Genomic DNA, 143,494 nt, shown 5'->3' with positions numbered 1-143,494 from the left:
GCCTCCCAGCATGGGATCCCAAGCAGGCACCCCACCCAGTTTCCTCTCTCTTCCCTTTCTTTTCTTTCTCTGTGTTTGTTTGTTTTGTTTCGAGACAGGGTCTCTCTGTGTAGTTCTGGCTATCCTGAAACTCGCTATGTAGACCAGGCTGGCCTCAAACTCACAGCATACTCCTGCCTCTGCCCCCCTAGTGCCGGGATTAAAGACACGCCCAGCCATGCCGGGTTTTTTTAGGTTGGTTCTGAGGTTCAGCAGGCCAGAGCACTGCAAACATGGCGCAGACAGGTTTTGCCTTTTACCTTTCTCCCCTTGCTAAAAACCGTTAGATTACATTCCTAAAACTAGTCCCCAGGGTCCATTCTTTTAATTTGGCCACTGACTCATTCCTGAGACAAAACACCAAGGTCCAACAATCAAAATTTACTATTTGGCTAACCTGTCCAATCAGGATTTACCAACCCACCCTAGCACAGACACCCTTTTCTTTTTAAAAACCCACTCCTGCAAAACAAACAAACAAACAAACAAACAAATAAATAAATAGAAACACCGGCTTGCTGCCTTTGCAGCTCCCCACCCCCACCCCCCGCTTACCCCTCTGGGGTAATAAATCTTCTTTGTGCTGAGAATTTGCTGTCTGGGTATGTGGGGTACTGATTCTGAGGGGGCTGCTCTCCCTTACAGATTCAAATTCAGATCCTCATGGAACCATCGCCATCATGACCCAGAGAACCTTTCCATTTTACCATGCTGAAACAGCAGCTCTCCAGCCCTGGTCACACCTGGTCACTCAACTCTCTCTTTCCATGATTTGGCTCCCTCTAGTAGTTCACATCAACAATGCTGTGTGGGAGTCCACAGAGTTTCCTAGGGAGAGCTGAGTTTGCTTTACCCAGCAGGTCTGCATAAAGAGGATGATTGGACCACAGGCCTGGGTACTAGGTGTTTGGAAGTGTCTACACTTGGCTGTATCTTTGCCTCGCCCCTTGGCTTATTATGAAAAGCCCTTTTGAATAAAGTTCTGGGCTGTTGGGTATTGACCCAGGCCCTCCCGAAGCTATCCTGTGTTTCTGTCTTTCCTCTAGTCAGCAAGGCCTATCATTCTACCTGATATTTCTTGTTCCTCTCTCCTCCTCATAGGAACCATTTAAAAGGTGGTTCCCACAATACTGGAGTTATAGACAGTTATGAACACCTTGTGCTGGGAATTGAACCTGGGTCCTCTGGAAGAGCAGCCACTGCTCTTAACCGCTGAGTCCATTTCTCCAACCCTGCATGTATTTTTGTGACTGGATTGTCTCACTCTGCATCTGTCCTCAAGGTCAGCTCGTCTCTGTCCCATTTTCCTTCTTTGCTAAAGTAAACAGAAACCCCTCACTTGTGAACTTGGTGGAAGATCCGATCCCAAGCTGCCAACAGCTTCCTACCAGCTTTGTTGGGAAGGTTTTCTCCATTCATCATTTTTCCAGATCCCCCACAAGGCCCAGAGACTTCACATCTTCCCTCCATGACCCCTGTCATGAGCACACCGTGTCACAGCAGTGTGTGCTGTGTCAGAATGTACTGAATAACAGTAAATCCCCAAGGTATGGTGGTCTCACTGGCAGCAATTTACCAGAATTCTGTGTGCCTTGATGGCCTTGCCTGAGGCAAACACAGATCCCTCCATTACAACCTTAATTACTAATATTAACTCTCAGATTGCACACACACATCTGGGTGTAAATATATTTCTAACTATACATATGTATGGGTTACAGAATAGCTGTAGAGAATTAAGTGGCCACAACAAAATTCAAGAGATTGCAGAGGCCTGAGAAGCAGGGAAATTCATAGATACAAATGGGGTCTCTGTGGAAAGCACAGTAAGCTAACTCACCAAGGGGGGCTGCTGAGGCTGTCAGCCATAGTCAGGTGAGGTGTGAGGTGAAGCGAAGGGGAACCAGATACAGTCAGACAGATGGATGGATGGGTGGATGGATGGATGGATGGATGGATGGACAGGCAGCAGTTGAATAGGCCACATCAAGACCAGGGATAGAGCTAAGCTGAAGCCCCGATACAATCAGGAGCTCTCTTGTCTATTGGTCCTTTAATATAAACACCAGGTGATGGCATGGGGGCCATTGTCATCACAGAATTGATTATCCTTTTCTTCAGGGGTACAGGAAATGGAGTTATATTCTTTCCCTGGTATGTTCAGTAAGTTCCTAGTTTCCCTGATATTATTTAAATATGAGCCCCTATGCTCCCAATTCACCTTGATAAATTTGTACAGTGGCTGTCTACTCCCAGGAGGAAGCCATGTATCACTCTGTGCCACATGGGTGGTTCTGGATAGATGGTGCCATTCATAGGTCCATCCAGATGCAGAGTCATCCTCCATCTTCAAAACAGAGTCAAAAGCTGCCTGTAAAGTGGAATCTGTCGGGACAAGTTGCAGTCTGAAAAAAATCACTGTTTTACACGGTGTGGAATATATTAGAGTACATCACAGCCTGATCTCAACAGCCACCAAGCCTCTGAGAAGCTTCCCCAGAGCCTACCCTGCCATGGCACCCTGGTGCCACCCATGACCTCCTTCCTGAGAGCAGAACTGGCTCCACCTTGGCCAGGGGTTGATTTCCCAGCCTGTACCTTTTCCAGAGGCTGCCCTGGAGGCCTGCTGAGCTCAGAACACTGTGCACCCTTTTATGAGCCTCTGGAAAAAAGCAAAAGAAAGCTCTACCCCCAGGAGCCCCAGTCACCTCCTTCCCCTCTTCCTTATAGCACAGAATAACCATCACAGGGACACGGCAGACAGAAGCCTTCAATTTACATTAAAGTCACTAGCAATGAACCTTGACACAGGCTGGACTGTCATCACCCCACTGAGGTCATGGGGGTGTAGTGGGGCACCTCCTGGGACCAGAGAGGGGTGCTTCCCTCCCTCTTAGATCTGAATGGTGTGTGGGAATCTGACTCTGAAGTTCACATTTTCTTTCACCTCCCAGGAGACAGGAGTGTGTGGGATGCAGAGACAGGTTGGAGGAAGACCAGAGAAAGGGAAGAAGCCCAGCTTCAGGGTAGAGGGTCCTGACAAGGTCCAAGCTTGGGGGTCTTTCTACTGCTCCTATCACAGAGTGCTGGGGGACCCCTCCTCAAAATCTGCACCCAGAATATTACCCTCCGTGCTCCATTCTGGACAGCTGTCAGGGAGGAAGCTGTGGCAGTCTCCACTGGAGCCCAGTGGCTACTAACGACACCAAGGGGAAGGAGACCTGATGGCAGATAAAGGCCCACCCTGTTGCCATACAGGTTGTTTCCAGTGCCCACGTATGCAAAGATGGGGGACATGTCTTCAAGCAGGAAGGCAGGAAGACACACCCAGCAGAGGGGACAGGTTGTGCATGGCCACACAGGATGCCCTCAGGGAAGGGCCAGCTGGTGTATAGCAGGAGATGTTCTAGAAAGCAGGCAGGTGCCACCATCTGCAAGACCCTGGAGGATAACACGTTCAGGAGTCTAAATTTGGACTTGCAAACAGCAATGGAAACTGAGAAACTCTGAGAAATGAGTCCAGGGTATCAACCCCTGCTGGGCGGCTGCAAGGGACACGAGAAGGTGAAGCCAGGAACAGCATCTGGAAACCACGGGAACACTAAACCTAATTGACTCGGGTAGAGAGGAAGATTGGCAGAAAGTGCTTTAGGGAACAGATGTGTCCCTAGCTCCGTAGGCCCTCAGAATAGTGGACTTGTTACCAGCCACCACATGCCTGGATGGAGGAGACATCATACACACCAACTGCTGGGGGCTGGCTTCTTGTCCCTATGTGGTGGGGACATGGAGTGGGTTGGGCTTTTTGAAGGAAGCTGAAATGCTTGGCTGGTTGGTCCAGTCCACTGAGCAAGCCCTGGGGAACTCTTTAAGGTACCTGGAGCCTTTCTCATTGTCTCCCTACCATCAATACAGGCTGGTACTAAACACATCCTTTCTTGTAGGGAACCATCCCTCACCCTCACATTTCCCCAGAGTACTCTTGAGTAGGAGCAGCAGGAAATATTAGTTAGAAGGATAGAGGGGAGAGAAACAGGTAGAAAATACAGGATAGCCTTGAGAGGACCTGGATCCTAATCCATCGCCCCCCCCCCCCCCCCCCCCCCCGCCCTGGACTGTATCTGCCCTAGGGTATATAAAAGAATGCCAAGGGGTGGAGCAAAAGACCTCCCTCCCCCCAGCGCAGCCAAGTGCAGACCATCTCAGACACCTGCACTCAGGCCCATGGTCCAGTCATCCTCTCTATGCAGGCCTGCAGGGTAAAGCCACTAGGAAACCTAAATGTGAGCTCCAACACTTTCTGAGTGTCATACTTTGAAGGGACAATCAAGCCTGCCTCCTCATGCAAGCTGTGTGATCTTAAGCGAGCCCTCGAGCCCTCTGAGCATTGATTTCCACAAGAAAGTTGCTTTCTTCAAAGACAGTAAGACCCACATCGTTCAAGGGAGGAAGGTGACGAGGAGGGTACCACACTCATCCTGGGGGGCAGCCATCATAGCTCACCTTGGGGATGGCCTGCTCAACTCCGCTGCCATGGCCACACTGCTCTGAGAAGCACATGTTCCCCTTTTAATGGTCTGGTAACAGCTGGGTAAATGCCAGTTATCCCAAAACCTGGGTTAAGTACCAAGAGGAAAGTATAGACATCAAGTATGATACGCACGACACCCCAGGGCATGCCATACAGTCTCTCTCTGCATCAAGAGACAATGTTCCAATTACACACATTTCAAAGAGAAAAGAGACCCAGTAGCATTCTTGAGCAAGTTCATATGGACTCCGGATCCTCATGGTGTGTGTGTGTGTGTGTGTGTGTGTGTGTGTGTGTGTGTGTGTGTGTATGTGTGTGTGTGTGTATGTGTGTGTGTATGTGTGTGTGTATGTGTGTGTGTGTGTGTGTGTATGTGTGTGTGTGTGTGTGTAGCCCCAATGCTGGGATAATGGACACCATGGTAACTAGCTAGCACCATAAATCAGGGCTGCTTTTTCTGCCCAGTAAGCTGGTGGTTAAACCAGTCATGCTGGTGATTTTTTTATTGACAACCTAGAGTGACCTGGGAAGAAGGGGTCTCAGTTGAAGGATTTGCTTTGATCAGACTGACCTGTGGCCGCGTCTGTGAGAGGTTGTCTTGACTGGTGATGGATGTGGGAGCGTCCTGTCCACTGTGGGCAGCACCACCCCTTAGGCAGGTGGGCTGTATAAGAAAGCTAGCTGATTCTATTGGTCATGACAAATTGAAATCAATAGTTATATACATTTCAATCTGGCCTTGAAAGCTATAAATTTACAAACTCAAGTGTTCCACTTGCTCTCAGGACACCATCTTACAAGGTCTCCAATTTGCAATAAAACTCGTTAAGAAAGGGAATGGCTCAGCTGCCTTTAACCTACTGGCTATGGGTGGGTTAAGACTTCAGTTGGTCTTTTCTGTGTCGAACACACAGATTGCAAGCCCAGAGCCACTTAGAGATCTTTGGCAACAGTCAACTCTGCAGCTCACACACAATTGAGCCTGTATGATAATGAGTATTCAGCAACGGGTAATGTCTGGGGGGTGCTCACCAACGTAAGACAGAGCGCCTGTGTGGCCTGGACAGGTGTCTCCATGACGGGTAAGGTGACCTACTAAGTCAGAAGCTCATTTTTTAGTAAAAGGGGGGGGGGGTCCTGTAGGTCCTTGGCCCCTGTTTTGTGTAACTGTTGCCTTGCTTGCTGACCTTGACCTTGATACCCTCCCTATGCTAATTCCCTGCTGGGTTCTACCCTCCTGAGTGCTTAAGGGAAGCTCCTCGTCTGTGAATCCAGCATATTGGGCATTAACTGCTTAGATGCAAGATTGTAAAACATCAGGAGCAGGGGTGTGGATTTAGCTCAATGGTAGAGTGCTTGCCTAGCAAGCGCAAGGCCCGGGGTTCGATCCTCAGCTCAAAAGAAAATCAGAAGCAAACTTCTGCCAACCGGGGTTCCCCCATCCCCCATTGTGCTGTAAGTCTGTATTTGAGACCTCCCCCCTCCTTCAATAAATGACATTTGACATTAAAAAAAAAAAAAAAAAAAGAAGAGGGGGTCAAGATCATGATGGGGAAACCCACAGAGACAGCTGACCAGTGCTAGTTGGAGCTCACTGACTCTAGACTGACAGCTTGGGAACCTACATGGGACCAAACTAGGCCCGCTGAATGTGGGTGACAGCTATGTGACTCGATTTGTTTGTGGGGTCCCTGGCAGCAGGACCAGGACTTATCCCAGATTCATAAACTGTCTTTTGGAGTCCATTCCCTGTGATGGGATACCTTGCTCAGCCTTGATACAATGGAGAGGGGCAAGGCTCTCCTTCAACTGGGTATGCCAGACTTTGTTGACTACCATGGGAGGCCTTACCCACTCTGAGGAGTGGATGGGGGCAGAGTGGGAGGGAGGTGAGGAGGCAGGAGAAGGGGAGGGAGGGGGAACTAGGGTTGGTATGTACATTGGAAAAAATTTTAATAAATAAACATATTTAATAATAATGAAAAAGAAAGCTAGCTGAGCATGAGCCAGGAAGCAGCCTTCCTCTGTGGTTTCTGCTTTAGTCCTTGCAAAGTCCCTGCCCTGACCTCCCTCTATGATATCCTGTGACCTAGAAACATACGTTCCCCTAAGTTGCTTTTGAGTAGAGTGTTTTATCACAGTGACAGGAAGCAAAGCAGAAAACCAGCATATACCTCTGCCTATCTACACAGCCCTGCAACATGGAGGACTCTTCCTCCAGGAAAAGAGAAACATGTTCAAGAAAAAACAATCCACAGATCTGTCCAAAGACAAGTTCAAAGCCGTTCCGAGTAGCTGAGCCCATCACAAGCCAAGTGCCCACTTATATTTTGAGCTACCAAGCAAGCCCGGGTCTTGGAGGATAGGAAGGTGCCAGGTCATTGAAGCAAGGTTGGCAGGGCACTGAGCAGGTGTGAGCCAAGTGCCTTCTGTGCCAATGGGACTCTTGGTTGTAAGTACAGAACCGACTTTGTGTAAGTCAGTGAGTGATATAGACTCAAGGAAGAGCACACACCAGAGCCTCCAGACACAGCCCTGTACCCCCGACACCAAGGAGCAGCGCTGCCCCATCCCCACCCTCTTGGACTTGCTGACCCTCCAGGGACATGCTTTCAATAGACCTTGGGGCCCAAAGTTCACACCACGGCACCTTCTACACCAGGATAGCTGACCTAGAAACCAACATGGCCACCATCGGATAAAAGAGCAAGACAAAGGCTAATTGCCCACAGTCTTGCTCCCAAGTCCAGGTCCTGGTGTGCTTTGTATCCAGCAGCAAGGACAACAGGAAACGCCTGTGGATACTCATGCAATCGTGGACTGTCTTCCCCAGCCACAGAAAGGGCTTTGGGTAACCTAACTGAGTAAGTGTCCACACATCCTGCTGCCAGTGCAGATTGCAGCTCTTGCTTTCCTCCTGATGGAAGCTTAGGTTGCCTCCATATGTCTGTATCTTTGTGTATTTGTTCAATAAATTCTTGGAAATGCAATTGCTAGGTCAAAAGTCATAGGGCTCCCTGGACACCACCTACTGGCTTAGCTCCTCAACCTGCTGAGTGTCCTGCCTGCCCCAACCACCTCCCCATTTCCCATAAACTTCAGGACAGGCCTCATAGCCAACCCCGCTCAGGCTTTGACAGCCATCCATCCATCCACCCATTCATTCATTCATTCAATCATTCATCCTTTCTTTCCTCTGGTCCAGATCCTGGGCTGAGTGCTGAATATTCACATAAGGCCTTTGGGGTAGATCTGAACCCTCTTCCTCCAGGAGATCTGCTGAGCTCCCTAGACAGGCCTCCAGTCTCCTCTCCAAGCCCCACAAAGCCATCTACAAATAACCCAGACATCTTCACTTGGGTAGTAGAGACACACAGAGGAGCCTTCCAAAGAGATCTCATCTACAAGCAGGGACACAGCACCTCCCTCCATTCCAAAGAACCCTCCCCTACACCCTCCCTACCCACCCCACCCCTCGTCCACCCCTGATGGAAGTAGAGCTATTCAGATTCCTGTCCCAGGCATTTGGAAGGACTGAGACATCAGGCAGAGGATGCTGGGCCTGGGGATGCAGAGATGAGAGTAAAGACAGCCTAGGCTCACACACCAGAAGAGGCCGTCTGGAACAGAAGCGACAACCATGGCAGGGTTGCTAGCCCGTGGCTTAGAGAATGAGACCACCACAGAAAAGGGTCCGTGCTAGAAACAAAAGCCCCAGAGAAAGGCCCATGAGCTGCCTTTCCCCACTGAGAGCCCCTGAACCCTCTCAACAAGCTGTCTTATGTATTCTCGCTCCTTCTTACCTCGCCCCAGCAAGGCCCTTCAACTCAGTTTAGAGCCCTCACTCCCCCGCTCCCACCCTGGTTGCTGGAGACCCTCGTCTGTGCCAAGCAGGAGCTGAGTATGTCATGTGGTCCTCGTGGGGGGGGGGGGGCTTGAGGAAGTGGCCCATCACACCCTCTTCACAAGAGAGCTGATTCCAACACTACTGGCTTGAATCCTAGATGGCCTTCATTTCTAGCAAGTTCTCAAAGCCCCAAATCCCTGAAGTGGCCTTTAATCCCGTGTCCTGGTGGCACGCGACCATAACCTCGGCAATGGAAGGCAGAGGGGAGGGGAGGGTGGGGGATGAATGAGGCCCGAGTTACAAAGTTTCAAAAACTCAGGGGAAAAAAAAGTCTCGAATCCCGGAGCTGAGAGGGTGGGTCCGCACAGGAATATTACTGAGAAGAGGAAGGTACCGGGAATCGGTGACTAGCCGCACCAGCGGGCTCTGAGCGAGCTGAGCCAGCAGTCCCAGATCTGAAGCCACCTGTCTATGGGCCCTTCACTGTCGCTTGAGCTTTCTACTGGGCTCTGGAGGCCATGGGTAATGAAGAGACGCCTCACTCTACTGTCCTTATGAGGCCCCTGCAGCAGGGGACAAGAACATTGTCTCACAGAACACACTGTGGCTGAGGCTTACGTAAGTTAGACACTGCACAGCCCGCTGGGCTCCCTGCTCCATCCTGTCATCAGAGAAGAGAAGCATTCAATGACCCGCATCCTCAAATTGACAGGGCCATCTGCATCCCTGTCATGTCTTCATGGACTCCCAGAATGTGGGGTTCACTTGAGAGCTTTCCAGTCGGATGCCACCCTGGAACCTTGAGGTCCTCCCCCAACCTTACTGCTGAGACAACAGGATGAAACCAAAATGATGTCATTCTCTTGGGAGGGAGTAGGGACTCTGAGTTGCATGGCCCTTCCACAGATAGGAGCTGCTGATGGTAACAGGACCCAGCAGGATGTGGGGTAGAGACCACTGGCTGGGCATCACTGCTCCCAGACCTTTTTGCCCCCTAGTAGAGAACTCATGGTGGAGAGGGGACCCCTCAGGGCAGGGTAACTGGTCTCCAAGAAGCAGGTCCCGAGAGCTGAGGAGTCCAGTGGCTGAGAAGCTCCCCAACACAGTTGGCAATCTTCTGGAGTGCCCAGGTACTAGCATGGCAGCCAGCTTATTTAGGGATTGTATCACTGTTTAGAGTCATCTAAGTAGAATCAGGTTATAGCCTGCAACCCGGGCCACAGGAGAGATAGCCAATGAAGCATATAGGCTGGCATTCGGAGGCGAGCTAGAATTCTGGGGAGACGGGCACAAGAGCCAGGTCCCAAACAGCCAAATAGGTGATGGCTTCATGTAGTGGGGGTGTGGGGGGAGTTTGTAGCTCAAGGAGGGCTTCCTGGATGAGGAAACACTGCGGATGCATCTTATAAAATCTAGTATCGGGGCTGGCAAGTGGCCAAGTTGGTAGAGTTCTTATCTGATGTACCATGAAGGTCTAGGACCCAACACTGGATAAACCAGGCACAGTGGTGCATGCCTGTATCCTAGCATTATGGATGTAGAGGCAGGAACATCAAAGGCTATAGGAAGAGGTCAAGGCCAGAATGGGTGACATGTAAGTAAGTAAGTAAGTAAATAAATAAAAATAAATAAAATAAAACTAGGTTTTTGGCAAAGCTCAAAGCACAGAGGAGTAGAGCATTGAGGGTCCTTGAGAGGAGGAGCAGGGGGTGAAGCCATGAAGTTCTCAGAGCATAACACCCAGATTCCTTTGGCTGGGGGCCTGAGCACAGACAGCAGCAAGCCAGGACCAACCTGGTCCCAAAGCCCAGGGAGACATCAGCCTGTTGGTGGCACTTGAGAGTCAATGCCAGTCAAGAGAAGAGGTCTGAGAAGGCAGCAGGCCAAAATCATTAAGCAGAGCCCAGGAGACGGAGAGGCCTCTCGGGGCTATTAAACCCAGTCATTAATTTAAGGAGTGGAACTTTCCCTAATGATAGCCATGGGCTGTCCCCAGAGGCTTCTGGGAGGCTGGGTGCTGCTTGTCAGCTTCAGGTAGCAGAAATGCCATTAGCATATTACAGCCTCAGCCCTGGGATTCTGCTTTTATGTTCTGAAGACAGAGGATAAATGGCCTTGATCACTTTTATGGTGCTAGTGTCTCTGTAGAAGCTTGTGGTGAAGGATATGAGTAGGGTTGTTTTTTTTCTGGGTTTTTTTTTTTTTTTTTTTGTGTGTGTGTGTGTGTGTGTGTATGTGTGTGTCTTGTTTATTAGATCCATCAAAATCATTCTCCAGCAAGTACATGCACCTGAGCTGAGAAATGCTCTGCCCACCTTGGAGCTGGGTTACTCACACACGGGTCTTGCTTAACCACGTCCATCTCTGTGGGACCCATGTGAAGACCTGGATATCCCAATTACAGATTCAGGGAAGAGGTGAGGAAATGGTTCAGTGGGTAGGGTGCTTGCTGTGAGAACATGAGGACCAGAGTTTCCATCCTCAGCACCTCCACAAAAGCCAGACATTGTAGCACACATCCGAACTCTGAGTGGGGAGCAGAGGGAGGAGGATCCTCAGGCCTCACTGGCTAGCCAGCCTAGCCAAAATGGTGAGCCCTGGGCTCAGCGAGAGATCCTGTCACAAAGAAGTTAGGTGGAGAGCGATAGAGAAAGATATTCAACATCCACCTCTGATTTCTATATATTCACACATGGGCATATTCATTCACACACACACACACACACACACACACACACACACACACACACACACACACACTTCAGGGGGCATGTGGGGAGAGTGCTTGAGCTGGGCTGCCCTTGGCTGCTGTCCCTGCTTCCACCCCATAGTGTCCCATAGGGAAGCAAGTGTCCTGGATCCATCAGCAGCTTGACTGGACACTGGTCATGAGGAAGTTGGCCTCTGTCACCCATTTCCCAGGTGGGACAGGATGCATTGGACTTCAGGAAGAGCCTGACCAGTTCATGCTGAGCATCTCTGGGACTGCTGTACAGGCTGGATGCTAATGGCCGCTCAGCAGTCAGGACACGGAGGTCCCCAAAGACAGTGCCACTGACCTGTCAAAGGGCTGCAGCCGCAAGAGCACACCTTCCCATGCCATCTGTGAGGCTGGAGGATCAAGTCATATGTTGGATCAGCCTACAAATCTTTGGTAGATAAGGCTGGTGGGGATTTCAAAGCCACCCACCCTGGGCAGAGCCTCTTTGAGTTGGAAGCTGGACGCACTTGGGGACCTCTGTGAAGGTCAGAGCTGGAACTGCAGCGTGGCATCAAGTCTCTAGACAACTTAATCAGGACTCAATCTCTTTTCTTCATTATGGGCTAGCCTCCTAGTTCATCTTTCAAACTAATGAGACATCTTGTTTGGGCATGTTGGGCGGCTTCTGCCTCCTCCTGGTGTTATTATTATTACAACATTCCCCCATGTGCCCAGCAGTCCTGCTGCTGAATGTTTTACCTTGGACCCATTCAGAGCTCTAGGGAGCCAGAAGGTCACCCTGAGAAGCAGGGCTAAGCCTCTTATGACGGGGCTTTGGGGGACTGGATCCCTGTGCTTCAGCTGTGAAGTTCCACCTTCCACAGGGAATCAAAAGCGTACAGATGAGTTGTTGGTGCTCCATCCAGAAAGCAGCCAAGTACAGAGTGAGGATGGGACACATGGGGCACCGAAGCATGGGAACAGGGCCTTCTAGACCTGCCCCAAGGATGTTGCCATTGTGCAGGGATACGGCTTTCCATGAGGGATACGGCATCCCTGGTTTACAGCACAGTGATCTCAGAAGGACTCGGGGAAACAATACCCATGCTGGTCGTCAGAAGGCAAGAGGCACATGTGACTATTACCTAAGGATATTCATTGGCTGTCTGGACCTCTATCCATGTAGGCAGAGATCCCTAGAAAGGGTCTTCCTCTCCCCTGACGAGGTTGGGAGCAGTGAAGCCATTCACGTAAGGTCTCATGATTCACCATGAGGCAAGTGATTAAGTCAAATCTGCCTCTCTCCTGGTGAGGTCTGCACCCCCAAGGGGAGCGGCAGAGGAGATGAATGAGAGAATGAGCCCTGGAGTTGGATCTGCCAGGGCTCAAGCCCACATAGCAGCCACATAGTTTGCCTTGGACAAGCCCCCCTTTCCCTGCTGTGAGGATTCACATCTGTGTTCCAAGGCATCCCACGCTGAAGCAAACACTCAGTCAACATGGGCTGCAGAGCTCGGCATGCGTGGTGGGGCCATACCCTTCAGCCCACACTTCCCAGGGTCCCAAATCTCCAGGGAAAGTACCTCAAGCAGCACAGCCCACGCCCACAGGCTGAGCGTTGAATCAGAACTGAGTCACAGTCATTTCCTCCAGGCGGGAACCAGCCTTGGCACACATGGCCCAATTACTCAGAGATGGATGGAGCCCTGTGGGGGTGAGGGTGGCATCTGAGCCCAAGGAAGGTGCAGGGGCTGTGCTGTCTGACTGTTAGTTTGAGAAGGTTCAACTCATTACCCATTCATGGTGGCTGCGACGGGTTCCAAGATGCACCCTACTCCTCCAACAATTATCCGGGTCCTGGGTCCCAGAATGCATCTCAGGCATTTCACAAAATACTTCCCATGAACACAGTAAAGTGGCCAGGGAAGCTCTCTTAGCCTCCTGGTACTTTTCTCTTTGGACATCCGCCAAATGGGAAGCAGGTCCCCTGTTGTAGTTTGTTTAGGGGTTCCTTGGAGGACTTCTAAGCAAATACTGAGCTCTGGGATAGGCCTTAATGGTGTCTTAACATTCACCCAGGTGCCCAGATTAAAGACAATCACCAAGGATAGCTGAGACTCATGTCACACTGGCAACTTTCCTCCTCCTATGACTGCCCCTCTTGGGCGCCATCACGGCCTCCTCTCACAGACAGCTGCAGGAGTTCCCATGTGATAGGGCTGCAGGCTGGGCCGGGCCATTTCAGGATTCAGAGAAGAGGATGAGTGTGGTAGCTCCAGGCGAGGCTGCAGATGATGCTGTCGGGAGAGTCCGATTCTGCCTCCTCCGTGGGCCATCACGCCTGATCCATCACATCCGCGATCCCAGAAGGCGGGCCCTGCTCCTGGTGCCGCCACCACCGATCCACTCAGGTTTCACGGCCAAGTTCTCTTCCCCGGTATTCAGCTCTGTTTCAAACCATTATTCCTCATGACTCTGCTGAGCACTCGCTCTTCAAGCATCTCCCTCTCCGCCTCCGTGCCCTTCAAAGGACTACAACAAGACTCATTTCTTGGCCAAGGGACAGGCCATCCGTCTTCTTAATCTGCTCTCATAAATCAACCACCTGAGCACCCCAGGCTGCCCACCTCTGCTGCCCCAGAGCTCTCCAATCCTCTGGATATCTCTCAGGGAAGCCCCCAGGTCCCAGTCCTTTGTGGGGGGGCAGTCACATTTCCAGGCAAGCCTCTCTAGCGGGGGCCTGCCTCACATGGTGGGGTGGGGGGCCTGGCAGATGCCTCTACAGGAGGCTTGCCAGCAGTCACAGCAGCTGCTTCTGCTGTCAGTGGGGCCTTCTCCTGGAACGGGATGTCTTAAGCTTGTTGGGATCAATTGCCCGTGGTGTTCTGATTAAGGCCCCTTCCAGGTGGCTGACAGCTTCCACAGAGAGGGGAAAGAAGGACTTTGTTGGGACCCTGAACAGGGATCCAAGGGGCATGGCTTTGGGGTGGAAAGTGGAGGAGGAAAAGATGGGGTCTGAAAGGCAGGGAGAAGCTCAAAGATGTTTCACTGGGCCCGTGACCTGGTCTTTAGAAAAAGCCCCAAACAAAGGACAGCAGGACCCTCCAGAGTCTGTGCCAGGGTTGGCATTCAGTGGGCATCAGGAAGCTACTAAAAGGCCACAGAAACTTGCAACTGAATAAGAGAGTGAGAGTAACTAGTAAAGAGGAAAGAGATATGTGTGTGTACAGTGTGTGAGTGTATGTGTGCATATGCATGCATATATGTGTTTCATGTGTGTAACTTCTTTGCAGATGGGGAGGCCCAGAGGTGTCTTAAACTTCCATCTCCAACCAAAGTTTCTTTAAGATTCACAAAACAAGAGCTGAGGAGATGACTCAGCCAGCCAAGTGTTTGCTGCAGAAGCAGGAGGACCTGACTTCAGCTCCCCAGCACCCCTGCAAACATCCAGGCCATGAGTGCCTATAACACCAACAACACTGGGACGTGATGACTGGAAGACCCTGGACTTGCAGGCCAGCTACTCTTGCCGTATTGATGGGCTCCAAGTTCACTGAGAGATTCTGTCTCAAAAAATAGGGTGGAAGGCTGGGTGCTGGAACACACACCTTTAAACCCACCATGTGGAGGCAGAGGCAGAGCAGTCTGAGTTCAAGGCCAGCTGGAGTTAGGTATTGAGATCCTGTCTCACAGAAAAAAAAAAAAGAAGAGGAGGAGGAAGAGGAAAGGTAGAGAGATTGAAGGATATACCAGAAGTCAACTTCTGGCCTCCATATATGCACATGCACACACAAACACGTGCACACAGAGAGAGAGACACACACAGACACACACACATGCATATTAATAATAAATACAATTTTTAAAAACAAAAACAAGGATGCTGCTCTCATCTGACGTCATGGGCATTGAGAGGTCAGATCTTGCTTCCTGCTCATTTCAGACTCTTAGAAATGCCCTTTACCTCCTTGCAAACTTATCCCTGCACCGAACAAAGAAATTTCTGGCACTTCACCTACTTCCCATATCTTTCTTTATTTGGGGCTCCCAACTGGACTGCACATTCCCAGCTTCCCTTGCAGCCAAGTATGACCACTATGGTACAAGTGATGGGCGCTATTTCCAGACTTGCCCTACAAATGCCTCCCACACAGAGTTTTACATACTGGAAACAAGTGCTCCCTTGATCCTGCTTAGAGGAGAGACATCCGCCATCCTGGACATCACTTGAGCAGGAATAACCACTAGTGGACCCGACCCAGCAGCTACCACACCTTAGCTAACATCAGTGCCAGAATTCACATACCCCACGCAGTGAGCCTGTGCATCAGTACTGTACTCAAGATCTTCACAAGGCTTAGAGATCCAGAGGCATGACCGGGTCACAGAGCCTGAAGGGCCCACCCCACTGCTGCTGCAACTGGGGAGATCCAGCTGAGAAAGGTTTCCATACCTCCCAGTGTCTTAGAGCCCTACCTTAAGCCTTATGTGGGCCCACAGGGTTTTCTACTTTCAACAAGTTCCTTGATAGTTCAGGACATGGGTGACCTGATATAAAGGGGTGACGGCCGCTATGGGTCTGAGGATGGAAGTTGTCCTCAAGGAGATGATGGCCCATTCAAGCTGAGGTCACAAGGCCTGGGTGGAACTGTGCCTGGCAGAAGATCCCTGTGGCAAGAGCATTGGGAATAGAAAACCAGGCAGGGCCCTGCCTAGACTGGAGCAGCTGGAACCCTTGAGAGTAGCCTGGCTACTTCCTGGGAAGGGTGTGGGCATGCTCTGGCTATAGGCTTAGGGCCTGAAGCCGGCAGGCCTGATCCATGCTAGAAAAACCTCAATCCAGAGTCTTTAGTGACAGGCTGCCTGGCAGTGGCCAGAGCCTTCGGTGCAAACATGTCAAGAGACCATCAATCCCTTGATCAGTGTGGAGGTTTGGACTGCCTTCCAGCTGCTGGTGACATTCCTGAACAGTGTCCGCGGTGACAGGCAAGCAGCGGGGAGATGCCGCTAGGACCTGACACTGACGCCCTCGCCCTCTGTTGCGCTTCTCAGCAGCCTCCTGGGAGTGATGAGATTCAAATATACTGAATGGGTTGCTGCTAGCAAGGCTGGAGTTGAAATCTGAGCCAAGCTGTGATGGTTGGTTCCAAGGCAGCATGAGTGGGTTACTGGGCGGAAGTGCTCACTCAAACAGGAACCTAGGTATTTCTACAACCCGTGTGGCCACTCAGAAAGAACACTGCCCCGAGTCGGCTGGGCAAGACTGGGCTCCTGACACTGCCTCTGGCCCGGCAGGCCCCGGATGGTTCATGTCTCTAAGTCTCCAATTCCCTTTGCCCAGCAATGGGAATGAGCACACTCATCATTCACAGGAGGACTGCTAAGCCCTAGCATACTGAAAATGGCCAAGGGACATTCATTCCCCCATGGTCAGCCTCTGCTGTCCCTCCATCTGACCCTGCCCGGTCCCTTCCACTTCCTTGCTGTGCTAGGCCCTGAGCCAGGAAGGGGTTTGAAGGCAGTTTGGCTCTGTCCTCCAGCTCAAAGGGATATGGGACATTCCAGAGTACAGAAAGACAAAGGGTCTGAGGAAAAGACTCCGGACTGAGGAAGGGGTTTCCGTCAGGGTACAGTGTGTGCGAAGGGACAGAGACAGGAGTCCAGTCTTTCCTTCCTTCCTCCCTAACTATTGGAATGGGATGTCAAAATTGAAATTCACAGTCATGAGAAAACGGATCCCTGTACCACTGAGGGAGCCACAGCCTTGGACTTTCCTTTCGGGACAGGCTGGGCTGGGGTCATTTGGATGGTCTCTAAGCTTGTGCATAGACATCCTGAAGATGAGGTGCTACAAGATAGTGTCATTTATGCACTAAGCTATTCCTGAGTGGGAGGGAGGACACCAGAGAAGCCAAGAAAGATATCCAAACCACAGATCCCTAAGGGGCCACCCTCAAAGAGAGCATGTGGCTACAGGGAACAGCATCCCCCTGCCCCTCATCCACAATTCATCAATAGCCCAGCTCAGAGTATGCACAGAGTCTCCTGAAGCAGGACACTGGTTGCTGACTTCACCCACACGTACCTTTTCTTCTTTGTTCTCAGCCACTGATGTGGCTGTGGGTGGCTGCTTGGTGGCCTCTGACTAAAGGCCTCAATCCTTCACTGAACGCTGGCTGGACCATTTGATTCCTTGTCCAAATGAAATTCTCAACAAGAGCTCAGAAATGACAGCTCATTTCCCCCAGAGCAGGTGTGAGCAAGAGGGCAGGCCAAGAAGGAAGTAGATTGAGCTGGGGATGTAGCTCATCTGGTAGAGTGCTTGCCTGGCATGCACAAAGCCGTGGGTTCAATCCCTAGCACTGCATAAAGCAGGTGTGATGGCACAGGTCTGTGATCCCAGCACTTGGGAGATGAAGGAGGAGCATCAGAAGTTCAAGGTCATATTCAGCTACATAATGAGTTTGGGGCCAGCCTGGGCTACATGTGACCGTGAAAAGGGGAGACAAGAAAGGGGGGCACAGAGCAGACTGAAGTGACACGCCATCACTCTCTACATTCCCAATTAAAAAGAGTCACTGGCTCCAATTCACCCACAGGGGAGGGAATTGAACAGCACCATGGGTTCCCAGAGGCGACATCTGTGGTGGCTAGTTTTATGTCAACTTCCCATAAGCTAGAGTTAGCTGAACAGAGGGAACCTCAGATGAAAAAAATGTCTCCATAAGATCTGGCTGTAGGGCATTTTTTTTTAATTAGTGATTGATGGAGGAGCGCCCAGCCTTTTGTGGGTGGTGCCATCCCTGGTCTCGTGGTCCTAGGTTCTGTAAGGAAGCAGGCTAAGCAAGCTATGAGGAACAAACCAGTAAGCAGCACTCCTCCATGGCCTCTGCATCAGCTTCTGCCTCCAGGTTCCTGCCCTGTTTGAGTTCCAGTCCCGAATTCCTTCAACAATGAAGAACAATATGGAAGAGCCGAATAAGCCCGTCCCTCCCCAGCTGGCTCTTGGTCATGGTGTTTCATCATAGCACTAAAAGCCATGTGAGCCATCTGAGTTTTTGCTTTGAACCCTTGCCTGAAAACTCTCTCACTCAGCATGGTTTTGAAATGTCTATGCCTGCCTATCACCAGCTAGCAGCAGAATCCCTAGTGACAGATCCAGGCCAGTGTCCCTCCGTGTGACATCTGGTGGGAAGATGCCCCATCCACAGGGTTAGAGAAGGCTGGACCCTGGCCCAAAGCTTACTGAGGCTTTGAGTGGCTGACCTTTCCCATCAGCCCAGTGAGTGTGCTCTACCAAGCAACATGTGGAATGAGGTGCCCGGGGAAGAGAGTGACTGAGGAGCCCACCCCACCCAGTGTGCCCGTGCCCTGTGCATGGGGAGAGCAACCCCTACTTGCAACATCACTCAGGACTGGCCCTTCTCCAGAGATGCTACAGACTAGAGTGTAGAAAGAAAGGAGCCTAGGAGGCTCCTGGGTGGAGCATGGCTGGAAACTGGGGGGGGGGGGGGGGCTGCCCTAAGCTGTTATGATAGCCAGGATGACACACTACAATCAGACGTAAGAGCGGGTCAGGAGTGGGCAGAGAGTCAGACAGAGGCCGTGGCTGGGTAGATTCTGCAATGTGACATGCTAAACACAGAAAGGTCAGGGGAGGCTGGCTGGCCACGGTGGAACAAATCAGAATGTCAGCCCCTGCAGGACTCCTCGATACTCCCTGCCCCCACAAGGAGGAGTACAAAAGCCTCATCCTCAGGTGCTCAAGCCTGGCCTTGAAGATAAGGAGGCTCTGCCAAGCAGGCAGGAACGTGTGACCCAGCCTGGCCCTGCTGCCCTGAGGAGACCAGACCCCACCCTGCTTGGAGAGCTGCGACCCACCTAAGGCTGTGTGCTGTGGAGGTACCTGAAGGGACCTTGAATTTTTTTCGAGGAGACTCAGAAAGGCGTGAACCCACTTCTCTGTTCCCCCAAGATAGATTAGCTGTCCCTTGAGAGTGTGTGCCTCGGAGACAGAGCCACTGACTCCCCAAGCCCTTCAGGCTCCAGGGCATGAGCCTGTGGGGACTCTGCTTCCAGATTCCTTTCAGGATAGACATGGCCCCAGAGACCTTTGCCAAGTAGATGTCCACTGTGTCCTTCCTCTCCTCCAGGGGTCAGCAGGCAGACTCTCTCCTCTGCACATTCATTCCAATGTTCCTTTTCAGTTTTGGGAAACAAAAGTCAGGAAGTCCTGACAAAGTCACTCACCTCCCTGAGACAAGCAGGCAGACACTGGCTAGGAAAGTGGAGGGAGAGAGGAGAAATACCCCCGCGACATATGACCCACTGAAGTGAGGAAAAGTAAGGCGCTGTGGTGAGCAGGGGGAGCCAGCACCATGGAACATGGCACAGCAGCCCTCACAAAAGGGGCAGCAGGGTTTTCCCATTGACCCCATGATCCCACTTGGGTGGTACACGTGGGAAAAGCGGAAGTAGGAACTGACCAGAGACATGTACAGTGTACATCTACATTTGCAGCAGCTTAGCGCACCACAGGCAAAAGGAGGCTGCAAAGTGGGTGCCTATCAACAGTGGGTAATTAGTGGATGCTCCTCTGCAGGGAAATGTTCCTCAGACTCTGTCAGTCTCAGGGTAGGATGCCAAAAGGGGACAAATACTGTGATTCCACCTGAAGTGGAAGTACGTAGAGGAGACACTTAGAAAAAGGAGAAGGGGGGGGGGAGTGGATGTGGAGCGGGGGAGGCAGGGGGTCCTCAGGGACTGGATGTTGTGTAGCTGTTTCTCCAGAATGGAAATTCTACCTGGAGGGAAGCCATGTAAGGCTCAGAAGTCAGTAACTTACAAGTTCCAGGAACTTACCAGATGCCTGGGGGGGCGGGGCGGCACAATATAAGCTTTAAGGACGGGGAGGGGAGGTTCTTGGACCTGTCATGTTGCTTGTAAGTCCTGCAGAGAGCTCTGGATTTCCAGCTGTGGTGAGCTGGTGGCTTTTGATGATGCAACTGCCTTTCAACTGTCTACACGTCTGTAAATAACCCCAAGGAACTGACTCACCAATTTGGACTTTGGACTGGCAGGGGGTTCCTTGTCTGGGGTAAGTAGATATTTGTTCTGGTCTCCCAGGAATAGTGTCACACAACACTGGGGGAGGAAATAGATAGCTAGTGTTTAAAGGGGTACAAGTCTCCATTGGGAAAAATTAAAGATTTTGTGTGGATGGTAGCAAAGGCTGCATAACACCATGGATATATTTAATGCAATGATTAAGATGATTAAAATGGCTAAGATGGTCCATCCTGTTGCGGTGAGTGTATCTTAATACAATAAAACTACATATGGTTAAATTGTTTTTATCATTTAAGGTGGGGTTTCATATATTCCCAGACTGGTCTCAAACTCATCATAAAGCTAAAGATGGTCTCGAACTCTTAATTCTCACATCAGCATCTCTCAGGTGCTAGAATTACAGATATATACCCCCACACCTGGTTTTTGTGGTGCTAAGATTGAAGATATGATTAAATTTTTGTAAAGCAAGGAGCTGAGGGGCAGCATGGCATGGGATTAAGCTGGAGCTGTGGGGCAGTTCCTAAAGACTGCAATGCCTGACTGGGTCTTAAAGGCTTGACAAGGGTGAGTCAGCTCGGGAGAGCCCAGCAGAGGTAGTGGGGTGGAGATCAGAGCGGGTCCAGGTGAAATTCCACTGGACTGTGGGTAAGGAACAGTGTCCCCAGGGCCTGGCAGGCATCATGCGGGTCCTGGGAGCCACCAGAGCCATGAACATACAACCAAGGAGTGACAAGAATTGTATCAGATGGCATGTCACCTAGATGTCATGCACCCCAGGCTAAGGCTGAGAAGGGCTTGTAAGGGACATAGGACAACAAGCAGCCTGCAGCAGGGCCTGGGCCACATGAACAGACATGGCCGCCTCTGCAGCTCAGTACCTGGGCAAGTCACTTCTGTTCTCTCAAGGCTGGCTGGATTTAGAAAAGAATACAGGATAGCCAGTTAAATCCAAATGTCAGGTGTGCAACAAATGGCTTTTCAGGGTGTGTCCCTGACTGTGTGAGACACACTTGCACTAAACAAATCTTTGTGGTTAATTGGAGTGTCGCTTGCTTTCTTTTCCAGTGCTGAAGTTGGAACCCAGGGCCCTGTGCATGCCAGGCAAGCACTGTATGGCTGAGCTCACCCTAGCTCCTAGTTGAAATCCATTTGAAATAGGGTGTCCTGGCTTTGTTCTCCTGGCCCTTATTTGGAAGGGGTAGCAGCTGCCTTCCAAGTCCTTCTCCAGCAGGTATCCCCAGACCATGCTGGCAGAAAGACTGACCAACCATCACTCCTCTGCCCTATCATCTAAGGTGACCTTGCTTCGGCTTCTGTCTACTATCTGACCCTTGCTCTGAGCGGCAGGCTGCATCTGTCCCTCCCTCTGACATGGCAGCTTCCACAAGCACGGGCACCTATTGGCATATCCTCAGAGCCTATCACAGGTCTGACGCATAGTAGGCACTCAGCTAGTATTACCTGAAAGATGCCGAGACTGCCTTATGAAAGAGCTGCCTAGTGCAGAAGGGAAGAGGGAGGTAAACATGAGGGGGTGTGCTTTACCCCTACTGCCTTACTGTCTGCCCCCAGCCTCTCACACTGGCCACTAGTCCCCTCTTTTTTGAAGTTCAGGGTTGACAAGGGGGGCTGGAATACAGGTCTGTCCTCACCCAACAAGCCCAGCCTCTGGTCCACACATTCCCATGGCAGCATGGTTACTGTGGCAACAGCATCCAGAGGTCACAGCGCTGTAAACCAGAGGATGTCTGCCCTCCTGGAACACCACCACGGAGGCAGAATCTAATTTTCATTACAGCCATAATACTGGTTTTGCATAATGGTACATATATTAATACCTAACACGCCTGTGTTTATTTGGTTAACATTCATGAATTCAGGTCTAAATAAAAAGTGCTGATGGCCGAAGTTTGTCACTCTCTTAAAACGTTCTTGGATTGTTGTTTTAAGCCAGTCCGTCCTTGGTAGCTGCTGGCTTCTAATCTCCTTGCTAATGGGTAGGAAAGGAAACAGAGTTAGGACAAGATGAGGCAGACACTCAGCCAGGCGCTAGGCCTGCCCAAGCTTCGGGTCTGCTCACCCCTGCCACAGTGGGTGGAGTCACACACCACTCACCTGTCAGTCAGTGTCCTTGCTGTGGTGGGTGGAGCTGAGGTAGGACCTACTAGATGTGTGCAACAGGAAGCCATCCAGCATGCTATTGCCCTGGCAGCTCAATGGGCTGGCCCTGCACTGGTAGATGTCTTTCTGCATCTACCACCTACAGAGTGAGGGAGCAGGCCGAGCTGGAGCTGCCAAAGCAAACCGTGGAGGCCCTGGAGATGCTATGGAGCCAAAAGGAGCATTTCGGGAAGAGAGAGAGTGTGGCCACTGGCACATAGTGATCCTCTGTCCCCAACACACTCAGGGACCTCAACAAAATGAGTCCTGGCAGGCTCTCCTACATGCCTACTGCCCACTCCACCCAGCCACTGGACTGCTCCAACTAGACAGTTCTCCAGTCTCCCTTCCATCCACACTGGCCTTGCTACCTGACGTGCTGGTCCTAAAGCTAGGCATGCTGCCGCCAACCCTCCCTAGCCAGGCAGCCACATACCCTTGTCCCTGTTTTTTCTTCCTCCCAACATCGCTCCGTCCATCCTTCCATCTACCCATACAAATGCCATCGACGACTCTCACCAGACCCAGCCCAGAGCCGCCCTCCAGGGCCAGGGAACAAACCCCTCCTGGAGCTCCCAGCTATGTAGAGGAAACCTTGGAAGTGAGTCCCCAGCACTTGAGATGCCATCAGAGCAAGTCAGATAGCAAAGACACAGAAAGCCCTGCATTCACCCTAAGAGGTCTCCTTGAAGTCTGGAACACGGAGCTCAGGGAGCAGAGAGAGGGCCGACAGGAGAGAGGAGCTGGGAGAGGGGCGGCAGGGGACAAGGACAGAAGGGGCCAGGGTGTTCTCTCAGGGCTGTGAGAGGCAAGGTAGTCAAGGGACCTGGTGGAGCAGAGCTGGGGAGTAGTGTGACAGCCCAAGGCCATCTGGGATATGGGGCCTGAGTGGGACAGTGATGGGGGGGGGGTCATCTATCAACAATGGCTTGGTTATGGGCTAATGTCCGAGGAGGTGGTGGAGGGAGGTGTTAAGGCCACACTCTGAGTTCCAGGAGCCTCACCAATGGGTGTGCTTTCTGAAGCCAAGGACCCAAGAGGGGCAGGAGTGTGATGGGAAAGCTGAAGCTGGTCAGAGGGCCCTGGAGAGCATCCAGAGGAGTCATCTGCAGGTCCGTGATTATGGGCTGAGAGAAGCAGTAGAGAAAGGTTTGCTGGGTACTTCTCCCAATCATGGTACCTCTTACAGGTATATCAGGTAGGTGCCCCAGGAACAAGGCTCAGCATGGAACTGGTCCTGAATCACACATCCCAAGAGCTAATACATGGACTCAAGGTTCAGCCTTCTCTGAAGAACACCTTGCTTTGTTCCATCTGTTAAGTGGGAATAAGGCTTCTTCTGGACCAAGCTAAAGCCGGGCCTGTTGACCTGAGGCATCGAAGCAGATGTTTGTGTCTACACACACATGCACAGGCCCACATATACACACACTGTCAGCTGCCACATATATACACAGATCCTCAAACGGGCACACACACATTGACCTACACATGTATCAACCCTGCCCCTGCACTGAAGCAGATGCCTGAAGTAAGGGAGGCCTCTAAAGGGGTTCCAATGTCCTCACAGGCTTGAGAGGAAGTCTGGTGGCCTGGGTGGCACTGCAGCTGCACACCTCAGCCTTTGCCTCCCCATCCTGCCACAATGCACTAATGTCTGTTGTCTCCAAAAGCTGTCTGAGTGGACAGATAGGGAACTCCAGAGATGCAGAGACAGACCAAGGATGCTAATAAAATAGGATGGGTCAGGATTCCTGGCCTAGATCACCCATATCTACAGAGTCCTCATGGGGCGTGTGTTTTGTAAGAGGCCATGCCTACCATCCTGGTGCCTCCTAAGCCTTGATCAACTCCTAGGGGAGGGGCATATGCTGAGGGATAGGGAATGCTCAAAAGAGACCAGTGTCTACCCATCCCGGTCCACTCCCTCCCACAGTTGTTTCTGTGTTCCCAGCTGGCAACATCTGACCAGTTCATCAGAGGGCCCCCTGGCCTCCTGTTGAAGGTAAAGATTAGAAGCCACTGTTCCCAGAAGCTCATCAGGAGGCCATGATGTAGATCTTACTTCACAGCTATGGTTCAGCAGCCACCTCTACCCTGAATCCCAGAGTGTATGGTCAGACCTAGCCAGTGCCAGCCAGCACAGCGTCTCTGTGGCATGGTGTGTTCCTTAGCCAACTCCAAGGAAGGTCAAATGAGGATCCTGTCCTAGTGTGTGGCTGGGCTTCCCAGAGAGAGTTCCCTAGAGGAATGGGGTAGCCCAAGCCTGGGACAGCTGATGGCCTCAGAGAGAAAGAAACAAACACAGAAACAACAAAGTCAGGAGGTAGAGAGACTGTGTCCTAGTGACTTGGCTGGAGCCTTTGATCTAGCGACATCTGAAGCCAACACTACATCTGGATTTCTAAAAGCTTGAACCACTAAATTATTTCCATCCATGTCCTGTTCCCTCTCACATATTTCTTCTCTTCTCTTGTGCTCTTTTTTAAGATTTTTTTATGTGTATATGTGTGTCTGAATGAGTTAATGGGCATCACAAGCATGCAGGAACCCACATAGGCCAGAAGAGGGTGTTGGAGGATCCCCTGGAATTGGAGTTATAGGCAGTTGTGAGCCACGTGACATGAGTGCTGGGAATGGAACCATGGGCTTCTACAAGAGCAGTGTAGTGGTTTGGCTGCCATAGACTCCTACATTCGAATGCTTGATCATCAGGGAGTGGCACTGGTTGAGAAGGATGAGGAGCTGTGGTCTTATTGGAGGATGTGTGTCACTGAGGTTTCAAAAGCCCAAACCAGGCCCAGGGTCTCTCTCTTCTTGTTGCCTGAATATCCAGATGTAGGACTCTCAGCTCCTTCTCCAGCACCATGTCTGCCTGCATGCTGCCCTGATAACAACAGACTAAACCTCTGAAACTGTAAGCAAGCCCCAATTAAACACTCTCTTTTGTAAGAGTTGCTGTGGTCGTGATGTCTCTTCATGGCAACAGAACAGTGACCAAGACCTCATCTGAGTGGTCCCTCCAGGCCCCATCTTTTGCTCTTAAGCCCATTTGAGTTGGGTTTTTGTGCTTTGCGGTCATGAGTCCTCATAATACCACTTCTAGGAATTCAGGGTCTGGTGTCAAGGAGAAGCAGCTTGACCTCTCCCTGCCTTATTCCCAGCCCTGAAGTCCTACCCAGACCCTGATTACAAGAGAATCCTACCACAGGGTCTCTGGGTCCCCCAAAACCCCAGACTCCAACACCTGCAGCATGAAGACATCATCATTCTTCCCTTGGAGTAGAAAGGGGGACCAGCATAACCCCAACCCTACAGGGAAGGAAGAACAGAGACATGGAGAAAGTCCTAAATTAAGTTTCTGGGGTTTTATTCAAAACAACGCTGGCTGGCGGTAGGGCTTGGTTTCTCTATTCCTGGGCCATCTGGGCCACCAGGGACCAGCGCCTTCAGCAACTAAGAGGGAAGTTCATTCACACTGTAGAAACTGTACAGTGACCAGAAGTTAGAGTCAAAGCAGCAGAGCTGGGCTGGGGGCTTTCTGGACAAGATGACCTCTGCCTCCTCCCAGGCTCCAGCTCTGCCAGGGACACTTATTATTGCACAATGACAAAAAGAAAAAGAAAAAGTGTGTGTGTGTGTGTGTGTGTGTGTGTGTGTGTGTGTGTGTGTGTGTGTGTCTGGGTTAAACAGCAGTTTCTAAGACCCCAAGCCCTTACACAGACTGGCCAAAGGGACTGGAGGTGAGCCAGGGAGCTCGAAACTCTAGGAGAAATATTGGGGACAAGCAGATGGGTGAGTTCTGCTCACAGTTCATCCTCCTCATAGGGACTACCTGGACCAGAGCAGGAGATAGCAAGAAGGCAGAGCCAGCTCTATCTGGCTTTACACCCTTCCCTACAGATGCTCTCATGCCCTCCAGGCTCCACACCATACCACCTGGTAAATTAACAGCTTTAGGGCATTGGTACCTGGGTTCCCATTCTCCTCACACCCAGGCCCATGTGGATTGGGGGAGTTTGTGCTTTGGTGATGGACAGGTTTGGCCTGAGGCCACAGCCCCAAGCCACAGTGTTGAAGAAGGGTTGCCCAAACCAATCCTTGCCCATCACAACTCATCTCACCAGCCAATCACAGCTTTCCTGGTCCCTAATTCCCCACTCACAGGCAAAAGACCAAATTGGTCCTAGGAACATCCACCCCAGGTAGTTTCTGTGCTTCTGGGATCAGCTAATCATTCTCTCTAGATGCCCCGTTGGACCCCAGCTACCACCCTTGCTTATTAAACCTTGCTCATTTCCCTAAAACCCCCTTCAACATATCTGCTTGCTCTGGGGTCACACAGCCCATTGTAAAGGCACAGGGGTCTGAACACCTCTGCCCAGCCTCAGAGTCATGACAGGGAGAAAGCTGATTGTGAAGAGCAGCATAAACACACACACACACACACACACACACACACACACACACACACACACACAGGGCACCCTGAAGATTTAGCTAGATGACTAACACAGAACCCAGAAAGCAGAGGGTACTAGATGCTATCAGATGCCACCACTGTAAAGCCTGAAGACCATAGGCCTAGGCCAACCCTCTCTACACAACAGCCAACTCTTTACTGGGCTCTTGGAGTCACCCTCCCTTCAACCATGATTGTGTGTGCACAGTCCAGATGTTCAGGCTAGTGCTCTTCACAGGTAACCCAGGCTCTTTGCTACCAGGGCTGCATGGCTGTTTCACTTACCCAGAGCCTCAGTTTTCCCATGTGTAAAGCGGGTTTAACAACCACTTTGCCACTCCTCACCTCTAAGAAGGGCTTTGCACCCCTCAACATTTCTTTCCTCCTCGCTCCCTCACAGTGCCCTGACCCCAGGGTCCCTATGCCAGATAGGAGTACCTCAGAGCCTACCAACACTAGCCTGGCTAGAAGCCCACTTCTGTGAAACCAGGATTTGGGAGCAGGGACAAGATACACACATGCTTTTTAGCAGGACCCAGGGCAACCCTTGGTGATCTGGGTGAGCATCCATATCACTACCCTTGTCAGTAGGCCACCAGCAGCAGCATGCCCCACTCTTCCTCAAGCTAATTTTAAACCCATTCACTTTAGAGCTGAGCCTGTGAAAGTCACAGGCTCGATGCAGTGTATTTTTTTTTTAAATAAATGGGTAATCATTCCAATAAAATAAAACACCCATCCTGAACTCATTGTGAGACCGGGAAGCACTATCATCGTGAGACCCGACCTGCAGCTTGAAACAGCAAGACATACTCAGGAGTAAGCAGGAATTGGAGGATGTGAATGTCCAGGTAACTGGCTGGGGGTCCTGGGTGGGGAAAGGCTGGAGTCAGGCTATAGGCAGGTGTGCAGAGCCCCCTTTAGATTTGCTGTTACCCCCAAATACCCCTGGGCAGGGGTAAGGTTGCTCAGGGTGGGTTGCATGAATTATTCCTGTTTGCTGCCTTCCTGGGGAGTTGAACTGTTCCCAAAGTGCTCACAGAAGTCAAAACTTGACCTGCACACTAAGCTCCCTGCCCTATCCCCCAACCCTGCTCTAAGAAATGACTAAACAACCCCCCCCCAGGTATTTCTAAAGAGAACATCTAGCTGGTTAACTAAGAAAGTCTGTGTCAGAGCGTCTACAAAAGACTTCACAACACGATAATCAGAGGGACTGACACCCCGACGTGTGGGTAGAGATTGGGGATCTTAGCAGCGTCTCTTCTTTAAAAGGGAAAAAAAGTGCACCCTGAATTGCTTCTCTTCTGTCTCCTGGGCCCTGAACATCCTCCCAAGCTGCTCTCAACTGTGGGAGATACCCGAAACTACAGGCACCGATGTCCCAGCGAGAGCATCTGCGCTGTGCAAGCCTGTGTCCTAACCAACAGACGAGACCCCTGTCTGGGCCCTGGCCTGTACCTTCAACTTTAGCACTTTCTGGAATTCATAAGCTCTCAGTAAAAAAAATAAATAAATATATGTCTGTCTCTCTCTATATATATATGTATATATCTGCATATGCACTGGAAGGGCCACGGATGGGGCCACATCTGAGCCTCAGCTCACCCAGACCCTCCTCAGTCATCTGCCCAGTGGCCTGGTGCTGGCTGGCCCCTATGCCACTCCCAGGTGTGGGCAAAGTATTGCTGTCTGCTCCCTGGCTCCTGAGGTAAAAGAAGGCAAGACGGGGCAGGCGGGCGGACAGCGGGTGGCAGGTCCCCCCGCAGCCCCTGTGGGCCCCTCATCTCTTCCTCTTGCTGGTAGCATCAGCTGACTCCAGCTCCCCAGGAGGCGGCTGCGGTTCAGGTGCTGAGGAGCCCAAGCCTGAGGCCTGCTGGGCCTGGCCTGGTGGGTCCTTGCTGCGGTCTGCAGCCCAGGAGGGGCTCCTGGCCAGGCCGCGGGCGGAGAAAGTGGTTCCAGGACGGCCAGGTCCCGATGCCAGGCTGCTGGTACTGCTGAACTTCCTGGAGGGGGTGAGGCCCGGGGGTGGCAGCGTGGGTGGTGGGCAGAAGAGAGACGTGAGCGACAAGCTGCTGAGGGTCTCGGAGTGCTCACTGCCTGCACCCCCACCACCTGCACCCCCGCGGCCCTCCTCATCAGAGGGGTCCATGGAGTCGTGGTGGGTGCAACCCGGGCTGGTGGAGCCGCCGCTGCTGTGGCTGCGCTGATGGGCCCGCAGCCCACGCAGACTAAACAGGCCACGGCCCCCCCTCAGGCTGAGGCGGCGCCGGGTGGCCGGTGACAGGCCAGCACGTGGCCCTGACACCTGGACCGGTGGTCCTAGGGCACGCCGGGGACTGTCGCTCAGTGTCAGACTGTCCTCCAATGTGGTCTGCAGGCTGCCCGCTGAGCTGCTAGGGCTGGCGTCCAGTGACGTATCACTCACAGTTGTCTGCAAGGTGGTAAGAAGGAATGAGGCTCCCTGTATCATCTCCTTTCCCTGGTCCTTCATGGACAGTCTGATGATGGGGCCCAGGTTGCTCCCTTCTCAACGTATCCAGGACCCCACAGCATCCCCTCTGCCACATGGGCAATCCCTGGCATCTCTCAGAGCAGCTTCTATAGATGCCTCACACAGGGTCCCTGTCCCCTCTGGACAGCCTGAGTCATCTTTCCTAGTCCCAATGACAATGTCAAGCCCTTCCCTAACATAGTTCCCAGCTGGCTCTCATCCACCCACATCTCCAGCCTGACTTCTCTACCAGCCTGTTCGCAAGCTCTTCTACCTGCTCCCCCATGGCCCTGCCGCATCCCAGCTGCTCCCATCCTCGCTTCTAGGTGAGCCTCCAGCCTTTCCTTGCTCTCCCAGCCATGCCTCACCTCCCCACAGAGTATACTCCCAGCATTCATTTGCTCTGCCATCTCTCCTTCTGCAATACACACACACACACACACACACACACACACACACACACACACACACACACACACTTTAAACCTGAACTGCCCTCCGTGGGAGACAAGGAGTTAGGGTCCACCGCCTGCTGCAGAGCACAGCCTGGAGAAACTGGAGATTAACCATGTCTGACTAAGTGATTCCTAGGAAGCCTCCACTGTCATATAGGATGACACATGCCCCGCCAAAGGTGCTGGCAGACTTTTGTTTCATGCTCCAGAGGCCCTCTGTGCCCAGCTGGCATGGGGGCTGTGGCTCTAGCCATCCTGATACTGGAGACCATACAGCCAAGACTTCCCATTTCCCAACCTGACCTTCTGCAACCAAGCAATCTATAGTCTACAAGCAGTCTAGCAATGACACCCCTATTACCCACCAAGAACACTCAAGATCCCTGACCCCAGCACTGTGTCACCCCACAAGGCCTCCCCAGTGCTACCCTCATCTCAAACCAGGGCCCCCGTGTCAGCTGTCTGACTACCTGGGTGCTCCACCTCTCAAGTCTGACTGTGTTCAGTGCCTTCCCTCCCCACCCGCCGCCACCCCGACTTGTCACCCATGGCTCCAGAACACTCTTCGGAGTCCTGGATGTGCCTGTACCTGACGCAAGAGGGTGCAGTTGACGCTTGGTGACCTCAGGGATGCCCAGGAACCCTGAAGGGCGATCTTGGGCAGGGTCCCTGCACTCATGCCAGGTTCCTGTCCCTTCTGGCTGGCAGACACGGCAGGGTGGAAGAACTCAGCAGGCATCTGTAGGAGAGGGCTGGAGGCATCTGGGGAGAAAGGGCTCGGCGGCGGTGCTGCAGGGGAGGAAGAGGAGGTGCTGGGAACAGCCCAGGAGGTAAGCACAGAGCAGCAGCCCTCACCTGGCTTACTTAACACTGGCTGCGAGACTCTGGGCGGGTCTCCAAACTTGGAGCCTCGGTTTCTTTGCTGTGAGAGCAAGAAATGCTTCCGGTGTGACTCCTGGAAGGACTGTCTCTGAGCAGAGAGCCGCTTCCAGAGCCCAGCGGACCAGACTCCAGGCCTGACTCCCGCACCTTGTTCCTCTGGAAGTGGGGATAGACACCCACTCAGGAGAGGCAGGATCGTTGACACTGTCAACTTGATAGGCTCTAGAGTTACCAATGAGAGGTACTCTGAGCATGTCTGTGAGGAAGTTTCTAGACTGGAGTGGGGTTAAGAAGACCCACCCTAACTGTGGGGCGGTACCATCCCACGGGCTGGGGTCCTGGACGAACACAAAGGAGAAAGTGAGCTGAGCACCAGCATGCATCTCTCTCTGCTTCCAGCTGTGGATGCCATGTGACCCGCTGCCTCAAGTTCCTACCGCCATGCCTTCCCCACCATGATGGACTATACCGTTGAACTATGGGCCGAAATAAACACTTCCTTAAGTTGCTTTCACCCAGGCTCTTGGTCACAGCAGTGAGGACAGTAACTTACACAAGAGGAGGGCTGTGGGATAACAGCAGGTATGGAGCACCTAACCCAGCACCGTGCACATAGTAGGTATTCAATCACTAAGACTTGTCATCCCTCAGGCCCTGACAACTCCACATGGCCTCACCAGGCTTGAGGGCCCCTCCTTGACAATGCAGGGTAGAGTTTCAGGTATCTGCCAGGCCCTGCACTGATGGTATAGAAACTGCTGTGGTCTGCCTATTGCAGATAGAAAAGGACAAGGCCAAGCTAGGGGAGCCTGAGGCAGGGCAGACTTTTGTATGCCAGGACCAGCAGCAGCTGCTCTGCCTGTGGCCCTCTCTGCATCTCATAGAATGAAGAAGGAATATGGGGTTCAGAATATGTGATCAGACACCAGGCGGCTGTGGAGGCTGCGTCCTGATAAACTGCTGAGTTACTGAAGGGATGTGCAAATTAAACGGTTAATTGAACACGTCATCAGAACACGCCTGGGGTCAGACCCTGGGCTCAGGTTTTGAGATCAGGAAATTCAGGGTCCTGGCACCCCAGCCATATGTCAGTCAGTAGAGGCCACTGGCTTTACAGAGGGTCCGTTGATATCATCCAGATATCCCGGGAGACATCTTGGGTTGAGTTTGTGGTCTTAGGGGTCACTCTTGTGTCAGACTGTCTTCCTTCCTTCCACCAGCCAGTGTTGACACCCAGGCTGTTGTCATCCCCCAAGAGGGAGACAGGCAAACCAGCTTAGTCCCTTGCCATATCCCCAAACACAAACTAGGTCTTCAAGGAGATTTGGGGTAGCGATCCTTTTATCAAAGGGCCATTGAAAACATCAGTCTTCCAGTGACCTTATGTGTATATCTGGGGGACAAACGCCTTTCAGATTATTGTCTACCCAAAGGCAGTCATCTGTAAGCCTTCCTTCTGATTGATAATAAGAGCTGTGTGCGGTAACCTAGTTCCCCTTTCATCAGAGAACACAGGAAGCTCAGTGTGACGTTTCCTTTAGCCCAGGCTTCAAGCTGTCCTTAGCTCCTTTTATCACTAGCGTATCAGGCCTCTCTAATTGTCAGAACCCCACTTGGTTCTTGAAGGGGAAAAACAAACAGATGCTTAGGACCAGGGTGCAGGGAGCTGGTAAGGCTGCTGCCCTCACCTTGGCTGCTCTCATGTTTGAGCCAGGACTGGACGGGATTGAACGGGATGGCCTCCATCTCACACAGCAGACTCTCTGGGCCTGCAGACACTGGCGCATTGGCAAAGGAGAAAAAGCATCCGTCCAGGTCTCCTGCCTGCAAGGGCTCTGGAGGCTCTAGCTCACTCTGCAGGCAAGGGAGTGAGATGGTCAGTAAGTGGGGGGATAGGCAGGGCCCCTGCATCGCTGTCCCCATCCCTAGGAAGCCCTTCCTCTCACCCACTCCTCCCGACCAGCAGTCACTGCTTTCCAGTCCTCAAGTGGAAGGTCCTGACCTCTAGGAAGCCCTCTTGGATGCCCCCAGGCAGCCATGGCTCCCCTGCCCCTTCCTACCTGACTCTAACTGCCTTGAGACAGCACCCGGTCTTCTTCACATCGATAATCAAACGCTAATTCAATGCAGCAGTCACTTGGGTGAAGGCATCAGAGCAGAACGGCCCCTCCCTTTGCCGGGACTCAGTTTCCCCATTCATACTTGAGGAGAGGAGTTCTTCCTCTCTGGCCATGGCCTGGGGTCTTGCACATGGAGCAGAGGGCTATGGCATCTCTTTCCAGACTTTCTCAGCTCTACAACTTCCTTGAGAGCTACCCGGTGTCCACTCTGAGGAGGATGGGCTCACACTACCCCAACCTGTGACTTGCTATCTGTGTCTGATACAAGATGTAGCCTCAGCTAACTACACTGTACCCTGCCTGAGCCCGACCTGGCCAGATAAATGTGTACCCTGGCATCACACATGGAGAGCAACGTAAGGAGACTCCTAGCCACTTACCTTGCTCTCCTTGGGGCCCTGTGGGCAGGCTGTGGGGTCCTCAAGACTCAGGTCATCCCCCAGCAGGATGGACGAGGACCTGTCTGAGTTCAGGGAGAAGGCCTCTGTCTCAGCCAGCTGCACCTGCAGGGGGAGGTGGTGGCCTCGGGTCACCCTGGGGCTGGGATGGGGCAGCCTGGGCCTGGAGCGCTGAGCAACAGGTCCCTGAAAGGACATGGGGCGTAGTCAGAGTGGTTCACAGGCCTGCTGGGCATGGGTGGTGGGCCCACTCTGTGTAGGATCCCAGCCTGGGTGACACATGATGGCACGGGGGCCACCCCCAATGAAAACCAGGTCTGAGTGGCCCGCCTTGGTATCTGAATAGACAAGTAGCCATGGTACAGTGAGTATGGAACCCTGTTGTCCACTTGCCCCAGACCAAGTTTTCATAGAGCATGGCTGGGTGTGGCTCCTCTGTGAAGGCTACTTGCATTGCAAGTCCATGTAAGACCTGCTATCCTGAGGCATCTGTCTCCGCCATGGGACAGGAGAGTTGGGCGACCCACATGTTCAGCCCCTGCCCAAGGCTCCTGGGAATAACCTCACAGCCACTGTTCCTAGAAGGCCATGGGCCGAGCCCAGGAGTGCACGTGCAGGGGCATAGGAGGAGAAGGGCTCTTGGAAACAGCCTGGGAGATGGCCCCTGAGCAGGGGAGGGCTGAGCTGCCTCTGAGAGGAAGCCAGAACAAGGCTCCCGAGAGGAGGTTTGAGACACTCAGGGAGGACCACAGCCACTGGCGAAGAACAGGCACCAGTGACCCCTTCTTGGTTCACAAAGTGCAAAATGCTCCGGAAGGGACTCGAGGCTCTTGGCTGCCCCGGAAGCACAGCAAGGAAGAACAGCTACTGCTTCTGTTCCCTTTTTACACCCAAGGTGCCGAGGATGCGGCTCTCTAGGCCTCACCACAGGGCTGCACTTTACAGATAAGCCACTATGACCATGGGATCGGTATACTCCCAGGGGCCTAGAGCCACGACTTCCCCCAACACTTCCCTCCCAGGTGACACCCAGGGAGCCAGCGCCTCTCAGAACGCCAGTACCTCTTGCTTGTCATGGTGACGTTTGTCACAGCCAGCAGGTGAAGAGTAGTGATGGAAGATGGAGCCGGACAGGTTGTCAATGATGGTCAGTTCCCCCTCCAAGGAATCCTTGATGATTAAAGAGACGCTGTCCAGCCACAGGGTCTCCTAGGCGGACGGGGCAGGGTGGGGACAGGCGGGATTATCGGCTGGGTCCCTGGACTTTGGGGTGGGTGGGGCAGAGCTGCCCTCCCATTCTCTGTGCCCACAGCCTGGGACTGAGCCTCTCTTCACAGGAGTGCCCTGTCTTAGAGCTGAACACGGAGGGACCCCAAAAGATAGGGCGCCTCCCAGCCCAGCTGTCCCCCCGCCCCCCGCCCCCGTGGCTCCTGCCCTTTGTGCCCCATCCACCTCCCAGTCCCTGCCCACCTGGGCTGGAGAGCAGCAGTGACGGCACAGGTGGGCATCGTTGTCACCCCCAGCCCCTGCCCCTCCTGATCCATGGCTGGGGGCTCCAGGTGAACTAGTGGACAGCCTCGGGCCCGGACAGGGGCAGGGGCCGGGGCCGGGGCCGGGACCCGGGGCCGGGCCGTGGGCCATCTCCAGCTCGATCTCGGCATCCATCTCCGCGTCCTCACGGGCCTCCTTGTTACTGTCATCCAGGTGTTTCATGAGCACAGCCACCACCACGTTGATGAGCACGAACTGAGCCGTGAGCACAAAGCTCACAAAGTACAGCGGAGACACGAACTGCAGGCTGCTCAGGCAGCTGCGCTCGTCGTGGGTGCAGTCACGCAGAGTGTCCTACCACAGGGACAGGCTGGTGGGGTCAGGGCCACCCGCCACCGCTGCCCAGCCACATACCTCACCTCCATAGCACAGAGGACCCACAAGGCTACCAGAGGTCAGGCGCGCACACACACACACACACACACACACACACACGCACACGCACACGCACACGCATGCACACACATGCACGCACGCACACGCATGCACCCACGTGCACATGCCCCGTAGCCTAGGTTCAGTGCCCCTCTAGAGTCCTAGCTGCCTTTATTGCCTTCATGCTCATCTAGCTTATGGCAGCCTGAGCTTGCCTCTGCTCCAGCCAAGTCCCTAGGGTCCTAATCTGGTGTGCTCTGGCCCTCTTCACTCCCCACTGTGGCTGAGCCCACCTCTCAGAGCCACAGGCAAATCTGAGACAATGCATGGGGTTCCCCGGGCACTCACTGCTGCCTTTCAGGCCAGTCCAAAAAGTTGGTCCTACCTGACCTGACCATAGTCCCATTTCACTGGAGCCAAGGAGGTCCCTGACTCTCCTCCTGTGTACAATGGGATACTGGGCATGCAAGAGGCCTGTATCTGGATCAGCAGTACCACCATGCACCCCAGACGTAAAACTGCCTGATTTCCCCTCAGCTGGCCCATGAATACCTTCATAATGCCATTCCAGTTATCGCCTGTGGAGACCTGGAAGAGCGTGAGGAAGGCCATGCCGAAGTTCTCGAAGGTAGCATGCCGGCTCATGCCCTCACACGGGTTCTCATCATTGCAGACTGAGAGAGGAGAGTTGGTCAGCCTGTTTGGCCAACAGCACCCCAACTGCCACCCCTCAGCATGCTCTCAGAATACCCCCTACAACCCTCATCAGTGCATGCAGTCCACAGGTGAGACAGCTGAGGCTTAAGGAAGTGATGCACTGTCTGGGGGCTCAGTCTTAGGAGCATCCGGCTTTTCTGTCCAATAATCAGCTCCTGAGAGAGGTGCTGGAGTGAAGGTCAGCTCCTCTGGGAGCCCCTGATTTCTGGAACTGACCTTATATGCGGGGCTGGGCTCTGTTATTGGGGTGGCCCTGGCTCGGGACAGGCATTGGCTGGAAGCAGAGGAAGGAGGCTCCCCCAGAAGACCAGACAGCTTGAGTCCAGGACTCCACCACACAGATCTGATGTACATTCATGAGCCGGGCCTCAGAAAATACCTCATGCTAAGATTGGGTTTGGGTAAGGAGTCTTGCTGCTGAGGCTTCTCCCCCTACAATGACCCTGGGTGGCAAGCTGAGGAGCCCAGCCTAGGCATTGCTCACCCAGCTTTCCAAAGAGCTCCACTCCCAGGGCAGCGTAGATAAAGAAGAGCAGCATGAAGAGAAGGCCCAGGTTGCCCACCTGTGGAGAGAGATGGGCAGGGCCAGAGGCCTATCGGTATTCGCCAGGAGAAGGGGGAGGCCTGGGGGAGGGGCAGAGTGGGGAGGAGGAGTCCCAGGCCTGGAGAGGGGCAGGGAAGCGGATTCCTAGAGCAGGAGGGTAGAGGTGAAGGACCTCAGGCCAGGGGGAAAGAAGCAGGGCCAGACTGAGGGCAACTATAGCGTTACACCAGGCTGAGCATCCAGACTGAGTATCCATGTCTGCTGCCCCACTTGTAACCTCCTGAAGAGCAAGACTAGTGAATCATGGATTACCGAATAAGAATCGAGTACTTGCCGGGCAGTGGTAGCGCACACCTTTAGTCCCAGCACTCGGGAGGCAGAGCCAGGCCAATCTCTGTGAGTTCCAGAAAAGTGCAAAGCTACACAGAGAAACCCTGTCTCGAAAAACCAAAAAAAAAAAAAAAAAAAGAACTGAATGCTTAAAGTCTATGCCATGAGCATATCACTTGTCCCTGTGAGCGGGGAGGGGAGATGTAAAGTGCCTGTTGCACAAGCGTGGGGACCTGGCTTCAGATCAGCAGCCATGGAAAAGCTGTACACAGTGCTATGCATCTGCCCTGCTGATGTGGACAGAGACGGACAGGTCTCTGGAGTTCATGAGCTCCGGGCTCAGGAAGATACCCTACCGAAAGAGAGAGAGAAGTGGGGGGGGGGGATAATAGAAGACACTAGATGCCACACCCTCACACACATGTATACACTCACACATCCACCAGCCACCCACCCTCAAATGAATCTACGTGCCATCTTTTGCCCCATTTCTCAGGCAAGAATGAGACAAACTGAGAACTGAAGTTCTTGTTTAATTACATGGATCGCTCATAGATTGCACATGATAGGTCAGAGATTCAAGCCCAGCAAACTGTCCTGGGTTGGCCTGGGACACAACTGGATAAAGTCAGCTTTGACCATCGCAAGGCTGGTCACAGAAAGGAATTAGTGGAGGAATCATCACACATGCCCATGGTCCCGGGGGCCTCCTGCAAATGCAGCCACACACCCCCACCCCCCCCCCCCCGTCCCATGGCTCCTACAGGACAGAATGCCCCAGATTCCGAGCCTGGTTCAAATCTAGGCGTCAGTGGGAGACTGCCTTTACCTCACGAGATGGATGAGGCTAGTAGGCGTTCCTGCCCTACAAAGAAAATCCCTCCTGACCCTTCAAAGGTTCCTGTGAATTGAGTCAGGAGGCGGTTGAGGTAATCACTATAAAGTAAATCCCCGGGGATCACAGACTGCTCTAGAGGAGGGCTTCCTTCCCAGCTGCTCCACATTGCAGTGCAGCCTAATTAATGACATCCTACTCATTAAGGACACAAGCACTTAGTGAACACTACAAGCCACAGTATGTGGCCCTGACAGCCGAGGAAGACCCAGCCTCACCACGGCCCACAGAGCTCAGCTTCCTGCCCTACTCAGACGGGAATGGTAGTGTCCCTAACCACGACCCAGTCTTTCCCATCAGTCTCTGACCTTCACCCTCAGCCCCGTGGGGCCTGAGAACCCCAGCAGCCTCCTCATCTGTCTCCTTCCTGGACAACTTCTTGGACAGTGGACTTGGGACAAGGTCCTATGACCTTCTTGGTCATGCCAGATTGCCCCATCCCCCTAACTGGGAGAGACTTATTACAAAAACTACAGGCCCCCACATCCTTTGGGGAGGCCACTACCCACCCTACTTGGAATCCTACTCATCCCCCAACCTGTATTCTTGTGACAAGCCTCCTGTCAGAGGAATACCTCCTCCAATCAAATCTGGTGCCGAAAAATGATGCTCAAACTTAGGGACACTTGCAGAATTTGCAACAGCAGTACCCCAGAGTATGCGCTGAGGATAACCCACCAGGACTGGCCATCCACTGGGCACCAACTGTCATCCAGCTACTAAGTACTGTACCCAGTATGGATCAAACAGTACCCTGTGAGCCAGGAAACCAAACAGGGGGTTGCTAAACCCAATAACAGTCTACAGAAGGCAGGGATCCTCATCCCCTGCCATTCCTCTTGGAACACTCCCTGCTCCTGATCCAAAACCAGGTGCTAAGGACTACAGAACAGTGAAGGATTCCAGAGATGATAACAAAAGTCTCCTGACCCCTACACCCTCCTGAGTCCCCGCCACCAGGAAAACCAGTCCATATAGCTCTGGACTTAAAGGATGCCTTCTTTGCCTCTTATTGGCACGTATAAGCAATGCCATTGCTGCCTCTGAACAGACAGGTCTTGAGAGGGGTTACAGGCCAGCTGACCTGGACTAGGTTGTCACAAGGGTTCAAAAGTCCCCCCTCCCCACTCTTCAATGAGGCCTTAAGTGAAGACCTGACTTTTTGGCAGAGGCATCCAAAGGGCACCCTGTTACAGTATGTAGATGACCTCCTTAGAGCCTCAGAAACAGAGGAGGAATGTAAGAAGGCCAGTCAGGGCCTGAGAGAGACAGTAAAGGGCCCAGGATACTGGGTCTCAGCCAAGAAGGCCCAACTGTGTGCACCCCATGTCACCTACCTGTGGTACAAGTTAGAAGGAGGCAAATGAACACTTCCCCAGAGCCAAATCTAGCCAATCCTATTGATCCCCACACCTCAAACAAAGAAACAAGTGCAGGAATTTCTGGGAAGGTCAGGTATTGCCGCTTGCGGATACCTGAGGTCATGAAGCTAACTAAGTCATTGTATGCTAGTACCACTGGGGTGGCACCAGGCACTGCAATGGACTGACTCTGAACAACGAGCTTCTGAGGCCTTGAAAAAGGCTCTCATTTCTGCACCAAGCCTAGCCCTCCTGGACATCTCTAAGTCCTTCTACTTACATGTGAGTGAGTCCCAGGTACTGGGTATTACCTAGGCACTGGGACCCTGAAAGAAGCCAGCAGGCCACCTATTATTTGTTGGCAATATTTGCCTGTTGGTCAGTTTGTGGGTAGTTGTCTCTATAGCCATGCTAGTGAAAAGCTGACAAGTTAAACTTGGGCCAGGAACTGTTCCTAACCACCCTGCACTCTGTAGAGGCCTTCCCAAAGGGGAACCCCAAAAAGGTGGATTCCAATGCCCCAATAATGCATTGCCAGGTAGTTCTGGACCAGCCCCATATCTGATTCTGTAAAACCTCAGCCATCAGCCCTGCCAGCCTGTTGCCAGATGATAACCCAACAGAGACCCTCCATGATTGCCTGAAAGTGACGGATGAGGTCCAATCTGTCATACCTGACCTAACAGATGTCCCACTGTGAGAAGCAGGAGAGGTAATATAAACTGATGGGAGCAGTCTTGTTCAAGACAGAACCAGGTATCCTGGGCTGCAGTTGTCAGCTTGGATGAGACAGTGTGGGACCAGTCCCGCAGTTGAGGGATCTCAGAACAAAAGCCCAGGCATTTTGCTGGGGGAAGGACAAAGCTATCATTTGCCACAGCCCATGTCCATGGGACCCTCTATCAAGAAAGGGGACTCTTCACCTTGGTGGGAAAGGAAATAAAAAACAAAAAATCTTGGCCCTACTAGAAGCCATATGTTTGCAAAAAAAAAAAAAAAAAAAAAAAAAAGCCATTGTCCACTGTGAAGGGCATCAAAAAGAGGATTCCCTAAAGGCCCAAGAGAGCAGGGCAGCAGACCTGGTCCATGGAAGGTGGCCTTAGAACCAGTGAGGCCTCTCGAGATCTTAGTTACCCTGACCTATCCCAAATTTCTTCAGTGTCCAAACTACACACAGGAAGAAACTAATTGGTCAAAGATGGAAAATGTCAAACAGGAAGTGAATTGATGATGGCTTTTGCCAGACAGGAGTCCTGTACTCCCTGCTGCTATCAGGAGACAAATGGTCACCAAACTCCACCAGGCCACCCACCTGGGGGCATCCAAAACTGCCGAGTTACTCAGACCCAGAGAGTACATCCTTCCATGAGACAAAGACACTGTGTCCAGAAGCGCTACTTATGCACAAGTGAATTCCAAAGGAGGAAGAAAAGCCCCAGGAGGAGTCCATGCCCGAGGAAACGGAGAACAATGGAAAGTGGATTTTATAAAACCCATAGTTCATTGGTATAAACATTTGTTAGTTTTCATAGACAGCTTCTCTAGATGAGTGGAAACCTATCCTACCTGAATGCAGACAGCCTCAGTATTCACCAAGAAACTCCTCCAAGAGTTGACTCCTAGGTTTGGATTGCCCCTCTCCCCGGGGTCTGACAACGGACCAGCCTTCACAGCCAAAGTTTCTAAAAATCTGGCAAAGTTCCTAAATGTTGACTGGAAACTACATTGTGCCTCTAAGCCACAAAACTCAGGTCAGATAGAAAGGATGAATAGGACCTTGAAGGAAACTTGAACTAGATATGTCCTTGAGACCAGCAAATAATGGGCCAACCTCCTATCACTTGCCCTTCTAAAGGCCAGGTGCACCCCATATTGAGACTATTTTACCCCATTTGAAATTATGTTTCAGAACCCTCCCTGTCTCCTCCCTAAGCTAAGAGATGTTCATCAGGAAGAAATTGCTCACCACTGCCTCCTCAAGTCCTTACAGACCCTGCAACAAGCCCAGAGGACTATTCATCTGACAGTTCAAGAGGCCATGGCCTTGTCCATATCTGAGTCTGCCCACAAGTTACAGCCTGTTGATCTCGTGTGGATAAAGAGGATCCTGACCCAGAGCCTGGAGCCAACATGGAAAGGCCCATACCCTGTGGTCCTCACCACCTCTACAGGAGTGAAGGTTGCCGGTGTCCTCCATGACTCCACCACACTCCCGGCTGACGAGGTTACAGAGGACAAAGACAGAGGGCTTGTCACCAGGTCCTCCAAACCCATCCAAGATAAGACTGACATGGGCCCTGTGACTGTGACTGTCATATTTTGTCCTCTTTGTCTCCCTGTGGGAAAAGCTCAAAATCACCATGAGCCAGCACCTTAGGTGTGGGGACTAAGAAAGAATGGAACTGGGGAGCTGATACTCGTTCAATATGACCACTGAGACTAACCCACCTTCCAGGTAGGTTTCTGTAAAATATGACATCCAGAGGCGACTGGGAGAAGAGACCACAAAGGAGGCCACAAAGGCTCCTGAGGATATAGGTCCATTTTTGAGGAGATGGGGCTCCAATCTGCCCAATACTAAGCCTGCACTACTGATGGTCCCCCAAACTGCCAAGAGCCAAGTAAACGCCATTGTGCTCAGTGGAGTTGTGAACACAAGTCTTCCTAAGGGCACACAGACACTTTTATAGTCCTAGAGAGAAAACCACCACAATCTGCCTGTAATTTCACTAGTCTTGGGCAATGCAATCCCATATCCAACCTATGCAATGCAAAGGTTAGGGCCTGGCAGGAAACTGAAGGTCATGGGATAGTATTGGTAGCCACCCCAGCCTTGGCCTGGAAGTTCCAACCCCCATTGAGGCTTCGGTAATGGTCACGCCCACAAAGCAGGGCTGAGGGAGGAAGCTGAAGACCTAGGATCGAGAGGAGAGGTCTCTCTTGGTTCTGGGACCCTGGACGCTGGAGGTAGACCAAGCAAAGTTCTCCAGAGAACACCGCCGGACTGCACCATACCTTTGCCAGACCCTACAACCTATCCCTTCATTTGTAAGTTACCCCACAAAATAAACCTCCCTTTTAACTATGTGGAGTGGCCTTAATAATTTCACCAATACATGGGAAACTGGCAGAACCCAGGGAGTCAGGTTGTATGTGAGTGGTCAAGACCCAGACTGCAAATTTACTATCCAAAGGAAACCTCCACCTAGGGTGCCTGGCCCATCTGCCCTAAACTGGCCCATCTTGATACCCCTGGAATACAAGCCCCCTAAAGTAGCAAGCCCCAAAACTCCAATATCCACAGGAATTCCTTTGGTAACCATGGAGGGTAAAGGTCTAAGAAGCAGCAGAAGCCAGCCCTTCAGTGTTTGGGATGCTAGAAAGAGTCTAAGTTCAGTTTCCTGAACCATTCTCAACCAGACAGGTAAAGCCTGCTGCTGATCCCTGGATCCCAAACCCCTGTATTATGTTGGGATAGGAACTATAAATGGGACCAACCTAAGTTCACCCTGGGAGACCTCCAAGAAAAGACTGCTTAATGGCACTAAGATACCCTCTAGAAAGTTCTCCTTGTGCAGATTCCTGTAGCCATGCATGGTAGTTTAACTCCAAGAAGAGCAGATCAGTGCATTTCCAGGCCCCAGCCGCTACTTGGCATGCTTACACTAACAGCTTCACCATCTGGGCATCTTTCAAATCTTCTGCACTGGAGGAGACCTTACTCCTTTGAGTCCTTATGGTTCCACAGGTACTCATCTGTAAGGAAGAACTGGGCAAGGCCAATCGAAATCTAGATAGTGGGTTGGCTGTGTGTGTCAAGCCATCCCATTTCCATCCCCCTATTGGTGGGGAAATGAAATCATAGGCTCACTAGACTTGGAACTTCAGCCCCAGTTGTGGGGGATAAAAATTTTAAGGAACTCAGTACTCAAGTAAACACAGACCTAGGCCATCTGGAAAATTCTATATCCCATCTGGAAACTCAGGTAGATTCCTTAGCAGAGGTTGTATTTCATGAAACAAGGAAGTCCCTGCTTGGCACTGGGAGAAACCTGTTGCTTCTACAACCAGTCATGATAATTAGAGAAAATTTAGCCATGGTCAGAAATAACGTTGAAGAAAGAGAAAAGAGGCATCAAGAATCTGATGACAGGTATCAACCTTGTTCTCCTGGTTCCCTGGTTAACTACTCCACTTACGGCCATTGCTGGGCCCGTGATCCTTTTGCTCTTAGCCCTCACTATAGGACCAACCCTGCTTGCTCAACTGCCTACTTAACTCTGTAAAGCAGAGAATAAATTCTGTTAAATTCTTAGTGCTGAGGGGACAGTGTAACTCCCTGCCCCAAGATGACGCCACAGTTTGACCCACGCCCATACAACCAGTAGGGAATGTAACAGGCCCCAGACCTTAGCATGCTGAGTCTATGTTAGAGGCGCCATTGTGACCTTAAAACTCAGCACATAGGCCCCAACACCTGCCAACCTGGGAACAAAGTTCTAATCCATCAAAGACCCAATCCATAGTTCCAGGGAAGTCCCTAAATATACAAATCTTGCCTCCTTTTTTTGTGGCTTTTGAGTTCCACTTCTAACTAAAGTGTGTCAACAAGAATGTGCTTTTTGTGCATAAAAATCTAAGAGCTGGCACACACTTTTAATCCCAGCACTTGGGAAGCAGAGGCAGGTAGATCTCTGTGAGTTCGAGGCCAGCCTGGTCTACAGAGTGAGTTCCAGGACAGCCAGGGCTACACAGAGAAACCCTGTCTCAAAAAAACAAAAACAAAAATCCAAAGCATGGCGAGTTCCCCATGCTTTAAGAGTGACTGTGTGGTAGTCTCTGGTGGGCTTACCTTACAACATTGGGAAGCTCGCACCAAACTCAAGAACTGGACCTCAGTGGAGGTCCCCAAGAGGATCTACTTTGCCTCCATTTTGTGTGTGATCTATCTATGCCTTTGACTTTTAGGAGACATAAAGTTTCCTACATGAATAATAAATAATAGGTGAGTGAATGTGTGCAAGGGTAAGCTCAGCACAGGCACTCAGACATGGCTGGGGCAGGGGAGGGGGCAGAGGGGAGGGGCTAACACTGCCCAAGTATCAGGAAGATGACAAGTGTCCCCTGGTGAGCCAGATCCCAGCTCACTTTCCTCTGACCAGGGCCATGGTCCTACCTAATTAGTGTCCCCTCACTCAGCCTGGGGCTTGTACTTCCCCTCCTGGAAGGCTGCATGGGGACCTCATCATCCATTACATGACATCTTCCCATAAAGCCACTCTTCAAGGTTCAGCTCAAGAGTCAGCTTCTCTGATTTCCTAGGGAGTGACTTGTGCCTCCCCACTTCTGGGGGCAGAACACAGGCTTCTTCCTATAGGACTCTGGGGTGTCTAGCTCCCCCACCAACCCAGGGGCTCCCAAAAGCACTGGATGGGTCCTCATAATCCCCATAGGGCTGGACATAGAGTGGATGCTGGTGACCATGTTGTGAGTTCCCAAAGAGAAGCAGGAGAAGCTCAAATAACTTCCCGGGGAGGGGACTCTGCCCTGGGTGTTGGCAGGCCTGGGGAGGAGGGAAATCAAAGCCTGCATCCCTCCAGGCCAGGCCCACACAATGAATCCAGATTTTAAGGCAGGGTTCCAGGAGGGTGTGGCTCTTACCTGGGGCAGAGCCTGCACCACTGTGTCCAGCAGGGCCCGCATTCCTGTGGCCATCTTCAACAGCTTCAACACTGTGGGTGACATTCAACCCTGACTGTCAGTTCGGGCTACAAGTGTGTACACCCGAGTGTGTACATGCAAGTGTGTGAACTCGGAGAAGAGAGGGGGACACAGAGCAGTATGTGATCAGAGTTCCCTCTTGGGCACCATGCAAGAATATGGCTGCAGGGTCTGGAAGGATGGCCCAGTAGTTAAGAGCACTGGCTGCTCTTCCAGAGGTCCTGAATTCAATTCCCAGCACCCACATGGTGGCTCACAACGGTCTATAATTGTAGTCCCATGGGATCCAATGCCCTTTTCTGGTGTGTACATGTACATGCAGACAAAATACCCATTTACACAAAGTGCACAGATAAATATTTGTAGAGTGAGGGGTATGTGAACAAAACAGAATACAAAATGGGTACAGAAAAGCCCAAGACCACAAAACACACACCATGGAGTGAGGGGAACACAGGTGCGTGGATGAATGAATCAGTAACTGCTGTATCAAAGCTGGCTAACACAAGGGACCATATCCCTTCCTGGCCCTTCAGGCTGAAAAGGACTCTGGTGTCACAGTTTCTGCACATCTCTCTCTCCTTAGAAATGAAGGCAATGGGCAGGAGGTGGGCAGAAGAGCAAGAAACACCCAGCCATCGATAGGCAATAAGATTTTGAAAAAGTAGGGACATCTTGGATGAGAGAAGGGCTTCTGGGGAGAAAAGGAAGATTCTAAGACATGCTGAGGGCTGTGTCCTGGCTACAGTGCTGGAGAGATGCCAGATATCACACAAACCTGGAACTGAGTCCCTGAGACTGGACCACACAGATGGTGTTGTCATGAGGAAGCAGAGGTGTACACAAGTATGGGGGTTGGCAGCTTGGTATGTGGGAGGCTGTGCACACATAGGGGTGATACATGGGCTTCTTTTGGATCCTGTTCTGCCCGACTCAGCAGAGAGCCCCTCCTGTTCATATGCTTTACCTCTTGCCCCACTCCTAAATGCTCTCCCATAGGCAATGGGGAGTCCCCTTCCTGCTCCTGCTTGTCTGTGTCCCGTCCTGTCTCCTACTTACCCCGGGCGATACGCAGAACACGCATGATACGGATGATGGTAGGGTTGATGGGCAGGGCTGCGTTGATCTCAATCTCCTCCAGTGTAATGCCCATGACAGACAGCAGCACAATGGCCAAGTCCAGCTGATTCCATCTGTATAGCAGGGCAGTTGAGGCAGGAGTGAGAATCAGGGAGGAAAGCCTAGTGGCTGACACACCTGAGTGGAGGGTCATCTCCCAGCACTTCACACCCCTCTGGGGCCCACTATAATGTATAAATACCCTTTCCTCTACCCATCCTCTATGATACCAATGAGTCTATCCCCCCTTTTTTCCTTCCTAAACATGGAGCTGCCCAAGCTGAAGAAACATATCTGGCCTCCTGTAGGGGAGGAGGCATGGACTCTGACTTCTAAGTCTAAGTCCTAGACTATCTAAATATTCTAAACTACCTTTGGGTAGCATTTGGCCAGTCTGTTGAGCATTCTGAACCTCAGCTGCTTCCTCTGAAAAGTTAGCATGGGGCAGACCATGTTCTGTCTTCAGGTTATAGAGGACCCACAGAAGTTGAGCTGAGATAGCCTGTATCTATCTAATGAGATTTAATGGCTTCCAGTCCAAGGGTCTAGTCAACAGCTAGGAGTCCGTGGCCATCAATAGCCAGAAAAGCTCCTTCAGGCTTTTCCAAAGATCAGGACTTCTTCCCAACCCTGTTCTGTCCTAGTATAGCTCAGCCACTCACCGGTCCTTGAAGAAACGCCTCAGGCCAAATGCCACCAGCTTCAGCACAGCCTCCAGCACAAAGACAGTGGTAAACATGTAGTTGCAGTACTTGAGGGCTGTCTCTAGGGACTGCAGTGGGGGAAGAGAAGCCTGGTCCAGGGCTATGATCTGCCCCAGAACTTTTCTACAACCAAAGAGTCTCTGCCTTTTAAGGGGAGCATTTAGTCCATTTACATTTAATATAATGCTTTGTTCCTTTTTATTTATTTATATTCCTTTTTATTCTTCATGTGTGGTAATCATTTCACATTGTTATTTCCTTATTTGTGTTGGCCCAGTCCAGTTGCTTCTCTTTGGAGACAATATGGTAAGGATTTCCCAACCTAGACTGCATAGATTTGAATACTGGCTTAACAATGGTTCCTTATTTAGTCTGTGATCTGGGATAGTGTTTGACCTCTCTCACACTTAGTTTCTTCAATCAAAATTTTTGGAAAATAACCCCAGCTGCCTATCAGAAAGCTGCTGGGATGATTAAACGAGCTAACAATTGAGTACTGGGCACAGGACAAACAATTGATCATTGCAAACTGTAATAATCCCTTTTCTCCACATCAATTTGGAAACTCTACAGTTACTGTTCACTCTGCCATGATTTCCTTCCTTTTCACTTCATAATAGTCTCCTCTGTCCACTGAAATAAGATGCTAATTCTTCACTCAGAGACTTGGCTCCACCTTTACTGCCAACTCTGCTGAGAGGAATCCTTTAGAAAGCACCTTCCCCTTACACTCTTCTCAGGCATGCTGTCTGACATCCATTCCAAGGATGCCTACCATGGGCCTATCCCCAGAAATTCATCTTCTAGACCCAGGATACTCAGTGGACAGTGGAGGTCCCAGTAGACTTTGAGCACAAATCTAAGTGCCAATTATGGCTCTGCTACCTACTCTCTGAGCCTCAACTTCTTCATCTGGAAACCCCAGGCAAAGGTTCTCCCAACATTGACATTACTCTGAGGATTAAAGCATGCACCATGCCTTGCAGAGTCCCTATTAACACACCATAACCACTTGTGCTGTAGGCTGCTCTTGAATCCCACCTTCCCCACACTCCTGGAAGGAGTGACCTTTTTCTTTCAAGCTTCTAATTCACCAAGAAAGACCTCCTCCCACCAAGTGCCTGGAATAAGCCCATCATGGAGGGACTTCATAGATGCTGCAGTTAGCTGGCCCTCTATCCAACCCTGTCCCTGAGGTGGGATCCTGCTAAGGCTGGTTCTCCCCACGTGACCTTAGACTAGAGGGTGACCTCAAGACTCACTGTAGGTTGGTTGTAGTGCTCCAGGGACATGGTGACCACGTTGAGGCAGATGATGAAGGTGATGAAGATGTCCAGGTAGTGACTGGTGCACATGGAGTGGATGAGCAGCCTTGTAGGACAGTAGGTGGCATAGTAGGGCAACCTCTGAGCCTCTGCAGGGAGCATGGGAGAGTGGCATAGACCACACAGGAATGGACCAAGAAGAGAGAGGAGCACAAAGGCAGGAGAGACCATGGGTAGGGAGAAAGTGAGAGAGAAGCATGCTGGCTCACACCAGGCCCTAGATGAGAGTTAGCACTCCTCTACCAGCGAGGGCACCGTGAGGGAAACCATGAGATATTGGGAGCAGGTAGCAGAGATGTTAGGGCACACATATTCCCAAATACCCCCACAAAAGGCCCATGATAAGGACTCTAGGTCTGATAGGTAGAGATAAGGGCCCTAAGGATGACTATCCAGGGGTGGATGACTGTCCCCAAAAGTATACACGACTTGCATGAGGAAGAACACAAGGGGAAGGTGTGTTCTGAAAGTTCCCACTCAGAAAGACTGCCTCTGTCTCTGCCTGCACTGGAGTACCCGGGGCTTCACTCAGGTGGGCAGTTTTGTCATTACTGAAGGTCTCAGGTCGCCTGGACAAGTAGATGCTGGGGAACGAGGCTGGGCCATGGACAGAGGATGGATTAAATCTTTTGTTCCCCTCCATTTCCAAAAGCCCAGCGGGCCTCAATCAGGCCCACCCTAGGGCATCACCCCAAGGCACAGCAGTGGGTAGAGAGACCCTGCCTATCCCAGCATCCACCATCACCCTAGGGCATCACCCTGTAGGCACAGCAGTGGGTAGAGAGACCCTGCCTATCCCAGCATCCACCATCACCCTAGGGCACCACCCAAGAGGCACAGCAGTGGGTAGAGAGACCCTGCCCATCCCAGCCTCCATCATCTGCTCACTACGGCGCTTCTTTTCCAGGCGCCGCAGCCGCTTCTCCTCGCGCCGCCGCGCCTCCTCAGCCTCCTGGTGCTGGCGGCACTTGTGGAAGTTCTCCACCACCACGCCCACGAACATGTTGAGCACGAAGAAGCTGACAATGAGCAGGAAGGAGATGAAGTACAGCAGCATCCAGGGGTTGTGGTTGGTCACAGGCTGCAGGAGAGGCAGAGCGGGGGCTCAGGAGGCTGGTCTGCACAGCAAGGCCAGAGACGCGCACTTGATTTCACCAAGCCTTTGGTGTAACAGGGGAGTTAGAACAGCTTGCCTCCAAAGTGTAAGGTGAAAACAACACAGCCAATGGGAAATGTCTAGCCTGGGCCTGACCTGAGTAAGGAGGTCAGCAAAAGGGCCCTCTCCTCCCCTGCTCCTGTGGTTGTCTTTACACACATTGGTCTGCTGTCTATTCATTGACCTACCACTTATTCTCCAAGGCAAACATTCATCTACCCACCTCTATCCAACTCCTCTGTCACCCACCCACCCATCCACCCACTCACCCACCCACCCATCTATCTCATCCACCCATCTACCCATCCATTCATCCACCATCTTTCCAATCCATCTAGCCATTATCCGCCCATCTACCCCCTCTCCCACCCACCCATCCACCCATCTACCCACTCACTCTCCCACCCATCCACTCATCTACCCATTCACTTATCCACCCATCCACCCATCCATTCATCCACCATCTTTCCAATCCATCTAGCCATTATCCACCCATCTACCCACTCACCCATTCATCCATCCATCCATCCACCATATATCCAATCCATAATTCCATTACTCACCCATTTACCCATTCATCCATCCATTCACCCACTCTCTATCCAACCTATTTATATCTCCCCATCATCCCACCTACTCATCCATCCATCTACCCACACATCTTTTCATCCATGAACCCAGTCATCTACCCATTCACCCACCCACTCATTCATCTATTTTAGTTTAGTTTAATTTTTGGTTTATTTAAGACTGGCTTTCTCCATGTGGCCCTGGCTGTCCTGAAATGCACTCTGTAGACCAGGCTTGCCTTGAACTCAGAGATCTGACTGCTTATGCCTCCTGTGTTGAGACTAAAGGCATGCATCACCACCACCTAGCTCCTCATTCATTTATTTATCTATTTGTCTGTCTATCTATCTATTTATCTATAGACCTATCTGTCTACCTGTCATCTGTCTATCCATCCATCCATATATCCCATTACCCACTCATGGACTCATCTATTCACCTGCCTATCCATCTATTCATCTACCTTCCCAACCCACACCATATCCATCTATCTACTCACCCATCCTCCCATCCACTCACCTGCCCACCCATTTATCCATCTATCTATCCATCTACCATCCATCCATCTACCCAGCTTTCCATCCACTCAACCTGCCACTCACCTGCCTACCCACCTACCCACCCACCCACCCACTTATTCATCCATCCATAAACAAAGCAGAAAACAAAGTGAGCAGGAGGCAGTCAAGCACAGAATAGCAGGTGGAATCCACTGCTAGGAAGAGGAGAGAGGCAGACAAGGAGTAGAGGAACACTCACAAGTGTACTCATCACCCCTGACCCTCCTCACCACCTCTAGCTCCAGAACTAACCTGGTGGGTCCTAGGAGACCAAGAGCCAGAGGTGACTTACAGTCCCTCCCCACCATCCTCAGCAGCTGTGACCCAAGCCATGCACACCTGCTGGTCCACAGCAACAGCATCCAATCCATTATACATGATGTTCACCCAGCCATCCTTGGAGGCCAAGACAAAGAGGGACATCAGAGCCTGGAAGACAAAGGAAGGGATGAGGGTAAGAGATGTGGGTGGGTACATCAGTCTTCCATTGTTCTGCCTTAGGAGACCAAAAGACAAAGAGGTCTTCCTGAGTAGTAGAGCTGTGCCCTCTGCCGATGGCCTCTCTGAACACCTACTGTGTGCCTGTTGACTGCCCTACAGCAGCTATTGTGGAGGTAGAAGGAAAACTGGAGCCAGAGTCCTGAGCTAGGATCTCAGTTCCAGCAGTAACTGTCTGTGAGATGTCCAGCAAGCAAGTCCATGAGCTCCCATGCTCTGACCCATGCATGGGATCCTGTGAGAGGGGCAGTGAGTCTTTAGATAAGAAGCTTCCTGACAAGGCTGAGGGCTGTACTATTGTCACCCCAGGAGTCCCCAGAACCTGGAATCAGAAGCTTAGGAGCCCTGGGTCTCAACCCAGCCTCCAGCATTAAGTCAAGTGTGAGAGTGTAGACCTGTGAGTGAGCATCCGGGAGTCTACCATAGGCCACCAGGGAGGGGACCACCAATGAGCAGTGGGGCAAAGAGAGGGGCCACCAGGGAGCAGGCAACAGTGAGGGACCACCAGTGGGGGGGTAGTAGTGAGGGACCACCAGTGAGGGGACAAAAGGGGGGCCACCAGTGAGGAGCCACCAGTAGGGGGGGCACCAGCCTGGACCCTGCTTCTTCTTGCACCCTGGGGAAAAAGACAGTCCAGAGAACACCGCCGGACTACCCTATACCTTTGCCAGACCCTGCAACCTACCCCTTCATTTGTAAGTTACCCCACAAAATAAACCTCCCTTTTAACTACGTGGAATGGCCTTAATAATTTCACCAATACCCTTCTCTGCAAACACCTAGCTGCCTGGAGGCCTTTGTGGGGCTAGGGAACAAAGGCCCTTTGGAGGCAGCTCTTACCTGGAACATTACCCAGATGCATCAGGCTCGCAGGAGAGGGTACCAAAGGCAACGTGGGACCCTGCATGCTGACTAAATTGTTAGGAAAGAGAAGCTACCAGGCCAGGGGGTCTAATGGACTACCTCTGAGCTCAGCTTGCCCACTGGGCTGTCATATTCCCATGTGACAGAGAAAGAAATTGAACCTCGAAAAGAACACCCCTACAAAAAAAGCTGGGGTGTATGCCCAAGTGAGTGGTGCTAAAACTCCCATTACTGTCCCTTGGCTGGGAAGTCAAGACCAGAACCAGTGTTCCTGAAGTACCTGCCAAGCTTCACATGCTGGCAGATTCTGCATGCAGGATATGTCAGCCTCACCGGTCCTGTGAGCAGAGCTCCACCCCTAACCCACTTTGCAGGATGGGAAACTACTGCTCAGAAGGGGTGGGGGATCACAGAGTCTGTCCCAACAGTGCAGGACTAGAGCTGGGCCTGGAACCCCTGAAGTGCTCACCTGGCCCAGGTTGTCAAAGTTGTATTTGTGATGGACCCAGCGATAGTTGGCGGCCACACAGTCAGATCTGTTGGTGATGTTTCGGGTGTCCACTCCCAGACAGTGATAGAACTTTCCCTTGAAGAGCTGTGTGAAAGGAGGGGAGAAGTGGGTACTCGGGGTGAGGGAGGCCCTATGAGAGGAGGAAAAGGTCCTCCAGGAATGGGCCCACACAACCTGCCCCTTGCTCAATCAACCCAGGTTGGGTCTGTCTCCTTCACTTGACTCCACCAAGACCACGGGAGTCCCCAAGTGAGTGAACACAGGTGTGGTGGGGTAGGCATGAATAGGCTGTGCTGGGCTTCTTGTCACCCCCACAAAGTGAGCACCCCTCTCACCTGCACCCCCAGGATACCGAAGATGATAAAGAAGGCACAGCAGATGAGCACGATGTTGCCGATGGGCTTAAGGGAGGAGATGAGTGTCTCTACCACCAGCTTCAAGCCAGGAGCCCGGCTAATGACCCTGCAGGCAGGCAAGGAAGGACAGGATACTGTGAGCCAACAGAGAGACATCCCCAGCTCAGCCCACAGTCACCCGGCCTCCTGAAAGGTGAGGTCCCAACAGGAAATGAAGAGACAGTAGCCAGGTTACCTAGAGCAGCAATCTCTACCTAGATCAATACACAGAAGGGCACTTGACCCCTCACCCAGTCCCCATAGGGTACATACCACCCCCAAGAAATAATACTGAGAGATGGCAGTGAGCTACCCAGGAACCCATATGGAAGCAAAGTGAGCCCTTGTCCTAGGCTCTTTGGCTCCTCCCCCAGCGATGGGATAATGCTTGACACAACGCTCTTGGGAGCCTGCATTGTCAGGCCAGAGTGACGATCCCTATACAGTATAGCAACACTTCTCCTCCACTCCACCCCCATACTTGTGGCAGGGTCCTTACCTCAAAGGGCGTAAGGTGCGTAGGAGCCGCAGGACCCGGAGGACCCCTAGAATCTTGGCCCCCCCTGCAGAGGCCACAGATACCACGATATCGATGATGGACACAAAGACTAGGAAGCCATCCAGTACGTTCCAGCTGCTGCGTAAGTATGCCTGCTCTCCGAAGTACAGGCCCAGGGAAACCACCTGGGGGCGGGCTTAGGGTCAAACCTTGGGAAGTGGATGGGTCCAGAAGACTCCCACCCAGGGACAGGACAAAGGGAGGTCAGGTCTGCCTCCTGTAAGGAGGTGATGGGTGGGATGTGGCTCATGATGGCTCTTCTGAGGGCTGGTGATAAGCAGGAAGGACCAGGGTCTGGGCCCAGGGAAGTCCCCAAGCTATGGCCTCAGCGCATGACTCAATCCAAAGCCACCCACCCTGGGAAGCATCCCAGAGTAATGCTTCTACCTACACGTGCCTTTCTAGCTGGGTTCGATTATTGGAGAAGAGGGAGACACTGATCCCCTCTCATCCCAGAAGCTCCACCCAGGGTCTAGAGCCCAACAGGAGTGGACCTCTGGGGTCTGTGAGATGTTGCTAAGGACCAGGCCAGCAGGAGAGGTGAGGCCTAGGCCAGGGGCTCCAGGTGGGGGTGGGAAGAATTGCTGGTGAAGCCCAGAACAACCTTCAGTGTCATCTCGCCCACAAAGATGGCTGTGAAGATGTAGTTCGACACCGTGAGGAAGATGCGCTCCTGAAAGAGGGGGAGGAGCCGTGAGTCCAAGTTTTCCACAACTGTCCGGGTGCCTAGTCAGCCTCTGCTCCTGCCAGGAGCAACCACTGTGGCTACCCCCTTCTAGATCTAGTGGCCTTCCACTCCCACAGGCAAGCTCCCTGTTCTCTCGCCCCCCCCCCACCCGCCCTGCTCTGCATGCTAAGTCTCTGGCTTAGCTGAGCTCTTCCTGACCCCCTCCCCCACCTTGGCCATCACCAATGTTGTGACCCTCTGCCCGGCCCCCAGACCTGCAACCACTCACAGTACTACCAGCTTCAATCTGGGGCCTCTCCAGAGCGATGGTGATACAGTTGAGGAAGATGAAGGCCAGGACCACATAGTCAAAGAGCTTATGAGCAATGATAGTCTGACACAAGATCCGGAACCTAAGTGGAAGTCAAGGCACCCCCCCCAAGAGGGTCAGTTTGCCTCCCACTCTGACCAGAAGGAAGACAGAGGACCAATACACACACTCAGGGACCAGACTGGGTGAGAGGAAGGGGTCCCCCTCCCTTCCCGTAGCCATTCAACAGGTGCCAACTTTTTATCTGCCTCCAACACCCAACACAAAGGCCCCTGATGGGAAGGGCTCCAACTGAGCTTTCAGGATGCTCATGGATCTGCCCAGGCTTGTGCCCAACACAAGGCTGGCTCAAAAACGAAAGAGATGCCCAGGAAAGCCAAGGAGGGACATCTGGACCCTCCCCTTCCCTTGAAGACCCTCCTCTCTCTGGCTTATGGAGGTTCCCTTGTCCAGCTTGGTAAAGAATTCTCGCTCCTAGACATATCACCCTCCTCTTCTGGCCCTCACTCCCGGCCAGGCACTACTTACTTGTTCTCAGGGGAGAAGAGGTAGACCGACCAGTCCTCACGGACCTCGCACCAGTCAGGCTTGTAGACGTCAATCATCTTGCGAACGCGGAAACACAGGGTCTGGAAAGGCAAGGAATCCCGTGCCGGGGTTGGTGCTGCACCGAGTGACCCCTCTCTTCCCACTCTGCCAGCCAACAAACTGGGGGGCATGGGATGAACTCTCAATTCTTCCTCCAGCCCCCAACCAAAGAAAGATTGGTGACAGGGTAGATCAAGTGTGGGCAGTTCTAGCCCCGCCCTCCAGCCCCACCCACCACTTCAGCACTCCCCCAAAGCCATGTCCCTTGCATCTGCCTCTTCCAGCCCTGCAGACTGCTCTCACAGTCCAGCTTCTCAGGGGTCCTGTCCAGTCCCTACTCACGTAGTCGATCTCCTCCTCATCCTCCCCATGGTCGCGGCGGTCATCCATCTTGGTGAAGACATCTTTGGCAATGTTGGGCATTCTACCATTACAATCCTCATGCCCGGGAGCCTGGCCTGCCCCCCTCCAAACAGTCCGCGAGTGGGCACCCACCACGGGCACTAGCTCTGCCAGGTCCACCGAGTCCTTGGTATCAAGGGACAGCGTCCGGCGGTGGTGGCGGTGACGGTGTGCAAGGTGGGGTCCATGGTGCACATGGTGGGCATGTGGGGCATGCAGGGTTGCCGGGCGGGGTGGCGCCTCTTCCAGGGCACCTTCACAGGCCCTGACGCAGCTGCCACCACGCTCCCCCGAGAGCAGGGACTCGTGCTCGGCTGAGGGTGGCTTGTGCTTCAGGCTGTTCCAGCTGGAGCGACGGCTGGCCCAGGTCCCGCTGCGGCCCCAGGGCCCATAGTAGGAGCTCCGGGAGCTGGACTGCGGAGAGGCCCCGGCTTGGATCAGCAGCCACCCACACCACAATCTAGCACCAAGGCCAGGACCTCCTGCGGACCTCCTGCCAGCTATGCTAAAGTGAGCCCACCCACTCCGATGTATGTATGACTCGGGTTAAACCCCCTCCTTTGTGGAAAGCATATAGTAAACAAGGGCCTGCTTTCCAGGTAAGGAAACTGAGGCTCAGGGAAAGGTGATAATTTGGTCACTTTTACACAACTCAGAGGCAGCAGAGGCCAGATTAAACTTCCAGTTGGCCTCACCACCTAAGTCCATACACTGCTACCAAGATGAAATCCTAGGTCTCTCCACCAGACCATTATCTTTTATTCCAGCTGCCAAGACCTGTTCTGGTGCACAGCACCCAGAATTGCCATAAACACAGACCCTGCCTGGTTTAGACTAGATAGCATGGTACCCTAGCCAGGGCACTTCATGCCACAGTCCCTTAGTGCCCTCCACCTCCAGCAGGAAGCATCCATCATAGCATCCACAGGACTCACCAAGGAACGTTGGTCATAGCTCATCCTGCCCAGTGACATGACGCTGCTTTTGCGGGAGTCTAGGGCCACCAGTACCGGGTCCGGCTGCAGTGAGAGGCGGGGGGCAGTGCCCATGGCACCAGCAGGACCCAGATGCCCACCCAGGGGGAGATTAGGGTCCAGGTGTCCATTGGGTGTCATGGGTATCGGACAGAGCTTGAGATCTGGAGGTGTGAGATGAAGACAGGAGACAGACAGACAGACAGGCAGAAAAGCGGAGGAATCCATGAGACGATCAGAAGTAGATGTTTGTAGATGGAGAGCCTTTCTGGGGAGATATCCTCTGCCAGGAAATCCCACCAGTTGCTACCTATTTTGCATGCCTTCCTCCCTCCTCCATATGAGGTTGCTTATTTACCTCTTCATGAACCCTTCCTTCTGTTCTGGGGCCAGCCTAGACCTCCACCCAGAAGGAGGACCTCACTCCCAGGCTCACAGGCAGAGACACTGGACTTGGTTGGAAAAGGCTACCTAGTGGTATCAGACATGACCAGAATTCGGGCATGTCCTAAGACACTTTAACTCAGGGCCCCATGGAGGAAGGGAAGCAGGTGGGTTTTCTAGAGGAACCCCGAATGTCCGGGAATGTCCATTTCTGAAACCAAGCATCTCTTTCAGGTACAGTCATAAAAAACCAGACAAGTAGCCCTGAGCCTAGGCTTCATGGGGAAGCCACTGTGCCCTGTGTCCACCTGGGAATCTACATAAGGCTCCCGCCCCTGAGTGGAAAGTGGATGTGAGCTTACCCCCGCTGTTGTCCAGGCCCTCTGGGAGCTTGTCAAACTCCTCCAGGTTGGATGAACTCTGGTCCTCATCAGAGTAGGAGCGATTAGCATCACCCTGGGAGATCAGCTCACATTGGAACAGGTCGGCTCAGCCTTTTCCCACCCCGCCCTTGGGATTTTCAGTGGCTGCTTCCACCCTCCTCGGATAGATGGGGAAACTGGTTCAGAACAGGGACCTGAGAGGTTAATGAGGAGTTTGGCCACAAAACCCAGTCTTCCTGACTTCCGGCACTCCCCGAAGCCTAACAGAATGGAAGAGGGCCAGATCTTGGAGGCTTGAGAAACTGAGGTAGAGAAGGCTCCTGGAGGAGAAGTGGGATCCTGCATGCAGTTCCCCTTTGCATCCACGATGGGGATGGGAAGCTGGCCGCCTCATTGGCAGCTCTGCTTTGGGAGGATGTTCTTTGCTAAAATTATGAGGTGGTACTTACCCACACACACACCAGGCTCCCCGTCCCCTGCCCAGTGACCTGCCCAGGGTTATAGTTACCTCAGCCTGGAAGCCCTCGACCAGGATGGCCACCAGGAGATTGAAGAGTACATAATTGCCAAAGGTCATGAGGGCGACGAAGTAGAGGGAGGCCCATGGAGTGGTGGAGGCCATGCCGTTGTAGAGGACAACGTTCCAGTCCTCCTGAGTGAGGATCTGTTGAGAAGGACACAGTTCAGCCCTGGGATCCTCCCAAGCCCAGCCTGTCAGCCCCTCCCAGACCTGCTCTCCAGATGTTCCCCCCACCCCCTGCCAACACACACACACACCCGAAATCCATGAACTTTCAGCTGTCACTCACCTGGAACACTGTGACAATGGCCCACAGTAAGGAGTCAAAGTTCTTCCTGTCGGGGACTGTATCTCCAGTGTCCGTGCGGAGGCTGAATTTGCAGCCGAAGATATGCATCCCAAGGATGCTGTGGAAGGGGAGGAAACGGCTCAGGAGACTTAGCACACTGAGCTCTCTGCAACTCCCAAGACCACCCAGAACCAAAACAGAGAGAGATCTCAAGTCCGTATTAATAGAAGGGAATGCTGGGGCTCAAAGGAAGGACCCGCCCAGAGTCATCAGGGTTGAGTGATGGTGCTGGGATTCACAGCCAGATCCTGGCAGCTTTGTCCGCCCCTAGGATCGTCCAACAGCCACCACATCCCAGGCTCACACCCTCAGCCCCCATCAGGCCCCCACTGTTGAGTCCTGGGTGGTCAGGGCTCACCTGAAGATGAAGATGAAGAGCATGAGCAGCATGCAGAAGGTGGCCACGTTGTCCATGGTCTTCATGAGCACCACGAGCTGGCGCCGCAGCGCCGGCATAAAGCGCACCAGCTTCAGCACCCGCAGCAGCCGGAAGGTGCGCAGCACCGACAGGCCTCCGTCCGCCTGCCCCACGATTTCCCAGATGCTGCAGCCAGTGTTGGGGAAGGCAGAAGGGGTTAGTGGGAGGCCAAGAGGACAGGAAGATGGAAGAGGCAGGCAGGGCAAGGAGAACAGGGCAACAGCTTACATCATCCATTCATCCATCCATCTAACAAATGGTGATGGGTACGACTCCACAGCACCCCTTAAATCAGGGTTTCCTAGCAAGGAGCTCACAGGTCCTGCATTAAGAACAAGCCTGTGGCTCTAGAGTTGATGAGATGGTCCAGCAGGACAAGAAGCTTGCATCTGAGCCTGAGGACCTGAGTTCAATCCTCAGTACCCACAGAGTAGGAGAGAAGTGATTCCTGCCAAGTTGTCCTCTGACCTACACACATGTGTGCATGCACACATGCCCATGCACACACGTAAAGAAAGACAGAGAGGAGGCAGCAGTCTTTGTCTGAAGCCTCACAAGTCTCTGAATGTCACTGTCTTGTCCTCTTTCTGAGGTTGCATGCTTCTTTTGATTATGAATGTAAACAACAAACCAGAGAATCAGCCATAGCCATGACTCCATGGACAATCAAAATAGCTGATATCTTCAGGTTGCACAATGATTGATGTAGCTGTTCCTGTGTGTTTCCAGCCCCTGTTTGGAACTCCGGTAGCCTCAGACTCACTGCTACCTCTACTGAGCACATTAATGCTGAAGCATGTATTACTAAATTACCCATTTGTTCAGTATTTGGATAACCGCCTGTCGGTAATGGTTTCCTTTATCATTCCGAGACTCCCTGTGCTGTTAGGGGTCGGGGCTCTCCCTCCTGCTCCTCAGCGGCGGGGTGGCGGGGTGCTTACCTGATAATGACAATGATGCTGTCAAAGATGTTGTAAGGGTTCCGCAGGTAGTCGAAGAGCCCGAAGGCAGCCAGCTTCAGGATCATCTCCAGGGCAAACATGCTGGTGAAGACAACATTACAGATCTCCAGAATGTTCGTCAGCTCCTCGGGCTGTGGGGGGTGGGGGTGGAGAATGTGTGACCCTGGTGGGTCCCTGTTGTTGTACCATAGTCTTTAGGGCTTCTTAGCTGTGCTCCCTTTGGATCCTGGGGGAGGGGCGGTATCTACTAAGAAGTGAGGCAGCCCACAAGTGGTGCTGGTACTGTGCCCTGGGAGGCATTACACTACCCATGTTACAGATGGGTCCGCCTCTCACACGCTGCCAGGAAGTGGAAGTCAAAGACAGGGCGCCTACCGCATGCCAGGCACAGCCCTAGGCACGGGACACCTCCACAGTGGCTCTCAGGGAACACCAAGAAGATCAAGGGGAGGGTCCAGAGTCACTGGACCCCCATTCTTCAGCCAAGGCCTCCCTCTACCCCTGGACTTGTTTCTCTCAGGGTTTTAAGAGGCAGGTGGCAGCTTGGAATGGAACCACTGAGGACCCTGCTTTCAAACAGACCGTGCCATGGGGATAAAGAAGATGGTTCCAGGCATGGACCCCTGCCTCTGAGCCTCCCTCCCCTTATCCATGAGCAAGGTACAGAGTACACAGCCTCATTTACTCCCAGCCTCTGGGTAAGGGCCAGGCAAGGAAGCTTTCCTCTCCACAGTGAAGCCTAACTTATGCTCAAGGGGACACCCCTGGCTCCTGCCTGAATCCTTGAAAAAGAATGGCCACTTATTCAGCCCTCATTGAACAGCAAAGCCTGATAGGCCACCACCGACTGTTCCATTTGATAACTAAGGAAACGGGCTGGGTGATGGGGACCGACTTGTACAGAACCACTCAGCAAGAATAGTAGATTCCACTGCAGCCCACAGTAACCCTGCCTGAACTAGACCATTCATTCATTCATTCATTCATTTGTTCACTCCTGGGTGTATCACATAGGTCTTCCAGGAGCTCGCACTGTGCTGGGCATATGTTCCTGCAGCGGGTAGGGGGATGCCCACTCTCTGTGACAGAGTCCCACAGATCACCCTAGAACAAAGCAAGCCCGTACTCATCAACACTGGCTAAGCTAAGTATGGCTTGGGGGACAGCGTTGGGGAGCCAGGCAGCCTCCTGCAGGAAGTAAAGGAAGAGAGCTGGGGACACAGGGGAGCAGGGCAAGGGCTGGGTGGCAGACAAGTGGCACCACAGCAAGCCATCCTCTGCCTGCCAGCACCCTGACTCCAAGCTCAGCCCTTCCACAGAGCAGCAGGGAACCCCAGAGGCCCAACTTTGAATCCATATGGCTTACAAGAAGAAAGAAAAAATTATGCAGCCACCAGCCTCCCATCTAGTGCCCAGGAAATCCAATAAAACCGCCTTATTCCTCTCAAGCCCAGATAAAAGAAGAGGGACCCATTTCCATCCGTAATTACATTTGACTCACAAAATGCAAGGGGAGAAGGACCCTGGGAAGGGTGTAGGTGGGAGGGATTCTGATGCTGCTCACCCAGCCCACCCAAGCCAAATCTTTGGAGATGAGAAGCGTGGCTGCTGACAGGTCCAGGATGGCCATCCGCTGGCTCTTAGCCGCATGCAATGTGTACACGCTCCCTCCAACCGTGCTGGAGCCTCAGCACTTCAGAAAGGTCACTAACTCGCCTCCCCCCTCCCCCACAACAGCTGTTTCTCCAGGCAGCGCACACCTGTTAATCTTTCTCTAATGGACCATCCATCTCTCCCAAGAGCATTTTTCTGGGAGAGAGGCAGGCTGGAGAGAGGCAGACAGATGAATATAGACACCACAAGTGGGAGGCCAAGTGGGGGATGGAAGGGACGGGGTAGAGATGCAGAGAGATGGAAGCCAGGCGGATGGACAGACAGATAGGGACATGGTGAGCAAAAGGCAGAGGCGAAAACCCTGACTGAGACATAAAGAAGAAGGTCTTGGGATGTGGCTCAGTCGGTGGAGTGCTTGTCTAACACACACGAGGTCCAAAGTGCAAGCACCACACCCATTAACTTGATACAGCAGCACACACCTGTAATCTTAGCACGCCAGAGGTTGGCGGCGGGAGGATCAGAATGTCAAGGTCACTGTTGACTATCTATTGAGTTCAAGGCCAGCCTAGGCTACAAGAGATCCTATTTTAGGAAGGAAAAAGGAAGGCAGATTGAAACACAGTGACATGGTGGAAGTCAGAGACATGCCAGGAGAGGAGAGATAACACAAACATCACAGACAGACAGACCAGCAGGCAGACAGACAGAATAACAGACCGTGAGAAGGCTAACAGGAATGCCTAACATGCACCCTGTGAAAGAGCAGGTGGTCCAGGTCAGAAAACACCGGCTTACATCTAGAAGGTACAGGGGGCTCATCCTGGCCCAATGCTGGGCGTAGTGGCCCCAGGCTGTCCAGTTTCTGGCCACCTATACAGGGGCAGATGAAAGAACACGCAAGGGTCTTTGAACCGGTCCAGGAACCCCTCAAGCCCAGCCCAGCACCATGGTGACAATGGCAGCATGTATCAGCTACGCTCCTCCCCCGGGTGGGTGTGCAAAGCACTTTTTATGCACTGATCATCTAAGCTTTAGTCATGCCTATGCTGTCCCCACTTAACAATTAGGACACATGGCTCAGACAGAAAGGGATGGTCAGGGTGAGAGTCGGGGTCACCGCCAGGAAGACGGAGTCTGCTCTGGAGTTGCATCTCCTCCCTCTGCCGTGAACCAGGTGCCACCACCTGGACACATTTTAGCAGTCTGTTCAGCAGACATTATTCCCCTGCTTAGAGCCCTCCCTGGATCCCCATTGCATTGAGGATAGAAGCATCCTGGAGGGCCCTGTTTGTCCATGGGCTGTCCACCACACCCTTGGCACACACCTTCTTAAAAGCTCTGGGTCCTGGCCCTCTGTACCTGTCTTTCTGACAAATGATTCATGGTCACCCTCCAAAATCCATCCTTAATGCCATCTCTTCCAGGAAGTCCTCCTTAGCTGTGACCCACGTTAGCGCCTCTTTCTCTCATGGGGCTCTCACAGAGTTAAAATGTCAGGCACTAAACCATCCCATAATCCTCTTCCCAGAGTCACCCTAAGCCTGGGTTACTTGACAGAAGGTACCCAATGAGCTCTGAGTCACCCACTACTGGGAAGGCCTGAACCAAAATGATCCTACATCCTAGATGGGGGGATGCCCTCATGGTGCCCATTCCACACAAGCCTCTAGTTTTTACTCTCCACCTTGACCAGCTTCACCGAGGCCAAGATGAGGCTTCAGAATGGCCCTGCCCAGCTTGAGAGGAGTCCCAGGTCTAGTCGGGGAGACCCTAAGACGGGGATGACTCCGAGTGTCTTCCTGGACTGTACCCCACCTCTGTTGTGATCATTCACAGATAATCTCTGCACTCTGCACCCCAGAGCCAGCCCTGCTAGCTGCTTGTCAGATCATCTGAGCAGCCTCTTCACCTTCCTCAGTTTCCCCATCTGCCTGCATCTTCCCAGTAGGGATGAGACACATACCCGCTTGCCCTCCAGGGCTTCTGTGAAGATGAAACCTGGGAGCCAAGTTGACCTGACTCTCCTTACAGTCCCACAACGCAACCAGAGACTACCCAAGGGGTGTAGGCTTCTCAAATCTCCCAGGATTCCTGGGGACTTCTTCTTGTGTGTGTGCTGGGAACTGAACCCAGGAAATGCTAGGCAAGTGCTCTTCCATCAAGACACACCCTGCCTTTGTGGGGCATTATCCCTCTCTTCATCAGACACATGCAAGTCCATGACTAGCTGACGTGCTTTTACCTGGGACTTCCTTCCAGGCCAAGCCCTACAAGGAATATTCACAGTCACATGAAGCCTGAACCAGCAAATTGTTCGTGGTGATGGCCCTCCATTATTTGAGCAGCAGCGGTCATGCTAAAGGCCATGAGCCTCTGTACTGAGCTCCCTATAATTAGGGAGGCAGGGGTGACAAGCCAGGACCTCACCACCCGTCCCCTTGCAAGTGGTACACAGAGTTCTCTGCAGGCCTGGGTGGGGTGCAGGGCCTAGTGGAGGCAGGGGGAAAGGGCCCGTGACACTCTCCCCTTTTTCCTTGCATGCCATCTGCATGCCTGGGCCACCTCTCACTGTGGGTGCCACCTCAGTGGGGGGGATGCTCAAAATAAACCTGGGGGCGGATCAGTTTCCCGCAGAGAGATGTCTGAGAGCCCAGGGCGAGGAACAAAAATACCGGCGGGTTCTGCACAGCTCTCAGCTGAACAATGGCTGCCACTTGGTAGTGCTTTAAAAAGAATGGTTTAAAAATGCTTCCTCCTCCTCGCTTCTTCTTTAATTAATTTTGGAGGCTCCAGACAGTGGATGGTAAACTCACCAGGCTGGTGGCAGAAGACTCAGACAAAAGACCTGCTAATAATGATGGAGTCATGAATGCCTACAAGACAACCAGAATCCACACATTTGCCCTTCCCGACCACCATGTGTGTGTGTGTGTGTGTGTGTGTGTGTGTGTGTGTGTGTGTGTGTGTGTGTTGGGGATGGGGTGAGGGGATGTCTGATAAGTAGGTAGAGACACTAGCTAGGTAAGCAGTTGACTTTCCCAGGGCCACCCTGTCTATCAGCAGAAGAACCAGGTTGGAATGCAGACCATGAATGAAGGCTATGGCCCCCAAGCAGTGGCCTTCCAAATGTGAAAACAGGAAGCTGTGACACCTGCTTGGAAAATATTGGTGAGGACTCAGGGACAACACCCTGCTCTTTCTAGGCCTGGAGCTTACTAAGTTTCCAGTATGATATGCCTCGGAGGGAGACATCTCTCAGTTGAGGTTGTAGATGGGGAGATCAGGGTAGACTCCACACTTGTCAGGTGGGGACTCCAGGTAGGAGGCAACTGCAGCGCCACCACGTGACTTCTGCTGTGCCGACGGAAGAAGCTTCAGCAGAGTTAGAAAGTTTGCTCAAGGGCCCCGGTGAGGTGGCAGCCCAATGGGTAAGATGTAATAAAAATGAACAGTTTTTGTTGTTGTGTTTTCGAGGCAGAGTTGCTGAGTATCCCTGGCTGTCCACGAGCAATCTCTTTATACCAAGATGGTCTCGAATTCAGTGATCCACTTGCCTCTGCCTCTCGAGTGCTGGGATTAAAGGCAAGCACCATTGTGCCCAGCTCAAAACAATATTTTAAAGAAAGGAAGCCTGATCAAGCAGGATACGACAGGGACAAGAGATGAGCCAGAAAAGACCCTGAGCAGACTCATACAGGGACCATGACTGGCCTGAGGTCAGGCTGGAAGTCAAAGAAAGAGCTTCCTTGGCTGTTGTCTTGGAGGCTTCAAGAAGGCAAAGACCAGTGGGGTCCAAACAGAACCACCACAGAAACATCCCTGGCTTGTAGCATCTGCCACTTTCCATGGTGTAAATTCTTTCTCCATAACCCATTTCAAACCAGCTATGATTTAACAACTGCTTGCTAAATTCCCAAGTGTGAGAAAATTGGCTCTCACCAACTGGTTCCAACAAGCCAGAGACAGCTCCGACTCTGGTATAGCAGGGTATAGACACCAGAGCCAGGCACCCAATAGCAGCTCTTCCCACAGCACCTTCCTCAAGGGTTTACCCAGACTGGGACCCTGAGGCAAAGTATAGTCCTCTCCTCTCACCAGCTTCCCCCTGCAGAGATCTCACCCCACAGCCCTCCCCAAAGATCTGTTTAATTAAGTCAGAATAGCTGGCAAACCGGCAGTACCAACAGAGTGTCGGCAGCAACCCCAGGGGCCACATTTAACTAAATTGAATGAAGCCTGTGCTTGGTGAGCTAATGAGCAGAGAAATGAAGAGAGTGACCCACTCTAGGCACAGAGAAGGGGTTTGCAGAATGATGGTGACACCATAGCCAAGGGGACTTGGAATCCAATTCCTGCTGGGGTGTCAATCTCACCACAGTAGGTGGGTTCAAGCCAGGTTGCTGGCTATCTGAGGGACCTCGAATCAGTGGGCCTGGCATAGCCATCTGGCAAGTGGGGGTGCCCTACCAGGCTGAGGAGCAGGCGAAGGAAGCCACACCCTCTAAAAAGGACTAGTGGACAGGAGCCAGGAAATAGGGTTACTCCAAATGGAGCCAGGATTAGACAGGCTGTTAGCCCAGGAGTGCCCTATGGAGTGCAGACTTCCGGGCAGCTTAGGAGGAACAGAAGCGGGCAGCCCCTGAGTTGAGTCCCAACCTCATGAAGTCCTGTCCTGAGCTGCACCCATCATCCATTCCTTCGGCAGATACCCAAGAGCATCTGCCCCCAAGTGTTACCTTGGGCAAGGCTTTGAAGCCATAGGGAAGGGTTAGACTACTCTAGCCAGGGTCAAGGAGATAGCTGTGGGGGTGGGCTCAGCCTGGACTGGATGTGCCCCCTCCACCCCTGCCCAACCTGAACCCAATGCTCCACACTGGCCTGCTTCTCCCACACCCCATACCCCCAGCCCAAACCCTGTGCCCTCGCTGGCCTGTTCATGGTGCTCGATGCCCATGCTGACAGTGTTGACCAGGATGGCCATCATGATGCCTCTGTTGAAGTACTTGCTGTCTACGATGCCTCTCAGCTTGGCTCGTGTCTCTCTCCACACGTCGCTACACAGTCGGGCTGCGCCATCCTCCTGTTCCTTCTCCTTCCCCAAGCCGGAGGAGGTCCCATCTTCACTGCTCTGGGGTCCGTCCCCATTGGCTTCAGCCTCTGCAGAGCCGCCGGGGCCAGAGCCTTCCTGGCCTGAGTCTGTGCTGCCCAGGCCTGAGGGCCGCCTGCCTGCCTCATGCTGGCAGCGTGGGCAGCTGCTGGGGTCAGAGGCCAGGATAGCAGAGATGGGCTGCACCAGAGTGTGGGGGGTGGGGTCCAGGGGACTGTGTCGCAGGCACAGCTCTGAAAGACAGAGGGCAGCATTAGTGTCCAAACCAGGTCCCCACCTCCCCCAAGGGACACTGCCTGAAACAAGCAGACCCCACCTGGTGGCCTGGTGCTTCTTGGAAAACCATGTGTCTCCACCACCCAGGCTTTGTCCCTGTACAGAAGCAGGGGTGGGAGGTACCCATATGACAAAGCTGTGGGATGATTGTCTTCATTAAACACGTGACAGGCTCATCACAGCACCTGGCACCTCAGTCCATGCTAACTCTTGGTCACCTTTGACCTTGACCTTGGGCCAGGCACTCAACAGACCTTCCCAGGCACAGTGATGGGGATCTGGAGCCTGCAGGTCTGAGTGGAGAGTGGACACCCCTCAGAGGAAGCTATGGTGGCTTTGGCATTCCCCAATTTGCCCAAGTGCGAAGCTCTCAGGGAGGTGGATAGCCCCAGACAGAGGCAGGCTCTTGCTCTGGGAGTTCCCAGGACTTTCCTCCATACAAGAGTCAGGCCAGATGGGTGCAGGGGCAGGAAAGATCACAGCAGATTCGGTCTGAGGCTTTCAACCCCTGGGCTGGCCTTGGATCCAGAAGCCAGCTCAAAGGGGTGTCAGGAGGTTTCCCTCTAGCTGGTTGCGTTTCTTCTTTTTATTTTTTTATTTTGTTTGTTTGTTTGTTTGTGCCGTGTAGCCCTGACTGTCCTGGAACTCACATGGACCAGGCTGGCCTCAAACTCAGAGATCCACCTGCCTCAGCCTCCCAAGTCCTGGGAGTAAAGGCGTGCACCACCACAGCTGGCTGGTTTCTTCTTTATGCTTTCCTATACTATAGTAACATAAACACATTTTGCTTGAATAAGATTATTTTTAAACGCTCTAAAGGATTTGGAGAAAAGCAGGAATTCCTGTGCTTCTCCACACCAGCCTCCAAACACTACAAAGCAACCAGATGCCTGAGCCATCCTACTCCAGCCTCGGGGCACCAAAGTTCCCCTCATCCACATCACCTCCAGACACAGGAAAAGAAGGAAAAAGGGAAGCCTGAGGAGTGAGGGGCACTGAAATGTGTAGACCTTCTCTCCACAGAGTTCCAGGGTAAAGGGGGTGGAAACAGCAAGAAGCCCTTTTTATCCTCACACCCCTAGATAGGTAAGAGCTAGCCTTGCCCAGACCCCAGCTCTCCTCTCCACTTGCTAGGCCAGCCCATGGGCCACCTAGAACCACATCTAGATGGCTCGTGTCTTAGGACAGTGGGCAACTGTCCAGCCTCTGCCGGTCTCTAACTGGCGGGGTAAGAGAGCTGGGAACATGGAGTTGGCCAGGCAGGGTCTCGGGCAGTAACTGTGGTCACCCACAGGCACAAACTAGTAGATCCCTTTGAGCCCTGCTCTGGAGAAGAGGTAGGTAGACTCGTGGCATTCAAGTTCATAAAGGGAACAGGACACGCCATGCTCCACAACTGCTCCAAGGAACAGGGCCCATCAACTTCTCAGCACCAACTGGGAGAGACTAGACCAAACCTGGAGTCCCCTGGTAACCTGGATAGCCTCCACTTAGGGTTGGGTGCATTCACAACTAAAGCTAGACACTCGGCAAGACCCAGCAACTCTGACACCCCATCTGACTGAGCCTTTCATTGACATACCAGGCCACTTAAGTGACTCACTCGTCTTCTTGGGCCTTGGTTTTCCCTTCTGAGAACTGGAGACACTGTTTTTAGTCTGTCCCCTTCTTCCTTAAAAGAAGCAGACTAAGGAATCAGTCTCCCCCCACCTCTCTCTTTCCGTCTCTCCCCTATCTGTCCTTGCAACAGGGTCTCCTGTGGCCCAACTTGATCTTGAACTCACTTAACTCACTAAGCTAAGGATGCCCTCGAACTTCTGAGCCTCCTGTTCTATGTCTAGAGCCACCAGGATTACCGCTATGCCGCGTGGGGCCTGAACCTAGAGTTTTCACACGTGCTCAGCAAGCACATTAGCAACTGCACTACATACCCAGAGAGTATCCTTTCTGAGCTAAACACCAAACTTACACAAACAGTCTGGTACCACTCAAGCACGAGGCAGGAGTGGGGTGTGGGCATGAGGGTCCCAATATACCATGACATGCACCGCCCATGTGCCAGGGGCCTGATGTCCTTACTCGGGTGTGCTGGTGAGCAGGGAACAGCCATGGGGGCCACAGTGGGAGATGGTGTGGGAGGTTACATAGAGGGAGCCTAGACTTTCAAGGCTGTGAACAATTCACTGTGTGCTTGACTTTCAAGTGTAGGTTCAAGGGAGTGGTACCCATGTTTGCCTACAGAACTTGGAAGGATTTCTCCAGGGAGAGGGCTAACCCACACAGGCTGGACAAGGAAGAGGGCAAGGAGAGAACTGAGCAGATGAGTCCTGGATAAGCCATAAGGGAAACACCAGAGCCTGGAATGAATCCCTGGGATCCCACATCTGATACCGACACCTCTTGTTCCAGCAGGCGTGACCCACTTGCAATATTGCCATTCTGAGACCCCAAGTAATGCCACGTGAGCTTCAGGGGCAAGGCCACTTACTGCAGTGGCTGGGCTCCTTGGCATGGGGCCCAGGCTTAGCAGGGGCCGGTGTCCCCGGGCCCGTGGCCTGGCGCCGGTTCTGCAGGGCCTGGTAGAGGCCCAAGGCACGGCGCTTGGCCTTGCGAAGGATGTGACAGACATATTGGAAGATCTCCTCATAGCAGTCGCCAGGCTCGGCGTAACTGGCCACCGTGCTGGAGGACAGGTAGCGCTGGCGCTGCTCCAGCATCAGCCGGTGCTCCCGCTGCTTGGTCTCTGAGAACTGGGTCGCTATGACAACGAGGCACAGGTTGATCATGAAGAAGGAGCCCACCTGTGACCAACAGGAGCAAAGGACAGGAGCAGGGACGGAGGGGACAGTGGGGCCAGGGAAGTAGAGAGAGAGAGGTAGAGCCAGCAGGAGGGCCCAGGAAAGGGAGGGGGCAGAGAGATGGAGAAAGAGTTAGCAAGAGCAGGGGACAGAGAGGAAGGCCAGAGAAATGGAAAAGAGGGAAGGGGACAGACCAGAGACACGGAAGAGAGGACAGAAGACAGAGCAGGGAGACAGCAAGGCAGGGACAGCCAGGGGACAGAGTCACAGACAGAAAGGGGGGAAGGAAGGAGAATGGGAGGGAGAGAAGAGAGAAGAGAAAGAAGAGGAGAAGGGAGGCGAGGTAGAGAAGACAGAGAGAGAGAGGGAAGAAGAGATAGAGAGAGCAGAATTGGGGACACGTGGGAAATGCAGAGTTGGGGGTGAAAATAGACAGACAGAGGTTCAGGGAAGGTGGAGGGGCCCAGAGAGACAGAAACACAGACACAGATGGGACAGGAAAAGATCACTGAGTCCTTGCAGGGGAAGGCACAGCCTAGGTGACTTCCCAGGTCAGACTAGGACTGAGCTCCATCAGGACCAAGGCCTGGCCTCACTACCCACCCATGTAGGACAGAGACGCTGAAGCCAAAAGGAAAGCCACACTCCTTCAAGTCAAAGGGTCCTGAGTCCTACTCACTGGCCTGGGCTTCTGCTGTGTGCTTGGAGGGGAAAATAAAGCTGGGTAGCCCCTCTATACGCCATCTAACTATTCCAATACCAGCCGTCTCCTCTGGTCCTCACTAACCCCGAATGAGCTCCTCTGGCCTGGCAGGAGAGAGGTGGCCTCCATCCTTCTGGGACAGCACCGACAGGTACCTGCAGATGGCTGCCCCAGTCACTACTTCATCCCGCTCTTCTCCCCCATCACATACAACTGAAGAGCTAAAGGCGTACAGGGCTTCCTGGCCCAGAGGACCCTGGAAAGCAGACTGGCTCTTAGACAAAAAGATGGCCAGCAGTCCTCTGCCTCCATTATCTTACCAGTAGCATTTCCCAAAGATCTACCCTGCCCCGGATTGGTTAGGGACACAGGAACCAGAGAGATTACACTCTGCCCTCTGTATGGTCACCCCTGGCAGGCTCCTACCTAGTCCTTGCTCAGCAGTGGTTGCCCTGGATGACCCAGGCAACCCTCATCCTCTCTGTTCCCCATATGTAAAGTCGGGGGACTAGAGCAAAATGGGTTCAGGACTTTCCTAACCAGAGGAGTACTGGGGGCTATCTGTGCAAACGAAGACTCCCACCAGCCTGCTGATGCCATCCTCTGTCCTGAGACAGGGGGACTTGGGATTCAAGTGACCCCAATAACACTAGGGCACATTTACTGACCACTCACTGGATACCAAGGGTATACAGGCTCCCGGTTGCATCCCCACTAACCCTCCCCATCACCTGGGAACTCAGTGTTATCACTGTCCCACCTCATGGAACCCGTAAAGAGCCTGCCTCGAGTCGCACTGTGAATAAATGGCTTCCTGTGGGAGAGGACAGAGCCTCCTGTCTTCCTCCAGGAAGTCACCCACATCCCTGTCCTCCTCCAAGTGACCTCTCCAGCCTCTCTGGGCTTCTTTCTGTCACGATACTTCTGGATGTCATTGTCACCTGTCAGCCCTTCTTTCCCAGACTGTGAGCTCCTTGGAGCTGGGCCTGGATCCCTGCTCTGTCCCCAGAACTCAGCTCATCTTCCTGGATGTTCTGTTGAAAGTAAGTTGATGAGTAGCCACTGATGCAGAATGAAATCTGGGCTCTTCTTTCTTCCCCCCAGGGTTTCTCCTGAATCCAAGGCCCCAGGCTCCCTGGGAAATCACTGAAGCTACATCACAGCAGGTGTGTCTCAGGCCAGCAGCCAGCCTGTCCCGACTCCTTGGTCAGGCTGTTACTCACGGGAGTCAAGCTTGCCTTCACTCAACACCAGGAAGCTAGAGAACCCAGCCTCCATGCTGGGGAGTGAACACAGCTCTCCCAGAGGCCTGACCTCCGTAGATTATGCTGAGGCAGAAGCCACAGGCAGCCAGGACAAAGTGGACACTGGAAAGTGGGAACAGGAAATACTGGCCTATAAGGGTGGATACCCCTGCCTCCATCACCTGACCACAGACAGAGCTGCAGAGAATCCAGAGTTCAAAGACTTTCCCAGAGCTCCACCAGGCCACCACCAAGGCCAATCTCCTAAACTATGTCTTGCCCAAGAACAAGCCCCATGCAGCCAGTCAAAGCATCTTGTCCCCACAGGAAAAATGGGGACCATATGGAACCCCTAGGAAGCTCCATTCTGGAACTCTACCCCCAGCTAAGGCCATGAAAGAATATATTCCTGGAGATTCGGGCGGAGATGAGAAGTGAAAGCAAGGGGCTGTGATGGATGCTACCAGCCACGGCCCTGATGAGCCCCTTCAATCACTGGCTGGTTGACTGCATTTAAAATATCCCTCCTTGGAGATGGATTGCCCACCCCTCTGGCTGCCTCCTATCTTGCCAGGCTCCTCTAAAGCAGGAGGATCCCTAGGGACTGCCCATCCTTCCCCTCCCTCCCCTTCCAGACTGAGTGCCCTGGTCCGTGATCCTGAACTTGCCCTGATACTTACTATGATGAGCAGGATGAAGTAGATGAAGTTGTAGAAAGAATGTGCATCCATCACGTAGTACATGATCTCCACCCAGCCTTCCAGAGTGATCACCTGCAGCAGGCATGAGGACAGGGCCGAGTCAAAGACACTGGGCCCTCCTGTGCACCAGGACTCAAGGCCCGAGTTCAGCTGCCCCCCAGCTCCGAATCTCTGATACGGCCCTTCCTGGGGTAGAGTGGGAGCTCCTTGCTCTCCTCTGCCCTTCCTTCCCTTCTTCCTTCTGAGGACACCAGAGTCTCACTGCACAGGGTCTGACTTCCCCGCTCACAGCCCTGGCTTATTGCCAGGCAACCAAGGAGTCTGCTAGTACAGTACCCCCAATATGAAGAGCATACTCAGTATGAAGAGAAAACTGAGGCACAGACAGGCCAAGCAAGACCCCCAGTGTCCTACAGATCCAGTTTCCGGAACGAACCCTGCCTAGTCTCCTCAAGGGTGTAGAGATGGAGTTGGTACAGGAGCCACAATGGTCTGCACAAAGTGGCATCATGGGCGCAATGGTCACAGGATGAAAGCATTTTCTACACAAGCCAGTCAGTCAGGCTCCACCCAGGACTGAGCCCCCAGCTGTCACTCCTCTAGGAATAACCTTCCTTACCACAGTGGGGCCTTGCTTCCAATAGAGCCATGCCCTGCCCCTGCCCTCTGTGAACAGAACTCCCTGCTCTGACTCAACCCACCTAAGCATCTGTAAGGAGCAAAGGCTTTGAGGGGAGCCCAAGCAGATTGAAATCTTGATGTGCTATTTAGTCCCCACAGACTCCTTGCCCAACAGGCATGTTTTTCTTCCTCCAAACCTTGGGTTTTCTATGTGCAAAGTAAGCAGGATGGAGCCTATACCAGCCAGCATGTGGAACAGACCTCAAGGAGTAGGTGACCAAGTCCAGCTCAAGACTTTACCTGCTGAGTGAGGTTGCCAGCCATCCCACCCACTGCTGGCTAACCAGTCATGTGCCTGCATGCTCTCACCTGGAAGATCACAATCCAAGCATAGCCGATGTTGTCAAAGTTGATGGCGCCCTTGTGAGGGTTGGCATTGCCCGTGCGGCAGACGTTGTAGTAACGGTTCCAGTTGACGCAGAGGCCACTGGCGTTGAGGTCTTGGCGCCCGGTCCCAAAGTCATACACATCATCTTTGGACAGGCAGCATTCTCGGCCCTGCTCCTTCAGCGGGGGGATCTCGTGGCAGCCCATGATGCCATTGTCACCCGACAGGGAGCAGATAAAGGGCATCTCGTCGTCCTCCTCTGGCTGGTAATAAGGGGGCAGGGCCACATCCCCTTGTCTGCCATAGAAACGAGCAGTCAAAGAATGGCAGGGGAGGGTCACCACCAGGTGTACCAGGCAAAGAAAGGCTGCAAAAGTCTCTACAGGTCTATTGCCATCCCTTTTCATGGTTCTCGCCTCTGAGGAACCTTTCCTGGAGGAGCCTTCCCTCTATAGAGCCAAGCCAGGATTCCCTGTGCTACACTGTGACCTAAGACAGACTCCACCCAGCTCCCTGGCTGGCCCAGGCCACACTGTCTGGACAGGTCAAAGCAAGTACTCAGTTAGCAGCTACTGGATTTTGCTGGGCAGCGGGTGAGGGAGTGTGCAGCCCTGGACCAGTCTCTTCTCTCCCTGGACATGGATTACCTCATCAGTGACACTTGATCATAAGCTCTGCCCACCACACAACCACAGATGAAATCCCATTGTGATCTATCTATGGCCCCCAGATAGACGGTTCAAGGGAAAATCATCCAAGCAGGGTTTTTTAAGTGACAATGTGCCCAGGCGTTGGTGGCACATGCCTTTAATCCCAGCACTTGGGAGGCAGAGGCAGGCAGATCTCTGTGAGTCCAAGGCCGGCCTGGGCTACCAAGTGAGTTCCAGGAAAGGCACAAAGCTACACAGAGAAACCCTGTCTTGAAAAAAAAACTGACAATGTGGGTGGGGAGTAGCCTTACAAGAGAGGATCCTGAGACTAGTGATGAGCCAGCGTGGCACTTTACAGAACAGGGGTTTTAATGGAGACCACAACACAGAGAGACAGACCCGTGTCTCAAGGCAAACAGAAGCCAGCACTCAGGAGACTGAGGCAGGAGAATTGTGAGTTTGGGGCTAGCCTAGGATAAGAACACTTGAGTTCATGGTCAGCCTGGACTGAATAACAATATGCTTTCCCTTCTTTATTTACTTGTTTGCTTGGTTGGCTGGTTGGTGTCCTTGAACTTGCTACATAGCTAGCAATGACCTTATACTCTAGATCCTATGACTTCTACCTCCTGAGTGCTGGGAACATGGGTGCACACCAGGACACCTGTCTGGAAATGCTATGTCAAAAAATATTCATTTAATTTAATTAAATACCCCCCAAAAAGAAAGAAAAATCAGGCAAGTTTAGGGTGGTGGTAGTGCATGTCTTTCATCTTGGTGCTCAAGATGCAGGGGCAGGAGGATATATGTAAGTTTAAGGCCAGGATGGTCAGTCTACATAGCAAGTTCCAGGACAGTCAAGGATACGCAGAGAGACCGTGTCTCATGAAACAAAAGCAAAAACCAACAAACAAAAAACAGCAAACAGAAATTGCCTCCTCTCATATGAATGGCCACATCAAGGTTTTATAATAAAGTGTGGGAAGCGTGTGTGCAAACAGGCACCCGCACTGTTGGTGGGAATGTCAACTGCACCACCCCTGTGGAAGACAATTCTAGAGCATTCTTTAACAACCAAAACATCACAACCAACCCCGCAAAGGCTCATGACCACCTGCTTCCTAAAGAGATCACTTCATCCCCTGCAGAAAGGCCGGACCGTACCACACATAATTCTGGCAAGACTGAATACACATTAAATAAATCAACCTGTCATCACTACGCCCATCACATACCACGTGCAAAATTCTTTGTGATCGAATAGGCCAGACTGAAAGATGAAGCCAGAAATCTTTTGAGAATGTTTTTTTGACCTCAGGCTCTGAGATGAGTTCAATATATTATAAAGCTGAATGAGATTGGAGGCCAAGTTTCTGCTGCTCAAAAACATCATTAGCAGAGTTAAACAGCTACTCCTTGGGACTCTTACCTATGAGTTCACTGTGTGAGCAAGCATACTGCTATTACTTATCCAACTGTCAATTTAGGTCATTTCTGGGTATGGGGCCCTTATGACTCAGAACTACTCTTGCAGACATGCTTGAGTGAGCATGAGCCAGAGCCACACTTCTTTTCTCGGGGTGTGTGTGTGTGTGTGTGTGTGTATGCAAGCAAGCATCTGAGGGGCGTTGAGGGGATGGTATTTGTGTTTTCTTTTTTCTTTTTTTTTTTTTTTTAACCAAGGCTGACTTCCTAAGGTCTTTCTGACAAAAGCATCCTGAACACAGGAATTGCATGTGAGCCACCACTGCCAGCTGAAACTCGACAGCTGTAATTGTCTTTTCTAACTTTACAGTGTTGAAGGCTGAACTTGGGAGCCCCATGCACGCTAAGAGAGTGCTCCGCCAATGGAACCATACCATTGGCCCTATCCAGCAAACCTTTCTTCTGAGCAAAGCCCCGGGGTACCACCTGGCAAGCTGAGGGTGTGTTTAGCATTGGGTCTGTCCAGCCTTGGACAATGGATCCTGAAACCACCCTGAAGATCCACTGAGACCCCTGAACACGACTGAACATTCATCGCTTGCTCTGTGTCTGTGGCAATAACGGTCCTCATTTAAACCATCCTGGTGGGGTGCCATGGTACCTCACTGCCATTTCAATTCCAGCTCTCTTAAGCCCTGCAAGGAGAAGGACCTCTTCAAATACTCACCCGCCACTCCTACAGCCCCTTGAGGGATCTCTGGTAAGGTCTTTTGGACCATTTTTAATTAGATCCTCTTTGGCTTTCTTATTGGTGTATGTTTATATGCTCTGGATTTGAGTTCTCTGGTGGATGAGTGTACTGCCGTTTCTGTTTCAATCTGTTCTTTTTTTGGATTTAATTACTGCTGCAAACCTACAGACATCTTAAACTCACAATTCTTAGAGGTTTCCAGTTCACTGTGGACATCAACCCAGATGGGAGGTGGTGTCTCTGGGTCCACAAGTGATGGATGGAGAGACTTGGGAGATCTGGGACTCGGGGGTCGGTGCATCTAGCATTGATGGGTGATGAGCTCACCCCTATCTGGTAATTGATGACCACTTGGCCTTACTGAAAACCCTCCTGCCAGCCCTACTCTGTGAACTCAGAAACCCCAGGGCAGCTGTTCTAGCGGCCAGCCTGTAGCCAAGCACTGGTTCAGATGACCAGCCCTGACATGACAGCCCAGCCCTGTTCCCACACTTGCTCACTCCCACCCTCCCTCCACTGCCGTGTGGCCGAGCCTCTCTCCCAGGGTTCTCGGGACACTGCTACCGCCAGCCTTAGTTAATCAAATGCTTGCCTTACCTAAGGACCTGAGTTCAGATCCCCAGCACCCACGTAAAAATTGGTCATGGTGATATGTGCCTATAACCCAGCGCTAGGGAGGCAAAGACATGGGGGGTGGCTCCTGGAGTCTGCTGGCCAGCCAGTCTGACCATACCAGTCAGTTCTAGTTTCAGTGAGAGACCCTGTGTCAAAAAATAAATAAAGTGGAGTACAATCAAGAAAGCCCCCCCCCCAAACATTGCCTCTGGACTCTACATACATGCACACATGTATCACTGGTACATATACACATTCAGACAAATCAACAAATAAGGATAATATGCTTCCCCCACAGGATGTTGGAAGGTAACTGAATTGGTCCTGCTGAACACAGTGTCCAGGGTGTACTAAGCACCCTACAAATATCAGCTATCTTTCTCCATGACCAGATTCAGGCCCATCCTGCCACTCAGGGCTAATTTATTAAGAGCTGCCATCCATCATCTGTGGCACCAGACTGAGGTGAACTCACACATACCTATGACTCCAGGTGCCATTCCAGTGCCTTCCCAATAAATGAACAATCACACACACACACACACACACACACACACACACACACACACACACACCAGGAACTTCCCAGGCTGCTGGAACATACATGGTGTCACACAATGGTTCACTCCTGCTCAGTGCTTTGTGGAGTCAGACACTGTCCTAACATTCCACATATTCTAATTTGGGTCATTCCCAAAACAACTCTGTGGTAGGGAAACTGAGGCAGGAAGTTGCTGAAGCCACATGACTAGCAGGTGGCAGAAGCCGAGTTTGACCCTGAAGTCCAGACTCCATTGCTGCGCTCCCCACCTGCATGGCAGTGGAGGGAGACTCTGTCATAAATTAACTCCTGCCTCGGCCTGTGATCCAGGAGGCATCCAGCAGTCTTGACATTTCAGGTCCAGGACAAAGTTGCATCCTTAGACATCCCACAAATCCTCTCTTCTCAGCCCAACATCGTAAGTCCCAGTACACATCTAATCCTCCTAGAGTCAAGACGAAGGAAAAGAGAAGGGCCTGACCCTAAAAGTGGCAGACAAATGTTTGTGATGATGCCCGTGCTCTGAGACCCCTACAGCCAGGAAGGAACATGGCTGTGTGACTCTGTCTTTCCCTTCTCTAGGCTTCAGGCCCTGTCTGCATAGTAACGGCTTGGACCGAGGTCCCCAGAGGGCGCAACGCCCACTTGTGTGTTCCATCTAGGAAGTGTCCTGCTCTGCCCAGCCTGCATGACTCATGAGCTTGTTCAGAGTGTCTGGCCAGGGGCTGAAGGTGTGATGTGAAGCCTCCAGACAACAAGCTGGTGGGAAAACAAGCCAAGAGGACATGGAGAATTCCCCATCGGGTACCTGTTGCTCTTGTCTATGGCCAGGCCTGGCTCACCAGATCGTGAACTGGGGTCTGGTCAGAGCCCATCTGTCTGAGGCCCAGGAAAGACCTACTTCTTTGCAAGCCCTCCTTACCCGCTACTCTGCAGCCTGCTCTGAGCCAGGTCTTTTGAGTTGAAGTCTGACCCTGACTCCCTCTATGGGGTCTGCAGACCTGGGATAACCTTGGCTGGGCTCTCTTTCCAAGCCTGGAATTTACCAGCCTGAAGTATGGTCATCCTCTCTCCAGTGAGGCCTGTAAGTCAAGGCCACCTGCCCTGAGAGCATGAGACTCGGTACTCAGGACAGTCACCCAGCCTTGCCAGGTAGGGCTTGTCCCTAAGGTTCTCTTGTTCCTCTCATATTTGGAAATCCTCTTCCATGGGGGCCAGCTACACACTGGCCCTCTTTAATGCTGAGGCCCAGGCATGTCCACAGCACTGTGCGCCCATCTCCCCTTACCACGGTCAAGGCTGGAGCCACCTCTCAGGGTCTGAACAGGACAAGGGAGCAGCCAGCCTCCAACCAGCACATAGACTCTCCTGCTGCAAAGCCAGGGAGAGCCAGTCTTCTTCCCAGCCTGCCTTTATGCAGTATCAGCATTCACTCATTCACTCTCATTCATTCATTCATGACCTCATTCATGCTATCATCTCAGTTAGTCCCTCATTCATTCGTTCTCTCATTCATTCATAGTGAACAAATTAGGGCCCTATTCCAGGTCCTGAGAAAACAGTGAGAACCAAATATTCCTGGTCTAGTGGAGAACTCACATCCTAGGAGCCCCCAAGACCAAGTATGCAACTGCTCCAGAGACCCCCAAATACTCAAGCTGACAAATGGGATCACTGCAGGAGAAGATCAGCCAACAAGGAAGTTTAGCAGATAGTACATCCACTGCTTGGGGAAGAGATAACGATTGTCCAGCAGAAGGTGATGTGAAGGCTGAGCCCAGGTAGTGAGACAGGACCAGTCACAGGATGCTATAAGAAAAATCCACATGGGACAGAGGGGGCGTGGATGTGCGGGGAGCACCCAGCACCAAGAGCTCACACACATGCTGCTCTCTGAAGGCCCTCCCCTCTTCCTGCCCTGACTACTGGCCTCTGCTGAGCACGCACATAAGTGTAAAAGCCCCTCTTTCACTATCTATGAGGCCCTCATCCAACAAAGTGCCCGTTCTCTGGCCTACCCAGGTACCCCACAACACAGCAATGGGGAGGTAGGCCAGTCCCTACCCAACTTTCTCCTCCTGTTACATCACATTGTACCTACATTCTAAACCCTGAAAAGGGAAACCGATCCCAACTCAGGCAGTGTCCCTACACCACCGCATCCAGAAGAGGCACTCAGCCTTGGCGACCAAACCCTGGTGCTCCCGCATGGGTGCCTTAGCTCAACAAAGGGCAGACCCTGCGTACATCTGCCAGGTTAAAACAGGCATGATCACTATTTCATTTCAGGCTCCCTGGATCCTGGCACACAGCAGCAGCCCAATAGCTTGTGGAAACTTGAAGCCGAAGCACCCTTTCTTCCAGTCACATAGTGTGTGCACATGCACTGGGTAGCCCTCACCACTTAGGAAGAAGGGATTCTGAAGACATCATTTTCAGAAATGAAACCCACCTTTTAAGCAGATCGTGACATTCTACCTTGAGGGGCACCTGGCTCCCACTTTAGACCCAGCAGCAGGATGTGAGTTGATCCTGTGATAACACACACACACACACACACACACACACACACACACACACCTCCCTGGATGATTCTGGAACTTTCTTTCCTTCCAATGTCCAGACCTCCCTCTCTTGCCCTATCCAGCCTTCCCAAATTGGCCACTCTTATTTTGCTGGCCTGATTCTCAGTTAGCAAATGAATTAGCAAGACGCAGGTCAGAGTGAGCAGGAACAGAGCAGGTTGGGGATAGGGGTAGGAGTGGGGTGTGCCAGCTAGTTTTTTATATCACATGACACAAGCTAGGGTCTTCTGAGAAAAGGGAATCTTCATGAGCAAATGCTTCCATTGGATTGGCCTGTCTGCAACTCTGTAGCGCATTTTCTAGTGATGATTGATGTGGGAGGACTCAGCTCACTGTGGATAGTACCACCCCTAGGCTGGAGGTCCTGAGTGCTATAAAAAAGCAGGCTGAGCAAGCCATGAGGAGCAAGCCAGTAAGAAGCACCCTTCCATGGCCTCTGCATCAGCTCCTGCCTGAGATCCCTGCCCTACTTGAGTTTCTGTCCTGTCTTCTCTGGATGATGAACTGCAAGCTGTAAGATGAGATAAACCCTTTCCTCCCCAAGATGCCTCTGGTGCCAATGTTTCATCAAAGCAATAGAAGGCCTAGTTAATAGGGGGTAGGGGACTTACATGGTGAAGTTCTCCTCCAGGAAGCAGCGGTTCCGCAGCAAGCCTGCCCAGAGCTGCACACCAATGATGCCAAAGATGAAGAAGACGAAGAAACAGAGCAGGAGCACATTTCCCAGCATAGGCAGTGTGTCGAGCAGTAGGTTCACCAGGATCCGCATGCCTGGAAGAAGAAGGGCAGAGAGGATAGCATCCGAGAAGTGAAAAGAACAGGTCCAAAGGCTGAGGGACGGCTGGAGGAGAGATGGGGTCTCCTGCCCCTGCTGGGGACTGCCAGAGGACCTCTCTCCTCCATGTCTGCCCCTGTACCCACAAAGCCAGGAAAATGGCTCTGGGCCCTGATGCACTTCCATAAGATCATGGGTGAAGGAGCAGACATGTATGGAGCCCTTTATTCGGTGATGAGTGCACAAATATGCTCTCCTCCAGCCTTCATAGGAACTACAAGGCTGGCAATATTAATATTATCTCCTCTTTATTCAGGAGGTTCTAAGAACCGACTGGAGCCCCACAGCTAAGAAGCAGGAGGATGTTAATTTAAACTGTTGCCTGACACTGAGTCCAACCCTCCTCATATGTCCAATCCTTTTACCTACTGCTTCTTGAAACACCGTATCAAACACCCATCCATCTGCCACAGTCAGCCCGTGACATCTCATTCTACTGAGCTGTCCAGACCTTTTCTCGCCCAACCTGTCACTCCCCCGCTCCAGGCAATCTCAACAGCTCCTAGCCTAGGCTGCCTTGTACAGTTGCATGTTATACAACCCTAATAGGTCTTACTTGCATCAACAGCTAACCCTAATATTTATCTGTTTACCTTCCTGTCCTGTCTACTGGGCTGTAAGTTCCTGGGGACAGGGTCTGTGTCTGAGCCACCTCAATATTCCCAGAATATTCTCAATAACCCAGAAGATAAGCTTCATCGATGTTTGCTCATGAACAAGACTGGAAAAGAGTGGAAGGTCGGAGAGGGGAGGAGTGAAGAAGGATGACAAGTAGGAGAGTTGTTCCTGTTGGATTTTGATTTATCCCAGTGTGATGCTGAGGTGGCTATAAATGAGGATAATTATCATGGATTTGCATCACGAACTCAGCGTGGAGTGATTTCCAATCAATAATTAATGCCCACCCCCATCTTCCCTCCCCACAAAACTAGGTCAGCGTCCACTCAGGAAAAGCAACGGGGCTCCCTGGCAGGCTGCGTCATCCAACTGAGAACAGCCGGGGCCAAGGCTCAGTCCCCCATTGCTTTACATCCACCCCCCAACATGGGAACAAGGGGTGTTCACTGGGGGAGACCGGGAAACAAAACAGATCCCCACATGATCCCCAAATGGACCAAAAGACTCACGTCAGCCAAGTGCAGACCTTTCTGGGACTGCAATCATTCATTCATGTATGCATGCATGCATTCATCAAACAGGAGATTGTCATCACTGAGAATTCTCCTCAGAGCTCACAGCCCAGCAGCAGGGGCCAGGGACAGTAGTGTTGAGCAAAAGGATTATTGCCAAGGACACATTTGTAGGGAGGCTGAGGTGGAACTGGGCCCTACAGGATGTGAAGAAGCCCCCAGAGGGGCTGAAGGAAGTCTAGCTGCCTGAAGACAGGCCTGGGGTTACTGGAGAGGGGTCAAAGAAGTCGCAGGAGGAGCTGTGTAGATGACTAATCAAAGGCCTGTATCACCGTCACCAGCAGATCCCTGAGCAGGCACAGCCCTTGAATGGCTCTGACTCTGCGAAGTGCAGTCTTAGAGTCCAGGCAGAGGCAGTGAGTGGATGGAGAGGCTGGACCAGAACTACCCTGAGGAGGCTACAGGCTCCTCTCACTCCACGTGCCCGAGACTCACTAACTAGCACAACGCCAGCCTGACTACTCCTGGCTGTTCCCAAGGGTGGCCTTTGTTGCTCAATTAATTACATCTCCCTTGTTCTCCAGGATATTGAAATTCTGAGCTGCCAGTTACTTTCCCTGAACAGCAGCCCTCTCCCTCCGTTTCCCTCTGCCCAGGGACCCAGATCCTCTCGCAGGGTTCCCTAGGGCCTGGGGAGTCCCGGGGCCACAGAGGCAAGGTGTAATTAGGTAATTAGGAATTTAGCACAAATTGAATTCATCCATGGCTGCCCAGGGAATTGGGACCACAAGATGAGGAGTCAGGAGAGGCTCTGAGGAGCCTGGCTAAGCCTTCTTTTACATACTTGGTATAGTGAGTAGCCAGGACCGGCAGGACACTGTTGATCTTCCTCCAGTGCCCTGGTGCCAGGCACATGAGAAAGGAAGAGGTGGGAAAAAGGTAAACAAACAAACAAAAAAAAAAAAAAAAACAGAGGCATGGACAGAGCAATGGAAAGAAATGGAGACAGAGAAGGGGGCATGGGTAAGACTTGGGAGAAGGGGACAGAGAGAAAGGTAGATGCATGGGAGAAAGAGCCATCTTCAGACTTCTCTCTCTGCAGGCTTTCTCCTCCTCCAAGCAGCCTTCGTGGGTTCTCACCATACCTGATCAAAAGTGCCCCTCCTAAAGCACTGCTGCCCCCATCACATTCTCCCTCTCTTAGGCTGGGCTTACTTAGGGCGTCATAAGCCTGGGTCAGGAGCCAGGTGGCCCTTCATAGAGATAGGCTGTCAGTGGCCCCAAGAGTGTAGCTAAGGACCTGTTCCACAGGCAATAAGAGACAGAGGACACAGGATATCTGATGTAGATCCAACCCGGGTGACACCCAGCATAGACCAGATAAAGAGGTTCTAGTCCCAGCTGGGTAGCAAATCATACCCCTCTGGAGCCACAATGGCCGTAGTAGCCTCATTTATAGGCAGGCAGTTTCCGTGTGTGCACATGTATTTGATTCAAGGGCATGCGCGCACTTCTTCTCCTTCTCCTCCTCCTCCTCCTCCTCCTCCTCCTTCTCCTCCTCCTCCTCCTCCTCCTTCTTCAACTCCTATCAGGGTGGCTCTATGTCGGAGGCAGGCCTGGCCCATGCCACTGTAGACCCCAGCTTCCTGCCTCCCTCCTGGCCAGCACATACTCAGAAGGGCATCTCACTCCTTTGGTTCTCTCTGTCCTGGGGTCTCCTCTTCTGGTCCCTGGGAATGGGCTGGTGCCTGACTTGAGCTCATTCTTCCTCAGTCACACCACTTACTACCCTGAGTGACTTCTGTAGGTTCAGGACTCCACTGACCCAGGCCAGTCGGCATGCAAAGCCCACGTTCCCCGGTCCTGCCTCGGTCCTGCCCAGAGCAACAGCCCCTCGGGAGACAATAGCTCAAAGAATGAAAGACTGATGATGTAGGCTGCAGAGATGACGCAGCGGTTGAGAACACCGAGGGGCTGCTTTTCCAGAAGACCCGGTTCGATTCCCAGAACCCACATAGCAGCTCCCAACCATCTGTAACTCCAGTCCCAGGACACACACAGTGCACAGACATACATGCAGGCAAACACCCATCCAGACAAGTGACAGATAAATAAATGTTCCCCCTCCACAGCTACAGAACAAGAAGTCTGCCACCACTGTACACTGCTCTGGGCCCCAGGGACTCATCGGCTTAAAAAATAAAATAAAATCAGATGAGGCCAGATTGGTGGATATTTGTAATTCCTCTGCTTAAGTCAGTTGAAGGGGAAGAATTGCCTCAAGTTTGGACCAGCCTAACTATAGAGGAAAACCCTGTCTCAAAAGTTAATTAACTGCCAGGCAGTGGTGGCACACCCCTTTAATCCCAGCACTCAGGAGGCAGAGCCAGGTAGATGTCTGTGAGTTCGAGGCCAGTCTGGTCTACAGAGTGAGATCCAGGACAGGCACCAAAACTACATGGAGAAACCCTGTCTCAGAAAAAAAAAAAAAAAAAGTTAATTAATGAATTGAAATAAAATAATAAAAATGAAATTAAAAAAAAAAAAAAACAGACAAAGCTCCTTGCCCCATCAAGCACACATGAGAACAGACAAGCCTGATGAGCATGTAAATCTGTCCATTTGTCCAGAGGCACCAACTGTGAAGATGGGTGAACCAGGAAAGGGGCGGGCTGCCAGTTAGGGTCAGGGTATGAAATAGGGACCAGAAAAGCAGATTACTCTGAGCAAAGAAGCAGAGGAAGTGAGGAGTCATGTCTGCAATGAGGAACTTCAGGCAGCAGGAGCAGACAAAGGTCTAGAGAACAGAGCAGGCCAGAGCAGAAGGGGCCGCCGGGAAACAGCTCACAGGATCCTGTGCAAACACCCAGTGAATGCCCCCATGGTATGAGCCCTTATCTTTATGGAGGACAGGCTCGTGGGCTCTGTGACCGGGAAAGCAATGGTGGCTGGGGTGGGACCCAAGAGGAATAGACTCCCCCTCCTCAGCCTCACAGTTGAGGTTACCCCAGCCACTCTAAGCCCCCTTCACGGCTCCTCTGTACTTTGCCACTGGGCATCTGATCCATCTGCCCCTGTGTGTCCTGCCTGTCCCCATCCGGCCATTGCCCACCATTGTGATAAGCTAAAGGACAATAGTGCCAGGTCCAGACGACATAGAGTGGTGTGGAGACACATGGAGGATCCTGGAGATACTGGAAAGGTGGGACCAAGCGGTGAGGCATCGGATGTGGGAGAGAGGAAAGAGTCGGGGAAAGCTTGAAGGTTTGGGGTCACAGAGCAGCTATCAGTGGAGACATGTGGAGTTTGGGGTGCCTCACTGTCCATCCTCATGGAGTTGCTTCATTGGGCTCACAGTGTAGGGTTCGGGAGAGAAGGGTCTGGTCTAGGAATGTGCCATGAGTAGCATCAGGGTAGATGGTCGAGCTGGCATCAAAACTGATACCATAGTGGCAAATTCCAGGCAGGGAAATGAATATAACTGCTCCACCCCAATGCTAAGAGATGGACCCAGAGCAGACCCTCCTCTGTAAGAGAATCTGGGGGGTCCCTTGGTGGCCACTGAGGAGATGGCAAGAGGGAGGTACACTTCCTAGCAGCCATCTCCTCTCCAGGACCAAGGTGCTCCACAGACAGGGGCTGTCAAGCCAGATTAGCTCGGCCACTCCGCCAGGCCAACTCAAGCAGAAATCACAGGACATGTGCCAGCCTCAGCCAGAGGCACAACCCATTGCCGGAGACAGAAACAGCAGAGAAAGAGGTGTGCCACGATGGTGGCCTGGCCCCCAAGGCTGCATACTTTCTGATCTAGCCAGGTTGGCGGAGGGCACTGAACAGCCAGGAGAGGAAAGTGCTGAGCACAAGGAGAAGCCGTCTGCTGCCCTGCCATTGCCAAGCCAACTAATCAGAGGCACGACAGGAGCTGGGGAGGCCGGGCCAGGCAGCAGACGGTCGGACTGCCAGGGTCACAATGGCTGGCACCAGCCCAGCCTGCAAGGGGCATGTAGGTTGAAGGCAGACACCAAGTCACAGAGAACCCTGTCTTCTTCATCCCACAGGCCTGGAGTCCCTCCCCCAGAGCAATGTGTGCCCACCCACAGTGTCCCAAGCAACCCCCATCCTTCCAAGATCCTGTCACCCTCCTCTGAGAAGTCTCCTCAAAGCATTTGCAATGCCTTAGCCCTGCCCCCTGGACCCTGTCCCAACACCTGGGGCTCAGGTGTCAGCCAGTGATGAGGGGCTACGGATAAATCTTCATGCATCAGTAAGGGGCTATGGGTGAATCTTTTCTTTGATCCTAGCTCTAGGCCTGGCATGGTGACCCCAAGCAACAGTACCTTAGATGAAGATCAACCAAGAGACATTGACATACTCCTCCCATCTGTGTCTTGACCAACATTCTTCCAGAGCTCTAGAACAAGACTCAGTACTTAACCCTGAACTGACTGCCCTGGCCCCACCCCCAACATAGACTACAATCCATTTGGGTTCCCACCAGACATCTGGCCAAAAATGTTCTCCGCCCTGCTCTTCAAAGAAGACAGGAGCTCTTGGCAGTAGGGCCCCTGCCTCCTCTCCCTCCCTCCCTCCCTCTCACTCCCTTCCCTCCCTCCCTTCTTCCCATCTACAGGCTGTAGATTTTTATACCCCGAGAGGAGAGATCCCATATAGACCAAGGACAGGAAGCCTTGGAACCCCGGATGTACCCAGGGAAGGGTCCATTCACAGCGTTCCTCCTCCTTCCCTCAAGCCCAAGGAACCACACACTCCAGGGAAAGAAACAAAATGTCCATGTCAGCTCTGACCCACGATTTTTCTTTCTCCCAGATCCTGTTCCAAATAAAACTCCCTAGGTCCTTCCAAGAAGGACCCCTGGGTCTTCCTGTCCCTTCTCAACACAACTGGCCTGACAGCAATCCACCTGGGACCCTATCTGGACAGGAAGGACCAAAGCAGAACTGGGTACCAGGGCAGGAATGTCCCCTGTGATTGCCGCTGCCTCGCCTCAGTCAACAGAAAGCTCAGCATCCCAAAAACTGAGTCTCCAATTCACCACCTGCAAAGTGGAGATCACACAACCCTAACACCCTATAATTTATTAGAAGATGGAGTAAGAGCACTGGGAGACTGAGGGCCTTAGCCCAAGGCTTGATGAACTCCAGCCATCTATCATTAAATTCCAGATGTAAGCCACCCCTTCTCGATATGTTCCTCTGTCTCTGAATCCTCCAACAAGGGAGTAGAGACAACGGCACTAATGTCCATCCTGTCGTGGCGTGGTGTGTGTGGAGAGCTGTCTGAGGAGGTGAGTGACGAGTAACAACACAAGTCGAGTATGGGGAATGGTAAGAGGTGAGCTCTCACCCGCTACCAACGTGCTGATCCAGAGCTGCCACAGCAGACCCAGGATGTCTCAGAATCATGCGCTGTCTGCAGGAATACCCACCCACACCGTGAGACCGCTGAGTCCTTGGTGGGCTCTTCTAAGACCAGCCTCTGCTAAGATGTCCCCCAGCCCTCCTGGGCCTGGTCGCAGAACCCGCCCATCACGTCTCACCCTTGACAGCCTGCGGGAAGTTCTTCAAGCACTCCATGCCATTTCAGCCACACAACAGGACAGAGGTTAGCTTGAGGATTCAAAGACAGTGGTGGGGGTGGGGGGTGCTGAATCAGAACGGGGGCTAACAGTGCCGTGGAGAGACCTGTAGCTGGGGGGGTCCCTGAAACAGTCAACATTGCTCCCAGCAGATCCATGGGTATCCTGAAGCACCTTCTCCATCCTGCTTAGACAGCCCAAGCCCTTATTGGGAAGGTAGGTTGTGACAGAGCCAGCAACAATAAGCCCAGGCCCCACTCAGGGCCCTGGAGGTTGCTCAGAGTCCCCCCAGCAGACACCTTTGGACAGCCTAGCTTAGAGGGCAACACCTAGCTGCAGCATGGACTGGCTCCATGTTCCGTGGTGACCGCCCAAGTTCCTACCTGGAGGTAAAAGCGATTTTTCTCTTTGAGAGGACTTAACCAATGGGGCTCGGGGAAACACTGTAGTTACTTAGGGGAGGTACAGAGGCAGGCCCGGAGGGGACTGGTGCCAGGATACAGGCTTGCAGATAATCCAGGCCCTTCATGCTAAGACCCAGAGAAGAGCAGTAACTAGTAAGAAGCAGAACGCGGTCTCCCGCCTCTCTCCTCCACCCTCTCCCATCCTCTGTCTCCTTTCCCGTATCCATCAAAGGCTGGAGCTGAGGACGAAGCTGCAGGGGTGCCCTGAAGGGACATATTCTGAAAAATTCTGTAACGAGGAGCCCTGACTTCTGGGTCCCTTACCCACTCTATACAAACCTGAGAACCATGCAACTAATTCAGCTCTTCTGCTCTGTGCCAGCAGGGAAACTGAGGCCCGCGTCACAGCAGAGTGGAGATCAGGACTTACACTCTCTGACCCCCAGTTGAGTCTTTCTGGGTGATCATGTTGGGGCTCTGTCCTCTACTACATTTCTTAAAGTTCTGGTAACAGCCTCCCCCTCCCTGATTTCCCAATTAATCACTGATCATTGATTGCCCAGAGCTGGCTCTCTAGCTTGCCATCTAGTGGTGAAAGAGAGAGCTGCAGGCTACGGCTGAACACATGTCAAGCCGGACACAGCTAAGGAGCCCAGGCCCCTCCCAGGTCGCTCATTACCTGGTGACTCCTAGGGGAAGACAGGACAACCAGGGACAAAGAAGGCTTTCCTGCAGAATGAGGGGCTGAGCTGTTGGACTTCAGGGATCTCCATATTCTAACCGCCATGCACTCGCACAGTTTATTTACTTAAGAAGGTGAGTTCAAGCCAGGCGTGGTGGTGCTGGTGATTCCAGCGCTCAGGAGGCAGAGGCAGGAGGATGTCTGTGAGTTCAAGGACAGCCTGGTCTACAAAGCTCCAGAATAGTCAGGACTATGTAGAGAGACCCTGCCTTAAAATAAAAACAAAAATTAGGAAGAGGAGGTGATGGAGGAAGAAGAGGAAGAGGAGAAAGAGAAGGAGGAGGAAGAGGAGGAGGAAGAGGAGGAAAGGGGAGGAGGAGAGAGAGGAGGAGAAGGAGAAAGAGGAGAGGGGAAGGGGAAAGAGGTGAAGGAGGAAGAGAAGTTGCTTATCCTAAGGTTCTTTTCCTCAGGACATAGCTGCTCACTCAATCTGGAGGTATTTTGGACCCTGGGGACTCATGCTCTCCACGATGCTGGACTCTGAGAGAGGTGAATGTCAACAGAGAAGGCATCTGAGGGTTCCCAGGGGGGCCATTAGCTGTTACAAGGTCCCGTGGAAAGATCTGGAGCCTCCCTTGGCTACCTGTGCACAGAGCCTCGATAATTGGAACTTCCGGGGAACACAGGGGTGCTGGGCTTAAGACTGGCCCCTGCCCGTCTCCAGAGAAAAGGCAAGCTGGTGCGTGGGACATGGAGTAACCACCTCAGTTCCAAGCCACTTAACAAGCTCTGTACACAGCCAGCCAGGGTGGCCCAGGTTCCATATATGATCCCATGAGGGACAGACACCATGACATGGCACATATATATGTTCTCACATGCACACCCATGTACATGTACTCATATATGTACACATGTGTTCTCCTGGGAATGCAAACAGATCTCCATATCCACACACAGATGTCCAGAGAACATCTAACAAGAGAAAGCCCTGTACCCTACATGCCTATCCCGTCCCTTTGGGGCTTCTCCTATTCACTAACATCCCTTTGCATGGCTGTCCCGTGCTTGTCAGGCCTGATGGAGAGCATGATGTGATATCCTGGACTAATGCCCTTGTGGATGATACCCTGCCATGTGCCCCTCGCCTCCAAAGTGACCAGGCCTGTAGGCTCCACGCCAGGAGCACAGTTGTAGATGAAGGCAGCTGCCATCCCCAGGACAAAAATAGAAGCATCACAGGTGAGGCCAGGAGAGAGGCCCCTGCTCTGTGCTCTCAGCAGAGTTCCTCCCTTAGTGGTTCAAGGCTGATGCTAATGACTCTCAGACCCCGACTGGGCTCAGGAGTGCCTCCTCCCTCCCTCTGCCCTGCCCAGGCCTTAGCCATTCCTCTCTGTCGCTGGAGAAGCTTCAGTGACCAGCTCACCCAACTCTCCTGCCAGGGCCACGTCTGAAACACTCTGCGGCTGACCTCTCCATCTCCTCCAGCCTCGGCCCCACTCCCTGATCTTTAGGTGGCCCCTGCAGCAGCCAGTCCCTGGGATCCCCAACAGTCAGAGGCTGGTGGCTTCTAGACTCCTGCCCCTTTGTCTCACCGGTCTTTCCCACTGCCGGCTGATCCCCAGGTTTCATGGGTCTCAGCTCAGATGCCCTTCCCCACCCTACATCCTGAGCTTGGCTGGGCCCGCGGCACCATTGCCTGTGCCTTAGCAGCACTGGAGAACGAATAGGTGTGTTTATTTTTTTTTTTTCCAGAGCTGAGGACCAAACCCAGGACCTCGTACTTGCTAGGCAAGCACTCTACCACTGAGCTAAATCCCCAACCCAGGTGTGTTTATTGAGCATGTGCATCCCACACGTGTTTGAGGGGTTCCTTCCATGGTTCTAGGCACTGAAAAGCTGAAATCCACCATGTGGCTGAGGAGAAAGCTCAGTGGGTAAAGTGCCTGCCTCATGAACGTGAGGACCAGAGTTCCAGTGCCCAGAATCCATGTAAAGGTCAAGCTATCCCAGCAGCCTGCCTGTAATTCTAGCCCTGGGACCTGCCTGTAATTCTAGCCCTGGGAAGGCGGAAACAGAGCAAACTGGCTAGCCACTGTGGCTGCATCACTGAGCTCTGGGTTCAGTTAAGAAACTGTGCCTCAAAGAACAAGGTAGAAAGTGATCAAGGAAGATTCTTTGACATCAACCTCAGGCCTCCATACTACAGACATGTACACACAAACACACACACACACACACACACACACACACACACACACACACACACACATGCACATACACACATGTACACTAAGCATACATATGTGAGAGAAAGAAAAGAAAGAACAGTTCCTGGCCTTCCCAAACAGATCTGAAAGTCCCAAGCCTGTGTCCTCCTCCTTCCCTTCCCTACCTCTTCCCACTCCTAACATAGGGCAGTGGAGGAGGCATCCTACATCTGCTACTTGCTGGCAGTGCATCCTTGAGGAGGGAACCATGTCTTCAAGGCTGTTTCTTCATCCCCCAAATAAGAATAGCCAAGACCCCTCCCTGGGTGACTGTAAGGCTCAAAACATCAAGGGAATACAGAGTGGGCAATGCAGAGCAGACCCTAGGCAACCTCTCAGAGTAAACTGGGTATGGAATGGATGGAAAGGTATATGGGTGAGTAGGCGGACAGATGGATGATGGATAGATGGATGAATAACTAGGTGGAAAATGGGGTAAATGGGTAGAGGTGTGTGGGTGAGCTGATAGATAGATGATAGATGGAGGGATGGTTGGATGGATGGATGGATGGATGGATGGATGGATGGATGGATGGATAGATAGATAGATAGATAGATAGATAGATAGATAGATAAGTGTGTAAATGTATGAGTGGATGGGTAGTAGATAGATACAGATGAGTGGTTAGCTGAGTGGATAGATGGATGGATGGATGGATGGATGGATGGATGGATGGATGGATGATGGATGATGGATAGGTGGGTAGATGGTTGGGTGGATAGATAGAAGTATGCATGTATAGACAGATGAGTGAATGAGTCGTAATTGGATAGATAGGTGAGTGGGTAGATGTGTGCAGGTGGGCAGATGGATACATACATGAACAGGTGAGTAGAAGGTGAGTGGGTGGGATGGATGGATGGATGGATGGATGGATGGATGGATGGATGGATAGATGGACAAATGGGTGGATGAATGGGAAGGTGGGTGGGCAAATGAGTAGATAGTCCCATGGGTAAAAGTAGGTGACAGATTCAAGTTCTAAGTCTGCCAGGACAGGCTGCCCAGTGAAGCACCATACTCATTCTCCCTCAGGCTAATCACTTCCTTTTCTTAGGCAAGCCCCTTTTGACAGCCTGTATGGACCATCCCCAAGTAACCTTTTATCCCAGAACAGTCAGACTTCCCAAGTACTAAAATCCAAGTTATCTAAGGACTCAGAGGCATCAAGATCCCCTCTCCAGCACTTCTGGGTACCACATGCTGGCCCATGAGTTCAATGGGAGCAAAGTGACATTTGTCCAGCACCATGAGCATAGATCTGGCCCAGGAAGGAACCAATCTGTCTTCTCTGAGTAAATAATAAGTGGGGCAAGCTGGGCAGGCGGTGACGGGTGGGCAGGAAGGTCCAACTCACTGGGTACACGGTTGATGGCTTTGAGGGGCCTCAGGACACGCACAGTGCGGATGGCTGACAGGTTGATGTTCTGAAGGTCCAGAGAATATTCGACCATCCTATGAAGAAAGGAGAGAATGAGGGACAGTATAGAAAATACTCGGGACCAGGTCCCAGACTGGGGCCACCCAGCCACCCACACTCCCTAGAAGAGTGAGGAAAGGGACCAAGGTCCAGCTGTGATGGACCCCAGTCTCCTCTGTAAGCAAGGTTAGCAACAGCAGTACTCTGCCTGTCACTGGGACTGCAGGTACAGTCAGGAGTGGGAGTGGAAGGAACAGAGACCAGTCCCACTATAGAGCTAGCACCATGCCAGGTGGCTCCCGCTCTCTGGACCCTATCCGTCTGACCTATGACCTACGTCAGTCCTGCTTCTAGGTCTTCTCTTCCAGTGAGAATGTCTGGCCATCAGATTAAACCTAGAGAGCTGAGGGACCTCATACTGGTACCACATGGAAACCGGGTGTCATTGATACATCAATAGTAGCTTTACAAAGCCTTAGACCACAGATAAGGGTCTAAGAGGGGCCCACCAAGCCAGGGACCAAAGCCCCAGTAAGAAAGCATGAGGGTAGGAGAGATGATGTTAAGGGTTTGGGTTACCTTCAATGAGGCTAGTGCCAAGCACCCCATGGGGCCAGCCTCCTCTCTGCCCCACATCATCTTGTGCCACATCTCCAAGACATGGCAGACATGCTGTATTCTTAGGGATCTAAGGAGCCCTGGGCAGCTCAACTACACTTGAGGCTCACAAACACTCCCCAGCCAGCCAAGACCTTTACTCAGGTGTCCCTTCTGCCTGGAGGAACCATCCCCATGTCTGTGGTGAAATCACAGTGCTCCTGCACACAGCCCTGGAGCCCTAGAAGCTTTTCCACAGAGTCCAGAATGCACCACAGCAATGTCAGTACTATAGACCCAAAATGTCTCAAGCCCAGCCCTGTTGAGCAGGGTGACTCAACTAAAAGACAACCTTGGAGCCTTACACGTGTCTGGTCCCTTCTTCAGCATCACCCCCACACCTTACTCCTCATCGCCCTGCAGGGCTTTGCTGGCAGTTGCCTCTTCCAAGGAGCCTTCCTGGATTTCATACAGAGTAGATCTTGAAGCCCCACAGAGTGGTCAGTCCTCTCCCTCTCTGAAAGATCCCCTCAACACCTGACCTCAGGTGTCACTCAGTAGACCTTCCCCACCCCACCCTGGCTCCCAGCGTGGCTGCCAGCTCCACATGTCACCAGTGTGGGCGGCAAATGAAGGCTTTCCTACACACCCAATAAACCTGTCCAACTGTTGTGAGCCACCGCCCCCTCCTGTCGCTTGAGGAGTAATTGAGCGAAAGCTGCCTCACCTGAGATGCCCCGGTCCAGTCCCCCACCCTCGTCCATACCTAGCTCTCTGGCAAGTTCTGCTCTGTATGCACAACCCCCACGAGTGCACACCTGAGCTCCCTCATCCATTCACACACTCACTTGTGGACACCCTCAGACACACACACTCCTACTTTAGCCTAAATTCAGATGGGGTGACCTTTAAAACAAGTGACAGGGGGTTGGGCATTTAGCTCAGTGGTAGAGTGCTTCCCTAGCAAGCACAAGGCCCTGGGTTCGGTCCTCAGCTCCGGCAAAAAAAAAAAAAAGACAGAAGCCGGGTTACGGCAGCTGTGGCGGCGGCGGCGGCGGTGCACGCCTGTAATCCCAGCACTCAGGAGGCCGAGGCAGGCGGATCTCTGTGAGTTCAAGGCCAGCCTGGTCTACAGAGTGAGTTCCAAGACAGCCTCCAAAGCTACAGAGAAACCCTGTCTCGAAAAACAAACAAACAAACAAAAAAAGTGACAGGGATTAGAATCAGAGACCATGAGGAGAGGAAGGAAGAAGGGAGGAGAGAGAAAGGTGCAGGGCAGCAGTCAGCAGAGAGGATGAGACAGGCCTGGCCATGGAGGAGGACAAGAGGGGCCCTGAGCAGGCAGCAGGGAGCAGGCCGCATGAGGATTCCATGCGTGGGTGAGCCAAACCGTCATTTTTATATTGTGTAGAAAGAGCTCTCCCAGCAGCTGGGGGATGCGTGTGACGAAGGCACTGTGGGGGCGGCACATGCTGGCACACACACACACACACACATACACACACACACACACTTCGGTGTTCACCCTGGCATGTTTTTGCTCTGGCATGCACACACACACACACACACACACACACACACACACACACACACACACACACACACACACACACACACACACACTTCGGTGTTCACCCTGGCATGTTTTTGCTCTGGCATGCACACACACACACACACACACACACACACACTCACACATACACACACACACACACACACACACACACACACACACACACACACACAGCATTCACCAGCTCCATAGACCCTCTTCCTGTCTACCCGGGTTCTCTGGATCTGGCCATGAGGAAGGTGCAATGTAAATTCTGCTTGGGGGTGTGGGAGAGGGGGTTCCCATGAAGTGTGCCCAAAACCCTAGGTGGCACACCTGCCTAGCTCAGGACAGAGCGAGGGAACATGGAACCTTCTTACTCACTGTGAAACATAAATTTTTTTCTTAATTTTATTATTGCAGGCTTGAGAGGTGGAGGTAGACAAAAGATGGGGGGCTGTTTGAGGGTATGTCTGGGCCCTATCTTGCTGATTCCTTGTGTTCATCTGTCTGAGCCCCACCCCCATATTTAAGTGCAGCCACTATTCTGAACCTGCCTCTGTCAACCCTGGAGAGAGGGAGAGACCCCTGCTCTAGAGCAGCCTCAGCAAGGGAACCCTCAGGACACCTCCAGCCTGTCCCCAGCTCCAGGCCCCAGATGGCCACATGCTCCACTATCCCCGCTCCAGAGCCCCCAGGTCCACAGCCTGGACATTCAGCACTGAGCAAAGGGCCTGGGATAAGGCCGCCCTGGGAGGTTCAGCATCTTTTTTTTCTTTTTTCTTTTTCTTTTCGAGACAGGGTTTCTCTGTGTAGCTTTGCGCCTGTCCTGGAACTCGCTCTGTAGCCCAGGCTGGCCTCAAACTCACAGAGATCCACCTGGCTCTGCCTCCCAAGTGCTGGGATTAAAGGCGTGTGCCCCCACCGCCCAGCTGAGGTTCAGCATCTTGGCGAGAAACTGCTCTCTTACATTTGTTTTCCACAACTAGGGAGAAGAGACAGGCCCCCTGGATGCTGGACGACATGTGGGCTGCAGCTGGGTATCACCAAGGCCCACGATTGCCTGGTTAGTAGACAACAGCAGCTGAACACCTCCTCACAGTGGGAAGTTGATCAGACTCACAGGCTTGGCCTCAGACTCAGCAACCCCTACACTCTGGCTGCCTAGAAGAGCCAGAGCCATGGCAGCCCAGAAGTACATTAGAACCCTCTTAGATAGAACAGACTTAGATGCACAGTGCACACTAGCCACGCCCCTTCCCTCCACCCTGGGCCTGACCCTCCAGGTCTTCAGGCAGGAACACACCCTCTACAGTGAGCTGCAGAATTTCCTGAGACCCTATCAGTGCATCCTTCCACCCCCACACCTCATGAAACTTCTGGTAGAATATAATATTGAAATCTGGATTCCAAGATTCCTGGCAGCCCGTGGAAAAGGGAAAATGTGATATTACCAAGTTCTTAGCAACATAAACAGACTGGACCGTGGGGCTTTGCACAGTTTCCCCTAAGCCTTCTTCTGTGTCCCATGACCCTCCTGGGACATTCTGCTATGGCTGTGTTTCCTGTCTCAGGGAGGAGTACAGTCTGATTTATTTGGTGGATAAGAAGCACACAGTAGGTGCACAAGAAGCACACAGCAGGTGCATAGTGGAGAACCCAGAGGCTTTCATTCTTCCCAGAGGGGAAGAGGACAGAGGGATGCGGGGGAGGACAGGGAAGAACGCTTGACTGGGAGGCAGGAACTGAGTGTTTCAGCCTCTGCCCTGGGACCCTCACCATCCTGACAGAGACTCGTGCACCAGCAAGTCCAACCTGGGACAGCTACTGACATTTCTGCCATCCCTGCTGAGACTGCGTCACTGTCCCTGTCTCCTGACAGCTGCGACAGCCTCCCTCCTGTTCTCCTGTCTCCCGCTTTCCCCTCCCCCTAGCCTAACCACATCACAAACCTAAACCTCCAGTGAAGCTGTGCTTCCTTAAAACCTCCCACGGCCCCCACTGCTCTCAGAAAAAGGTCCAGGCCCATGACCACAGCCTTCAAGGCCAGTGACCCCAGGTGCCAAGCCGGGCTCACAGGGCACCTTAGGCAAACACCCCACTCTGTGACACCGAGCCCTTCCCTCATTTCTACCTTCTTCCGTGAAGGCTCTTCTCAATCCTCACCTAGTACAAAATTCACCATCACCCTCAAGCACACACCCCACCCTGTTCTGACTCCTCAGAGTCCACACTTCCCGGATTCCCCTCTTCTGAGCCAAGGACTCAGACAGCTCGTTTGCTCAAGAACCCATCCAGGAAACGTGGAAAGGGAGGAAAAGAGAATAGCGAGGATGGTCTGTTCAGGGCAGTCCAGGTATGACCCCCTCCGGGAGCCCCAAGAGAACATAGAGATATCTGGAAAATGGAGCGGCAAGGCCAGGCTCTGCACCGGGAAAGAGAGCTTGCCTACCATGTGTGAAGCCCTGGGTTCTATCCCCTGCATGGGGTGTAGGGAGGTGTGGCAAGAGCAACATCACCTGCAGTCACACACACACACACACACACACACACACACACACACACACACACACACACACATACACACACACACACACACACACACATAACACACACACACACACACACACACACACACACACACACACACACACCCCATGGCACTAGGCGTGCCCGTCTCCCTGCCTCTGACCTCAGGCCCAGCTTCACCTGCTGCCCACACCCTGGAGACACTCAGGAAACCAAGCTATGGTGAATAACACCACCCACTCTGTGCCCAAGGCCACCTGCAGAGACAAAAGCCATCCCCTCCTGTCACTGTGAAAGTGGTCCCTGGGCCCCCGTCCTAGCACCTCACAAACTGAAAGAGAAGCTGCTGAGTGGGTGAATAACCACAGGGCTGACTCCCCTCAGGCCCCAAGTAAGACATCCCTTTCAAGGGTGAGAAATTAATTCCTAATTACACAGTTACTTTATCACACAGTTTCGGTGCTAAAAGTCTTTAAGAGAAAAAAAAAAAAAAAAAGTCAACAACTCCCCGCCCCCTCCTGCCAGCTCCCAAGCCCCTAATTGGGCAAAGCAATTTTGCTCTAAAGCACTTGCACCCTGAAATGGCTCTGAGAGAAGAGGGGCTGTCTTCCCTGAGGGTCTGGGCTCAGACAGGGCCGGGTAAGAAGAAAGCAGACAGGGTGAGAAGGACTTTTCAGGGCATCTTCTACTGCTCCTGACAAAGAGCCTCTTCCTGTAACTCCTGGCTCCAGAGAGGCCCAGGACTGCTCAGATGGAGACATGTGCCCCTGGTCACTGTCACGGGGTCAGAATGGGCATGCGGCCTCAGGCTGTCCTGAGGGTAAAGCCAGTCCTTGAGCTGGACCAGGTGAGAGGAGACGTCCCTCCCTAAATATACGGCCTGGAAACTGGAGGTGCTGAGGTCCACTTTGCCTCAGTGTGGCCTGAGGATGACACCAACACAGAAGCCTGGGAAAGAGCTGCAGGGACAGAGTCCTACGCTCGATCAGCTCTGCCCTCCATTCTGTCCAGTCTCCTCCCTTGAGGCTTGGGGCATAGGGAGCCGAGATGCCTTGGGTTTCTGCCACCTGCCACTCAGTCCTGGCAGGCTGGGAAGGGCTTCCTGAGCATTCAGTAGTCACCAAGTAGACACGCACATCCCCAGGTAAACTCTCCAACGGTCTGATTACTGTGCCTGTCATCTACAAAAGAGGACGTTGAGGCCCAGAGAACACCCAGGGGACACAGCCAGGTATGGAAGAACCTAGCCCCATCTCATCACAGCTCACGGGCTCCCCCTCAACTGGCCCAGTGACCACCACACACAATAGCAAGTGAGATAGATGGCCAGCATCCTTGGAGGCAGTGTGGCCCAATGGTTCCTGGGTTCCTGGGTTCCAGTCCCAGCTCACTCTCAATACACCTACTAACCTTGAGTGAGACATTCAATGGAACCAGATGCTAACACAGACTCAGGGGCCTGGCAAGAGGCAGAGACAGTCAGGATGAGCCTTTCTGAGTTTCCTTAGCTTCTTCAGCTCACCCTCGTCCACGAGTCACATGTACCCTGAAGGAAGAAGTCATATATGCCCAGGCAGGAAGATCCAGGAAGGCCCAAGCCATAACTCTGGAAGCCCTTTGGCCTCATCCCCAGCACTGCCCACTGTACGCCAATGTCTGGCAACAACCTCAACTCTCAGAGTGTCCCAGGCCCCTTCAGTCCAATCTTTATCTAAAGAGCCCTTTCTGGCTTTCCCAGGCTCACCCCCAAGCTGAGCTGAGCTCTTCTTGCCTTGTGTCCCACTGTTGCTTCCTCTGCATGTCTCAGGTCCTCAGAGATGCCTCAGGGTCCCAGCCAGGTCCCCAGCACTGAGCCCAGGCAGGGTTCCTGTGAGAGCTTGTCAAATAAACAGCTTGAAGGACAAGATTTAAAAAGGAAATTGTGGAGCTACTGAGAAGCAACATGGAGTACCTGGGGTGTACCTTTCCAGGGAACACCCCACCCAGGGCTGGTGCCTATGTTTGCTTCCTCAGTCTCTGGGAGGGGCCTGTGGGGGCTTTCCTAAAGTGTCGTAGAAGTTGGGGTTCGTGGCAGGGAAGGTGCGACCCTGGAAATGACTGTCAGGAGGCAGCTGGAGATGACTCAGCCTGTGTCACTCGAGAACTAGACCATCAGCCTGGGACACTGGGCCTGACACCCAGCACACAGTAGGGGTTTTGGTGGAGCGTGTGCAGGGCAAGGGAGAAGTGACGGGTGGAGACACCACGAGAATAACATGGTGGCTCCTAACGCAGAGCAGTTCCTCAATAGAGATGGTGATTTCACCCTTTATTGTGGTCGGTTTATATCCCTTCCAAAGTCAGACGTTAAAATTCTAGTGCCCAAAAGCACAGAATGAAGACGTGGGGTTCTTGGGGTACATCAGGGTGAAATCAGTACCCTTACAGACCAAACCAAAGAGAACTATTCACCCCTCATCGGTTAGGATGCTCTAAGGAAACACATCCGTGAGGTAGTGGACCCTCACCAGGCTCCAAACCCTCCTGCAGCCTGACCTTGGAGTCGCAGCCTGCAGATCCTGGAATACATGTCTGTTGTTTATAACAATAGCTCCCGGCACCCAGGCAGCCTGTGGTGTTTCCTTAAAGCATGTCGGCACTAAGATACCCATAGTTCCTCACACCAAGTCTCCAAGTCCAGGCCGCTGGAGGTGTGGTTAAGCCTGCCTGACTACTGAGGGAAGTGAATGTAACTGAGCGAACCTTGGTGCATAGTTCAGGGGGATTTCTGCAGGAGCAAAGACACCTACAAAGTGGGTTACAAAGACAGATCCCAGGAGGGTGGGAACCTGGTTGCTTTGGGAACTCAGTGATCAAGGGACTCAAGACCCTCCCTCTGCTGGCCTGCACTCAGCGTTCTGCCACAAGACCTCGTCTTTGCTAGGGTCGGGAGGTAAATGCATGGTGCTCAGGTAAAGTATGCATGCTGTTTGGTCTGGTTTATAGACAGAGTCTTCCTTTGTGGCTCAGACTCTCGGCAATCTTTCTGCCTCGGCCTCATGAGTGCTAGGTTTCTAGACATGAGCTGAGCCCCACGCCCCACTCAGTAATGCCGGGTTGTTCTGTTTTGCCTGTGTCCTTGTACAGTGTGTATTTGTGTTCCCATGTGTGAGGATGCATGTGTGCCTGAGAAAGCCTGAGTCTGATGTTGGACGTCTTCCTTGATGCTCTCCACCCTTATTTGTTGAGGCACATTCTTTTAATTGAACCCAAAGCTTACCAATACAGAGTCTAGCCAGGGATTCCCTGTCTTGGCCTTCAGCGCTTTGGAATTACAGGTGAGCTGCTATGCCCTCCTGGCTTTTAAGAGAGTAAGAGTTCCAAGTTCTAACCACGCTTGTGGGTGAGCACATTATGCACTGAGCTACCCTCAATACGTGCTTTTTTTTGTTTTGTTTTGTTTTTGTTTTTTTTGAGACAGGGTTTCTCTGTGTAGCTTTGTACCTTTCCTGGAACTCACTTGGTAACCCAGGCTGGCCTCGAACTCACAGAGATCCATCTGCCTCTGCCTCCCGAGTGCTGGGATTACAGGCGTGTGCCACCACCGCCTGGTGCATGTTGTTTTTTTTTTTTAATGTGTAATGGTCCATCCCTCCCTTGCCCCCCCCCCACCCCTGCCTTTTGCAATGTCTGCCTCCCTTGAGTGAGCTCAGGCTAGTCGTGGTCCCACCGGAGTGGGCTATGCTGCTGGGCAGTGGGGAAAAGACACAATACCTCGGCCACAGACAGTAAGAAGCAAACACCCTCGCAGCTTCCTGAGGATCAGTGAGACTTCCCAAGTCCTTGGGACGGGCCAATGGGACTATTTTGACTTCTGAAAAGGTGACACTCCCTCATACCTGGAGTGAGCATGGGCTCCAGGGCAGCCATATCTGAGAAATCCCAGATCCCCCTGTAAGGGTGGTGACCTGGAGCGGGCCACCAACTTCTATGAGCCTCCATTTCCTCATCTTCAAAGCAGCTTTAACAACCTGAACCCCTCGGGATCCTGAGGCTGAGGACATGATGGGAGATGTCAAAGATCCCAGCCCATCAGCAAGCTGCACATGAGCCAGCTGCTACTGCCCTAGCTTCTGGCTGCACTTCAAGGAACCCAGGACCAGGGATCCTCCCCCCACAAACATCCTCCTGGGATATCCTCCTTGTTCTCAAGCCATGAGGCATGGGTAGAGCTCAAGGATGAACACAGAGCCCACTCCAGCCAATTGGAGCCAAGAAGGCTCAATTCCGGGCCTCAGTGGCTGAGCAGAAAAGGAAATATGAGTAACCGTGGGGAGCTGCTGCTGCCATCTCACATAGATCAGCAAACTCCAGTGAGGAGCACTAGCCCCAGAGAAACAGCAGAGCTAAGAGATGGCTGCAACAGATTCCGGAGCCAGCCATGATGGAAGGTCAAGGCTCTTCAGCAAAGGAGCTGGGAGAATCCCCGCACCATATGACTTTGAGGATCCTGCCTGACTCACACCTGACCAGTATGACTCATCAGGCAGGTCTGAGGATCTCTGGCAACTCACCCATCCCCCACGGTGGCTACCATCTTGTTTCTATGGAAACAGGCCCACACAGTGACCATCACCTATTCCAACCAGCCCTGTATGCAAAGGAAACCCACATGTACACTCAGATTCTGATTGGAACCTTCCCAGGTCCACACCCACCCAATCACAGATCTTCACCCAACAGACGGGAAAACAATGCAGTTTGCGAACTCAGGAGCCATGTCCTGGACCCAAGGCCAGGCTCTGGGGACCTGCCATCAGAGATTAGACCTATAAAGTCTCAAAGTAGAGTGTTCAGTGACAGGTCAGCACACAGGGCCTCTTGAGACTCTCAGCAACTACAGGGCTTCCCTGATCCACATGGGATGAAGGCTCCTCCAGCAGCTTCTGTGAGCAGCCCCAGTAATGACCCTTTGCCCACTGACCGCAGCTGGTCCATCGGCAGGCACTGGCCTGTGTGGCACTTGTACGGTCAGTACCAACCTTAGATTCCTCAGCAGAGCACAGGCCCTGCCCAGGCAGCCTGGACAGAGCTACGGAAGTGGCAACCAAGGGCCATGGCTTCAATGAGGACACTGCCAACCTGACAGAAATCCTCTTCTCCAATCTGACTCGACCCCACAGAGTAGCTCTTGGTCGACTGAGCCAAGTTCAAAGATCTCTCTGCTTTCCTTGCCTCCCTGTAGCCAAGAGTAGCCATGAGATTTAGCTCCAGCCAAAAGCACCAGGAAAGGAAGGGATTTGGTAAAGAAAACATTGTTTTCCGGCCTCGGTAGACAGGCATGGCTGGCATGGCCATCTCTCTACCGCATGGCCTTCAATTCAAATACCCATAGCTCCTGCCACTTCCTTGTGAGCATGAAAGAAAGGACCCAGAAAGTCACAAGGACGTTATCTCCTGCATGGCAACGCTTCCACCAGAAACTAGAACTGGAAGTCATGATCTCCACCCCTCAGAGCTTCCTGTGGAGGTCACAAGAGCCAGCTTCTCTGACAGCAACCACAGACCACCACAGCAGGAGCCCTAGGTCCTGTCATGCCCACATCCCTGGAGTGGGCCCAAGAGGCTGCCCCCATGACTCTGCTGACTCCCTGAAACATGGAGAGAGGTGAAAGGTTGTGTTTGAAGGTTGAGGCGATCACCCATCCCAACTTGCACATGGCTGTGTGGACTATCCTCCTTCCTCAACAGGCTGCCCCAGAAAGCCTTTACCCAGCAGGAATGTGGGCCTCTCCATAGCCTGGAGTTGCATTCAGAGAAGTAGAAAGCAGCTGGATACTCGGGTGAGGGTCTTATGACCCTCCACGAGGGAGGGTAAACAGTCAACAAGCTCAGCTGGGATTATCCTCAGTTTTTCATTGGGACCTTGGGAAGAGTAGACATTGCTTGCCTCTCCTCTGGGAAGGAATTTTAGCCAGCAGCTCTTTTCTGCATGGAGGTCCTCCCTTGTGATGTCGCTGCCCTTAGTTTTCAAAGGGCTTTCGGATCCAAAGGGCTGACACTTGCTCCCTATATTCATCCACCAAAGGGCTCACAGCCCCACCCAGGCCTCTGTCCTCCCAAGGACCAGCTTCAAAATTCCTGTGGAAGCTTTTAACTTTTCACACAGGTGTCTCATCCCCCACCCCCCTGCCCCCATCGCCATCGCTGCTGGCAGTGGTCACTTCACAAAGGCCTGAGCACGGAGAGGAGATGGAATTCAGCATGACGTAAGCAGGAACGTATGCAGGCAAAGAATATCTCAAGTTCTAGACGGCAGTTGAATATTGCATGACCTCCTAATGGACAAGGCAGGAGAGGGGTTTAAATGAAAGGCGGTAGGATGGGCCGGCCACCTCCAGAGAGCAACAGTGACTGCCTGCTCTGTCACAGGGTAGAAAATAAGAATGGAGGGCCTCTCCGTCCAGGTTGAGCAAGAACAGGAAGTGAGACAGAGAATAACCAGCTGGATCCCTCCTCCAGAAGCCCCTCTGAGATGAAGGTACCAGCTATGGGGCAAAGTTTGGGTTTAAAAAGTCATCTGCTATTATACGTCCCAAAGTCACCCGTTATTTGGGTTTAAAAGTCACCCGCTATTAATCCCAAGGTGAAGGAGACCCGGCTTGGAGGGCAAGCGCGACCATGAGACACTTTACAGGGATGGTGCAGCCTCTCCATCTGCCCCAAAGCCATTGCCGTTGGAGGCTATGATCCTATCCTCCAGGAAAGACTGTAATGATAGAGACAGCAGGATGCAAGCCCCACGAGTGGAGCATCTTTGAACACTTCCTCAGACAAGCAGTGGGAGGGTCTGGGGCGGTTCATCCTGAAGGGAAAAAACAAAGCCACCTCTAGACTTCTACAGGGCTGCGGAGAGGCTGAACACAAAGCCCTCCCTGTGGCCTCAGTGTCCCCATGTGAGAGGCCTCAGACCTGTCTCCTAGCCTCATCTCTCAGCTCCACACATCCCAGAACCTTCCGCCTAAGATTCCATTGGCTTCTCTCTGCCGGACAGTTCCCAAGCCCAGCTCTGTGTCTTGAGGACCTTCCAGCCCCTGGTGGTTACTGGACCCATGTCCTTATGTCACTCTGGTCCTTCTGGGCAGGATTTGTCTGTCATGGGTGTTCTGCATCTATTTCCTACACTCCGCGCCCCACGCCATCAGGAAGAGCATTTGTCTTCCTTACCTTGTGTGCCCACCTCCCGGGACAAAGCCTGGACTGTAAGAGCACCTCACCAAATGCTGACTCGGGGACACATGGCACTAACAGGTAGGCACCACAGAAAGGCAAACTCTAGCTCAGTGAGTGAACTTTATAGCACTTTTTTTATGTTCCAATTTGAGACGGGCTGCCTTGCATGATAGTGAGTTCCCTGCAGGGGCAGCATACAAATGGGGCCTCTGATCTCAATTCAGCTCCACTGAGCTGGAGATGAACGGCTGTGACCTCTAAGGAACCTTGCAACTCAGAGGTTCTGTGTCACCCTCTGTGTCTCGGAAGAAGCAGCCAGTAATTTGGGGAAGGGGTGGGGCGGGAAGGGAGAAAATATCCTTGGGATGTCAGGCCTGTTACTCTGGAAACAGAACGTTTATAGTACTGAGGGGACTTTTGGGGGCGCGGCTCTGGGGGTGGTAAGAACTAGGTGGGGGTGGGAAGGGTGAAACTGAGTTCTGGAGTACCATCTATAACCATCACCCTGCCCTTCCATCCACACCATTCTTAGGATAGTGAAGACCCTGGAGACAAGGGTTGGTCTGGTTCCGCATCTAGTACAGGAGTAGGCCTGTTGGTGTTCATGACTGTGGAAGAAAGTCCCCCATGAAGCTGATGGACAAGTTGCATCACCAGTGGGCCACAATGAGGTGACAGTGCAGGGCTCCACCCACCCACCCAGTTCATACGGTAATACTATGAAAATGTGCTTTACACAACAGCCCATGCCAGACTTTCCTGTTGCTACCCTCCAACTTGTCCTGAACCAGGAAGATATCAACCAGAGACTCTCACAGGATACTGGATGCTGAGGTTGATCCAGATCCTCTCCCTGATCAGCTTGAAGATCCCGGTGTGACACACAGGAGCAGAACAAGAAACAGAGCTGAGCTTGAATCTAACCAATTGGGGGGGGGGGGGGGGCTTCGATGGGAAGGGCAGACCCAGCCAAATAAATGACATTCCCGAGACAAGAGTTAGGAAAAGCTGCCCGATGTGCCACGCACCTTCAATCTCAGCACTGGGAAGTTGGAAGCAGACAATCTCTGTGAATCCAAAGGCAGCCTAGTCTACATAGTGAGGTCCAGGGCATCCAGAGTTATGTAGTGAGGCCCTGTTAGCATGAGCTAGCAGATGTTCCTGCTGATTTTTCAGTATCTAGGGGACAATGCCTTTGTTTGATTTATTCTTTCCTGTTAATTAAAAGGTGTAGACACTGGGGAATTGCAAGCTGATTTATAGATTTTTACCAGGCAAAAACGGATGCAATTTCTGCCCAATAGGAAAGGCTTCTGCCCATCACCAGCCTATGCTGTCTTCATGGGAGGTCATCACCATGTTGTCACTCAGATCCCATGGTTCCCTGGTCTTCTACACCTGCTCACCATATCACCTCTCCCCCATTTCGCAGAATAACCAGTGGTACACAGGCACTGTCAGATTTGTACAAGGGTCACTTTTCTTCATATTTATTTTTTTTAACTTTTGGAAATGGCATTCTGACCTAAGTTCCAGAAGCAGGGGACTTTAGAGAGGCACCATCAGTACTCCCAAGGAGATGTGGGAATAGCACATCCATAAAACAAAACCAGGTACAAACTGTCCTGAAACCTAGAAAACAGGACAGCGAGAAGACATGCAGGGGACGAGAATGACAGAGAAGGGGACAATTCTAGGAGAAGCAGAGACAGAAAGGACCCTGCTGAGAGAGAGCCCAGGGGTGACTCACAAAGCCGAGTCCGGAACTCCCTCCCATTCCAGGTGAACACAGGACAGATGCAGGGACAAGAGAGAGGAGAGATGGCCCAGCTATTGGGAATTTGAGAAGGACGGAGTAGGAGAACGAGTTAGAGAACCAAAGAAGAGCCAGGGCACATGCTCTGAGCCAATGGAGCACTTGAAGCTGGAACCACAAGTTCCAAACACCCCAGAGAAAGTCTGAATTCTGAAGACAAGGAGCAAAATAACCAGCCTCTTGGCTGAACAAAGCTGTTCTCTTCCAACAAAGGAGAGCAAAGTGGTACTGGGCTCCGAGCAGCCCCATCTTATCAATTCACATGGCACAGTGTCACCGTTCTAAGGGAGTAAAATCGCAATGGTATGAAAGAGCAGACACACTCCGTCCTTCCTGTTCCAAGATCAAAGGGATGACTTTGCACAGCCAATATGAAAAAATGATACCATCCCAAACCTTTTCTTTGAAATTCTACTTAGGAGCATTCTCCAGCCAGCCCAAAATGAAAACACACCTCACAAAGGTGATGACCTGGTACCCAAGAAACCATCTGAAGTCGACTTGCCTTCAGGCAGGGTCCAAATCCCTAGGGGACAAGGGGGCTGGGAGTCTGAAGAGCACCATCAGGAAGGGATGCTTGGAAACAGAGCAGTGACACAAACTGTCACACTTCAGGACAGAGCCCAAGAACTCAGCACATTCCTGGGCCTGTCCATCTCCAGTGCTCCCTCTCAGCCATTTACAGGTGACTCTGCTGCCCTTATGGACGGCAAAACACTCACGCACAAATGCATACATATGCTTACACACACACACACTAACAGGCACACCTGCATTCACGGTCACCAGCCTTCTTCTCTCCTAATTCCTGCCCTATGGAGCCATGGCCAAGCATGGTTAGTGCCTGTTTGCCTTTTACCCTCCATGTGTTACCTCCTCAGAACAGAACTTAAGTCCCCATATCCCCAGCCTGGTTCCATCTGACTCCTGGGTTAAATGATCTCAGCAGAACACAGCACCTTGCTCAGAGCCCCAGTCCAAGTGTGGGCAGACCCCACCACAGCCAAGCTGCCAGACACTGTCCTGGAGTGAGCCTAACAGGACTGAGCTGCAGATGGCCTTCTCTTCCCCTCACCGGGTCTCCAAGGCAGCACCCACACTCAACAGAGCCCTCTGCATCCCTGGCTGCTGAACAGTCTCCAAGAAAGTAGGAAGGAAGGAAGCTTGAACTGATACTCCAAATGGGTAAAATGGAACCTAGTTTCTCCTGGCTTCTCTGACTGTAGCATGTGGCTTTTTTCTTTTTGCATCAAGTCTCATTCTATGACCCAGGTCTTAAATTCCTTGAGTTAAGTGACATTCGTGCTTCATTAGAAGTGACCAGAAATGAGATCGGATGATGCCTAAGTCTGTCCTCTGCTTCTGACCTGCTGAGTGACCATAATAATGACAATAGTGATGCTGACGGTGATGATAATAGTGATGAAGATGATGATGATGATGATGATGATGATGGTGATGATGATGTAGTGCTGTTAGAGGTGACAGTAATGATGATGTGGTGATGACGATGATGGTGATGATAACTGTGGAGATGATGGTGGTAACGGTTATGTTGGTGATGGTGATGATGATGGTGATGATGATGATGGTGGTTATGATGATGATGGTGGTGATGATGATGATGGTGATGATGATGATGATGGTGATGATGATGGTGATGATGATGATGATGGTGATGATGATGGTGATGATGATGGTGGTGGTTATGATGGTGATGATGATGATGGTGGTGAAAATATGATGTGATGATGGAGATGACTATAATGGTGATGGTGGTGATGATCATGATAGTGAGTGATCTTAGTGATGATGATGACGATGATGATGATGGTGATGATGACCATGATAACAGTAATGGTTATGGTGGTGGTGGTGATGATGAAGGATAATAGTAATATGGTGGTAGTGGTGGTGATGGCAATGACAAGGACAATAATGACAATCATGGTGATGGTTATGATGGTGATGGTGATGGTGATGCTGCTGCTGCTGCGGGCATCTGACACTTCTTGGTGTTCATTTTGACCGAGTGGATATCTTTACTCCTTTATACAGATGGGGAAATGGAGGCTTTGCGAGGCTAAGTGACTTTCTCTTTCAATTAATCAACATAAAACAGTCTTCGCTGCCCAACTAGAAGAGCAGATGCTTACAGTGGCCGAAGGACCAGACAGTTGTCTGTCCAGGCCTGTCCACAGAGAGCATCATTTCTCCTCTCCTCTGGACCAGAGGCACTGCATTCTTACACGGCATCACCATCATCCCCCAGAAGCCCCTAGGTTAGCTACACGGCAGCTGGCATGCATCAAAAACAGGTCATTACCTACCCTGCCATGACAATGAAGAAATCCAGGCGGTTCCATGTGTCCCCGAGGTAGCACTTCTTGCCAAAAATGCCCAGGGCCACCATCTTAAGCACCATCTCCATGGCGAAGAAGATGAAAATGAAGTCATCAAAGACCTGTGGGGGAGGAGGAAGACAGCACAGGGCAGAGTGAGATCTCGGGGAGGCAGTAGAAGTCAGAGGCACTATGAGGTCAAAGGTGGGGCAGGGAGCGAACCTCAGAGGCCCTGGTCCACTCAACCACTTCACAGAGAGGAGTCCAGGGCACAGAGAAGGGACGAAGTTGCCCAAGGTTGCATGGCCCATTCTCTTCATTGCTTTAGCCCAGACAATGACAAGGACCCAGGGGCTGAGCACCAGGATCGCCCTCGTTATCTCTACTAATTGCCAAGCACTAGGACAGCCAGGACTACACCCGCACCCCTAATTCTCGAAATGGCACACATGGGGCAGCCCACTTTACAGTTAATGAAACAAGACTCAGAGAAGCCAAGCAACTTGCCCCGGGTTACACAGCAACTATATGCCATGATTAAAATGAAAGTCAGGTCTGGATCCCAGGGATGAGCCTCAAACAGTCTACTTCTGTAAAATGAGTACAGCCTCAGGGCCCTGTTCTATGGTTCCTCAGACCCTGCACAAACCCATGCAGGTGCCATGTCAGGGCCTCCCCGCCCCCAGGACCTGAGAAGTAAGAACAGGAGAAATGCAAGAGGACATTCCTAAAAGACGGGAAGGGCCGGTACTAGGGAGCCAAGGCAGGCTCTAGGCAGAGAAGTGTCAGGCACTGCACCTCACTGGTGTGAATGGGATGGGGTGAGGAGCCTCAGCTGGGAAATAAAAGGAGGCTGGAGGGGCAATTAGGTAGGAGAGGTAGGGAGCCGCACCAGAGTAGAGCCCTGAGGTTGGGAGAGGACACCCCCGATGGGAGGGAGGAAGGGGAGAACTCGGAGGCTCACCTGCAGGATCTTGCAACGGTCTGTCAGGCACTCCATGTCGTCACATGGCTGGTACATGCCCAGGGTCACACAGTTCAGCAGGATGACCAGCATGCTCACACACTCGAACCACGTACACAGAGTCAAGGACGAACTGGTGGCAGCGTGGCTTAAGGCGCTACGCTCCTGAATGTGGCATCCCGGGAAGAGACACACAGGTCATTTCTGCCCTCCCTCCCACCCGTGTGGACCCCTCAGTGGCCCAGGTCCAAGTCTTCAAAGACTGTGCAGCTGGCCCTGCCAAAGTCACACCCTGAAAGGAACCAAACCAAACCACTGAAGCTCCCCCTGGAGGATGCTCCTGGTCTCCCCCTCCCCCCCCACCCCACCCCCCGGAAGGAGCGGCTCCCAGGAAGGCCCCCAGCCCCAACAGCTCCCATGCCTAAGCCCTTCTCAGACCACCTTCTCCCATCACCCACCCCTCCCCCTGCAGAGGCCTCAGGCTTCCGGTTCACGGGTCTACTGCCTTTCTGAGATCTCCTGGACACGTTCTCCTAACCTGCCCATCTCCGTGATTGAAGGTCACAGTCACCCTCTGGCTGCTGCTCCTATAGCAGCCCCACCCAGGGAGTCTGCCTCCCCAGGTTCTGCCCCAGCTTGGAGCCAGACTACGATCAGTTCTTCACTCAGCCACAAGCCACCGGCAGGACAAGGCATCCCACTGCCCCGACAGAAGAGAACTTCCCAAGTGCCCCTTCTCCCGCTAACACCCCCTCTTAGGCCACACCTGACTCCACCCACATTTGCCTATCTCAATCTACCTAACCAGGGAGCTCAAAACTCAGAGACCTGGGGGCTGTGTCACTCACAGGCCCCCAATTGTCATGAATAGCAGAGAGAGTTAGAATCTGCTCCTATCTCCCAAAATGGCCTCTCCTCTCTTGCCCAAGCCCTGGGGCCTGAGGAGATCTGTACCCAAGAAAGTTCATCATGGTAAAATGAAGTTAAGCCATGCACAGCATAAATGACTGAAGTTAGACTAGGGGGTGAACCTCCAGACTGAGGAGTCTGACTTCCGTGAAGGTGATGGCTGACCCGGAAGTGTTTCTCATCCTGTTTATTCTGTCTGATCTGAGGAACCTGACAGCCCCTGCCACCAGATGTCTGTAGACTCCTATCCCTGACTCCATCACTTAGCACCAGGGCCTGCATGTGACTCCAGTACCAGCATAGCGTGGCTCTGGGGTCTCAAGCAAGCCCCTTCCCACATCTAAGCTCCCAGAGGCTCCTTACTGGAGTCTAGGGGAACCTCTATAGAGGCTGTCCCGGCCCTCCTCTTTAATGGCATCCATGAGACATTAAAAACATCAGGGAGACCAGTGCATACTTTTAATCCCAATACTCGGGAGGCAGAGGCAGGTGGATCTCTGAGTTTGACTTCAGCCTGGTCTACAGAGTGAGTTCCAGGATGGCTAGGGCTGCACAGAGAAACCCTGTCTCAACAAGCAAATAAATGAACAAAAAATCAGGGAGGTGTTTCCTCCTCTGCTCAGAGTTCTGCTATGGCTCTCAGTTTCTCCTGGCAAAAGTTCAGAAGCCCTTCCCAAAGCTAGCCAGCAAGACCCCACCTTCCTCTGCTTCCCTTGACTGCCTCCCTCCAGCCTGTGGCCTCCTGCTTATTCAGTCTGGTCTCAGGCACATGTCACCTCAGGACCTTTGCAAGAACTGACCCTTCCACTGGAAGACACTTCCCAAGACTCTCCAGGGCTATATAAGGGGCACTCCCTACAAGGAGTTCCACCCACCTCTTCAACCCCAGAAGCCCCTGCCCAACAACCCTCCAGGTTGACATCTCTCTCAAGCATTTCTAGACCACAGAGACAGTGTTTATTGTCTCTGCCCACTTCCAGGGCAGAGTTTGGGTCGCTGGGATTCACACTCTCAGTTCAAACCATAACAGCCTACAGATGCTCAACCAAGGTCTGCAGAGTGAATAAATGAGCTTCTCTGAGGGCCCTGGCCACACTAGCTCAACCCCAGCTCATAGCATCATGAAACCACACCAGCCCACCACAGCCAGATAGCAACCACAGTGGACTGGGCCCCTCCTGCCTGCTAAGAGAGCTGACCTAGTTTCCACAACAACGGCCCCCTCTTCTCCCCAGACCCTGCTCACCTTGAAAGCTGCTTTCCATGGCCTCCATCCCTGCCCTGCTCCTTCCTGTCCCTGGCCTGGCTGCCACTCTCCCGCCATAGCCTGTAATTAATTTCAGTCGCTGCCAGGCCCCCTTTGAGCCCAAGCATCGCTCCGGCAGCAGCTTCATCATTAATTAACTTTTTTGAAGTTCAAACGTTCTAATTACCGCCAAGCATCCCCATTCCCCCTTAATCCCCTCCGCCCCACCTCCCTCTCACATCCCAGTTTCTCCTGCCTCTGCCCTTTCTGAAGACCCAAGTCCAAGTGCACCTGGCAAGCCCATTTACAGATGGGGAAACTCAAGGCCTCTCCTGGGTCACATGGCTGGGCCCTGTCGACAGCAGGCCTGCTGGGCTCCTTGGCCAACGTCCCCTCCCAGCCATGCGTCCTATTTGTTCAATGCTGTCCCTGCCTTCCCAGAGCCCACGGCACATCCCTGACCCAGTACCAGCCTCTCCTGGGGGATGCAGCTCTGATCCCTGCCTCTCCAGTGGGCCCCACGTGATGCCAAGCGCTGACTCCTTGATAAGCCCACATAGAAGAGAAGAAATGAAGTGAGAGATGAAGGGGAACTGATTTAACCAGTGGTACACATCTGTAATGCCGGCAGCACTAGGGAGGCTGAAGCAGGAGGTTCAAGGCCAGCTAGAGCTACCCAGCTTGTCTACGCAACTCAAACCAAAGCAAGCAAAAGGAGGGTAGAGCTGGAGATGCCGCTCAGTTGGTAGTGTTTCACTAGTGCACACATAGGCCTGGGGTCCATCCCAAGAACCACATAAAGCCAAGCATGGTAGCATGGTGGCCAATTCCAGTAGTCTCAGCAGTCCTCAGGAGGCAGAGGCAGGAGGATCAAGAGTGGAAGGTCATCCTCAGCTACATTTTGAGCCTGAAGCCAGTTTAGCCTCCACGAGGTCCTGTCTTGGTGGGGGGTAGGGAGAGCAGATTTACTTCAAGTAGCCAGCTGCAGAGACAGCACTACATGTACTCCGCCTGTCCGTTCTTGCTCCCAAACCAGTTTGTCCCCTCTGGTTAATCCATGCATGCCTGTCTCTCTCTTGCTCTAAAGCTTTCTGTGGCTCCCCATAAGCCCCCTAGCCCAACAGCGAAGGCCTCCTGGATTCTGATCTCAAGAGTTCAATGGCTGAGTCCCGCTGGCCCCGGGGCACACTAACCTTCTTGCTACCTGCAAGCATCCCTACTGCATGGCTTTACCTTCCCTCTAAGGCAAACCCCTGCCCACCCTTCACAACCTCACTCATCCGCCACCCATTCCAAAAGCACCTTTCACCCTCCCCAGCTGGTGCCCAGCCTCCCACGCACCTGGTCTAGCACACACCACAGTGATGAACTTGGCCGTCACTATGACTGCTTCATGCCAGGCACCCTAGAGACATGGCCTTCACTGTCCCTTACAGGAGAGACTAGGGAGTAGATCTGGAGGGCCGATGTGACTTCCTCAAAGTCACGCTGCAGCTCAGGCTGAGAGCCATTCCAAGGGCCAACTGCTTCCTTTTGTCGCTCGGCTACCCTGAGCATGGCACAGAGGCCCCCTGGTCCCCTCAGCTCCTGCTGGCCGCAGGCACAAGGGGAAATCCCAGATGGCAGGGCTTGGGACTCAGCCAAGAGCGCCAAGGCTCAGAAGTCAGGACAGTGCGGCACTGCAGCCCGCGGCTCCCGACACACTCCCGCTGGCTCAGGGATGCAAGGCCCCAAGCCCATTGGAAGATGAACCAGGCCGTGCATGCAGCCAGGGTAGGAGCGCTGTCAGAGGAGACAAAGCCTCCAGGCTGGACATCTTGGTAGCCTGGTCCAATACCTACTTTCCCACGGTTAGTCATAAGCACTTAGAGCTCAAGCAAGCCAGCCTGAGTTCTGGGAAAATGGAAGAAAAGATAGAGACCCCAAGAGGGGTCTGTTACCCAATTCTGAGTAACAGAGCAGGTGGGGTTTGAATGCTGTCTCCACAAGAGAATGAAGTAATCACTAGCTCCCATTGCTCCCCACATTCAGGAACAAAGCCCTGGACTGGCATCTAAGGGTGTGCAATGGGGACCCAACCACCCTATCTTCTTTGTCTGGGGATTCTCAGTCCTGTAGGGGTGACAGCAGAGCTGTCCACTTCAACCCTGAGACAGCATGGGATCCAAGGCCTCAGTGTATGAAGAGGTAATGGAAAGAGAGATCTAGCCGAGCACAGGGAGAGCCAGAACAGAAACAATACCCCCAGCACCTGGACCCCTGGGGATCCCTGAGTCACATCAGTCATACAAACACACCAGCCCTGAGCTTCCCACACCTGTCATCCTAAACAGCCCCAGAGCGGGTGTCCACCCCTAAGGAGCCTGCAGAACAAATTGATGTCCGTCAGATCAATGCAGTTTCCTTGGTGGCAAAGCTGCCTTTTCAGCGGGCACAAGAGACGACACCCAAACACCCTTGTCGGTGGCAGGGACCTTCCGACACCTCAGCCCCACCACCAGCCAGACTTAAGAGAACCCTACAGAAGCCTGGACCCTTACCAGCCCTCCCCACTCTTACTGCTTCCCAAAGTCCTCAAGGCCTGAGAATTAATGAGAACATATGGAGCGCCTGCTGTATACCAGGTGCCTAGTGAACACCTGCTGATTACAAACACCTCCCGGGTGACTGAGAGTATTTGCTAATGAGTTTTCTAGCCAAACCTCAAGCCAGGAGTGCAGGCATAGGCCAGTGAACCTGCATTGGGGAGATAGAGGCAGGATGTGTGAGTTTGAGGCCAGCCTGGGCTACACAGATCCTATCTTAAACAGACCTGGGATGTCAGCATGTGCAGCCAGGAGCCAGGAGGTCCCTCCCAGTGTGCAGAGCCAGCACAGCAGGGTCAGTAGGAGGGGCCTCTCTGACAACAGAGCCAGGGCTCTCCTGGGTGTCGGAAGGAACAGCGATCCCACCTGGACATTCTCTGCTCATTGATCACTATGGCCTTTCGCGGAAGCTGAAGGTGTCTTTACAAGCACTTAGAGTGACAGCTGCCTCACAGCTTACAGAGGGGATCACTAGAGGACACCCTGCATGATAGTGACCCTGTCTCAAAAACAACAGTTAAAGAACTGGGCAACCCACAGAAGCCCAAGCTTGAGACACAGTATCTGGTCCCTCACCTGGCACACACTACTGCTGCTGCCAATTGACAGATAAGGAAACTGAGGCAGCCAGCATTATGGCATGTGGCATGGTAGAATCGGTACTGTTTCTTGCTGGCTCCGGGTCCTATGTCCTCAGTCACTCCCTGGTCTCAGCACCTTAGACCTGGATTTCCCTGATGGGGAGTGCTCAGGGGACCCTGCTTTGTTCTTCGTGACTGGCAGCTTCAGGAGAGAAAGCCAAGACTGTGTTTGCCACACCAGCTTTAAAAGACCAAGCTGAGCCAGGCGGTGGTGGCACACGCCTGTAATCCCAGCACTTGGGAGGCAGAGGCAGGTGGATCTCTGTGAGTTCGAAGCCAGCCTGGTCTACAGAGCTAGTCCAGGACAGACTCCAAAGCTACAGAGAAACCCTGTCTCAAAAAAAAAAAAAAAAAAAAAAACAAAAAAAAGGGAGGAGGAGGAGGAGAAGGAGGAGGAGAAGGAGAAGAAGAAGGAGAAGAAGAAGAAGAAGAAGAAGAAGAAGAAGAAGAAGAAGAAGAAGAAGAAGAAGAAGAAGAAGAAGAAGGAGACCAAGCTGAGTCAATATGGAACTCCACAGCCCAGCACTGAGTCCTGACAAGACCAGAATGTTGTACAGGGTGGGTGGGCTCAGGCACCATGGACTTCACCACATAAGGACCTCATACACACACACACACACACACACACACACACACACACACACACACACACACACACATGCCTGCCAGGCCCAGGCAGAGGAGTGACCAGGTAGATGGACAGTGCCACTCTCCCAAGCAGGCCCTCCAGGGCAGCCTTCTCTCAGAGAGCAGCCGGAGGCCTGCTGTTACCATAACGACCACCCTCCTTCCTGCATTGCTGATGAGAGCCTTCTGTACTTGGGGGTGGGGGCACTGGAGAAGGGTTCTGAGCTAGGTGGCGGGGGTAGGAGGGGTTGACCGAGTTTGTTTTTATTTTTGTCAAATCAAAATCTGATCTGTTTCCCAGAGTTCTACTCTTCAGTTGTCTAAATACGTCAAGTGGAAGAAGTGGGCTGAGGCCATGCCCTCCATGACAGGGAGCAGGCATGACAGGAAGTCTCCCTGCCAAGCCCCCTCAGTCTATCTCCAGGATAGTGGAGAGTTCAGGCTGGGGGACCTCAGAGGCCTGGTCTACACAGCCCAGGTCTTGAACCAGTTCTGTTTCCCTGAGGCCAGGTCCCGGAGCATCTATGGAGTGCCTGCTGTATCCCTGATATCCGTGTACTGAGGTAAAGAAAGTTCAGCTCATTCCCTGGAGGTCCCCAGAGTGTGGCCCTGTTGCCAAAACGTTCCTGATATGTGGCCATATTGTGTTTGCCACAAGGACAGTGGCTGCCATGTTTGAATGCCTGGGGATTAAAGCTATCCTATCACTCACTTATTCATTTCTTCATCTACTCGACTCATCTTTATGGACAGCAGTCATTCCGGAGAGTTGTTTCACAGTGCCTACTAAAGTTGAACACAGACTCAGACTGAGGTGCTGACAACAGGTAGGTAGCGGCCAGGGATATTGCCAAACACCGACATTGCCCAGGACAGTCCCTGTCACAAAGAATCAGTTGACCCAAATTGTCAACGATGTCAAGACTGGGAAACTTGGTTGGATATTTCTATGGCGGTATACTACACAACCAGGAAAAAAGACTGAGCAATCAACACACAAACAGGATAGAGGAGCCTCTGTTGGATGAAGAAGACAAAAACACAGAGGTCATCTGAGTCCAGGTCTAGGAAGTCTAAAATCAGGCCAACGCACTCAGAATAGCAGCGGGGTGGTGGAGACGGCCTCACACTGAGTGGTGGTCACAGAGGACAATTTATAGGAAACTGTGTGCACCCTATGATGTGTGAACCCACCTGCCTGCGGGTTTTACATCACTGAAGAGTAAAGCAGAAGCTGGGAGAGGGTGGCACACACCTGACATCCCAGCACTCAGGAAGCTAAGGCAGGAGGATTTCAAGTTTGAGATTGTGTCTCAAAATAAAAAGAAAGGAAGGAAGGAAGCAAAAAGGGAGAGAGGGAGGGAAGAGGGGAGGGAAGGAAGAAGGAAGGAAGAGAGAGAGGACAGAACAGCTTCTCTGAGGAAAAATAAAAATGTAACAATTAAAATGCAAGCTTGAGAGGTAAGTCAGCGGTCAAGAGCAATGGCTGCTCTTCCAGAGGACCTGGGTTCTGTTCCCAGATCCCACACAGAAGTTCATCGTCATCTGTAACTCCACTCCCAGGGGATCCAATGTCCTCTTCTGGCCTGTGTGGGCACCAATCATGCATGTGGTACACAGACATACAGGCAGACAAACACTCATGTACACATGATAAAAATCAATAAATCTTTTTTAAAAATCTGGGGGTGGGGGTCAGGTGTGTGTGGTTCATTCGGTAGAGTGATCGGTTAGCATACACAAAGCCCTGGATCCAATCCCCAACATATATTCCTGTAATCCTAACAGGGCAAAGACTAGAAGGAAGCTCATCCTTGTCTACATAGTGAGTTTGAGGCCAGACAGGGCTATATAAAACCTGATTCAAAAATAAAGAAATAAAACACACAGGCAACATGCTGGGGCACCCACTGGCTCCGGCCTCCAATGAGATTTTCCCAGCAGCCCTTGCACGCTTGCTCAGTGACTTACCTGCACTTACAGCTAAGGAAAGCCCTAGCTAGGATGAGGCCCCACTAATCCCTCTTCTCACAAGTGGCTGTATGTCTTCTCTGGCTCACCTTTCCCACCACGGTCCAGGGAGACAGACGCCACAGATTCTACCACACTCCTTTCCAGTCACAGAAAAGAAGGTCTAGAGACCATACAGCTGGCCCCCAATGGCACAGCAGTTGAGCTGGGGCAAAGAGCTGCTCCAGGAAGTGAACTGGCATCCCGGCTACAGACTGCACTCAGCTTGCATGGTCCCTAATGGCAGGAAAGTGTCCTGAAGGACAGACAGCCAAGCCTTGTTGGCTCTGCTTAGAAGCCCTGAAGTCCCTTAAGCTCAAGGCAAGGGCAAATCCACCCTCTTCTCTCCCTCTTTGCCTCTCTGCCCTCCTGTCCCCAGCCCCCTCTCAGAGTCCCCACCATGTGAGAATTCAGTGGGTTTGTCCAGTCTCTGATTCCCATATGCCCAGCAAGCTACGATGCCTGGCACAGAGAGCCAGCGTGGGAGAGGCAACAGCGAGCAGATAAGGATGCCAGCCTGGAAGAGAACCTAGGGTGGGTGGCCCACAGGAAAGAGATCTAGCCAAGAAGACTTGCCAGACATACCCCTTGACCACTAGGGAAGAGGGGGCGGGGCAGACACCAGGGCCCCAGCTGTCCAGGGGCAGACATGGCCTCAGGAGCCCATCTCAAAGAAACTGCACCCACAGAGCTTGCCATGACCTTCAGCAGAAAAATGTGAATGCATCTGCTAAGACAACCCACGAGCACTACTGACCAGACTTGGGCACCTCACCCCAGCCACCCTGTGCTCCTCAAACCATCCCGCAAATTTGAGTCTTCCCTAGGACAGTCCCACAGGATGTCTGCATCTTTGAGGAGGTAAGACTCCCATTGCTTGGAGGCACTGTGGAGGCTGGGGAGGGGGCTGCGGCTCAGCTTCCCATCCTGAATGTCCTCTCCCTCTCCTTTTTTCACATCTGCTACTCCTTATTCAACAGCCTTTGCTCATTATTCGTGCAACCCTCCTCCACTGAGGCCTCCCTCTGTGCCTGGTGCTTAGAAACCAGGATGAAGGACACTTGGTCCCTGATGCCAGAGACCCAGTAGAGACAGGGGGCGACGTCACTGCTTCTCCTCCAGTAACATATCTTTTACCACATCTGCCCCAGAGCACACATCTGTTTATGTTCACCTGTGTGTTCCCACAGAAACACACAACATGCACACGTGCATGCACACACGTGTGCGCGTGTACACACACACACACACACACACACACACACACACACACACTATGCTCACAACCACCTCTGCCTCACTCCCAGCCATCAACACTGGGCCTGGCCAACCCCTCTTCTTTGAAAACACAGGTTCTTCATCTCTTCTGTCTTAAACACAGAAATAATGGATTTTTTTCTTTTATTTATTTATTCGTATGTGTGTGGCATGGTATATGTATGGAGGTCAGGGGACAACCTATGGGAATCCATTCTGTCCTTCTCCCAGTGTGGGTTCTAAGAACTGAACTCAGGTTGCCAGGTTTGGCAGCAAGTAACTTCACAGGTTAAACCATCTCACCAGCCTGGGACAATTTTTAGTGTAAATTTTCTAAAAACTTAGGAATAGAAAGGGAACCTGTGATACTAAAATAGTTTTCAAAAATATTTTTTTAAATGTGTGACAGGGTCTTACTCATTAGGCCAGGCTAGCCTCAGACTTTTAAGGGTTTTCATTTTGTTTTGTTGTCTATTTTTGTTTCTGGGACAGAATCTCTCTCTGCAGCCCTGGCTGTCCTAGAACTCACTACATAGACCTGGCTGGCTTTGAGCCTATAGAGATCCATCTGCCTCTGTCGCCCCAGTGCTGGGATTAAATGTGCCCAGACTCAGGCCTCAAACTTGAAATCCTCCTGCCTCAGCCTCCCAAGAACTAGGATTGCAGGCATGAGCCACCACACCAAGAAAAAGATGTTTGTTTGATAAGTGCACATGTTTTATTATCAACACAATAAGCAGCAAGGCCCAGACAGGGGTCTGAGGTTATATGACAACTGGTCACCATGAAGGCTGTGCCTGCTAATCCAGGAGCCCCGCAGTGACCCTGGTGTGACAGGAAACACTCGTGACTCTTCCCTCAAGTGGCAGGAACTACTACTGTGATGTGTGGGTTTATTTTTACCTTTACTGTTGTTTTTTTTTTAATGCTAAATTTGAGTCACGGGTCCATAAAATTCAACTTGTCCCCACAAGATTTCATGAGCCCCATTGTAAGACATCTGTCCAAGGAACTCCACAGGCTGATAGAGTCACCCCAAGTCCCAGTCTGGTCCTCACACTTCCGGGACTCTGTCTTCCAATCCTGGGTCTCACTCAGGTGCCAGCCCTGAGGTTCTGCCTCTCCTCTCTCTGACCCCACTGCTGACAGCCTTCCATGGGATAATCAGAGTCCAAGGTTGTCCCAAGACTGGAGTCACTCATAGCCAAGTAAGCCCCCACCCCCAGGTTCCGCACCAAAGATCTCCCAAATCCATCATACTCGGAACGTGTCACACTCTCCTCAGTCCACAACACATTCCTGTACCTTTCCACCTTGCCACCAGCCTTGGAAGTGGCTGGAGCCTTCTACCCTAGCAACCTGTCCACAGCCCTCCAGACCCTATGTCCACCCTAGTGGCCTGTCCATTTCACCATCTCCTCACCACCCACTCCTCTGCACCCCACAACTACCTTGGAGATATGTCCATTTCACCACCACAAACTGGCCTCACCACCTACTCCTCACATCCCACATCCCTAAGAAGGCAGCTGAGGAGTCTCTGCAGTCAGTCCCCTCCTTCAGCCTTGCCTTCTAGGATGCATCCTCCGAGTATAGCCCAGCAGCTCTTCCAAAACCAAAAGTGTGAACGCCCCACCCCACACCACCCTCAGCCTCTGCTTCTCAGCCCTGAACAGTTGCTTGGCATTCAAGGCCATTTGTCTTCACCACCAGTCAGCCTCGTCACTGTCCACACAACCTCTACACTTCACCTCTGCCTGCTAAGAAGCACTCCATCCAAAGCCTTGCCACATGTCTGTTCTGTACAGGGATGTGGGTCAAGGCCTGGAGAAGACGTATGCATCCATGGAATATGGAGCTTGAGTGCAAGAAGTTCTCTAATTCGCAGAAGGGGAATATACATTGTATGTCAAAGCCCCTGAAAAGGCTTCACGGGAAGAACAACAGTGCCCAACACAGGCTCATCTTGGCACTGAGCAGATGACAGGAGGCATTAAAAACAGGGTTGGGGTGGCCAACTAGCATTTGCCAAACATGAACCAACAGATGAGTCGGGGGGCTGATGCTTGTGTGGGCAGGAGGCAGGGAGAGGCCTCCTCATGGAGGACAGGTGAGAGATGGTTAGAAGGCAGACAGATGCTGCACCAGTGTGAGGGTCTGTGAGTGGATATGGGGAAGCAAATGAGTGAATGGAGAGATGGAAGACAGGTAAGTGGATGGATGGATGGATGGATGGATGGATGGATGGATGGATGATGGATGGATGATGGATGGATAAGTGAATGGATGAGTGGGTGGATGGATGGATGGATGGATGGATGGACCTGTGATTGGATGAGTAGGTGAATGGATGGAAGATGGGTGGGTGAATGGAAGAATGCATAGGTGGGTGGGTGAGTGAATGGGTGGGTAAATTATTATATAGGGATCAGTGGGTGGATAGGAAGATAAGTGGGTGGGCAAATGAGTAGGTAGGAGAGTGGGTATATGAATCATGATAAATGGGTAAGTAGGTGGTTGATAGATGGGTGGGTGAGTGGATGGATGGATGAGTAGGTGGGTAAGTGGTTAACTGGACAGATGGTGAATTAATGAGTAGATGTATGGACAGAGGACAGATGGACAAATGGGTTCCTGGAAGGTGCTGAAGGCAATGGCAGTCCCAGCAGTGAAAGAGACCTGGGTGGTATAGGAAACCCTTTGCTCAGGACTCAGCTTCATCCCCCACCTGCATGAGACCCACTCTCAGGCTCTCCCAGATCCAGCTCACACTGGTCCTGTCCTTCCCCCAGACCTGGGGCTCCTCCCCTCAGCCCCAGTGACTTTGGGACAGGCAGTTCTCTGAATGGGCTGTCCTAGTCATGGGAGGTGTTTGCCTGTAGACATTGTCAAATGTCCCCTGGGAACAAAATCAGCCTGACAGCAACCTCCAGCTCTCAACTGTATGGATCAGAAGACTGACACCCAGGAAAAGGGTGACTCAGCCCCAGGGTCACCGCGATTGTACCATGCAGAGAACAGACCTGACTCAGGCCCCATCACCACCAGCAGCTGGCAGTGATCAGACTATGTCTAGGCACCCACTGCAGCCTCATCCCCAGAGGGACTTCTGCCCCAGACGGACACGGAGCCCAGAGAGGTCCAGGTGTCTGCCTCGTACCACACAGCTCCACCTGGCAGGTCACAATGCCACAGCAGCTTGCAGGGATATTAGCAGAAAGACATTCTGGCTGATTAGAAAGACTATTGATTCCTCTCCAAGGGAAGCAAACAGGGCCATTTGTCTCCCAACAGGATCCTGACAGTCTGAGGAAGATGGTAGGTCAAAGTCAGCTTAGAGGCCCCAGGCAGAATATAAGAGCAAACTAGAATTCAATCACCTTTAAGTCCCCAGCCAGTCCATGTCATGTTCATGGGTGTTTCCCTTGTCACCTCTGTCACCCTCACCTCTGGGCTGGGTGGCCCCCCACAGCATCTTCACGCCAGGCCTCTTTCTTTTCCACGTAGTGAGGCTCTGGTGGGCTCCCACGTTGGGACAAGCTGACCTCATTATTTTGTCACTGTGGACCCAGACTTCCTCTTCCTAGCTCTTCCAGCCCCCTGCTGCAGAAGGGTTGAGACATGGAAGCTTCTTACATTTGACCAGAGACTCTGTAGACACCTTGAGTGCCTGGACTTGCTTGGTGGCCATCGGGTATGACAGGACCCTGGGGCACTTCTCCATTCAGAGCCAGCAAGCTCCAACTCTCATTGGGTGAACAACAGACGCTACCAAACAGTGTCGCTACAGGAACCTCTTGGCCGGTCACACACAGGCTCTCTCTCTCCCTCAGAAGCCCTCCACACACATGCCATGGTACATGTACACACACACACACACACACACACACACACACACACACGTATATAATAAATTAATACTTAAAAGAAAGAAGAAGAAAAGGGAGGAAGACAGTGAGTGTGTCCATGGCCCATCCCTGCTGGTCACCTGCCCGGGCCCCACCACACACACACACACCCCAGTGTTGCACAGACAGGCCTTTGCCTGGCCACACCCTGCTCTCCAGTCCCTATTCCCTCTACCAGGATCCCACACCTTCAACCGTTCTGGAAACTCCTATTCATACGGCAAGACCCCAATGGAACGATCCCTTCCTGCAGTTAAGCTTTACCAGGACTCCCTCACAGGCAGCCTCTACCCCTGCAGCTCTGATCACACAGAACTCTCCAGACAGAGCCTGAGGCTGCCCAGAAAGTTGCGGGAGATCCCTAGCCGGGCCAGGCTATGGGGACCCTGGTGGCCAGTTGGAGCGCAGTTTCTGCTCTGGCCTCCAGCTGCATCTTGGGGGATGGTACTTGACTCTGGCTTTTATTTCTGAGAAAAACAACTTTCTCCACACCAGATGGAGGAAACGGACGATTTCCCGGGCATGTGTTCCTTCTCCCGGCAGTGCCTGCCACCGTCTGGACTGTCCCGTTAGGCCAGGGCTGGAGGAGGAGGGGACAGCTCCCTTTAGGGAGCCCCTCCTACCCGGATGGAGCTGAGCCAGGCAGCGGTCCGCAGTGCTGGGCTCTAACTAAGCACCCTGCTTATGACAAATAATATATAATCATATGTGAGAGGTTCCACCTTATTCAACAGGTAACCTTGGGTGAACACGCCCCCTCCGAGACCTCCATCTCACCCCACCTGGCAGCTAAAGAACATAGAGCTAGCACACTACACACACACACACAAACTACACACATACACACACACACATACACGCACACTACACACACACACACACACACACACACACACACACTCACACGAAGTACCAAAGCCACAAGGGCAGCAGGCACATGAACATGGAGACCGAATGCTGACCCAACATTAACCCCAGGCTTAGCTGGACAGCAGACACAGACCCAGCTCTCTGGGGTCTGGGGAAGCTGGGCTGTATGGGGCTGGTGGGGTTCATGAAGAAGGGGGAGAGATTAGCAGAGACAACAGGGAACAGAGATCACGTGGGGAAGCATGGGGGGAAATGGGGTTGTCTGGGCTTTAGGGTAGAATACAGAGCAGGGCAGGCAGTCAATCCCAGGAAATCGCAGACCCCTCAAGTCCAGGTCATTACACTATGCTGAGCCCATTGCAGAGACCAGACCCCACAGCTGAGCCGGGAAGACAGAGGGAGGGAGAGAGGGAGAGAGACATCACCCTCCTCCAGGCATCTTTGAAGGACAACTAGCTCCATGATCAGGAGCCCCAGGCCTACACGAGAATGGAGGGTTTGGAAGGGGATAGCATATCCAGGCAAGGTGCTGTCGGAAACAATACAGCTTGAGCCCCTGTCGCTGCTCTGGGGGAAGGGATGGGGGACAAGGCCAGCTGTTTCATGGAGTGTGAGGGGTAAAGACCAACAAAAGCCCAGACTCAGACCCTCTGCACCATGGGTAGAAATGGTTCAGGTATGGTGAGGAGGGGACACTGAGAGATCCAACAAGGCTTTATGGGGCAGCCTGGGGTCCTGTCTGATATAGCTGAACTGAGAGGAACCCAATCCTGAAACAGGGCCAGACTAGCTGACCGAGGTAGGGCAGCAGTGCTGGGGGCAGGGTCTTTTACAATGCTAGCCTGTCTTTCCCTTCCTACCTTTACAGTGTCCCAGCATACACTGTACATACACACACACACATGAGCACACATGCGCACATACATGTGCACACACACACACACACACACACACACACACACAAGCATGCACACACTACATCCTCTCTTAACTTCCCACTTGCATCCCCTGGGCTCTGAGCCCGTCACCATAGACCAGTGCCCAGCTACCCAGCTGCTGCAGGCCCTGCTAGCTCTACCAGCCATGGCATGGCATGGATGGTGATACACGGTACTTAGCAGCTTGCCCAGTGCTGGCCCTGGAACTCTCACTCCATCCCGATGTCACCGTGGCCCTGTGACACAGACACACAAGGAGAAGCTCAGCAAGGGAAGGGCCTCACCCAAGGCCACTCGGCATCGAGCCAGGCTCGGGTCTTCATTCACTCAGACACCAAGATGCCGACCCCCTGGCATCACTCTGAGTTACTTGTGTTGTCCAACACTAACCCCAAAGGCTGCGACATCCTCACCATCACCCCCTCTCTAGACCCCTGGACCATACTCTAGGATCTATCACTTGTTAGCAGAGTCCCCAATCACCTTTTTCTGGTAGGTCTCATGGTCCCCACTCCTAGAGCCACAAAATGACCAGCACTGTGGCCTATGAGACACCCGGCACGCAGTGGACACCCTTGGGCTCGTCATTCCCATGTATGCCATAGATAGACACTCTGAGACTCTCATGACCGGCATACACCTCCAGGGCTGTGACCACAGCAAGGCCTGTCCCATTGCTACCCAGAGATGGGCCAGCTCAGCCAGGATAAATACCAAAACCAGCCACTGGCCACTTCATCAGCCCCAGCAGACAGTGGGCTGGAACCCCTCAAAGATGGCAACAGAGAAGTCAACGCCTGCCTCCCTTCCAAATCAGCCTGTATGAGCCTCACTGTCCTCATCTATAAAATGGGGTTATGAAGCCTGTCTCCAAAGATGGCTAGGATGATTAAAGACAAGACTGAAGGTAGAGCCCTCCAACCAGCCCATGGCAGGTGGACACATGCTGGAGGCCTATGGGGAGCGAGCTCTAATCCTCTGCCATGGCCCCACTATAGAGATAGAAAAAGTGAGTCTCCAGGACAGACAATGAACGTGAGCATATGCAACCACTTACCACTAAGAGGGGGTTTGAAAGCCCAGTGAAGGTGGGAAGGGGGCTTCCAGATTAGACACAGCTTGGGGAGGGAGACAGGTGGCAGATGTCACGGTCAGTTAATGTCTGCCCTGACATTGGCTTGACCATGAGCAGCCAGACTCACAATGACTCATGTTAATAACAGAGGTGGAATCAGATTTTCCCTGGGAACAATGTCCTCTGAAGGTATTATGTTCCATCTAAGGGCCTGTCGCCTGGCATCTTATTGAATCTCCTGCAGGCAAAGTGTTTACCGAGCCGTGCACACATGCATGAGAGCCCATTCGCCCCTCAACTCTCAGCACAGTGGTAACCACGTCGGCCTTGCTCCTTTGTGAAGGTCCACTGTTGCGCCCCCAACCCCCACCCCCATGAGGACGACACTGGTCTTTGGTATGCCCTGTGAGGGGGACACCCCCACCCCCTTCCTCGCCCAGGGGGACTGAAGCTCGAAGGGATTGTGACCCTGGCCATGGTTGCCCAGCAATGAGCAGAAAAGCCAGCGCCAGTCTGTGTGACTCAGGTCGCCAGTGACTTCCACAAGCCACATGCCTCTTCCCCAGTGAGTCACACAGCACAGTCTATGCATGGCAAACCCAAAGGCCTCCCTGTTGCTAGTGAGTGCCCCAAGCCCAGGCCAGGCAGGGAGTGGGCTGATGCTTGGGTGAGCAGGGTACCCGCCTACAAGGGTCCCCACAGCCTGGTGGCTCACAGTGAGTCAGGTAGTGACTCAGGCCTCACTTGCTCTGAGCTGCACAAGAAGCTGAGTCAGGAGCACCAAGTTCCAAAGAACCCTGGGCCAGAGCCCTAGGAACCAGGGAGGTAAGCTCAGGATGGACTGTCAGGAGCTGACTCTATTACCCTGCCTTGCCGGAGACTGGTAAAGAGGGGGCAGCTCTCACTGGCCTGGCCTGACATTGCGGGCCTTCCCCTTTCAGGCTCAATTTTAGTGAGGAAAGAGCTGAGCCACCATCTGCAAAGACTACACATGCAAAGGATTATATTTGGTGGTCACAGTAACCTAGGGATGCTCCAGCATTCTGCACCCAAGATCAGGAATGACCAACATCCTATTATGTGCAAGATAGTCCAGACCCTCAAATGCCAACAGCCAAAAATCCAAGGAGGGCTCCATGAAGAGGGAGCATTAGATTAAGTGCTGCCCTGTCTCCCCTAGCACTGATGAGGGCTAGGTTACCCCACCCGACGCCCTCCCACAAGGAGAACTAAGTTAAGTACTAAATACCCACTAAGGAGCACCAGTTGAGACACTACCCTAACTTCCTCCCACTGAAGAGGACTAGGTTAGACACTGCTTGGCACTGCCCCCACTGATTGTCAGAGAGATGTTTCCAACCAGGAACGCAGATCCTCAACGCCTGATAGAAGGTCCCTCTCCACCACAGGCTGTCTCTGAGCACTGGAAGCTCAGTGGTCCCCCAAGTCCCTGTCGCAGAGTCCCCCAGTTGATACAGAAATCCTCTGGCTCCCACCTACCTGTCTACCAGGAGACTCCAGCCTCAGCTCTGTGATCACAGCCCCCAGTCCCAGGTCCCTGGACCCCAGGCACACAACATCCCAGATGCCAAGTTCACACATCTGGAACATGAATTTTTCAGAGCTTGGATTATTAAGTGTCCAGCTTTCCTGTCACTCAGCCTTAAATCCTGCCTGTAAACTCTGAGACTCTGAGCTTCTGTCACAGAAGCTTCTAGACTTGACTCTGAGCCTGGAGTCCCTGACCTCACTCTGCTTTGGCACTACCCCAGCTGTGATCTGAAGTTCCAGCTGAGAACTGAGTCCCTACTCCAACACAGAAACAGCAACTGTTGCCACTGACAGCACCAGACATTCAGAGTTGAGGAGACTTCCCAAGGAAGAAGGAAAAAGGACAGGAGGAAGAAAGGGAGGGAGGGAGGGAGGGAGGGAGGGAGGGAGGAAGGAGAAATGAAGGAGGTGGAAGGAAGATGGAGGAAGTGGAAGTTGGAGGATGGAGGAGACAGAGGATAGAGAATATGGGGAATGGAGGAGATGGAGGTGGAGGAGATGAAGGTGGAGGAGATGAAGGTGGAGGAGATGGGGGTGGAGGAGATGAAGGTGGAGGAGATGAAGGTGGAGGAGATGGGGGATGGAGGAGATGAAGGTAGAGGAGATGAAGGTGGAGAAGATGAAGGTGGAGGAGATGGGGGATGGAGGAGATGAAGGTGGAGGAGATGAAGGTGGAGGAGATGGGGGATGGAGGAGATGAAGGTAGAGGAGATGGGGGTGGAGAAGATGAAGGTGGAGGAGATGGGGGATGGAGGAGATGAAGGTGGAGGAGATGGGGGATGGAGGAGATGAAGGTGGAGGAGATGAAGGTGGAGGAGATGGGGGATGGAGGAGATGAAGGTAGAGGAGATGAAGGTGGAGGAGATGGGGGTGGAGGAGATGAAGGTAGAGGAGATGGGGGATGGAGGAGATGAAAGTGGAGGAGATGGGGGATGGAGGAGATGAAGGTGGAGGAGATGAAGGTGGAGGAGATGGGGGATGGAGGAGATGAAGGTGGAGGAGATGGGGGATGGAGGAGATGAAGGTAGAGGAGATGAAGGTGGAGGAGATGAAGGTAGAGGAGATGGGGGTGGAGGAGATGAAGGTGGAGGAGATGGGGGTGGAGGAGATGAAGGTGGAGGAGATGGGGGTGGAGGAGATGAAGGTGGAGGAGATGGGGGTGGAGGAGATGAAGGTGGAGGAGATGGGGGTGGAGGAGATGAAGGTGGAGGAGATGAAGGTGGAGGAGATGAAGGTGGAGGAGATGGGGGATGGAGGAGATGAAGGTAGAGGAGATGAAGGTGGAGAAGATGAAGGTGGAGGAGATGGGGGATGGAGGAGATGAAGGTAGAGGAGATGAAGGTGGAGAAGATGAAGGTGGAGGAGATGGGGGATGGAGGAGATGAAGGTGGAGGAGATGAAGGTAGAGGAGATGAAGGTAGAGGAGATGAAGGTAGAGGAGATGAAGGTGGAGGAGATGAAGGTAGAGGAGATGAAGGTGGAGGAGATGAAGGTGGAGGAGATGAAGGTGGAGGAGATGAAGGTGGAGGAGATGAAGGTGGAGGAGATGAAGGAGGTGAAAGGAGAATGGAGGATGAAGGGGACATAGAAGGTGGAAGAAGGATGGAGGATGAGGAAAGAAGGAATATTGAAAGAAAAACAAGATGGAGGAAGAAAAAGGGGATGGAGGAAGGATGAAGAGGTGGAAGATGGAGGGAAGGGAAGAGGGCTGAGAATGGAGAATGGAGAAAGGAAGGAAGAGAGGGAGAAAAGATAGAGGGTAGAGGATTGGAAATGGAAGAATAGATTGATGTTGAGGAAGGAATATAGAAAAGGAGTGTGGAGAATGGAGATTGAATTAAGAAGGAAAGGAGATGGAGGAAAATGGAAAGATGGAAAAAGAAGGCCGGAGGAGGGCTGAAGGATAGAGGGAGGAGGGATGATTGAAGTTGGAGGAGGAAGAGGAGGCAGGAGGAGGGAGGGAGGAGTGGGATGCAGGTGGATAGCAGGAGGAGGGAGGGAGGAGAGGGATGCAAGTCGGTAGCAAAAGGATGTGTAGACAGCCAAGGGTAGAGCAGAAGAAAAGGTGTAGGTGAACTGTGTCCCTTTGGCTAAATCTGTCTCTTTTTAATTCATTCTTATTATTTTTGTATGTGTGCCATATGTCTTCAGGGGCCTCAGAGTCCAGAAAGGAGCATCAGATCCCTTAGAGCTTGTCTTAGTTAGGATTTCTAGTACTGTGATTAAACACCACAGCCAAAAGCAACTTGGGGAAGAAAGGGTGTATTTGGCTTACAGCTCTCGAGTTACACTCCATCACTGAGGGAAGTCAAGATAAAAAGTCACAGAAGAAACCAGGAGACAGGAACTGAAGCAGAGACCATGGGGGGCGCTGCTTACTGCCTTGCTCCCCATGGCTTGTTCAGTCTGCTTTCTTATATAGCTCAGTACCACCAGCCTAGGGGTGACACCACCCACTGTGGGCTAGACTCACATCAACCACGAATCAAGAAAATGCCAACCAGGCACAATGGCACACACCTTTAATCCCAGCACTTGGGAGGCTGAGGCAGGTAGATCTCTGAGTTGAAAGCCAGCCTGTTCTACAGAGCGTGTTCCAAGATAACCAGAGCTACACAGAGAAAGCTTGTCTCAAAAAACCAAACAGAAAGAAAAAGAAAATGCCCCCACAGGCTTGTGTACAGGCAATCTGGATGGAGGTATTTTCTCAGTTGAGTCTCCTCTTCCCAAATGCTAGTTTGTGCCAAGTTGACAAAAAAATCTAACCAAGAAAAGCTGGAGTTGCAAATGGTTGTGAGCTGTGCATGGGTCTTCTGGAAGAGAGCACACACTGTTAACTACTGAGCATCTCTCCAGCCACCAAATCTCTTTTCGCTCAGCTCCACCAAAGGCCCCTTCTCTCCCTCCCAGGCCAGCCCCATTGTGTCCTACTCAAACTGGACTCTCTGAGCAGAGGAGACAAGGTGAAGTCAATGGGCAGAGTGACTAGAGGGCCCTATTTGACCAACAGGTCAGCAATGTAGCTGCCCAGTCTAATTAGGTGACAGCCTGAGTCCCAGTGCTAGGCACTGTCCCATTGGGTGAGCATGGCTGGTCTTGACTCCCAAAGCCGAAAGGAGACATCTCACCAGCTCCTTCTCTCCAGATGGAGGCACTGGGGCTCAGAGAAAAGGGCCAGCACAAAGTCACACACACTCAACAGACAAGACATTGGTCCCTGCTCAAGTAGAGACTTCTCCATAGCACTTGGGACAGATAGCATGGGTCATGTCAGCCCAGCCAGCCCTGCCAGAGCCTATCAGAGTCACATTCCCAAGGAAGGTCTTCTACAGGCCAGAGCCATAGTGACCAGCCTACCAACAGAAATTCAGAGAGGTCCAGTGACCTACTCAACGTCATACAGCACCCAAAATGTTCTCCTGTCAGCTGCTATGATAGGCCCTGACCTTGTCCTGCTGTCTCCCTGCCTTCTCTTCCTCAAAAGCTCAAACCTCAGTCACACCAAAGGTTTACCTTCCTTGAAAAGCCTAACAGAGCTGGGCAGTGGTAGCACACGCCTTTAATCCCTGAACGGGAGGCAGAGGCAGGAGGATCTCTGTGAGTTCGAGGCCAGCCTGGTCTACAGAGTGAGTTCCAGGACAGCCAAGGCTACACAGAGAAACCCTGTCTCAAAAAGGAAGGAAGGAAGAAAAAAGGAAAGGAGAGAGGTAAGGAAGGAGGGAAGGGAAAAAGCTCCAACCTCCTGCAGTCACTTCTTTGGCCTGAACACTGCTCACAGGTCTCGCTCTGTAGCCCAGGCTGGCCTTGAACTCACAGACATCTGCCTGCCCCTGCCTCCTGAGTGCTGACGGTAGAAGGATCAAAAGTTCAAGGTCATCTTTAGCTTCACAACTAATCTTGGCTATGAGATATTGCCACCAAAAAAATTCCGCAGCTTAATGTGAGGCCACACGAGGAGCCCCAGGGAATCACAGAGGGCTGCTAAGGAGGCGACACTGAGGATGTGATTTGAAGGATATGACAAAGGATTTGACCAGGTGAAGAGGGAAGGAAAAGGCATTTTAGACAGAGGGAATGGTATGTGGGAAGCCCAGGTCATGGATGAGCCCAGGGGGAGCAGAGTGTGGAGAAGGCAAGGTCAGGGTACCGAGAATCTGGTGGGCTAGGTTAGGACATGTCTCTGAAACCTGGGGGTAATAGGAACCTGTGAAAGATCTTGAATTTGTGTCCCAAAGCTTATGAACTGGAAACTTTATCCCCCATGCAGCAATGATAAATTCAGTGCCCCCAAGCAGATTATTGCTTAGGGACCCTTAGCCGAAAACAGCCATCAGCAGCTTCCAGAAGACCCCAACAAGACCCCAGGTTCAGCCTCCACCCTTGACATCTCCTCAGATGGCTATGTGTCCACTCACCAAGGCCCAGGAGGCTCACTGAAGCCCTCAGTTCTGCTGGCCAGAGAACCATGTTGGCAGCCCAGTAGCCAGGAAACTGCTCTATCCATCCTTCCTTCCCACACTGGCCCCTGGGCTGGGCACAGACACACCGGCCTCCAAAGGATATGGGTTACATACCATCTTGATGCACCAGTTCCGGGGGCTCGTGGTCTGGCGCAGGCAAAAGAAGGCAACAGGTGCCAGGTCTGGGTGTGGGACTTCAGGATTGGTTCCATCCAGTGGCTCCTCCAGGCCTGGAGGGGACGGAGGGGGACTCCGGGGCCCTGGCTGCTCAGTGATTCCCGGCTCAGGGGCCGGGACTGCTGCAGATAAGGGTGGCAAGTTGCTGTCAGCCATGTCAGCGTGAAGCAGGGAGCCCTAGGGAGCAGAGAAGGACACAGAAGGGAATTGGTTTGGCACCCAGGGCACCCATTCCCCAGCATAGCTGGGTGGCACAGCCCAGACAGTCTAGCTGAAAGCTACCCCTTGCCCTCGCTAAGGCCACGTGAATTATAGCAGAGACACAGCCACTGCACCTGAGTCAGAATCACTCAGGAAGATGGTCATTAGGCAAGCCTAGTCAGAGTGGGCTTCGGCAAATGACCGATCTAAAATAAATAAATAAATAAAACCTAAGAATGTAAATGATGTCTTTTTTTTTTTTTTTTTTTTTTTACTTTCATGGTGCTGAACTAGAGTTCTGGTTGGGGGTTGTGACTCAGAGGTAGAGGGTATTCCCAGTACTGTCTAAATAAATAAACTAACTAACTAATGAAAGTCTAGGAGGGCTAAGGATGTAGCTCAATTAGTAGAGTGCTTGCCTAGCACACACAAGGTCCTACGTTCCATCTCTAGCAACACATAAACCAGACACAGTGGCACACCTACAATCCTAACACAGAAGAGGTAGAGGCAGAAGAATCAGAAGTGTAAGGGCATCCACGACTACACAGGTTGTTTGAGGCCAACTTAGGCTAGAGAACTTGTCTCCAAAAATAAATAAATACATTCAAAAGGGGAAGGAGAGATGGCTGGGCAGTTAAGAATGCATGCTGCTCTTGCAAGGACCCTAATTCAGTTCCCAGCACCCATGTTAGGCCATTCACAACTGTCTGTAAGTATAGCTTCAAGGGATCTGATGCCCTCTTCTGGACTCCTTGAGTACCTGCACTCACATGCACATGCCCACACATAGACACACACACACACACACACACACACACACACACACACACATCATTTTAAAATAATAGAATCAATCTTTCCAAAATAATATATAAAAGATGAGTTATCTATTTATCAGTGAAGTAAAATTTTAGGGAAATGAGGATGCTACTGTGAACATAGGCTCAGCTGCCAGAGCAATGTGTTACAAAGGAGAAACTGGGCTCTTTGGAATCAGACACTAAAGGGGGAGGGGGGGAAATATCAGCAGCTTCCCTGAGGAAGCGGCATTGGCGATCTCCAGTGAGCTCTTGGACCAGGAACACATACGCACACACACACATGCACGCATGCACACACACACAAAAGCACACATACATACACACACATATACATACACACATATACACACACACATACACACATACACATGCACACACACAAGCACATATACATACACACATATACATACACACATATATATACACACATACACACACACACACATGCATGCACGCACACACACACAAAAGCACACATATATACACACACACACACACACACACATACACACATACACATGCACACACACACAAGCACACATACATACACACATATACATACACACATATATACACACACACACACACACACACACACATACACACACACACACACACACACACACACACACACACACACACACACACACACAGATGAGAACCCAGGGATCTACAAGACTAATCTCTCTGCTTTACAGGCAGAGAAACTGAAGCCCAGAGCAGACACACAGCTAGGTAAGAGCAGAGCTGGGCCTCAGCCACATGGCTTCTAGGTCTGTCTTGCCTCTCTGAAATCCTTATTGCTTTACCAAGGGCCCTGATTTGAAGTGTCCTTGGCCTACCAATCTTACACACTGGCCCTGACTCCACTCAGGGGCAGCTCTATGTACTAATCTTATTCAGATGCATTCAGCCACCTTACGGGGGCCAGGGGGTGGGGGTGGTAATAATAGGGAAACTGAGGCCCAGGAAAGGGGGCAGCTTGTATAGAACCAGGGGTAGAAAAGAAGTCAGAATTCCAGTTCCAGCCCTCTCGATCCACCTAAAACAAGCGGCAACTGGCACTGGCCTGACTGCCCCCCTGGCAGGCTAGGAAGGGAAGACACTCTTAGAGCCCAGCCCCCTAGAACCTCACCCTCGGGGGCCGCACATCCCTGAAGGCTTATCCAAACTAGGCAGCTTTGGAGAGTCTAAAGGCCTACAGTCCTGGCTGCTGCTGGCGGCTACAATGACTGAGCCACGCTGAGCTGATGGATCCAGACACGTCTCTGCTCCCATGAGCAACGGGACAGGAGCTGGTACTTCCTGCCGCTTCGCCCGGCTGGTCAGGGCCGCAGTGTTTTCTCCTGAGCTCCGAGCTTTGCTCCCAATTCCAGAAAAACAGCACAAGCCTTACATAAGCGCCTTGGCTGGCCACGCATCAACCACCCAGGTAGAACAGCACCCTCCCTGGGGTAGCTCCAGGTCTTCCCATCACTGGGACCAGCTTTGGAACCCACCACTCCCTCCATCAACCATTGCTCTAGCCAAATGGGACCTCCTGGGTCCCTAGGGTGGCACTGCCTTTTCCGGGCCTTAACTCACACTACACCCTCTTACTGGAGCATATTCCCTTGGCTTGTCCTGATTGTCCTGATTGTCCTGATTGTCCTGAGCGCCTACTGTGTGTGCACAGGCTCCACGGCTTTGCTGGTGAATTTGCATCAGCCCTCATTCAGCCCACACAACAGCATAAGAAAAGGATCCACATTTCACTTCTCTTCCTGGCTTTTCACTACCCTGGCCACCCTCCTATGGAGTGTACCATTTTTGTGTTTGTATCTCTGTGATTTGGACTCTGTCTTCTTAGCCTTTCACATGGCTGTAACTGAGAGCACAGATGGTTGCCCGTTACATCTACTGCTGTAACTCCAGCAGTGAACAGTGAGTGCTTGGGACATACTAGATGCTCAATAAATAGTTGTTGAATACATAAGTCAAAAGTATTGAAAAGTAAATAAACAAGGGGGTATGGCGGGAATCGTAATAAATCCCCTCCTCTTCTCTAAAGGGAGAGAAGCATTTAAGAGCAAAACAGAACAGATTCTAGACTCAAAAGGCACTGCCAGCATTGTTCTGGGGAAAGAACACTCCAGGCAGAAGGAAGGACCTGTGCAGAGACTAGGAGGCTGAAGTGGCTGGATGCATTTAAGGGACAGAGGAAAGGAATGAGGCCAGTGTGGCTAATGGAGCAGGGAACAGAGAGAAGCTGGAGAGCCCCTCTAGGATGACTCCAAGTGCATCCTAAGTCACTGGAGGTGTGCCCTGAGCCACACGTCTAATGGTATACCCTCTGTGGGTAGGAGTTCTTCAGAGTCAGAGATGGATGTAGAGAGCAAAGAGGGCTGGATAAATGGGCTGTGGACATGAGCAAAGGCTCTGGGTCTTGCGTCCCCAGTGGCAGCCTCTCGCCATCATGGAAACCCTCCATGTAGCCACACAGTGGGGAGAACTGCTGAGCTTAGAGGCCACACATATCCAGCTCCACCCTCTCCTCTCTCGACTCCACCTCCTACCACCTGATAGGAGGTTCTCTGGCCTCTGTTTAGACTCACTAAAGTTACCATCCTCCATCTTCATACCTCTCCTAGATATCATTACCACTACAGCCACCACCTCGGTGACAGTCCAGCCCTCAACCTCTGGCCTGCTTCCTGCACTCACCTAGCCTCCATCCTCAACTTGGCCCCCAGCACCCACCCGGCCTCCGGCCTCCGGCCTCTGGCCCACTTCCCTGCATCTGCCCAACCTCCTCCACCTTTTGACTTGATCTCAGCACTCATTCACCCAGCCTCCACTTTTTGACTTGATCTCCAGGGTTCATCTACCCTCCATTCTCTGACTTGGCCCCCAGCACCCACCCAGTCTCTACTCTCTACCCTGCTCCCCGGTGACTAGCCTCCAATCTCCATTCCTAAAGCACCCACATCTAGCTCAAAATCCCCTCCTTCCTGCCTGTGCCATGACTAGGAGCCCTTGAAGAACTGGCAGCTGAGCTCCACCCTGTCTTGACTCACCAAGACAAAAAGACACACTCTAGCTGAAGACATCAGTAGGTTCAGAATCAGGTCCATCAGGCCTCAGAGTCAGAGTTCCTCCACATCCCCAAGGCTCCCCCCTCTTGATGCTCTACGGGTCTGATCCTGACACTCTTTCCTCCATGATCCTTCCAGGTAGTGGTGGACAACCATGAGAAGAGCATAGCAGAGGCCCACTGTGTCTGGAATCCCATCCCCATTCCTGATCCCACGGCCCCTTGGAGCCTCACTTCTCTCTACAAAGCTCAGCCTTTCTCCTGCCTCTCTCAGTAGGCCCCTATGGAGAAGCGATGTGCTGCAGATGGAAGGCCACAGGAAAAAAAAGAAGTCTGAGCATGCATGTGACCATGTGGACCATGCGTAAGGGCTGCTAACCCTGTGCTCCCTTTGCCATTACTGCTACCACCACCATCAACATTGCCATCACAATCACCACCAATACCATCATCACCACCTTCACCACCATCACCTTCATCACCGTCATCACCATCATCATCACCATCACCTTCACCACCATCACCATCATCACTGTCATCACCATTACCACATCAGCAGCATCACCATCAACATCAGCACCATTACCACCACCATCATCATCCTTTCCATCATCACCACCATCACCATTATCAACATCACCATCATCACCACCATCACCATTATCAACATCACCATCATCACCACAGTCACCACCATCACCATTAGGCAATGACCAAAAGCCCTATCAGTCTCACGATTGCATGAATATTTTCCTTTTTGGAATAAGAAGAGATCAGGACCCAGAGGAGTTCAGCAGTTCACCACTACCCTGACACAGGGTAGTGGGTAGAAAAGATGAATCCCAGATCAAGTCTGCTCATTCCCAAGTCCAAAAACCCAACTATTGCAGCAACAACTTGGGTGCCCTAAAAACAGGCTGGGTCAAGAGGCAGTGGAGACAAAGCTGCTGGTCCAAATAAGACCCTCAGTCTCCCAAAGCAGTAGGAAACCTGTCTTCCAGAGTACCCCAGTCAGCACCTAGAGTTCTTGGAGTCCTTGGTCTCCATAGATCACGGCCCTAGTAGGGGTGTGAGTGTGTATGTGTGTGTGTGTGTTCTCATGGTGTCAGGTAACCTGTTTATTCTTTAGTCAACAACCACAAAGCAGACAATAAAATCATTCAGAGAATATGAGGGTCCAGGAATCTCAAAATCAGGATGTCTTGCTCTCAGTAGAACCAGAGGCAAGCAATTCTTTAATGAATGAAAACCTCCAGTGTGGTGTTTCGGGGCATGGAGCTCAGAATTGCAGCCCGTGTTCAGGTCCCAGCTCTGACACCAGCCCACCTTGGCACATGACAGCTTGGAGGTGCTGTCTGACTATGAAATGTGGCGGTGGTTGCTCTGAGGCAGAGCTGCTGCCGGGGTGAGCTGGGGTAACCCACCAGGCACAGGGCTTGTGCACAGTGAGACCTCAGGCTGTTCTCCCATGCTCCACAGTGGCCTCAGCCACAGATTTCTACAGTCCTGGGAGTCTGGGGTCCTGAAAACAGTGCCTGGTTCATAGGTGTTCATGGTCTCTAGATCTTCACAGAGAGGGTACTCTGGAAACAAACAGAACCCTTAAAATGGTCCAACCCACTATCACACACACAAAAAGCACCAAGTATACATACACACCCACAGTCTCATGCTCACTGTTACACTCCTGTGTGGACACACAATACCCACTGGCAACAGGCATTCACAAGTATAACACACAGTCACACACAGAACAAATACACAATACTCTATACACACAACATATCTTCACATCACAACATATCTTCACATACAACCACAGACATGGATAATATGTAACACATGAATGTATACAAATACCCCATAAAATGCAGATACATACACACAATCACACACATACATAGCAAAGATATTCATTATATATACCACAGACATGCAGCACACACACACACAACATATACATATAATCATACCCAGATACACACACACCATATGATCACACAGACCAGTACATTACACACTCACAGACACATACTCACATACACACACAGAAATCACAGGCGCACCAGGTGATGTGGTGTATGCCTTTTAATCCCAGCATTCAGGGGTGGAAGCAGGCAGATCTCTGAGTTCAAGGCTAGCCTGATCTATAGAATGAGTTCCAGGACAGCCAGAGATATACAAAGAAACCGTGTCTTGAAAAACCAATCCAAAAAGAAAAAGAAAGAAAGGAGAGAGAGAGAGAGAGAGAGAGAGAGAGAGAGAGAGAGACCACAGACACATACATGCATGCTCAGGCGCTCACACAGATACACAGCCCTCACACACACAAACCAGGGCAAAGGCTGAATTTGGGGGCCACCAAGAAACCTAATAAGGCTTTGGGAAGACTGCCTCCCAGAGCCTTGCAGGCATCGTCTCCGAGCCCCTAGATTCCTGTCTGCTCCCTCTTCCGCATGACAGCCCTGCAGATGCACGGTGACAGCCCGCCCACCCCTGAGCCTCATCTGCCCCAGGCCTCTTATCACCAGCTCCCTCAACCATTCCTCAGATGACAATTTCCAGATCGCCAGACTCCCAGAACCCCTCTTGGTCTCACTTGAGCTTACCCAATGTCCTCTGCAGGGACAGGGCTAGATTCACACTGAGCCTGCAGGCCACCTGCCTGATGCTGCAGGTGAGGCCTCTCTCACGCAGACTGGTGCTCTGGAGCCCAAACACAACACAGACACCAGCACCTAAGCCTCAGGGGGGTCCGGTGACCCCCCTCAGGTCTTCTGAGTTGCTGTGCAGTTGCTCAGATGCTTACCTTTGGCCCCCAGGTGAATGAACTCACACCGAACTGGCTCTGGTCTGGCTAGCTGAGCCTGCCCACATCCTAAACTCCTCTTGGCTCCCCAACTAAAATCAACAGCTAGCCTTCGGGCTTTGCAGCACACTCAGAGAACTGGGCTCAGCCACTCCTCCTGGGACAACTAACAAGTGTCCCAGCCAGGGTCGTCTGTTGTCATTTACAGTATGCCAGGCACCTAGTCACAACCCCGAGCAGCGAGCATATGTGTTCTCTCCGGAAAAGAGGAAACTGAGGCACGGAGAGAGGAATGGGTCTTCCCCAAGGTCAAAGACTACTTAGTGGAAGAACTGGGAGGTCTAACTGTGAGTTAGGAGTTAAAATGTGGGCCAGGTGCCCCTGCCCCACTAAAGCACCTGCCCACCTGGCCCCAGACATTGTGTTTGTTTTCGGTGGCCCTTGGCCTCATGATGAATATGAGCAAGTAAGGCTGTTCCTGAATGGCCACCATTTGCACATCTCCCAGCAGGTGTCTCTGCTGATTGCTTTCCTCACTTTGCAGTAATTAGAGCTTTGGGTCTTACTCCAACTAACAACTCGGGGTGCGGGCGGTCCCTGATGGTAGTGAGGTGGGTCCCACGAAAAGGAACACTGGACCAGGAGTCCCAGAGCCCAGGCTGTGCCCGGCACCCCTTCCCTACCTCCCTTTTCATCTCCATCTGTGAAAAACACGGAGGATGGTGCCTCTCTCCCTCTCCAAGCAGATAACAAATGGAGAGAGATTTGGAAAGTACCTTAACGAAAGGAAAACAGCTTCCCCTTCGAGGCCCCATGCTAGGTACTGCAGAGATACTTCTAAGTCTAGCAAAAAAAAAAAAAAAAAAAAAATCCTTTAAGGTAGAAGCATTATCCCAATTACAACAAGCTGAGCGCGCCACGCTGAGTGGCCTGCCCCTCAGAGCCCCCAATCACAGACTGGCTGGGATAAAAGCTTGGGTGGGGGCACTTGAGCCTTAACCCAGCCCTTGCTGCTCAGTAGGTCAGGGTGCACAGCAGGGAGTAAAACAAGAGCCCAAATGTCTGTCTCAGGATGCATCATTAGCCAAAGCCAGCAGAAGGGGACAGCCGGCCCAGGGAGGACCCTGGAGACCAAGGTCTCTTCTGATTCCAAGCCCAAAGAGACACTAGCTCCAGGGCCCTCTACTCTCCCTCTCTCCTGTTCAAGAGCCCCAAGTTGCCAGCACCTGCTTAGGGTGTTCAGTGACCATGTATCCAGCACCCCATGAGTCAAGCACAGCCTGAGTCTCACTCCCAGAGCATGAGAGGGTATGGAGACTTGCAGCAAGGAAGCCAGACCCTCCCTCAAGGCATGGAAGCCCCTAAAAGACCCATTTGGCCTGTTCTCTTCTCTCACCTCTGGATCCTAGAGAGCAGAATCAGGCCTGGCACTCAGTAGGTGCTTAATAACTCAGAAATCCAGGTTTATTGTCTTCTTGTTTCCAGCTGGCAGCTTAGGACGGGGAAGACTTGCCCTACATCGTTCAGATTTCAGGACCCACAAACCTGCAGACCAGGGATCTACAGATGTTCACACAGGAGCATGCACCCACACATCTGTGGAGTCAACGGCCCCAGCCCGGGCCTAACACTCTGGAGGACATCGGGGTGAACAGAGGGCACTATGCAAGGCACACTCTGGGAACACGTGGGAAGAAAACGTTCTCCAGAAAGGAGAGCGGGAGGGAAGAGATGAAGTGGGAAAAGAGGGAGGGAGGAGGAGGGAGAGGAGATGGAGGTGCCAAGGGTGGGAAGTGGGCCTTGATTTCCCCTCCTCCGGCCCTCCACCCTCAAGCCAGCATTCACTTGGCAGACAGTTTTGAAGCACCCCAGATGAAGCGCTGGAGAGTCAGAGAGCAAGCAAGGCAAGGGTGAGAGACGGCACAGCTCAGGAAACCACACCAGCCTTGAAAACGAGCTCCGAGCTGCTGGGGGTGGGAGCGCATCTCTGTGGGTGGAGGGAGGGTAGGGCCCAGAGTCTGCCCTGGGAGCTACACTTGGGGTGTGGGGTGAACAATGGAATTGGGCAGGTAATGAGGGTTATGATGAAGGGACTGGGGACAGAGAGGCAGAGGTGGCCAGGCTGTGTGCTCAGAGCAGGTCTCTGAGTTCAGAAGCGTCAGGCTCTGGCTTCAGGATGGTACTTGCAGTAACTGCGCCCCAGTCTCAGTGGGTGATAGGCAGGCCCTCCAGGGCCAGGACTAGAACCAGCTACAGCGGAAGAGTGAGTAGGAGGTTCCCACAGCAAAACCCCACCCACCTGCCCAAGGTCAAGGGGAGTCAACCATCAGGGATGAAGACTTCCTGGCGCCCTCTGGCGGGCTTAGAAGATACCCTCTCTGGCCCAGACTAGCAGGAGCTACTGATATGAGATAGAAGTGGAGGAGACAGGCAAGGGGGCTAGACAGAAACTCAGGTAAGGAGGATAAAGAACTTTAGTCAAGGGAAAGAGGTCTCCAGACAGGCTTTCAGCCCCTCCCCCCCACCAAGCTGATCTGGCTGCTTGAAGAGCCTCCCGCTGGCTGGCACAGCTCTGAACAGTCAGAATGGATCCTGCAGGACAAAGTACGATGAGGCTCAGGCCTTTGAGGGTATGGAAGGTTCTCCAGTTCAGTGCCAGGCCAGCGCAGTGTCCCCAGGATATTCTCTTCCTGCCTCTGCATTCGCCCCTAGACTGCTGCCCCAAGCTTGGTTTCCAGCTCAGTATCTCCCTATCCCATCCTGAACTCTCACCCACTGATATCCCTTGCCTGGGATCACCATCGCCCAGCCCAAGGACTTGGAGCTCAAACAGAAAGTTTGTCCTGAGGGGTGAACAAGAGTTTTGAATGAGTCCTTGGAGCTGAATGGGGATGTTAACTCAAGCAGTGATTCCGCTTCCTGAGTAAGGACAGGGAGAAGACAGGCCTGAACTCCCGCATCAAACCCCCTCCCCTCCACCCTAGACCCTGGACCCTTTTCTGTGAGGCATCAGATCCTCCAGGCAGTGGCAGGGTCTGCAGGGACAAATCCCTCAGGCAAAGGATTGACAGATTGCTCAGGCCAGCCTGAGCCCTCCAGCCTAGGACACTGTTCACATGCGATTCAGACCCTGTCAGCACGCAGACACAGACAGGCTTGAGCTCAAGCTCGGGTGCTCGCTCTCTCCCTCCCTCTCTCCCTCCCTCCCTCCCTCTTTCTGTATCTCATACACACACACACACACACACACACACACACACACACACACACACTGCCCAAAACAGATTCCAAAGGCCAGAACACATCTTAGGGGTCTCTCCTCGGACCCCAATCTCATCCACACCTACGATCCTGACGAGAAAGGACACAGTACAGGAGCTGGTGGCTGTCTCAGCTGGGCCTATCCTGAGCCCCCCTCCCCCGGGCATCATGACCTCCCCCAAAAGAGACCTACCCACCCCCTGACAAGCCCTCTTGCCCCTTTCACCCCACACACACCACTCAACAGACAATTAAATCTCAATCAACACAAACGCTCATTATATAACCATTTCTCTGGCAGCTGAGGACTCCTCTTGGCCCCTGGAGTGCCCGCTCCAACCCGACCTGGCTTCATGCAGCGCGACCTGGGTGGGCACCCGGGGCACTGGCCAAGGAGGGGCCCTGCGCCACCCGGCCTGGAGGAAAGTTAAACCCTGCCTGGGGTTCTCCCACTCAGTCCTGCCGCGGTTCTTCCTCCCTAGCTAACGCTCCCAGCTCAGCCCTGCCGGACACTGGCACCAGCTCTGATCCAGCTGGTCGCAGAGCCGCAGCAGCGGAGGGACAGCAGGACGGACAGACAGACAGCCCCGGCCCCCGCCAGCAGCCTGACTTGTTGAATAAATTTCTGCAGCGCTGGTTCAGCCGGCTTTGGGCTTCAGTATTGGCACCAAGAGAACTTTCGTGGCCTTGGAGAGGGGCCCGGTCAAAGTTCCCTGTCCTTCCTCCCCAATGCAGGGTCCCCACCCCCAAGCACAAGATGTGGCGCCCACCTGATGGGCACGCGCGGGCAGATGGGGGGGGGGGGGGGTAATCAGTCCCCAGAAATAATAAATAAATAAATAAATAAATAAACGCCTCTATAAAGAAAAAGCCCGACGCGCCAAGAAAACGACCAGGGGGCTCAGCCTTTTCTTCCCTTCCACCTCCATCCACTGCCTCACCTACCTTGGCATGGACGTGGCCGGGCAGATGGGTCGTCCCGGGCAGAGATGTGGGGGTGACGCGTGTCCCCGAAGCCGGCGTGGAGAGGGACCCCGCGCCCCGCCGGCTCCACGCCTCGGATTCCGGGATCAGCTGCGCCCCCGGGGCGAGGGGGGCGGCGCGCGCAGGGTGGCGGGCCCGGGGGCGCGGGCCATGGCGGGCGGGTCGCCGCGGCTCCGGGCGGGCGGCGCGGACGAGCGGCTAGCCGCGCGGAGTTGGAGCGCGCGGCGGAAGGCGGGCGCGCGGCGCTCCGGGCCGGGGGCGGGGGCGCGGGGCCGCGGCGGGGCAGGTGCGGGGCGGCGGGCGCTGGGGGGGCGCGAGGTCGGGCCGCCTGGGTCCCCGGCTCCGGCGCCACTCGCGCCCCCGGCCCGTACTCGAGGCGCAAGGGGGCTGCGCTCGGCGGGGGCTGCGGAGGAGCCGGAGCGCCGGGCGGTGCGGGGACGTGCGGCGGCGGCGAGACCGAGCCGCGCCGCGTGCGAGGAAAAGCCGTCCTTATACTGACACCAAATGTCTTCGGGGAAAGCTGCAGGCTTGGGATGCTGGAGGGGGAGGCGTGCGGGCGACAGACTGAGTGACAACGGCGGCGGCGAGTGAGCCCCCTCCGGAGGGGCGGGAGTGCTGCCACCTCCCGACAATGTAGGGTCGCACCCCTGGAGAGGGTCCTGACCCCTTTGGCACTGGACTGCGTCATGCGTAAAAAACGGGAGACCCTCTGCATGAGCGGCCCAGGTGCCGAGTGTTTATCGGTCCTGTCACACTTCAGATTCTCACTGGGCTTCCCGTTGGGGCGCTTGTTCCACTACCCAGGGACCAGCTTAGCAGTGGAACTCAGCCTCACCGGTCTTCAAAGGCCCCTCAGAGACTCAAATTCCCACCAAGCTTTGCATTCCGGCCCCTCTTCTTCCTGCCCTTCAAGATTGACTCAAAGACCAGTAGTGGTGTTGCACGCCTGTAATTCCAGCAGAGGCAGGCAGATCTCTGTAAGTTCGAGACCAGCCTGGTCCACAAAGCCAGTTCCAGGCTACATAAGAAGATTCCCTTTTATTGGCTCATGTATCTATATGCAAATTAAAGGCATCAAGATCCTGCCAAATACCAATCAAATGCTCGTTTTCCTGACACTGTGACAGGATATCTCCTTTTCTCTGTCAACAAAACCGAGGCCAGAGATGAGTGTGAAGCCAGAGATCACTCATCTGGGAAGCAGCCACCCTGTATATGAATTGGGTGCTCCCCAGTCCATACCCACTGTCCGCCTGTCTTAGCTTTCTACTGTTGTGAGGAATGCTAAACAACAGCAACTTGGGGAAGAAGGGATTTATTTGGCTTCCACGTTGATCATGAAGGGAAGGTAGGAACCTGGAGGCAGGCGCTGAAACAGAGGCCGTGGAAGAATGCTGCTTACTGACTTGCTCCTGGTGGTTTGCTTAGCTTGCTTTCTTATACAACCTAGGACCACTTTTCCAGGGGTAGTACCACAGTAGGCAACCGTTAATCAAGAAAATGCCCTATAGATATGTCCACAGGCCAATCTAAGAAGGCAGTTCCTCAACTGAGTGTCCCCCTTCTCAGGTGACTCTAGTTTGTGTCAAGTTGACAATAATAACAACTAACTAACCAGCTCCCCAGCACCACCCTGCTCAGCCCTTCCAACTTCCATGGAGAGTGTATGGCAGGGCTTCTTCACGAGGCTGGAGCTCCAGGAAAGGTACAGTGACTGCCCCAGGGACCAGTTGTTCTGGCAGAGGGTCTGACTGTGGAGGCAAGACAACCTTTCATAAAAAGACTCTAATGGAGAGTCCTGTAAATGCACACAAAGCTAGGA

General features: G+C 52.5%; 1 protein-coding gene across 3 annotated transcripts; it reads right to left on the bottom strand.

Annotated features, from left to right (window-relative positions):
- Positions 1-25,691: 25,691 nt before the first annotated feature.
- Positions 25,692-141,815, bottom strand: Cacna1i (calcium voltage-gated channel subunit alpha1 I). Of its 3 annotated transcripts, none has more exons than XM_036207532.1 (37): positions 141,634-141,815; positions 130,447-130,697; positions 108,267-108,378; positions 107,291-107,424; positions 91,192-91,289; positions 79,528-79,687; positions 72,331-72,646; positions 71,320-71,412; positions 68,383-68,695; positions 65,442-65,851; positions 58,874-59,025; positions 57,873-58,058; positions 57,455-57,572; positions 57,154-57,309; positions 56,625-56,718; positions 55,840-56,042; positions 54,845-55,318; positions 54,443-54,543; positions 53,873-53,996; positions 53,521-53,589; positions 52,857-53,041; positions 52,298-52,424; positions 51,921-52,046; positions 50,429-50,518; positions 48,692-48,884; positions 47,741-47,892; positions 46,437-46,546; positions 45,715-45,848; positions 44,596-44,666; positions 36,289-36,367; positions 35,640-35,761; positions 34,632-35,006; positions 34,224-34,370; positions 33,144-33,347; positions 32,332-32,497; positions 30,351-30,550; positions 25,692-29,246 (listed from the first exon to the last, which is right to left on the bottom strand). In XM_036207532.1, exons 2-37 carry the CDS (start codon positions 130,674-130,676, stop codon positions 28,596-28,598), a joined length of 6,675 nt encoding a protein of 2,224 aa, XP_036063425.1. In that variant the 5' UTR covers positions 130,677-130,697; positions 141,634-141,815; the 3' UTR covers positions 25,692-28,595. The 3 variants fall into 3 exon arrangements, with proteins under 3 accessions (XP_036063425.1, XP_036063427.1, XP_036063426.1); XM_036207534.1 differs by having other exon boundaries at positions 33,144-33,266; XM_036207533.1 differs by having other exon boundaries at positions 34,224-34,331.
- Positions 141,816-143,494: the final 1,679 nt, after the last annotated feature.

Source organism: Onychomys torridus, chromosome 16, assembly GCF_903995425.1.
Source record: "Onychomys torridus chromosome 16, mOncTor1.1, whole genome shotgun sequence".
In the NCBI taxonomy this organism is placed as follows: Eukaryota; Metazoa; Chordata; class Mammalia; order Rodentia; family Cricetidae; genus Onychomys; species Onychomys torridus.
This window is presented reverse-complemented; position numbering and strand designations above follow the sequence as displayed.

Excerpts from the sequence above, each read along its gene's own strand:
- Cacna1i (XM_036207532.1), bottom strand. The coding sequence starts at position 130,676 with ATGGCTGACAGCAACTTGCCACCCTTATCTGCAGCAGTCCCGGCCCCT. Across the intron at positions 44,667-45,714 it reads TGTTCTGCGTATCGCCCGGG|TGTTGAAGCTGTTGAAGATG; the intron begins GTAAGTAGGAGA and ends TGTCACCCACAG. Across the intron at positions 35,007-35,639 it reads ACTGGAATGGCATTATGAAG|GACACTCTGCGTGACTGCAC; the intron begins GTATTCATGGGC and ends TCCCTGTGGTAG.